General features: G+C 37.2%; 1 protein-coding gene across 2 annotated transcripts; it reads left to right on the forward strand.

The window, feature by feature from the left end:
* The first annotated feature begins 6,519 nt into the window (after nt 1-6,519).
* VPS41 (VPS41 subunit of HOPS complex) lies at nt 6,520-121,580 on the forward strand. Of its 2 annotated transcripts, XM_054644522.2 has the most exons (29): nt 6,520-6,643; nt 10,207-10,245; nt 29,552-29,659; nt 32,732-32,809; nt 52,852-52,926; nt 58,505-58,567; nt 59,705-59,770; nt 68,897-69,016; nt 72,500-72,646; nt 73,850-73,916; nt 80,444-80,541; nt 82,913-83,042; nt 84,727-84,842; nt 86,247-86,303; nt 88,509-88,570; nt 89,460-89,541; nt 95,986-96,078; nt 96,584-96,711; nt 97,599-97,743; nt 99,023-99,064; nt 99,172-99,222; nt 100,374-100,511; nt 103,336-103,390; nt 104,413-104,553; nt 106,020-106,156; nt 112,724-112,823; nt 113,616-113,660; nt 115,107-115,186; nt 116,736-121,580. In XM_054644522.2, the coding sequence occupies exons 1-29, from the start codon at nt 6,623-6,625 to the stop codon at nt 116,814-116,816; spliced, it is 2,565 nt and encodes an 854-aa protein (XP_054500497.1). In that variant the 5' UTR covers nt 6,520-6,622; the 3' UTR covers nt 116,817-121,580. The 2 variants fall into 2 exon arrangements, with proteins under 2 accessions (XP_054500497.1, XP_077035348.1); XM_077179233.1 differs by lacking the exons at nt 6,520-6,643; nt 10,207-10,245; nt 29,552-29,659; nt 32,732-32,809 and adding an exon at nt 48,400-48,495.
* The last annotated feature ends 316 nt before the right edge of the window (nt 121,581-121,896 follow it).

The following is a 121,896-nucleotide window of genomic DNA, read 5'->3' on the forward strand; positions in this document are numbered from 1 at the left end:
AACTACCTTGGGAATGGAGATTCTCTTGCTGGTGCAACCTGTAACAAGAATATTGATGGAAATGTTTTGATAATTCACAAGGACTCCATGGCAGTTGATCTTAACGACCACGACAAACAGTTCTATTAATGTCCCATCATAAGACAGATAATGTATAATTACCTAAACCTAGACTGAAGTTCTAGAAACTAGGATACTGGATTTTCAATTTCAAATTGCAGAAATGTTGATAAAACTATAAAATCCCAGGGTCAAGATTTGGGGTCCTACCCAATATCTCTTTTCTTTTAAGAACTGGTCTCACTTATAGACAGCAGTTCTCAATACACAGAAGGAAATAAAATTGCTAAAACCCAACACATCTTAATATGAACATGGAGATTAAATTTAAGATTGCTCTTCAAACTCTTGACCAAACAATATTCTAGGACAGCTCTAATTATTATGTGTCAGTTTTAAACTAGATCCAATCTGAGTGCTTTCTTTGATGAGAATGCTAATTACTCAAATTACATTTATGTTTGACAATGGAATGTGACTCTAACTGAAAAAAATGCTAATGCCACTTTAAAAGGGTGAAACTAACGAATACCAGCTGGGAGGAGCATAAAAATGGGAAGTGGGAACTCCTAAAAGAATAATAAGGACTCTACAACAAGACAACAAAACATAAAATATCCTTCAGGAAAACATGCAACCATCCATTTTAGGTTTATATATACCTATGGACTTTCATCTTTATATTTTGTTTCAAAGAGAAAAAAAAAAAAACAGTGGCAGTAACTTAAATGAATCATAAGAAAAAATAGAGGGAGCACCAAAAAAAAGAAAAAAAAAAAGGAAAAAAAAAGAGCTCAGTGTGAGAAGAATTAAAGACAAGGAGTATTTTAATTATCAGGAAGGAGAAAGAAATTTTTAAGTGGAATGCCAGCTGAAAATGGTAGAGTTGTTCACAATAATAACATAAATAAAAAAGGGGTGAGAATGTTTCACTAGTTTAAACTAATAGGGCCACGTCCCACCAAGCACAAATTAACAGAGATGGTAACAAATTTATGGTATAGCAAACAACAGTCACAAAAAACTATTTGTAGGATGTAAAACATCTTTTGTGAAACAATCAACGAACCTTTCTATTTAACTTAACAAATACTAAGACACTATTTCATGTTAGACTAGAAGTAGTTACATAGGGAACAGAAATCTTTGAATACAGAACTTTCAGAACTTGGTGACAGATGATTCCATGGTGGACATAATGGAGGTTCAAAGCTGAGGTAAGAAAAATTTAAATTTGCCATAGGGATAAGAAAAACACAGTATGTTCCAAGTCCTGCATTATTAGACTGAAAGCATGCTTATCAAAACTGGTAGAGAACCATAGCAGAGCAGCTTAAAACAGAGAAAAAAATAACTTCTTTAAGCGGAAGGCAGACAGCTTTTGGGTTTCCTTGTCACAAAAGATTTTGGAGGTACATAGTGTTAGCAAGTCAAAAAGAGATAAATTCATCAGCAGCAGGTTTGTTAACAGATATGAAAAGGAGCAGTCAGGGATGTGTCTTCTAACACCTCTAATTCCATGCCAGTAGATGCTAGGATAAGACAAGGGAGTGAAGTTCAGAAGTATATGCTCTCCCCAGACTGCATCCTATCACCAGTGTGGAAGACCAAGATAGATGCACCACTGCTTTATTTCTTTTGTATTCTTGATTTTTCTAGCCGTGAGCATAACTGCTCTTGAAACGACTTACCAGGATTGCAGGGACTTTTATGTAGTTGGAAATGTTATGTCAAGGTATGTTTTCTGTTTTAAAAAATGGTACAAAGAAGAATTAATTCAGGTAAATCTCATGGCCAATGTTAGGGAGGAGCTCAGATTAAACAACAGCACTATTCCCATCTGGCTTCATAATCTACAGATCTATGACATTTTCTCACAGCACAATAAATTTTCAATTTCAGACTTGATCCTTCTCTACAAGATCCTTTTTATATTCAACTATAAGTTTTTTAGTAGGATCCCTTACTACCTACCTATCCCTTTATAATAGCCCTTGTTTATCTTTAATAAATGGCTTTATGTTGTTTACTGTGCTTCACATTTTTTCATCTTCTTTGTGTGTTCTACACAGCACAAGTAGGTATCTTTCAATAAAGACTGCCTGAGAGCAAAGACAAGGAAAGTGAGCAAAAGAAAGACAGATGGGGAGGGAGGGTCAGAGGAAGAAAGAAAAGACTGAAGGATTTGAAAACAATTTACTGTAATTCGAGAAAATCTTTAAATGTCAGGGAATAAAGTTCAACTATTTTAAAGAATTTGTAATAATCTTTCTGATTTTGTTACCACTCTCATTTTAATAAAAATAGCTGATAATTTAAAATTAATTTTAACACACTGCAGTGGTGGAACATAGTGGTTATGCATACTTCCATTTCTTACCTTGCCTTCTTGATGATATTGTAAATTACACTGGAGTTATCTTTAGCGTCAGTTGAAGAAGGCAGTTACTATGAAGGCAGTTACTATCATGGCAGTTACTATCATGTTACCATGAGTTACATGTTAACTACATGTTACTACTATGTTTTAAATTTATAACTGATTTTTTTGAATAGTCATTGTTATGATATTTATTTCAGGAATAAATGTTGTAAATAAATTTTAGATACGGATTAAGAAGAAAAAAGTAAGTAACTGCACAACAATATGATGCTAGCAAGTCAAACAGGATTGGTATTAAAGTACAAAGTTCCTGAACATATTCAAGATTATAATTATGTAAGCTATGGTACAAATTGAAAGTGTCTTACAGAAATAATTATTTCAGTGCAAGGATAAAAAAAAGAAAAGCCTTGCAAGTTTATTTCTACAAACAAAACAACAGAAAGAGGAAAATCTTTGAACTTCCATTGTATTGACGACATTATCTATGTTTTATACGGCATAGTGTTTTTAAACACTGTTCACTTACAGTCAACACCACCTTTTTTTCTTTTAACTGAAGAAGTGGGGATGAGAGGGGTGAGAGATAATCCAGCTGAACATTTTGTTGGATGAATTAGTTTTACTTGAATGCAAATGAGAGCTCTTGGAGACTGAAATAAGTAATACACCAAAGGATACTTGCTACTTGTTATGTTTCACAGTAGACTCTCACTTTCACAGAGAAAAAGCGTGGTAAAGCAAGACAGAAAAAATTTAATACTATTTGAACTCTGAATGTTGGTCAAGGTCCAAGTTTCAATGCTAATTCTGATTTCTGTGGCAAAAAAATAAATCAGAAACTCCTGACAGACTTAAATTTTTAAAATTCAAACTGGCTGGTATGTCATCATCCTGTTAGAAATGTCCTGCAGAATTCCCATCCACTGGAAGCTGTGCATTAAAATAGGCACTAAGAACATTAAAGGCATTATGGTATGACTAAAATATTTATTTAGATACTTATGAAGAGTGCTATTTTTGGTGAACCAAGTTAAAACTAAGCGATAAAGTACAGCCACCTATCACAAGATGAATCTGAGCCAAAATGCTCTTCCTCAAAGCATTTATAATCTCACCAGACATCGCAAATCTCTACCTCTAGTACAACTAATTTAACCCAGACTTCAGTTCTATGCTGGCAGACAGAGTGCAAGTAGGTTTTAAGGTTAGGATAGATAGAACATTTACTTCCCTTAGGCAGTGCTATTTTTCCCACTTATGCTGAACTATGCTTAAGCTTTTTATCTCCAAAGGTTGACTGTTCTCAGGCCCAAATCTGAAGGATGCTGAATACTTTGTGGGAGGGGCTGAAAGATTTTAAAACGTATTGATGGCATTGCTTGTAGATGACTTTCAGCTCTTCTGGAGGGCTGTGATGGTGTTCACAGGGGTTCTTGGATGAGGGAAGAGACGAGGATCTGACTCCATGTTTCAGAAGGCTCGATTTATTATTTTATGATATATATTATATTAAAACTATACTAAAAGAATAGAAGAAAAGATTTCATCAGAAGCCTAGCTAAGAATAGAATAGCAAAGAATGATAACAAAGGTTTGTGGCTCAGACTCTCTGTCCAAGCCAGCTGGGCTGTGATTGGCCATTAATTAGAAACAACCAACATGAGACCAATCCCAGCCCCACCTGTTGCATTCCACAGCAGCAGATAACCATTGTTTACATGGTGTTCCTGAGACCTCTCAGCTTCTCAGGAGGAAAAATCCTAAGGAAAGGATTTTTCATAAAAGATGTCTGCAACAGAGGGCAGATGTGGAAGGGGTGGCAGAATCAGATGCAAACATGTTAAATTTTCCTGACATAATAAAAACCTATTATCATGGCAGATTGAATTCATACCATAAGTCTAAACAACAAAAGAATTAGTTTTGTACTATTCTGCCAGAAATAAGCAGCATAATTGTACTATTCTGCCAGAAATAAGCAGAAATAAGCATAAGAGTATAAATCACATTGTTTATACTACTTATTCTGTGTGCAATGAAAACAAGAACAGCTGTTCCTTGACGGCTCAGTTTGTGAAAAATGAGCAAATGTACACCGTTAGGTGTTATAATAGCAAAGTTTACAAGATCTGCCATCCTTTCCCTTACATTCTGTTTTTCTTGGCACTTACAAAGTCAGTTACTAATGTTCTTTCCAGTTAAAAAAGTGCCACAAAATACCTTTGATGTAGAAAAAAAGTGGGGGTGGCGGGGAGGGGTTTTGAGGGGTTTTGGTCAACCTATTGAGGGGTTTTGGTTTTTCCCCTGAAAGTAGGGCAAAACCTCACTGGCAAAATTTCCTTTTACAAGATACACACAGTGTCAAGTAACAGAAAATATAGCTTGTGCATTACATATTAAAGGACAAATCCTGGCTCCATTGACAGCAATAATCTATTCTTTCACTTGATCTGAACAGGACTAAGATTCAAGAAGAACTGAATGGGCCTATAGTGGGCAGCATTCTGGATAAGCCACACAGCTGTCAGCAAACACCTCTTACAATCTCTTATTTAAGTTTATTAAGTTTCATCTTGAAATCAATTAAATTTCTTGTCAGCAAGATTCTTCTGAGGACCATGCATGTCTGACACATGGGAATCTATTTCTCATTTCCAGCCTAAATGTACTGAAAATATCTGATACTGATTTGATCTCATACCTTTTACTTTAATAGTTCTTCCTCTTCAGATCTCTTTTATTGCTAGACTGAAGTTGCTAAGCCTTTCTTTTTTATCAGTCTTCTCCAACACATCAGACCCTAAAAGTGGTCCTTTGGTCCCTTCCAGTTTCAATCATTTTTTTTTGTAACAAAGGTGACTCCAAATTTACAATTATATCCAGGTGTGGTCTCAACAATATTTTGTACAATGCCAAGCAAGCATCTCTTTATCTGTAGATATCCTATGGTTTATATTGCCTGGATGACCTTTATACCCTTCTTTGCCATGGCACTTTGACAGTCCATAACAAACCATAAAAAAGATAGTTTCTTTTATCATTTTCAAATTAAATTTATTCAGGATAGCTATTTTCATATGTTCTTGCACTGAAACTGTAACTTTGATAACTCTCTCTCAACCCTGTGTACCACTTTCAGTGTGACTTTAAAGAACAGTTCTAGCTCTTCTCAGCCAAAATTCTGGCAATTAGTTTCTAAAGGTATAGCAATGATATACATTATTTTCATAGCCAAGGTAATAGTCTCTTGCAATTAACTGTATGGCCTTAAGGTTTTGCAGTGTGGTATTATAAGATTTCTCATTTATTGCCAAAGGTAAACTGCACTGCACAATTTTAAATTCATGGCTTCGAACCCAAGGACGCATAACACTGTAGCTCCACCTTAGATTTTAAATAGCTCCAAAGGCAAAACCCAAACTGTAAAAAGTTCTGCCTATTGCTTTTTAGCTTTGATTATGTTTTTAACACATAAAGAAAGCCGCTTGTACAACAAAGACATTGAAGTCTTATTTTATGCTTTTAAAAATCAAGATGCAGCAGCTTCTAGAATTGTAGAAGACATTTAGGCTTCTGAAATCCTTCTCCTGACATTAGTGTGGGCCATTTCAATACTCATGATTAAGTAAAAAGTACAAAGAGGACCAAAGCTGCTACACGTAGTCTCTAATGGAAACCGGAGGATATAATGGCAACCGGATCTGTGCTCGACCAGGTGCTACTGAGATGGATGACAATTAAAGGGCCCGGTCCGGGAGCACTGGCAGTGCTGTACACAACAGTGGCAGCAGGCAGGCTGTCAATGGCTCTTGGCTTCAGCTACACCTGAACCCTCGCTCATCAAGCGCCAGCTCATCAAGCACCGCACTGGCTGCCTTCAGTCTCATCACAGCTGGGTGTACCATGGAGCTGGGAGATCATGCTAGTCTCCCTCAGAGAATCGATGGATTTCAACTTAAAAAGGCGTCTCGCAGCTAAGGAGGGTGGAGAGGAAAGTTAGCGGGGGTGTGCCCTCCGTTTTGTACGGCATCGGCACCACACCTCAGCTGGGCTGAGGAAGGAAATAAAGCGGGGGGGAGGGAAGGAAACGCTTGATTCCCGCTGAAACTACATTTCCCAGAGTGCCTCCGCCTCGCCGGCTTCCTGCCTCTCACATGACAGCTGCCTGGCTGCGCCATGGCGGAAGCCGGGGAGAAGGTAGAGACTGTCAATGCACTGTGGCCGCAGCGCCGAGGAGCGGGGCTCAGAGCGGGACGGCGGAAGCGCGGGACTGGGGCGGGGGCACCTGGGAGCGGAGGGGCGGAGGGACAGTGGGACAGTGCCTGTGCCAGGGGGCAGAGGCCGGCAGCCAGCCCTGCGGTGTGCGGGGCCGTCGGGGACAGCCTCGCTGCACCGGGGCGGAGGAGGGAAGATGGAGGCAGCGGAGCCGGGGTTTGCCCGGGAGGGTGGGTTTAGAAGTGCATCCGACGCCGCTGTGGAGCCAAGAGCTGTCTCTCTACCGAGGGACATAGGGACATGACCAAGTTCATTTCAACAAGGGAATTTTTTTCTGAGAAAAAACTTGAGGATTTTGGTGCTGTTTCCTTAATCGGGTGGTCTCCTAAAGCTCCCCGTCCCTAGGTTGCTCTTTCCCAAGAAAAAATTGAAATAAAGGAAAAAGTGAAGTTCCTGGCCCTTTCAGGTACTTTCTAAATGCTTCTTTGCTGAGCCAGTATTTGAACAGACAGCTGAGCTTTGCAATATTTGTCAGTCATAGAGGCCTAAAAGTGAGAGAGTCTTGGAGATACTTCAAGGTAACCGGCCATGAGAAAGTTAGAGCATCTGTTTTCCACCTTCCCTGCTGACAGAGTTTTGTTGAGAGGGCTTGGCTTCCTTGGGGGAGAATTTTTTCCCCCGAGATTGATGAGTTTTTAACTGTGGCAGCCTTTGGAAGGATGAAACAAACTTGGACAAGTCTTCTCTAACAATACAGTAGATTAAACTAGCCTATGTTTTGCTCTCTTTGGACTGTGATAGGAGAGTTACTTTATTCATTTCGGTTTGTTTCCTGTAGGTAGCATGCACACCTCTCTGAAAGGGCTGTGTGTGTGTTGTGCATGTGTTTCTGTGAAACTCAACTTTTGTATCTTTCAACTTCTGTCAGGTTTACATTATGGGCCTAAACACATAGTGGATTACATATGGTGTTTGTAAAACCAGGGAAAGGGAAAACCCTATACCCATCATACTGGAGAGCCCACTTAAGAATATTTTGAGAAGTTATGTTGGATCTTTTAAGTGAGAGATTATAATGGTGAGAGATTACTTCATATTTCTATGGTTTCCTGATCTATGTTCCCTTACTTCATTCTTGGACTACTTAAGCAACAGTGTTTGTCAGCTGGCTGAAGCGTACTGCTGATTTTCCCCTAGAGTCTGAGATTGCTAAAGACTGCTATTCCTACATGATTTTGGATTCTGGTTGTCTACAAATCCCTTTTTATGGATTTCCTTTCCACAGTTACAAGGCTACTAAAAAGTGGAAGTGGAGGATAATGCTTTCAGTTCATACATTGGGAGGGAAGGCAAAGGAGCATAAGAAAGCCCCAGGGCAACCAAATGCCATGAAGCATTTACCTGTATTTGTATGCTATTTATGAAATGTAGTATCTAAAATTGCAGTGCCTTGTGAATACAGTAGGGTTACCAGGGTAGATGTCCTAAATAAAAATAGATACGTATTTTCTTAGTTCACATGGATTGATTATTGGATTTAAATTCTTGCATGCCCTAATTTTATATGTCAGTATCCTCTAGGGATGCCTTTGCACATAACTTGTGGCTCAGTTAAGTGGCTCAGGTGGATGTGAGGACCAGCTGCTGTCTCAGTAAGTGAGCTGTTAACTCCATCCTGCACATGTGTTGGTCTGACAGCATGGTGTTAGATAGTGAACTCATCCTGAAAGTAAGTTTCTGTTCCTAGACAACCAAAACAATTGGAACCATGAGGGGCAGGTGTAGTTGGTGTAGCTGCACTAGCAGAAATGTCACTTGCTGTAATTCCTTTGTTTGGGAGAGATTTTTTTTTTTTCCCCACACTGTGTGAATTATACCAAAATACCACAACACTAGTGCTATTAATTTTGATTTATTAAGCATTTGAGTAGGTAGCTCTTGGTATTCAGAAGAGAAAATAATTGTTTTTTATTAGGAATCTGATTATACTTTGTGTTGGACTTTGTGTGTTGTTCTAGCTCATCCAGTCAGCTGTCAATATTACACCACACTGTTTTAGTTCAGTTCTCACTTGGTTATTGTTAAGATGCACAAAGATTGTATGTAACAAAATTGTAATTTCCTGAAAAGTTACAGCAGCTTGTGATTAGAGACTGGGAGATCAACAGACAAACAGTTGGGCTTGCAAAGTTGAACCTAAACTTCAAAGGATGCCAGGATTTTACTCCATCTTCCCTTGATTCCCATGTACTTTTTACTTGCAATTTCCCAATTCATGACACAAGTGTAGACTACACTGATAACCCTTCTATGGGATGTGTATTTTAGAGGTGAGTCTGTCTGTAGTATGTAAAATGGAGGAAATGGATGTCAGTAATTGTGGTAACACCTTGCATGAAGCTTCCAGTAGCTGGTAGTAGTGCTGCTTTGCTTCTGTCCCATCTGCTGTGATGGTCATTATGGTCACATTATGGGCATCAATGTGAGCCTCCACGAATGAAAAGTAAGCCTTTGCTTTTGGTGTACAGGTCACAATCAGTGCATTATATAAACATAGAAAAGAAATAAATATGAGAAACAAAAATTTACACTGGTTGTCAGTGCATTAAATTTTCTCCCTTTTCCATTTTTCTCTAAGCTGTTGGTAAGGGTGTAATTTATTTTTTTTTTTTTTTTTGTCTTGTCTGGTGGAATTCTGTACCTATTAATCTTACTCTTCAAAGACTCCCTTCATAAGATTTGAAATGCTGCTTTCTCTCTTACTTGTTCTTTGTTTATATCATATTTTATTGTTAAAATGCTTACATTCACTGCTGGTGTATTAGTTGTAATCCTTTATTGCTATTGATAAAGATAAATACGTTAAGTAAATCTTCGTTTTGCTGACTTCTTTGAGGAGGCATTGCATCAGCAGATTTTCTCAGTGAGCAGACGAGAGATGAGCAGGAGTTGACTTAAAAAAATCTTTTTCCAGGGTAGAAAGAATCATCTTGCTAGAAAGATGTTTTAAAGGTACAGTTGTTTTGAAGGCAGGAGAAAGCCACATCTTGCATTAACATCAGATGGGAAGGAGAAAGTAATTGAATGCTGGATTTCTATGGAAAATGGTTTGAAATTATTTAAGTTTAAAATAAGCCTATTAACAGCTAAATAGTTGAATAGCAGAGGGGGCTTGTGGATAACTTGAGAATGCTGTTCTGCCATGAAAGTCAAGATATGGGCAGTTTCTTTGCAAAATTTACTATTGCTTGCGGAAGAGGGGAAGATAATCACAGGGACAGATTCTCAGATCACCCAGTCACTCTCCCTTTTTGGGTAACTGACAACAGAATCCCTGCTGCTCCTGAGTCTCACTGTGACACTCAAATGCGAGTGCAAGCACAAATCGAGTGTGAATGACAAGGATGGAAACTCTGAACTTTGAGTTGCTTCTGCTTTGTCTTTCATTTCTTAGTAAGGGTTTAAAAGTACTTCTTAAAGGGAAATACTGCTTGTTTATGTATATACGTAGCTATTTACCCCTTTATTTTTTGTGTCCTTTTCAGGAAACCAGGTCTTATGAGGAATCAACAGATGAATCTGAGGTAACCCTTCTTAAAATGTTTCATACTCAGATTTGTGTCAGTTTGGTCAGTGCTAGTTTTTTTGTCAATATGGAGTGAAAAATACTGTTTCACTGGTTGTTTTTAGAAATTTGGCCAGTATTATGTACCAAGGATTGTTACTCTGATCTTAAATTATTAAAAAGAAGCTGTGAATTGCTATTAGAAGCTTCTTTATATTAAAAAAAAACACATTCACCCCATTACTGTAAAATTAATTATGTTGAGAGATGAATTGAAGTGCATTTGCTTCTGTTTTGATAAAATGAAAATTTGTAAGTATAATTATATATGCAGTAATACTACATTCAGGTAATTACGTTGTTATTTTAATAGCTTCACAATCTCAACTTAATCATGTTCTGTAGACTCTATTCTTGAGATGATGTTTTGTCAACAATTGTCTCATTTTCTGGAGAGGTCTGCCTACACTGTGGTAGGTGATGGGAAAAGGGGGCTGGGGGTGAAGAGAGGAAGGAATCTGGAGAGAGTTAAGAGCTTGTCTCTGAGCAGTAATGTTATAAATAAAGCTCTTAGGAAGATTTTGTTTTTTACCAAGGGACAAATCTCCATGCTGGGTTTAAGCACTAAGCAGACAGAAATCCTCATTTCTATGACAGTGGATAGTGCAGAGACTGTAGTGGTGGATTCTGAAAAAATCTTTTTGTAGTGGAAGGTGGCTTTGTTTCTTGTGAGATATTTTTTTTCTTTCTGCCATTGAGTGGTTGTCTTCAGTGGCACTGAATGGCAATACTGGTGAGAAGCAGAGGTTTTTGGCCCTTTAACATTGCTCTGTGGAACAGCTGCCCAGGCCAGACTTTTTTTGTCCAGAATGCCTTCATTCTGAATAGTGCTTTGTGATGTGGAGATAAACAATCACTGGGCAACGTGTCAGTAGAATAGTAATCCTCTCAAGGCTAGACATTCACAGGATAGTGAACACAGATACCTGCTGAGGTGCTTTTTTTAATCTTAAAGCTTATTGCAATGAAAAAAATGGCACTTTTACTGGCCTTTCAAGATTTCAGCTTTAGCAAATCAGTATTTACAGCAGAATTAAGTATAAATGGGTTGCCAGGTTGGTGGAGTTTTACTAATTTTTCCCTTAAGAAAAATAGGCATCATGCATCTTTACAAAATTTAAAGTCCTAAAATTTCAACTAGACCTATGTTAAAGTTGACATCTATTCTTAATGTTAATTTCACATGCAGAGAGAAGTAAAAAGGAAATTTATATATTGAGAATGTAGATATTGGATCTAAAGAACAATTGTCATTCTAATGTCTATGAAAATGCTTTGCATTAGCCATCTTTAAGTCTAGTCTTTAGTATCTTGATCATCAGTATGAGAAATGACTCTTCACTTTTAAAAATTTCAAAGGTTTATTAAAAGCTTAACAAAATACAACAAATGAGTGAATAAGGAAGAAGGACAGCATGCTTGGAGTAGGTGACCCAGCAGCCACAAGCTGGTCTACAAAATGGCTGCTCTGTGTTTTACACCCCGGGGGTTGCACTGGACAACCCTGTCCCCTCTTAAAGTCTGTCAGTCAACTCTTCTTTGCCGTTTATTGGTGGAGATCACTTTCTTACAACTTGATTGGAGGTCAGGTGTTGTCATGCTGTGTCCTAGTAACAAGTCTTCCCCCTTCCCAAATGCCCATGCGAGGGGCACAGGTACCTGCCCTCCTTCCGCATGTCCCGATTACCAAGGCGCTGTCCCTTGGCAACAGTACCGGGAGAGGAAGGGGACTACGGGGAGAACAGAGGACATCTAACCAACAAATCACAATAACATAACTATACATGAATAAAACTTCTCTTAACATGCACATAATAGTCATCTCTTTATTGTGAGAGCCAACCATCACATTACACATCTATAATAATCAGAAAATAGCTAATGGAATGAAACTGATTAGACTGTTTCTAAAGATTGTTCAGATAAAACCAAAATGGAAAAAGCACAAAGTGTAAAAATGTTCTTAGTGCTTGCTTATATTACTTGAAGTATGGTCAGAGTTTAGATCAAACTGATGGCTTCACTCCTAGCTCTTGTGATCATAAAACTGTAATTATTTCTTTTGAATGGCCTATAGTTTGAATAATCAGGGATGTATTTTATGGTGGTGGTTCTAGAATCAGAGACTCTGATTCTTACAGCCTGTGTTGTTTTAGCCACTAAAAATATATTTATGGCATGGACTTCATAGACATCTTACCATAGTACTAAAAATTTTTACATATATAGTTACTCTTGCAATAAAATTAATTTAAATTCTTTGTATAAAGTTGAATATTGTTACTAATTATTCCAGAGGGCACATGACACATATCCAACTTACATTATAGATGTGCTTTCTGTTATGGAGAAATGCAATAATAAAATTTCCAATTTTGAGTAAATTATACCCCTGTCTGAATTGGATGTGTAAACAAAGTATGGAATTTTTTTTCTGATGTTTTTACGCTTCTGTGCCATTATTTTAGCAAAGAATCAAATATACATTAATTCTATCTCATGCAGCAACTCTTACTATCATTCCTTTAGCATCTTCTACCAAATAAGATTCTAGTGCTGTTTTGCTACCTGCTTGGTTTATTTTGAAGGACAGGCTCTTTAATAATTGCCAGGATGCCCATTTGCACAGACTTGGTGGTAGAGCTTAATAGTAAGCCTCAAATGTGGAAGTCTACAAAAACTATCTTCAGTGTATGTCATCTGAAAGCTCATCAATATAAGTTTGGTTCCAGCAATGGCTGCACAGGAAATTGAGTTCCTAAGGCTGCCCTGGTGTAAAATGCTTCTCAGCTATTTAAGTCAGAGTGTGTAAAATGCAAAGGTATCAATGAGCAGAGATGGTGCATTTGTTCAGATCTTAAGTAGACCTTTCTTTCAACATAGAGATAGCTGAAATTACTAGTAAAATTTGTAGAACTGGTAGCACTTGTAGAAGTGTTATTACATTTCTTTCCTGGTAACTACAGTACAGTTGGCACTTTCCTATCATGTTCTTATATCTGATTTGGGGTATTACATGCTTTTTATTTTCCCGTAGTCAGACTACAATATATTATGCCAGGCTAGGATGAGGAAGCTGTATATCTAATAGTCCTTTAATTCTTAGGGGAAAACCTCCTTCTTTTGTGAAGTAATTTTACTCAGTCTTGAAACACAGGTATTTTCTTTTTGGCTTGGTAGTTTGGCTTTAGACATTTGGTTTTGGTGTTTTTTGATGGGTTTTTGCGTTTTTTTGGGTTTTAAATTTTTTTTTAAGTATATTTGCATTACTTATCCCAACCTTGTCTAATCATCACATATGCAGCCAGATTTGAGGGTGGATCTGAGCAGGTTTGTTTGGCTGAAAAATCCTAGTTTCAATGTGGTTTCATTGGCTTACCTAATTTTATTTTATATCACCTGAAGCTATATGTTTGGACTGTCACATTTGATGAGATCTAAAAAGTAGATAGCAAAGTAATCAGGCTTTTGGCTATTTGGAAACTGTGGAGGGAAAAAAATCTCCATAAATTATGTACAGCCTGAATTTATTTTCAAATTATTTTTCTTTCTTGCAATGCATCTGTTGCTGTAAAATCCTTTCTCAGTTGAGCTGTTTTCTGTCAGACAGATAGTTATGTTTTGCCAACTAATTAGCAAAGAATAAAAGACTTAAAATTTTCTCCTCCATTCTTATTTACTATGGGATTATTAGCAGATTGTGCTGATCCAGCATGTGACTTTTTTACAGGAAGCACCCTTTCAAGAACAAATGTCCCTGGAATTATAAATGCATGCTATGTCCCAAGAAAAGATCCTTGATTATGTAAGGCAGAAGTCACTGTTTGTGGTTTTGTTTCTTTTTTTGATGCTGCACTACAGCATAAATTTTTTTTTGCGATTGTTTGCTTGTTAAACTACAAAAAAAAAAGCCACGTGGGTGCAGATGTTCTGCAAAGAGGTATTAGAATAGTATTTTTTAAAGAAGGTACACTGATACCTGTATTCTTGCTTTTTTGTTAGATACATCAATGTGTTAGTCATCAGTATTGCATATATTTTCATTCTAGCACTTCTATTTTTATATGTCCCCTTAACATTTTTTTGCTGTTTTGATCACTGTTACCCTGGGAAAGGGACATGTTTGTTCAATTAGTTTCTTGATTAGTTATTTAAACACTATATTAATAAATTCTATGAGAGTTTGTAGAGAGAAAGGTATTGTAGAAATTTCTGTTAATCCAGTGCTCAAACTATTTCTGGTGGTTTAGAAATATCCCTCTCTGATACACTTTTACCACTGAGACTAGTGGTGGTTTGTTGTTTAGGGTTTCGAAAAGAGATCAGAGCAGGAACACAGCTAGGAAAAAATGTAAGCCTTAAAAAAAGTCAACTAAAAAGCCTTGATATTTTCTTTCTCTTTTCAGTGCACTCCAAGTTTTAGTCTTGTAGGTTGGGTCTGGATTAGGTCAAAGCAATTAAATCATTTCGAGTAAATAAAGCATCTGGTGAAAAAGGCTCCTTGTCATATTGTGTTTCCATCAAAGCATTCTCTTAACATGGGGTGTGGAGCACTGGGCTGGAAGAGGTAAGCTGTTCTGTGGATAGTAGCATTTGAAGGGGCATCACCATTGCAAGAAAAATTGATGGTTGAAAAGTAGATATGGCTACTGTACTTCAGTCTGAGTTGCCTTTTTTTGTCTACGGTCTGACCTTTTCCAAAGTAATTATTTTAATCGTGCCACTTTTCCTTTTTACTGAATAGTTGTACACTAGATTATTTTTTAAAATGTAAAATGGGAGAAAAATGCTCAAAAAATATATTCTGTTTCATATATCGGACATCTGAAGAGAGATTGCTTTTCCCTGTATGGCTTTAAATTAAATTGGCCTTTTGGGGAGAATGGAAGGAAAAGTTCCATAAATTCCAAGTACTAAGTTCTCCTTATTGATGAGGAAATGTATCACGCAAATAATTTATCAATTTGAGTCAGTAGGGTGAGCATAGTAAAATATTTATTGAAGTTTAAATGGAATCTTTTCCTGCATTAATTTGAAAAACAAGTTTGCAGTGACTAGTAACTAATATTATAATAAACATTATTAGAGGATTGACTCGCAGGAAAGAAATTGATTATTGCAATATTCTTTTAAGATGTTCTGGTTTTGAGTGAAAATTAAATACTTCATTTAATGAGCTATTAATATTAACCAGAAGTGCCTGTTCTATTTGTGTGTTGTGGCATACATAAAAAGTAAAAATGCTGCTGTGCTTCCTACATAAATTAAAAGCAATTGCAAAGCTACTGTGTTAGCAGAGGATGTAGACGTGGCTTTCCCAAAACATTAAATGTACTTCGCTGTATGGAATAACACTCCTGGCTGCAAAAAGAAGTAATGGTGAAATTCAGCTCTTCCCCAGTGGTGGGTAGGTGAGCTTCAAAAACTGCTGTTCTCAAAACTGCACTGTCAGCTTTTCATATGCAGTAGATCACAAGGTGGCAACTGAGTTGCTTGAATAGTGTTCACAGGGGAAACAAATGTTTGCCCAAGTTCCTTACTCAGCAAAAGGACAATAAAAGTAGAAATCCATAGCTTCATTGATATTTGGACTGAGTTTGGATTTTTCTGTGCTGGAATTGGATTTGGACATGGAAGATGAAACAGCCTATCCTGTGCTGCCTCTGTATAGTGCACTTGGTATGGATGGATGTATCCTATGTTTTTGAACACTGAAGTGGATTTGGAAGTTTCAGGTGTTCTTTGCCATGCACAAAACCGTCAGCAAAATAAACTGAGGTAGTTGAAATGAAACCAAATTATATTATATTGACTTTCTACTACTATTTTTTTTAAACACACCATTTATGAGGATTGGTCATGTGCAAGTATCTCTGTGTTACTTATGCTTCGAAACTTGGCTGATGCCCAGCTCTTTCAAATCTGTAGGAGTAAATCTTCAATTGGTGTTGTGCAAAAATAGTCTAATATTCTGTATGTCACAACAGTTTCGTGAAGAAATAAAATGCTCTCTGTTTTGTCTTTCATCTGTGTCATTTCATACTGTAAATGCAGCCCATTTTGAGACATTCACAGGCAGCCATATCATCTTAATTCCATGCTCCTGGTGTGTATCTGCATTTTCCCAGAGTACTAAATAAATCCCTATGGAAAATGCGTGGGGAGAACAGAAAGCTGCTGTGTGAAATTTTACCATCCTAATCCATATTTACCAATTTTACAGCTAGGTACTGGAAAAGCGTTGGTGATGTGCCTTATGAACAGTTGTAAAGGAATGAGATCAGAGGTTATTCATGTTTTTCACAGAACTACGACTACTGTATTTTCACCATAGAATTAGGGGAAAATATTTTTAGCAGCATAAGTCACAAACATGCTGTCATAGTTTAGAAATTTCAGTCTTCGTGCCTTTTTTGTGTACCAATAGTTGCAGATTTCTTGTACAAGTTGAAAACTGTAATGGCTTTCTAGCTTTTATTCACTATTGCTCTACCTGCTTTTGAGCCAGTGACTTCAGGATGAAATGCTCTTTGCTATTCTCATTCTTAAACCAGTTGTTTTTTTTTTTCTGCTTTGTTAAAATTTTCCTTTAGGAACAATTTTTTTTAATGAAAGTAATGGAGGAAAAGAGGTTTGTGTTCTCTCAGTGAGCTTCCAGAAGGTCTGGTAAAGTGCTCAGGATTTAAATTCAGCACAGTAAATAAAACAACAACTTGCAACAAAACGGTATCCCAGTTTTGGTATTATCAAGCAGCTGGGTTAAAGGCCTTGGTCTGAGTTTTTCTTGGTATTCTGTTAATGTTAGAGATTTCATTGCATTGACAGAAATTGAGTTAGGATCCTAATTCTGAAAATTGCAGAGATAGTCCCTTTATCACTGAGGTAGGAGCTGAAGTCTGAAAACCAACCTAGGGATGGAGAAACGGTAATGATGAAGCTGCACTTCATAATAGTTACACAACCTGTTACAATAATTGTCCTTGTTTGTTCTGTGGCACTTGATTCTTCAGCAGAGGTGGATATATCATCCAAAATAGTGGGGGATGAGTGCTTTCTTCTGCTTGGTTCTGGATTTTTTTTCTTCTGAAGGAAGGCCAGGTAAGACCTAGAAATGGCTAATCAGAGAAGCTGTGTTTGCATCACCTTAGAACACAGAACATTTGTTTTTTCTTTTTAAAAAACAAATATGGGGATGTCTACTTGAGGAGCTTTAATAAATGAGTTTGAGGTGTGTGATAGGTTGATGCTGGCCAAACGCCAGTGCACCTATGAAAATCATTCATTCATTTTCTTCTGCTATAGTTAAGCAGAGGAAGGGAAAAGAAAACTCAAGGGGTGAAATAAGGATTAGGAGAAAACACTTTAAGGGCAAAACAGGCTCAAAACTCTAAAAGGTATAAAGGAAGAAAAATTCATTAACAGAATTAAAAGAGGATAATGAGAACTAAAATAAACTTTTAGAACACCTTTCCCCCCATGCACTTCATGAATTACAGGGAAACTTGTATTACAGTCCTCACCACAGCTTTCAGAAGAATCTTAGCTCTGACACTTGGAGCACCTCCTCCTCTCCCTCCCTCTTTTTCACCTACCCTAACGTTCTCATGCTGTCCTCATCTGTCTTCACTTTTTCCTTTTCTCTGACTCAGGAGAGAATTGGTGTTTGTCAGTGTGGTGGGTTTTAGTGCTGGTTAAATGCCAGTGCACTCACTAGAATATACTTACTTATTTCTTGTTCTGAGATAGGATTAGAAGGAAGGCGAAGTAGGCTCAAAACTTGGAAAGGGTATAAAGAAAAGTTAATTAACAGTAATGAAAAGAAAGAATAATAAGAATCAGAATAAAAGTTTTAGAACACTTCTCCTCCCCCCTACAACCTTTTCTTTCTCACTAACAACATACAGAAACAATTTAGTCACTTTATCACTTCTAGAATAGTCTTTCTTCATGTCACTTAGGGAGAGAAGTCCCTCTTGTTAATTTATGGAGACTTTTCTACAAGAAAACAGTTCTCTCGTGGCTTTTAATTTCCACAAATAGCCATCTGGAAATCTGCAATCATGAAGTCCCTCCCATTTTTCACAGCTTTCCCGACAGCTACGTTTATGGGCCATGTCAACTTATGAGGTACTATTTTAAGGATGAGCTGTTCAAGAGCAAAGGTTCTCTTTATCTGTCTTTGAGATCATCTTCATCTCTGAGAACAGAAATCTTCTTTCCCTGGGGCAGAGAGTCTTCATCACTTTTTTTGTCCCTCTCTGTTCAAACTTCTTGTGGGATCACAGCTACTTCAACATTTGCTTACTTTAGCATAGAGGCTTTTGCTCATATCTACAATTTGAACACTTAATCTCCCCATACTTGCAATGAGTTACAGGGAAAAAGAGTCTGATATATCAATTACTTTCTTCTCTGTAGCTTTGCAAGAGGATTTCAGCCTCAAGAGCAAGGCATTTTTTCATCCCTCCCATCTGGGACTTGACTCTTCCTTCACTGACCTTGGTGTTTTCATGTTGTTCTTCTATGCGTTCTCACTCTGTCCTTTTTTCTCACGTGAGGGAGGATTGAAGGTCTGCAAGTCTTATCTGTGCACTGAAAGAGCTGGTATCTTGCCTGGGGCCTGCAGATGGTCACGTGAGCCCAGCCAGGCTCGGTAGCTTGCAGCCAGAGCCATGGATGGGCTGGGGGAGCAGCTAGGATCTCCGCAGCCAGGCCAAGGCTCATCTGCAGCATGCCAGGGGCCGATGGCCTTCCCTGCCCTTGCCCTGCCCAGCAGCTGATGGGGCCTGGTCCTGTGGCAGAGCCCACCCAGCCTGGCCCAGCTGAGATATGGGCCGGGCTGGCCTTGTTACCTGCTCAGGCCAGAAGCAAAAGATAACTTCTTGGGATTTTTTTGTCTTTAACGTGTATTCACAGAGGTGCGTTTAGCTTACTCAGTGGTTTAACAGATTGTCAATTCTTAAAACTAATTACTGATTTTTTTTTTTGGTCAGACACGGAGGAAACTGCTAGCAGCTTTTCTTAGGAAACTGTTGAAGCACTTCTGCGAATGCCTCCAATGCAAAATCAGCACAGCAGGTTCATTTGTTCTCAAGTTCTACCAATTGAAACAGTTTTTGTAGAATTCTGCAAAATTGTGAAAGATTAATCTTGTCCAGACTCTGCAGTCAGGGAATTGGTCACTGTGCCTCTCTCTCAGTTGGTTACATGGGCTCTGCCAGCACTGTGCAAGCCGTGGCAACTGCCAGCTCCACTCTGCGCCTTTTCTTCATTTGGGACAACAAAAAAAGAAAGGCTGTTCCACTGCTTTTGTCTTTCTGTCTGCAGCATGGCTGGTTAAAAGTGTCCAAGTAAATAAAGTCCATTACAAGCCGTGTTGAGAGAGCTGCAGCCATGCCAGGGTCCAGCAGCCCCCTCTGGGAAAGGGGCCCTGTGACGGTGTTCACAGGGGTCTTAGGATGAGGGAAGAGACGAGGATCTGACTCCATGTTTCAGAAGGCTCGATTTATTATTTTATGATATATATTATATTAAAACTATACGAAAAGAATAGAAGAAAGGATTTCATCAGAAGCCTAGCTAAGAATAGAAAAAGAAAGAATGATAACAAAGGCTTGTGGCTCAGACTCTCTGTCCGAGCCAGCTCACTGTGATTGGCCATTAATTAGAAACATCCAACATGGGCCAATCACAGATTCACCTGTTGCATTCCACAGCACCAGATAACCATTGTTTACATTTTGTTCCTGAGGCCTCTCAGCTTCTCAGGAGGAAAAATCCTAAGGAAAGGATTTTTCATAAAAGATGTCTGTGACAGGGCCCCAGCTGGCCCGCTACTCAACTGTACAGAGCAGAGGGCAAGAGAGCTTACTGCGTTTTCTTCATTCTTGAATGTGTTATCCTAGAGGCGTTTCCAGTTGGCTTAGCAGAGTGCCAGTTTTCCAAGCTAGCCAGTGATTGGTTTTGCCAGGCATGGAGGAAGCCACTAGCAGCTCCTCACAGAGAATCACTTCCACAGCTGACTTTTTCCATCTTCACCAAAAATCAATTATTGCAAAATCAGCACAAGATGCTGTCTCTTTAAGGACCAGATTAGATTCTAAATTATACTTCATGTATTTCTTGATTGTAAAGAGTAACAATCTTCTAGAGGTTTTGCAACAATGAAAATAAAAAAATTTAAATCTTTGTTGTGAATTTCCAGCTATTTTTTCAGAATTAATGATTATTTAAATTATTTCTACACTATAACATGGGTTCCAGTTGGTGTGAGAAGAAGCAGGATTTGGGCGAGGGTTTTTTCCTGACTTCCATATCAGAATGGTAGGCAATAGATTGTCTTGTGTGCAGTTTCTTTCAAAAGTGGCAGCATCAGAGGCAAACACCAAAGAAGCCTGACGTTACAATGGAAGAACTTTGAGTAAATAGCTGCCTCCTTTACAATGATAGTGTTACATCCTCATTGCCCACCTGAGTAATTTGCATCTTTTGACAATTTTGACTTCTAAAACTTTCCAAAGAAAAACCTTTATCCTACCCCTATTCTGACCAGAATTGGTCATCATCTTCAAATAGATTTTTCCCAGTGATGCTGATGAAAAATAAGACTCTACTGGTATGCGCACGTGATGCAGTTAATAGTGGGTCAGATTACCTGAAGTCGAACATGTTTGCTTTAAGGGTAGAAGGAAGTGGACAAATGTCCAGAAATATTCCTGGGTTCCTTCTGATAATATACCAATTTAATGTGTAGAGTTCAAAACTTCTACCCCTCATCTTTAAAGTACAAGTTATATTCTGATGCCTGCAGTCATAAGGCAATAGTAGGATTTATAAAGACCGACTGTTTTGTAACTGTGAAATAGGAATATAACAAGGAAGAGGGGGAGAAAGAAAATTTACCTCATTACAGGTGTAACCCAGTTGTAATTGTACCTAACGTTGTGAGCAGGGTAAGCATTTAGGTAAAGATTAGGAGTTTTTCTTCATCTCCATGTTCTTAAAAAACAAACAAAATAATGTATTAATTGGTTTTACCAGATAGTGCAGGGACTTTGACAAGGTCAGGGGTGGAAGTCAAAGGGATCTCCCAACTGTGTTGTGACATGATGATGTCACTGCCTTAAATTCATCAACAGATGTTAGCGATGTGTTACAGCTTGCTGCTTAATATTTTCTACTTTTATTAGCCTTCCTGCATGTGTTAAGTCATGTGCTGCTCCCATGTGGTATTTTCACTTGCAGCAGAATTTTTTGCTAGATATTCTTATTCATTTGCCATATTCCCTTGTATTGCAAATGAGCAGTGTGTTCATTTGCATATGTCAACCTCGAATTAGTAAATAAAATTCCTTTTTTCCTTCCATGTATTATAAGAACATCTGTGTTTTTAATATATGGAAAGAGGTCATGGAAATACAGGATGGTAATTGTCTGCATTGCCAAATCCATTTACTCAGTGGTCAGTCTTGAACTCTGTCCTCTGAATGTCTCTGAGCTCTGTGAGTCTGCTGCTGAGATGGGAGCTGTGGCCTGCCTTTTGCAAGAACCACCTATAGTATATTTGGTGAGCTGTTCATGCTGGATTCTGGTGTCCTGTGAACAGCTGTTTCATGTCAAGCTATAAGCAGTCATTAAAAACCCTGTATTGGGAAGCTGTGTCATGAGGGTTGCCTGGCTGGAAGTGAGCTTCTGACTGAGGACATGGTAGTTTTGGAGAGGAAGAAGATGGGGTTCCTGGCAGGCACACTGAAAAGTGTTGAAATTTGACTTGTAGTCTAGGCTGAGAGGGCTTGATAAAGTGTTTGAGGGAAGGTACGGTATCAGCAAAGATCCATCTGAGGATTACAAGGGTATGGAGCGGAGGAGATTGGTAAGAGGGGGGCTTGGGGAAGACTTGTGAGCCTTCATGACTCTGCAGTCTTAAAAGTGGAGGTTAAGTGTTGGAGTGGGAGCCAGGCCCTTTATGTGTTTTGTATAATTGGATTATAGGGGGCTTGGATTGACTGGTACTGTGAAGGCAGTACTTCAATCCTTTAACCTTCATAATATTGTGGTGGGGCAGAGTCACTGTTTTCCATTTGTGTCCCAAAACTGAGAGTAACCCTATCAGCAGACCTAGTCCTACAGAGCTGTAGTGGAGAGTTGCTCTGTCTGCATCTTGCCTTGTTGTCCAAATCAGCAAAGTTGAAGAATTTGCTCATTGTCCTAGCTGACCAAGGGTGTCTAAACTGAAGCATTATTTCCAGGGTGAAGAAACTGTATGGTTTGTCAATTACTGTCATTAGATACAAGAAAAGTATGACAAGTCTTAGTTTTTTAGCATACAGTTACTAGAAAATGTTTTGGTGTGAAATATGATAAAGAAGGAAGTGAGAAATTATGCACATGGATATTTGCAGGGGTGATATTGAGAATATAGAGGCTTCTGTCTGATTATCTGGATTACCAGATGGTCTGAGCCACATTTAGCCTGAATACAATGTGGGTAGAGAAAACTAGAGGTGACAGATAAGTGAACCTGCTTGTCTGAGGGACTTAGTGTTAGATATTTTCCCTGTAGATTTTGGGGAGTGGGGTTCAGCAAATGTAAAATCAGATTAATCTGTAAATCTGTATCTCTTTACCTTGAATGAATGGAGATTAGTTGGGTCCTAACAAAGGTCTGAGGTTGAAAATAGTCACAATTTCTTTATTGGGCCAAAGGAGACATTATGACCCATTTGGTGCAGCTCCCACATATAGAAATGCTGTGAAGGTTTAAATAAAAAGCTTTATCTGTATCTTCTGTTGGGTAGGACTAGTCTTGTCATGGAAATCTTGTGGCAGTTAACCTTAAGTTTGTAAGGTTCTTGTTGGGCTCCCTTATCCAAAGTAAGGTTTGCACAGCCATCCTGGGTGCAATCCTGCCCTTCCAAGCCATTCTGGTGATGAAAAGGGTTTGCAGAGAGCCAGGGGGTCAGATGTTGGTGTAAAACCTCATTGGTGATGTTCCTTTCATAGCAGTCTGGCTAGAAGTCATCCATTCTGCTTCTCATCCACACACCAGACACTTGGCTAAGTACTCTTTGCTCCCATGTCAAATAGGGCATTTATAGATGAAAGATCATTTCCATCCAATCTCACAGGCCCTCAAAACTAAAGCTGAGACAATCAGTCAATGCCCTGATTAAGACATTATTTCTATTAAAAAAATTAGGATTTGGAGATGGTTATACCTTGGATCAAGTCAATATGTCAAAACCAAGAAAAGTAATAAATGATGTTGGCAACTGTGTTCTGCTGGGTATTTTGCTGCGCTTTGAGCTTCTGCACATATACAAGAGAAATAAGGAGCTATCCCTGGAGATTTCATTTTGGGGCTTGAGGTCTTTTTATGTTGGTTTCTTTTTATATATGTCATTGAATTTCTGTAAGAAGTGGAGATGCCCCCAGTGGAGCACTAAGGAGGTGTTTATTCATTTTTGCATAACTTAAAATGTTCTATGAGGTTTTATTTTAATTCAAAAATAATTTGAGTTGGTTTCTTTGGTTCTACTGGAGATTTTCATATAGTGTGTAAACTAGTAATTCTGGAGCTCTAATTAGTTGGTTTAATTTTTTTCTTCTGTGTGATAGTGATGACTATTTAAATAAATAAAATGCTGATAGGGTTTCTCAAGGTCTGACCTGTATTAAATGTCAAGAAAAGTTACTCCCACAAATTGCCAAGTAGTAGTCTCTTCTCACCTTTTTGCAGTAGTATTGGGGTTGCATTTTCTGCAGCAGAATGAGGTTTTTTGGTTTGGGTTAGGTTTTTTTTTTAATAAGATTTTACAATGTGTCCTGAACATTAAGTGTTCAGACACACAGAGGCAGAGCATTTGAATGACCCAGTAAGCTAGAGGGTGTTGCAATTTAGGAATAGTACTCCTTGCTTTAGTGCTCTCACTGAGACTCTACAAACCACATGCTTCTTGCTTGCTCCCCTCTTCCTCTTCACCTGGGGTGGGCTGGAGAGTAGGAGACACAAAAGGGAAAGATGATGGGTTGAGATAAGAACAATTTACTGGAAACAACAATGAGATAAGAAAATGAACAGTAACAGCACAGTACTAATAACTAAAGTGTATAAAAGAGAGAGAGAGAGTGATTCACATGCGAAAATACTCACCCGTACTCACCTGCTACTCTGGGTTGGAACCAGCATTACCCAACCCATCCTCTGATCAACAAGAAGGAACCCTTTCTCCTCAGAGAAGGGGCTCCTTCTCCTCAGTGTGGGTCCTCCCCATACTTGGCAATGGCATAAGTGGTGTAGGATAGCCTCTCGGTCCTAGCCATGCCTCCCCTGGTTACTGCAAAAATTAACCCTGACCTGGCCAGGAGGAAATGAAGTAACTCACCCTTTTTCTTATAATCTCTGAAATCAATGTAAACTTGATAGAAAGCATGTAAAAAAAGAAAATTAACTGTAGGGTTTTTGTTTATTTTGTCTTTTTTTTCCTTTTTCAGACATAGCCTTTTAAGAAGGCCTATGACACTAGGGCCTTGTTGGAGTAGGGTGTAAGTGTGTCCTTTTTGAAATTGCTTCAGTGATGGACTTCAGCTATCTTTGTATTGGAGTTTAAATGCTTTGCAGGATCAAAACTTGCAGGCATAAACAAGGCTGGAATGGACATTTAGAGTAATTGCAATTTTATCTGGGACCGGACAGAAGATGTGCAGCAAAGGGGAAGGACACTTGCCTTATAGTGTATGCAATGTTTATTTCCGTAAAGGCTTTGAAAAACTTTGAGGGCAAATTGTGTGGTAAGGATGACACTTTTGCTATCAGTACTTGTAACATAATTTGAATATCTGTAATCAATAGAACAATGTTCATGTGACATTCTGTCCAATAGGCAGATCCTCTGCTCCAGGAGCAAATGTGGGCTAATGAAATAACTCTGGGAACTGCCCACAGGTTCCTTCTGAAAATTTTCTTCACAAGGACTGATTTCAGATTTTTTTTCTTTTTTCCTACTCATGGTTCCAGCACAGCAGTTCCTGTAGGCAAAGCTAGGAAATATGGGGCAGAATATCTGAAGAAGGTTGTGAACCTGAGTTCAGAGAGGCTGGCGAGAATCCCTTGCAGTGGTACTGGCCTGTTGAGAGAGCTTGTTGAACATGTGTAGCTTTTGTTAGTTTTGTAAATCCTTTCCAGAAGAAGAGCTGGTATTCCATAGGTACTGGGTGAATGAGAAGGAATTTGTTTTCAGTTCAGGAGTGTTCAGCAATGACAACTGGAAGAGCTCTCAATATGAAGGAGTTTGTATTAGTCTTAGGGGCTAATCAGAGTATTTCATTCAGTCGGAAATGTGCTTTCAGTGGGAAATGTTTATGGATGCCTGTTCTTTACAGCATGTTTTAGCAATTTGCCTGCTAGCTTTAGCTTTAAAAGGCAAGTGAAAAATCAAATGGAGTATGAGTTTCAAGTTAGCATTCCTGTTGTTGAAAAATGGTCATCATTTATTTTATCACATCACAAAGGTACCTTCCTCCTGACAGCTCTGTGGGCCTCCTTGCCTTTCAGAATTTAAGGCTGCCATGTGTGCTTTACAAAATGTGCTTTACACATTTTGTGAAGTAAATATTTATTTTTCTTTTAAAACGTTTGTCAAGAATATCAAAATTTAGTATTGTTATTTTGGATAATTTTAGGCATTAAATATTGAAGTAGTACTAAGTGTTGGTATAAAAAGCAGTCTTACAAAATTTATTTTCAAATTTTTAGAATCCTCTAGGAGGGTTTAATTAAAAGTGTCATACAGTTAGTAAAAATACGTGTAAATTCAGCAATTGGTTTTTTTAATTATTTTTTCCCTTAAAAAAGGAAAGCTGTGAGTTCTTTTGTATGGGGTAAATTTCACTCGGTTTGTATCTTAGCTTTGCTGCAAGTCAGGACTTGTACTATTCCTCTAGGTTGTCATAGAAACACAGCTAACTGACATCTCAACTCAGGCTGTTCATGGTTTAATTTGTGGGTTTTCAAGATTATTAAAATTTAACAAAAATTATTGATTTGCTTTTATTAACACTGGCTTGTGTTTACTTTAGAAATTCAAACTGCATAAAAGCTTTTCCTAGTAGAAAAATACCTTTAAAATTATTAAACCCTGATACTCTAAATAAGAGATTGTCAAATTCATTTAATATATCAGAGTCTGAAGCAGTAATCTTGAATTTTTGAAAATCACCTTTTTATTTCATTTTGTTTACAGTAAAGTGCTCCAACCTCATTTCAATTCACCTTTTAGCTTGACTTTTATTTAACATACAAGATACCTGTCAAGAAAGCGTGAAATAGGTACATCATCATGCCTAATATTTGGGAGTTTTCATTTTATTTACTTACTTACTTTGAAGCCATGGCAGAATGCTGGCAGAATGCTTTGGTGCACTGACTTTTGAAAGTATATATTTTTTGTATATGCATGTGCAGAAAAAATGACTTAGTTTTCACTCATAAATAAGACAGGTAAAACTTATTTACAGTAACTTTATTTAATGGTCCATGGATGAATGATTTTATGCAAACTACTCCAGAGACTAGAATTAAGTTTTCATGTTGGTTGCACATTGGATGTCCTGGCCCCAGCAACATGTGGGATCTTATAAAAACTAGATGACTGGCATTCAATTTTTACTTTTATGAATTTATTCAATGATTGCCCATGCATTTCAAGTATAATCTTTGTAAGCAATGTATAAAATGCAGTAATGTGTTAATTGTTATAATGGACACATACTTCCTTACACTCTCCTTCCATCAAATGTACGCTTTTTACTTTGACTTTACCTCCTCCCTCTACCTTGTAGCCATTTATTAACGATCTGTAGGCATGAGGAATTTGACTGATTTATATACAGACCTGTAATTTGACATTGTCATTCTGTCTAGTAACAACTTTGTTCAGTGTTAGATTTACTGAATAAAATTGTTTCTTAGTGGACATTTTGACATCCCACTTCATACTCCTACGTCATGCACTGCTGACATCCCTGTATTAATCTCATTTGTATTCTGTCTTAAAACTCTCACGTAACATTTTAAAACACTCTTTTGCAGCATATTTCTATAAGCAAGGGACTAGGTATTGGGTGTCTCCATAGGTGTATATGGCTTTTTTGTGTTTTGTATGAGGTTATGTAAGTGTTACCATATATGATGGTAGCACACATAGTAAATGGCCATACTATTTAACTTGGAAAAGCCTGGCTTTAGTACTGCAAAAGCAATTTAAACAAAATGCATTTTTTTAACTTGTTAACATGTCTCTCTTCCAAATTTATTTTTTGCATCGTGTCTACAAGAAAGTGCTGCACAAATACAGTTCTGCTGTAGGCTGATACTCTGCATTTTTAGGAATTGGAAGGCAGTAGTTGGTGGGAAGTCAAGGCACTCCTTTAATTAGAGTACTGCACTGGTATCTTTTGGTTGCTTAAGAATGAAAGATGTTTTATATGGAAAACATACTTGTTGGGGAAGTTGAAACAGGAAAACCTTATAAATATGATTGCCTGGCAAAAGATTTTGAGAATATGAAAACTATAAGCGAGATTGAAATGAAAGCAAGCTTTGAGATTCCTTAGTTACTGAACAACTGGAAAACAATGGTATGGCCGGACTGGAGGTAATCCCCTTTTGATGAAACAAGACCCTCTGCTTGCAGACAGGTCCAAGGCTCAGAGCAGACCCTACTAGCTTGGCAGAAGGGGTCCAAAGAGTAGATTTAGGGTTTAAAATGTACACAGTATGTTAATGTAATGATTCTTATAGGCTATATATAAATGCTATAGGATTTGTATATTGAATTAGATTGGTTAATGTGAATTAGAATATTCAACACAGAAGAAGATTTATTGTATGGTAACGGGAACCTCGCTCTTTACCTTCTCCCTCTCTCGAGCCTGCTTCGAGCTGTGGCTGGCAGCTCCTAGCAGCGCGCCTGCACCCACGCCCTTTGCAGTAAACAGCAAGTTCCACAACCTGGCTTCAAGGATCTCTCTTCTCTGTCCGTCCCAACCGTCCTGCCCCCCGTTGCTCCTACACATACTCAGTGTTGATATATTCATTATAGTCAATAGCAAGTGTAGGAGAATATTATTGCAGGTATACTGTTTCCCAGTGAGGACCAAGGGATATGTAAGGGTTTGTGTATGTCTGTGCATGTATAAGATTAATTGAGACTTACTGAAGCCTGTGGAATCTCTCTGGCATTGTACCTCTGTACACCAGCTGTTACAGATAGATGCCTATGACCAAAGAGCTACTTTGCAACTAGGATTTTCTTTTCCTAAGAGATAAGCATGTTGGGTCTTCTTTGAGCAATAAATTTGCTGCTTGGGTTTTTTTGTTTGGTTGGGGGTTTTTTTGTTTTGTTTTGGTTTTTTTGTGTGGTGTTTGTTTGTTTGTTTGTTTGTTTGTTTTTAGCTTGGATTCCTTTCTTTTCACTCTTTCCCCCATGGTCCTTCCTTGCATTTAAGTAGTGATTGGGTGATAATACCTAACATGCATGAAAAGAGCAGAACGCTTCAGTATTTACCAGAAAAAGATCCTAACATGCAGAAGATAAAGGTGATTATAGGAGTATAATGTGTCCAGATCCTCTTCCCAGAAAACATATTTATAGTATTTTTTTTTACCATAAGCCCATTGGTGGATTTTATACAATTAACTTATTCCTAGTGGATTCTTCTTATTTTTGTTCACAGCATTTTGCCTCTATCCTTCCTACAGAGGTGCAGCATCTTGTAAAGGTCGTGAAGTTTCTTGTAACGTGCATGCTTCAGCTTTCAGTTCATGGTGGCTACAGTGACACACTTTATTTTATCATCCTTCATTATCATATTCATCCTTCTTGTATTTTACTTATAAATTGCAAATTACTAACTTTATGTAACAAAGTATACATGCACATTTTTTCCTGCTTTTTAGATATCAAGTGCCTCCTACAGCTAAATTGACATGCTGCTATACAGACTTTGCACTCAGAACTTTGGAGTAAAAAGAAAAACCAGTAACAAAAAAGCACAGCCCAAACCCCTTCAGATGATTAAACTGTGATAGTTTGGCTTTTGATTGTAATGGCTGTTGTGAAGAGATCGCAGTGATCCATCTTCGCCTGTTGCTGTGTGATAGTTTTGGGGTATCTTTTAATTTGTTTTTTATCTAAAATAAACTTATAAGTATTTTTGTTGTTTTTTCTCTCTTGCTCCCTTTTCTTACACTCCTAAAAATTTAGGAAGATGAGAGTGAAGAAGAACCTAAGCTCAAGTATGAACGGCTTTCTAATGGAGTGACTGAAATTCTCCAGAAGGATGCAGCCAGCTGCATGACAGTGCATGAAAAGGTATTATGTGACTTTGTGGCTGAGATAGCACTTCTGCTCGGTTTTATATATTTATCTGTGTTTATAGTGCATCAGTATATTTCTGTGTAGAAGTGATGCCAAAGCTAGAGTTGCACTGCAAGGCATCAGTGACATAAACAAAATTTACCATTAACCTGTATTGAGAAATCCACATTTTCTCAGTGATAAAACAAGTAGTTCACATGGTTCAATTAACAGCAGATCCCTCAGAATCAATTTCCTTCTTGTTTGTATCAAGCATTTTTCAGTGGTAAACACATTTTCTCAATGAGGAAATGAGGTGAGAATTCAAGATGCAGTGATTTGTTAGATGAGATGTTTACATAAGCTACTAGAAAAATGCTCACTCAGATTTAATAATGAAAAGTATTAAGAACTGCAATCAAAATACAATCCTAACTTTTCTTTATTCAGAAAGGAAGTTGGCATATACTGTGGTTATTTGTACAGCCGTGCCAGCAAAGATCAACTTGATCATGTCAGGAACTTAGCATATATTTGGCTGTGGAAGACATGTTAATGCAGTGTAGAAGAAAGTAAATATTGTATTTTTTGTTTGCTTAGGCTTTACTTTTGGGGGGTGTCATACTAACACTGGCCTGTCCCCCTTCCCTGATTCAGTATGTTGAAAAGAGAGGAACTGCACATGCTAAGAGATTTTGATGTACCAGAGGGATGATAAGGATAAAGACATATCTTAATAGGATGATACGGATAAAGACATATCCTAATAGACAATGCAAACTAAAGAAATTTTTAAAATAATTTATATTTTGTTCTTAAAATAAATAAACTTCATATGATTCTTTAATGATTTAGACAATTGCTTTTGTGTTTTATGAGTTTTCTTCTCTTTTATACATACTGTAAAACATGTTAGAATATTGAGGCATACTGAAGTGCAGCTGAAAATGTGAGTTAATGATTTGTCAACTACTAGTATGTAAAACATAGTAGCTATTTTCTGAATATATAATTTTTCACAGCCCGTAATATCTCCTTAACAGTTATTGTTGAGGGATCTATCTTTATTATTTGGCTATATTTTTAGATTGACTTGTGCTATGTTTCTTTTCCTCAGAGGACTGTTGCTATGGCTCAAGAGGCACTTAAGATGAAGCTTGTATTTTAACAGTGTGAATGAAAACAATAAGTCTTTTTAAAATGTTTTTGACAACTTAGAATTACACAGATATTTGGAAAATTGGCAAGCATTTCCTTTTTGTCTGTAGCCTGTTTCTGTTACCTTTTTTTCCTGCATCTCAGGTAGATTTTGAAAGCCAGGAGTTTAACGGGATTTTTCTATAAGGATGTGCACAGATACAGCTTTTGCTATAGTGTCACAAAGCGTGACAGTACAGGAAAACTGCTGAAGTATCCCAGTACTTTCAGTTTTCCAGCAAACTAGATACACTACTTATGAGAAGAATCAATATTGTTAGAAGCCAGGTACTGCAGTCTTTTAGGAATAGGTCTCTTGCAACAGAGAACTTAAAAATGAAGCTGGGTTATAGGTTTTGCAAGGGTATTTCTGTTTCATTCTTGCTGGTTTTTTTGGGATTTTTTCCTGAACGAACAGGAAAAGCCTTGCTAAATGCTCTCATTAGAAAAATTATTCAGTAATATGTAAAATATGACTCTGATTAAAGCACTTTAACTTTGCTGGGAATCCTGAGATCTGGCTTCTGCATTCAGACTAATTTCCCCCCAGAATTTTTTTTTTTCATTTTTGCTGCTAAAGCATCATATTTTCACCAGGCTTGCTGTCTGCACTGGATGACTAATCGTCATGGCACCTGGTGCATTCAAGCAGGCCTGTGCAGTGGAATAGTCATACCTAGTTATGTCTGCACACCTGATGTTTTATTAACCAGTATTGATTTTTTTACCCGGGGGACTTTTTTCTTCCTGAAAAAAGGCAACCTTGCAGGAGTGAAAGGCATTGCAGGGAATGAATTTCTAATGAGCCCCTTCTTTCCCTTTCTTGCCTCCTTTTAATGTAGCTTCATATTTTAAGTGCCTGAACAGAAATTTCATTTTAAGCAATTCCATTTTGATAAATCCTTTTAAACCTTGACTTTCTGTAAGGTTATTTTTTAAAGATTGTGCTGCCTGACTGACACGCTTAGCAGTGCCTGTAAATTTGAGCATTTCATTATAGGTTGCAATGAAGCATGCTCACATGTGAAATACAGAGAATTGAGTAGCCTAGACTATTTCAGTAATGCTGAAAGTGGGAGGGTGGGGGAGGGGGCAAATAAAAGAAACCTCTGTCATAAATCAAGTAGTACTGAAATTCTATCTTTTCTGTTTAGGTGTAGTTCACATGGTTCAACTAACAGCAGATCTCTCAGAATCAATTTCTTCTTGTTTGTATCAAAATAAGTTTGTGATAGTCTGGATTTATGTCAAGATTTCTTTATTTTGCTACTATTTTTTAGAATGAAACTCCTGAGATTTCCAAGGAAGTGTATTTGTCTTGGGAGTATTCTATTTAGGAATGTTACTATGTGAAGGAAAGCAATCCCTGGAGTTATCTGTGTACTTAAATGCACTGTCATAGACCTTCCATAATTCAACTGTATTTTACCAGGGGCTTACAGTTGGACTTTTGCTGTGTTTGAACACTTTTTTTAATTTTAATAATGAAGAAGAATGAAAAATAAAGCTCAAAGGAAACATTAGGATTGAAACAAAGCTGCAGAAAGGATCTAGGAACTATTGCAGATCTCTGTTGGTTCTTGCTCTCACGCTGCATTTTTAATTTGCTGCCACAGTCCATCAGCTGGTGTATACAGACTGCAGACCCACCATTAGTTGTCAGTGGATGAGGGTCCTCATGACTCATTCTGACAGCTAACTTGCCCTATCACAGAAATATGGGCTTGAAGCCCTGTTTTATTCTTTGGGTACAGTTAAAATAACCTTTCTCTATAGAATGTGGTGGGCTTTTTTCTTTTCCCCAGTGTTGCTAATCCTGGAGTTTATTTAGCATTGTAGTATTTCTTGTGATGTCTTTGTGTTTATGTAATCAATCTCTTTCTTTCACAGTTTTTGGCACTGGGAACACATTATGGCAAAGTTTATTTACTTGATGTCCAGGGGAACATCACACAGAAGTTTGATGTTGTAAGTATGATATTATTCAGAAGCCATTTACAGGCATATAAAACTGCTGCAATGTACCAGTTAACACTCATGCTACAGTAAGTCAGTTACATGTGCAACTACACTAACGCATTCCATTACATAAAAAACAGTGTATGGTCCTTGCGAAAAGAAGTTATGCTGGATGTCTTTGTGGTGAGCACATCTTGGTTTATATATAGGAAACTTCTTCATGTAGCAGAAGAGGAAATACATATTTATGATTGCAAGTGGCTAATAAAAATGGAACCCAGAAACTCATTACTTCCATAAGGCATGAACCTGTTCATTAGCTAGCTACTGTCAGTTATTAGTTAGTGCAGCTTTTCTAGTTGCCACAAGTAATTGAAAAGTGATGACCTTGCTGGCTCAGTTTATTAATTACAAATATATAATGCTAATATTTTATGTAAATGTTTCGAAGTTTGAATTATTAAGGGATTTTATTGATTGAAGGAGAAGAAGAAGCCTTTTTCCTTATTGTGCTTTGTGGTATCAGATGAAGAAGATGCTAAATTTAAAGCTCTGTTCTAGAGTATTAAATGTTCCTTTTTATCGTGGATATTAGTTCATTAGTTTCAAATTCCCTGTCTGTCTTGGGGAGTGGAAGGAAAAGAATTAGAATTTTTTTTTCTTCTCAGGTCTTCAAAAATGTTAGTAGCCAAGCACTGTTTTTTCAAAGCAGTATAAGGACTAGCCATAGAAACCATCACAAGATGTGGACATGTTTGCAAAGAGAATATACATTCTAAAGCTGACACAGCTGCATGGAAGGGGTCAAGCATTTGTTTATATTTTTGAAAAATCTGATTATGAATTGTGCAAGGGAGTAGAGCATAAACTTAAGTATAAACTTAAGGTGCAGCTCTTGAAGGAATTTTTAGATTTAATTTTATTCAGATTGACAATGACCTTACTGGCGATTCATTAAAGTCAAACTAATTATGAGCATCTGTTTATTTTAATTTTGTATGTTCATCAGCCCTGCAGCTGAGAATGCTGACTGCATTTCAGAACAGGAAAAGCATTTGGTGTCTCCCTTGCAGTTCTTACTAGTTTACGTGCATGCATCTTGATAGAGTTTGTCTGGGAAGTAGGAGAAACTTCTCTATTTGAGGCAGGTCAGATTAAATATACCTGAATTATTCTCTTCCATTGCTGCAGTAGAAAACAGAGTCAGAGACTCACTTAAATGAAGCGGAGATTTTGTATTGAGTCTGGCATTAACTGTCCTAAACTTGTGTTTGTTCCATTCAGTATAAGGTGCTTGGAAAATTTTAGTTGTAGAACAATCTTCTTCTGTCCACCACCAATGCATGTTCTCTCACACTGGTTCCAAGAGGTGAAATCGTCCTTCTGTGAAGACTTAGGGAACTGCCTAGGTGTAGAGCAAGGAGAAAGGGGACCTGTTACCTGGTAAAGTCTATAAAACAAAATCCCTGCATTCTCTTTATACGCACCCTCCCAAATTTGCTGTTATTTTCATTATTTTTCTTTACTGAAAAGTCCTACCAGCGCCTGCTGGGAGGGTGGTTTCTTATGAAGTTAGTGTTGTACTATAAAGTTACTTTCTGCTCGAAGATGTTACTTTTCCAAACTTAGCCTGCTTCAGCATGATTTTTGTGCTGTGTCTCTTGTAAAGATGACAATGATTTCATTTGAAACTACTGTTAGAGTGCAAACTGCTTTTTGAGCTGGAGAATAGGAAAAAGAAATGTTTCTTGGATTCTACTCTTTATGTTTATATCTCTTTTTGTAATGTACATGTCTCCGCTGCAATAGATTATATCATGGATTAGTTGGAAATGGTGCTTCTTTTTTCTTTTTTTTCGTCTTTTTTCTAATTTGAAGAAGAATGATTTTCCTCTAGCACCACTTGTCTTTAAAAGAAAAGTTTCTCAAGGAACTACTAAGTGTTGTAGAACAGAACAGGCTGCCTATGTGAGAAGAAAGCAGCTCTGTGATGTACCTGGCTGCTTAAGCTGAAAAGTTTTCTGAATTAATAATTCAGAAAATAATTCAGTCAGCTGCTGAACCCATAGACAGTTTATTCTGAACTGGCTGCTATATGCCAAAATATTTTCCTTCTTACCTGAACTTCTCAAGATGTTGAATTTCAGACTAGAGACATCACTACAAAACATTCACTGGGGGTCTTAGTTCAGTTCTCTCCTTCTAATGCCTCTTTATTGTCTCCCCTGGGGAATTTGCATTAAAGTATTGCCATGTTATAAATCCCAAATAAAACCTATCCTTTTCTGGAGAAAAAAGGGAATTGCTTCCCGAAGTCACGCAGGGACAAAGCATTTCTTGTAAATGTGCTGGTGAAGACTGTTTTCACTAGTGGTGTTTTTTCTGGTTCTTTTTCTCTGATCCAAAAAGAACAAATTCTTTCTCAGAACCTTTTTCATTGGTGAAATGGCACATACAGCTCTATCTTGAAGTTGTTAATAGGGGAAGTACCTGTTGTTACTGATTATTGGAAATTAATATTGTATATAATTTTTTCTGAATAAAATAGCAGTATTACCACTGAAATATTTTAATTGTTTACAGTAAACAGTATACCTGGGGAGGGTCTTTTATGTATTTTTCTTTTTGAAAGGATCTTTTCAGGAGATGTTTTCTGTCTTGTGACATTGCAGAAATTAATAGTAAGGATAGCAATGTGATGCCCTTTGTGCAAAAGAAAACAGTTGCATAAGGAACTGTACTTCATCTGAGTCTTTATCTCTATTTTTCAGGGGGTTATTTTGGTTTTGGGGTTTTTTTAAAGAAAAGCTGGGATGTGAAAAAACTAATTTTTTTTTATACATCTGTTAAATGTGTAATTAGCAAAAACAAACCATACTGGGAAACTTAAAAAGCTACTAGATCCAAACACTATGGATCTATGTAAACACTATGGTTAGTATGTAAACTAGATCCAAACACTATGGTTAGTATGTAAAATAAACCAGAATTATGCAAGAGGGTTTTTTTAAGCATTTTTAAAAAATTCATTTCAATGCCAAGTGCATATTAAATATTCTTAGAAAATACCATTACTGCTCTCTTAGTCCTCTTGATTTCTGTTCTTCTTTCCTAATTTCAGGAAGCCATGTTAAAAAAAAATAAATGGTCTTGGAAATCGAAGAAATAAGAATTTTTGCTTTTATAATAAATCCTTTTTTTTCCATAATGCATCTGCATTTGAGCCAAATTGTAAAAAGTAAAAAGGTACTCATATCAGAGGATTTGCAGCAAAATGAGGGAGAAAATTCACCAGTGTGTTGCATTATCTCCAGAATAGCCAAGTTTTGAATGGCAGCACTCCTTTTCAAGACTGAATGCATTTATCATTTTAATTTGAGCTAAAAACAGCTGTAAGAAACATTAAACTATAAAGCTTGGCATCCCTAGAAGTTCTGGGAATTGTAACACACTTTTTTGTTTATTGTTTAAAAAACCTGTTTAAAAAACCTTAGGACTGCACTTCTTGATGTCCATAGCAGCAAATCAATGTGGTTATCCTGGATTACAAATACTGTAGTGTCTACTCTACTTTGACCAATAAATATTCAAAGAGACTTTTGTGAAACTTATGTAAAAAACTAGAAATTATTTTTAGAATAAAGTCTTACTCTCATCCAGCTCTTCAAGTATCTGATGCAGAATCCTGTACCAAGTGGACGACTAGTCTTTTCAGGCTTGCAACTCCTCTTGTCAATAGCAGTGGAAATGTGTGCTTTGAATCTGTTGTAAGATATTTGTGTTTTGGGGGGAATTGAGACAGCAATTGGGAGGCTTTGGCCTTTTGTGTTGCTTGGTATCTCAGCAATTGTGCTTGTGCACTTGTTGTACCTCTCTCCTCTTTGCCTAGCACTTCTGTAGCTCTTGCCAGGGTGGCTTGTCTTTGACAATGTCAGTTGCCTAAGATTAACTGGTATGCATCCTCAATAATGTATGTTTGACAAACTGGTATTCTCTTGTATTAGGGTTCAGTGCATTGAGTGAAATGAAATGTGTCAAATACACTGAAAATTATTGCTAAGAGGCAACAAGAAGAGGGAAGAAAAGCCTGCTAATTCCACTGACAAAGGATGATGCAGGACTGATTCACAGCACGTTAATTCCAAATGTCTCTCCATCTTTCTTTCCTTCTTAGACTGTCTACAATTTATTCATATAATTATTGCCTGAACTGACATCCTGTGGATTAAGGATTTGTAGATATGAAGAAAGCTGTACAAACATGTTTAGTTACGTAACAAATCAAAAAGCTTTCAAAGGGCAAGAAAACCTGTCCCCATTCTGGTCTTCTCATAAACATCAAGCTTAAAGCAAAAGTGGTAAGAAGTCTTGGATGGTGCCAGTGATAGTCTGTTAGAAGGGGGAAGATGGCCTATTTTATAAGTAATGCAGATTTAAAACTTTAATGCATTGAAGGTGTTTTAGTAGTGATGCATGAGTCTAGAAAATGATGTAAATAGTGGTTTAAAGCTTCTCTTAATACAAAGAAATTGAAGTCTTCTAGCATGCAACAGCTATTGTGAGCTATTCAAGACTGCTAGAGTTCCAGAAAGAAACCTCCTCACAGCATATCTTTTTACAATGTATTTCTTTCCTTGCCTTGTGGTTATCTTTGTGATTGTCTCACATTGTGTAGCACTAGCTATTTAATTATCATTTTTTTTATTGGAGTGATAGTAGTGCAAAAACACTGCGTCATCTCTGCTGCCATGAAGGCTTGAAAGGGAGTTCCTTCCGTGGTGGTATTATTGCCCTTGGGTGTATTGAAGCACTCACCAATCTCTGGAGCAAGACCTTGGTTGAAGGTCAGTGTGTGGCCTATTGGTTTTGCTGATAACTCAGCAGGTTGCAAAGAAAACCAGAGTTTTCAGTTGACTTGTTGCCTCTTGGCAAGAGTTTAATTGTTAACAACAAAAAATATTTCTAACAAAGAAACAGCTGTTCTTAAGCACTAAGTGCTGCTGCTAGCAATGATACAAAACCTGCTAACTGCTGTTGGAGATTAAGCAACATCTTCCAATGGGGAAGGTAATTTACCTTTTCATTGTATAATGAAGTTGCTTTGGATGGAACTTTGCATGAGAGTTTGAGACTAAGATGATGTAACTATCACTTACTTTGACAAGCTACTTAAAAGTCCCTGTTTTTTATCTTTAACGACATCATTTTAGTTGTTAGTGTCAGACTATGTAGGAAAACTTAGGAAGTGAAGCAGCAGAATTTAAAGATCTGGGTAGCTCTCTGTCAGGATTTGCATGGTGCTACTGTGCCTGTTAAATTTGAAGCTGAAATCCTGTTTTGTTTATAAAACCAAGTAGTCTATTTTAAGTGAGAGTTCCAAAAACCAAAATAAAAATTATGGTTTTGATAGAAGCAAGTGTCTGTTGCAAAGGACAGGTTTCCTTCTCAACCCTGGGACCTCCCAACCAAATGGGTGTTGCATTTTTGTGTCCTAAATGCTTTATGCCACCCGCTAGCTCTTTCAAATGGAAAAAAATTGACACAAATGTCATCTTTTGGGATTTTTGTCTAAAGTCTTGAGTGTCTACACCCAATTTAATATCACCTCTGCTTCTCTCTGTCTGTCTTTTCATTTTAACTGCAAAGGATTTTGAAATCCAAAGGTTTTTACAGTAGTTGTGGGAATAATTCAATGGCTTTTGAGTCTGTTTTTTTTTGTATAAAGGCTTAAAAAGTATGTTTTATATGTTTATTCTGGTACTGTGTTTATTAGGTTGCTTGTGACATGAACTGTTTCCAATGGGAACTGTGGAGCTATTGAAGATTCAGAACCATCTTTGGCAGGAATCATGGTGTACCTGTGGTATCTTGCACAGACTGGCAGAAATTTTGGCATCATGACCATTATTCCATAGATCTAGAAAAGTTTCTTGTCTGACAAAACTGAAATAAGAAAAAAACAACCTCTTGTACATGTTTTGTACATCATCTTTGTACTATTGTATCTGACTTTCCTTTGAAAGGAGTATTAATGAAATTTTTAGTTAACCAAAAAGATCAAAGGGATATGGAAGGTAATTGATACTAATAGAAATGTTGTTTGGAATATCGATGAAATGTGGGAGTTCTAAACAATTCTAGAATCACTTATAAATAATTTTTGTAGCTCAAAATTTAGGAAGTGTTACCGTTTCATTCAATTATTCTTTCAGCATTGTAGTTTCAATAACCGTAGCTTATTGCAAAATAATGTAAAAATTTTAGCTGGAGGTATGAGTTCAGCTACAGAAAGTCTTGTATGGTACAGTCATTTATTTCTTGAATGTGGTTAACTCATACAAGTCAGATGTGTGCTTGTACTGCAGCAAACAGTAATATGTATGCTGTCGATCTAATTAATTTCAGTTGAAGTATAAAGCCCATGTACTTTAGCAGCTGATTTTGGAATAGCAATTGTTTCTGCCTTCTCTTTTGAACTCTTGACTAGCAACTAGGTTGCCCATGTCCCTTTTTTGAGAAGGACTACAGCCCCATCTTTAGACCAAATGGTCCTTCTACAACTTCATTACCCTTCAAATGCGTATTGTTTTCTTTTTTTTTGTAACATAAAAGCATTGGAAGAAGTCTCCTTTTTTGTTCTCTAGTATCAATCACTTTACCTCAGTCTGGGTATCTTGTTGTTTGTCAGCTGCATTTCATGACCAGCTCTAAATGTATTACATTTAAGGTACCTTAGCAGCCCTCTTTAGTGTCACTGACTTCAGTAGAAATCTGTCACCTTTTAATGAGGTAAAGGACTGTGTTTACATACTGTTCTGTCACAAACATCTAGACATAGGAAATAGTTCACTTTCTTTTGACTTGGTAGGATGCTGTTGTATTCTGCATGTTTTTTTCAGAAAAAAAGCATTGAATAATCTAGGGTGAAGACATTTGAATAGGGGAGAATGCAAAACATAAAGGACAATAAGGACATTACTGCTGTAGTATTTAATACAGCATTGTTGATCAATGAAAGGGCAAAGCTTCCAATTTGTTTTCTTTTTTTCACCAAACCTTGTTGCCTCTTATTTCTGTGGAGGATCAAACAGAGGACCTTACTGTAATTCTGCAAAGTAAATTTACATGTGTCACTTTCAGACAGTTTTGAGCAAAATTATTTGTGATATTATTAAGATACATCAAAATCATCAAAACAGGTTTTTTTTTTTTTCCTTTTAACTCTTTTACCATACAGGTGTAGTAATATTTGCTGTTTGAATGTGTATCACATATCAGGACTATTTAGAAAGTGGACCACTGTGCCAAATTGCTCTGGAGTTTTATTGGCACCAATGAAACAGCGAGTTTCAGGTAGCACTAATTAAGTGTTTTCATAGAAGACTGGTAACTCAGATGTGCATTTTCTAAAATCTAATAACACTTAAAAGCATAGGGAGGATTTGGAGAGGTTTGATTGTAAGAAGCTAGTGTATTGCTGATTCCTAGGGCTGTTTTCCTTTCAAATGGGGTATTATACCTGGATGGTATTTTTGTCCATAGGGAATGCAGGCACTTATGTGCATATATAGAATAATAGTAGTTTGCCTGTCAGAATTATTAAGAGTTCAGGCATTAATAAAATATTATTTACATTAGAAAATGTTTTCCTGGTTAGAAAGACTGAATTCTGTAGGACAATGTTTTTTATACAAGTTGACATTAATGATAGGGCTACAACCCTTTGTTTCCATTAACAATAAAAATACAGCACTGTTAAAAATAGATAATGACATAACAGGGGCATAATACGATGAGCAAAACATGAAGGCAAAATCAAGTACTTTTTTCTATAGGGAAGACATAACTGATAATGAACTTAAAAATTCTAATAAAGGTTCCTTTCTGGAGGATGAGACTTATTTGTTTTAAAATACATGCCAGTGTGTATAGTACTTTATTGCACTTGTGATGGAATATTAAACATGTACAGTCCAGATTTGACCAGTGTCTGGTGTTAATACCCTCAGAATGGCTGCTGATAAAAGTATCTACTGTCAAGTGACCATCTCCACTGTGATGGTCTTCACTGTTGAAGAAGTCAGTTTCACTCAGTGTCCTCTGACACAGAGAAATAAAGATATAAGAAATGTCAGAAATTGGTATTTTGGTGTTGGAAGGTTCACCACTGTAATCCTAAACTGGCTGCTAATTGAAGTCTAGTTGTTGAAGGTCTTGGCAGTTTTATGGATAGGAGCTTTGAAATGTCAGCAATGTAAAGATGGAGTGAATGAATGTGTTTGCTTTTTTTATCTACTTTAAATAAAGTTTATGATATGCAATCAAATGTACACTTCACTGGTATTGAAATAGAGCCTCTTTGTATGTAAATGCATTGAGGAACTTGTACAGGATCAATTAATCTTCATATTTAGCCTTCCCTATCGTACTGTCACAATGAGGATATGGCATACGATACACTGCTTACAGTAAATTACAGCGCACTTCATAATACACAGTTTCTACCAGTGTGAGAACTCTCTATCTCCCTCCATCTTTTTGGTTTGCATATGTTTTTAGGATCCTGACAAGACATCCAATATTGACTGAGTATCTCTGGTGGACTTGTAAGACTTTACCAGATGTTTATAATTGCAAATAAAGAAAGTTCCAGAGTTGGTGTCCAAAGAGAATACAATGCTTTCAGTAATCAGAAAATGTGTTTATTATTGTATGTGGCTCTGACTTATGCTAGTCTGTATCAGTGTTGATAACTGAAAATTTACATGGAAAATGACACTCTAGGTGTTGGCTGAGCCTGAGCATTGATAACCCAGTGAAATATTTAACTATGCCAGGAGTATAACTACTTATGTTGTTTTCAGCCAGGAAAGGGAATTCATTTCCTTATAATATTTCTGCATCTGTCTGATTCCATCAGTGGAGATATTTTCACTGATTTCACTAGCCAATGGGTTTGCATCATTTTTTGTAGCAGAGTAGTTGACAAGCCAAAATAATTGGGAAAAGTACTTACTGAAATTTTCCATTGTAGGACCTTACAGAAAGAAAAAAAAAAAAAAAAAAAAGAGAGAACTATGAAGAAAATAATGGCCCTGTGTGGAATGTGTGGAGAAGTAGTGTTTCCAGGCTCCATGGGACCATGGGATGACGTCTTCTATCTTGTGTTAGGTCAGAGATTGGGATGAGCATCATGGCTGTTCAGAAAACCTTCCTGGAAATGATGTTAGCACAACAGTGAATGAGCCCTAAGCAGAATAGTCAACAGCCCCTTTGCTTCTTCAAAAGTTGTTTGGTGGATGCACCAATAAATTAATCTCTAAAAAGAAAACCTCTTCTGACCAGAGCTTACACTGTATGTCCTGCTTGGCCTTTTTCATTAGTCACATTTCTGAAATGTGGCTTATCAAGAAATGGAGTAAAATCTCATACTTTCCACTTCAAGGATGGAACTCTACAAAATTCTGTTAAATACATTAATGATGGTAGTAGTATTCCATTAGAAACAGGCAGTGAAGGGCCCCTTAAGTTACATCCTCAGAGTTTTAGGTATGTTTTGGGGACTGTTCTTCAAAGCCCATTTGAATATTTCAGTAGCCTCTCTTGAAAGTTTATATTTAAAGATGAATTCTCACAAGTTCATTGTGTTTGGCAAACTATTCTGAAAAGAAAGCAGTAACAGAAATTGGTGAGGTGAACCTCTACATTCCCTGGGATAGTCTTTCTCCCCAAGGGGTGTTGGGTTTTCCAAGGAAGATGTATCTATCACCAGCAGACTTTCCTCAGCCCTCCCCCCGTACTTCAGCCTTCTCCATGGCTGTGTGATTGGGAATATTGCTTCATATTCTCAGATAGCTTTAATACACAGATAGCAACAAAGAAGTAGGGAAAGGCTTAGGACATAAAATTGTTGAAGAGCCCTACAGTTATACAGAGGATGGCAAAGGGGATCTGGGGGGGGAAGGAAATGGGAGTAGTTTGCTTACTTTGGCACAGAGTTCCCAGGAGGATATCTCCTTACACAGCAGTGTTTTAATAGAAAAGAGATTTTTCTTTGGATCTGTCAGGAATTAGCTAACAGTTCAATTCTGCTAGGAAGTAGTCTAGGCTTTCAGTATAGATTTGGTTTTGGTAATAGTTCCATCAATCGTAAACAAGCATTCTGATTATCTAGTAACTACGAGAGATTTAGGGAGATCCCTTGTTAATATTTTTTTCCCCTTGGATGTTTTGGTTTTTTTTTTCTTAGTCCCTGCAGTTGACAAACAAGGGACTCACTGATGTGGAAAATATTGAAATCACTGTAGGCTTTTTGTTCTCTCTCACTGTCTTAGACTATATTTGAGGGACTTCTTGTCCTCATATTCCCTTAGTTTTAGACAAGCTTTTGAGATCTTTGGTTTTTGTAGATAAGGTCTGCCTTCCTGCAGACAAGATAAAAGTTAATGTTGTTATTGTTCTGTGTCCCAGACCTTGTCACTCCCCTGAGCCTTTCCCCCTCCCTTTTCTTCTAACCAACATAATCTCCCATTTTTCATTTGGAGAATGACAGATTCAAGAGTGTTTTAGGAAATGCAATGGAGCAATAGTTCCCACCAGAATTTTGTTGCTAATATTGTTGAACTAAACCTCTTTGGTGTGGATATTAGTAAATTTTCAGGAAATGAAACTTTAGATGTTGTAAATATAGAGTATGCTTCTTCATTGCAGGCAGTGGCGAACATCTTTTTCTTTAACTCCTACAGCTGCATTTTCAATTTAGACTTCTGTGTTATTGTGCTTTATTCCTCAGCTATGTGTAGATACGTAAGATATGTGTGTACTTCTGGTTTTTTATGGGTAAATCATGGTACAGCATTAGAATTTGGGTTTCAAGATGCTTTTGCCTGTGTTGTATCGATGAAATTTTACAAATATGCGAAATACTTGTGAGTCAGTGCAACATTGCGGCATTTGGGGCAAGAAAAGTGCATGAGTTCAGTTTCTTTTTAAAGACAGTTCCTCAGTACAAGAGATCTCTGGGTATGAGTGTTTTGAAGTCAAAAGAGATGGGACACAGCATATAATAGCGTTGTGCTTAACTGTTGCTGAGGATTTGGGGTCCTTTTCAAAGCCAGTTCCTCATCCTACATAGAGCAAGGTTTGTGTTTTGTGAGGATCTTAGCTTAGTTATGAGAATAACTGAGGTGGTTTCTGTTTGCAAATCAGTATTTTACACTTGGATACCTCCGCCATGGTGGAAATAATACAAACATAATAATGGTAGTCCATACTCCAGTAAGCTAACCATGTATACAACCAAGTATACAACCATGGGTTGATTGATCATATTGCTGTACATTGGAGCTTTACATGCTTGTTTATGTGAATGGCATGCAGATGAAACATGAATAAATGAAAAGTAGGCACATTTAGGAGACAGTTTTTTTATTACAATGCAACTTTGTACATGCAATTTGCCTTAGTATGGAGAACAGCTACATAATCATTGTACAGATGCAGACTGATAGTCATGTAGCAGAAAAGACCCTTAGGTGTTTTTCTTCTTTCAGTATATATATATATATATGTATGCATATGCACGGTATTGCGTCCCTCTGAGGGAAACTGCAAGGAGTTCTTTTAGAAATGGATGGTCAGGAACTAAATTAAGCCAAACAAGGCAAACGTTGTATCTGAAAACTGTTTATTGGTAATGAAAAAAAAACCAAACAAACAAAACAAAACAAAACAAAAAAAAAAAAAAGAAAAGAAAAAGGAGTTGCCCAAATGAAAGAGGGCTGGAAAAGGCAGAAAAGAAGGAAGGAAAATTGAAAAGGAGGGGAGAAGGGCAGGGAGAGAGAGGGGAGAGGAGACAGAGAGGAAAAGAGGGCGTTGCCACCTGCGAGTCTGGGGAAGTGCCGCCGGTGTCCAGGCGGCGGGCGGTGTGCGCGCTGCCTGCCTGTGCAGGGCTGGCTCCGAACGAGCCGAGCGACTCTCGGAGAGGCGCGGCTCCCGCGGCGACGGCACCAGACACGCGGGGTAGGCGCTCCGACCGGAGGTGCAGGACCCTGGACAGGGTCGGGGCGAGCATCCCAGTACCGGGCTCGATCGGAGCAGCCGGGTTGAACGCAAGTAGCTCAGGCAAGGATGCGCGGGCGAAGCGGCGGGGTGGTGGTCAGGGACACGGGGAGGCAGGACAGGCGCGAAGGCGAGCAAGAGCCAGCGAAGGCAGAGGAGCCAAAAGGCAGGCTCGTGTCAGGGCAAAGGAGGGAGCAAGCAAGCCAGCAAGGGCACAGCAGCGAGCAGTGGTGAGCCCCTCAGCAGGTTGTAGCCAAAGCTAAAAAGTAAGTCTCAAAAGCCCCCAGCCACAAGACAAGTCCCCTGAAAGACACAAAAAGCATAAAACCGAAAAGCCCCTCAAAGCAAAAAGCATAGTCTCCAAAGCCCCCCACTGCTCGTGGTGAAATTACTTTTTATGCTCTCTGGCTCTTCCCTAAGCCTGCCTGTTGGCTGGAGACCATTGGCCCAGTCTAACCTTCCATGGCAGTCCATTGGTGGTGACCTTTCATCATCTGATTGGAGAAGCCTCTCTGGGGAGTTCAGTGTCTCCTACTGACGGTCCCTTGGGAGGAGGTGAAGTCCCATGTTGCCAGGTGAAGTCCTCCCAGAGACAAGGCTTGCCTCCTGCATGTGGCGGATGTGCAATCCCTTCCCCATGTGCCCTGGCAATCAGTGTTGAGATAAAGCTAAATTGGTTCCTCACACACAGATAAATAATTATGTTTAAATTAATTTAGGAAAAGCTTATGAAAAGTCTTTAAAAAGAGTGGATGAAAACACTGATTAAGGGGGTTGTAGAAGTGATGGGAACCTCTTGAAGTAAAATGAGCTTTGCTGTAAGTATGATTGAACACTTGCTTTGTTTTTCACACTCCTAATGTGCATGTGGTTTGCCTGCAAACCATGGCTAAAAGGCATGAAGTCACAGACAACTATTAAAATGTTTAGATTCCTAGCTTGTAAATATTGCATTTCTCACAGAATTGGAGTGAAATCCAGTCTTATGTTTCATGTTCTTCCACTTCAAATCCATTGGGATGCAGCATTTGTGAAAGAATCAATTATCCATTTGTTAGTCGGGGGAGCTTTACAAATTATACATTAGCAGATTGATTTCTCAGGTTCACCATTGGGGGACTGATTGTATAAGGTGGGTTGATGATGAGTGTCAGGGGAGAAGGAGTTGCCACAAAGAACACAATTAAAAGAAGCTTTCTGAGTGGCCATGAATTTACTCCTAATTGAAGAGCTGACTTAATCCATAGTAAGAGCATTTATTTCAAGCATTTTACATTAGGTAATTGATTATCACATGAGGTACATTTGCTGCTAGATATTTGATTTTCCTTTCCTTTAAATTTAGGATTTTGCAAAAGTCTGCATTTAGATCTTTATGTGCAAGGTGTCTACTAGCTTTCTCTCCTGCTACCTAAACTTCTCTTTCGTCCATTAAGGTAATGGTTTTTTTTGTTCTATAGTGTCAGCTTGACATTATTGATTTTGAACAGTCAAACTTACTTATGTTGTCCAGAATTCCAAACATGTCTCCATCAGAAAGAAAACTGAAGCTAATGGAAATTCAGCTGAAGGTATTTCTTCCTTTGCTGGTACTTCAAAAGTGTATGAAATTCTGAAGCTATTCCCAGGTAAATAATTTCCATTCCTAACCAACAGGATCCAACTTATTGCCAAACTTGAATTATGATGCTTGAGAAATTCAATGTGTATTATTATCATCTCTTATACAGCACTGGAAGTAATCATTGTGATCACAAAGTTGTTGTGTATTTTTACTTGATTGCCCTGATGGTAGGAGTCCTGATTAGGTACAAAAAAGATTATCCAATGTAGTGCTAATAAAATAATAAATAGTACTTTTTCAACATTTCATATACAGGTGCCTCTCGTTTTATGACATGAGGCTTAAGATTAGATGATCTCTATTACGTGTTCTAAATTTTAGATTCTTTTACATGTTACAGGTTTTTTCCAACACACATTTAAAATACCTTTACAACAGTCAAGTGACCAAATTCCAGTGTGTATCATGGTTCCAACTGTGTTAAATAATCAGTCCTTCAAATTATGATGAGTTAGTGACTCCTTTTGTCTTCTCTAACCTTGAGATATTCTTCATCTTTTGTAGACATGTAAAGGTAGATCGTACAGGAGGGGCATTTATACCTTTACTGTAAAATCCAAAGCCTGCTTTCTTTTGTCAGACAAGTAAATTCATCAGTGTGTTAGCTGGACAAAGCTTTAAAAAAAACGCAAGGGAAAGGCGGTTGTAACTTTATGCCTGAGTTTCTAACATTTATTTAAAAAAAGAAAAATAAAAGCAAGGTGGGAGGGGGTGACCCACAATATTGTGTTCCTCCTTTCTAAAATATCAAAATTATCCACAGGGTATTGGATGCAATTGAACACAATTAATTTTGATTTAAAATTGATTAATTTAATGCAATTAAATTTGAAATATTAAGTAGCTTTGCTGACTGGCACAGAAGTATATTTAAACAAATGATGGTTATGAAAAGAAGAATTGGAACTGATTCTGGAAGAAACACTTTGTTTAGATAATATATGTACCAATTTTATCTGTGGTCTTTTCTTTCTTATTTCCTGAATAGGTTGAGATCTTGATTCTCAAACAGCTTTCCAGTGGAACATAATTCCGGAAATCATAGGCTTGACTGTTATTTAACTCTGAACAAGAAGAGTCTGGTATTAGAGTTCTTCCTGAAACTTTATTTTTAAAATGCATGTAATATTCAGCCTGGACTATCATCACTCTCTGAACTCCACAGAAAGTTCTGACTTGTAATGTCAGCAGACAGGCTAATAGTCAATGTGCTAGTTTGACTTGAGTACAGAAAAAAATTTACTCTGTGTTTGCTTTGCCTTGTGTATGTCATTTCCTGTCAAAACTTAGCTGGAGGGTTGTGTAAATGAGCAGGTCTCTTTTAGTTGAGTTTAGTTGTTTTCCCTGATTGTCATCTGTGTATGGTGGAGACAAAGAGGAAAAAATAATAGGAGAAAGAAAAAGTTAATAGCAACTGATGAAGGTGTTAGGCATGCAGAAGGCTTGTACCAAATTGCTACTTAAAATATAAATGCTGTTGTATCATTGAATTTCTGTTTAGAAATGGAACAAGTCTGGAAGTATTGTGCGCTGTTTTGAATGTGGGAAAAATGCAAATACTCTAGAATCACCCTTTTTTTCCACTGACAACATTCTAGAATCTTAGAATCACAGAATGTTAAGTGCTTAGAATGTAAAGATTACATAGTCCTAATCTTCCCTGCCATGGGCAGGGACACCTCCCCCTAGATGAAGTTGCTCAAGGCCTTACTCAGCCTAGCTTTGAACAGTATCAGGGTTGGGATATCCACAATCTCTCTGGGCAACCTGTTCAGTGTCTCACCACACTCACAGTATATAATTTCTTCCTAATATGTAATCTAAATTTTCCCTTTTTCATTTGTACTCATTACTCCTTGTCTTATCATTGCAGTTCCTGATGAAGAGTCCCTCTCCAAACTTTCTTGTAGGTCCCTTTCAGGTACTGGAAGTTGGCTGTGAGGTCTCCATGCAACCTTCTTTTCTCCAAGCTGTACAGCCTCAGCTTTCTCAGCCTGTCTTCATTAAAGAGGTACTTCAGTCCTCTTACAAACTTCATGACCCTCCTCTGGACTTGCTCCAACAGTTTCATGTCCTCCTGGTGTTGGAGACACCAGAACAGAATGCAGCACTCCAGTTAGGATCTCACATGAGCAGAGTAGAGGGGCAGAATCACCTCCTTTGTCCTGCTGGCATTCCTTGTGATGCAGCCCAGGATTCAATTGTCTTTCTGATCTATGAGCACACACAGCTGGCTTGTGTGGAGTTTTTCATCACCTAGCAGCCCCAAGTCTTTCTTACCAGGGTTGATCTCAACCACTTCTCTGCCCAAGCCATTGGTGTGTCTGGGATTGCAGTGATGCAGGTGTAGCAATGAAGAGAGATGGAGACTCCATGAAATGGTCGAAGAATCCAAATTTATTGTGAAGTACAACTGCTTATATACTTATTCTAGGAAGACTAGTAATGTTTTACTACCAGGATTGGGTTAATCATCACATAAACAAACATATGCATTTTACAACATCTCTTCCATTTTACATCTCCTGCTTGAAGAGTTTGATGTAATTTTCTTTTTCTGGTAAGTCTGTCTGATTTAATCTTTTTGCAATCTTGATTTAATCCTCAAAGTTCTGTTTGCTATTACCAGGGCATCCTGTTATCAAATCTCTTATGCTAACCAGGTCCAAAGTCCATAATCTGTCTTGTGTGTCCCAGTAGTGTAGGACCTTGCACTTTACTTTGTTGAACTTCATGACATTTGCTTCAGCCCACATCTGTCAAGGTCCCTCTGGATGCCATTATCCCTTCCCTTCATTGTGTCAACTGCACCACACAGACTGGTGTCATCAGTGAACTTGCTGAACTTGGTCCCGCTGTCCATGTCACCAACAAAGATGTTGAGCAGTATCGGGCCCAGTATGGACCCTGAGGGACACCAGTCACTGGTTCTCCATGTGGCAATGAGCTGTTGACCAAAACTCTGTGCATTTGGCCATCCAGCCAGTTCTGTATCCACCAAGTGGTTCATCCATCAAATCCCTGTCTCTCCAATCTGGAGACAAGGATGTCCTGCAGGAGTTTGAAACACTTTGCGTTTAGTCCAGGTAGACAATGTCAGTTGCTCTACCCCTGTCTACCAACGCTGTAGCCCTGTCATAGAAGGTCACCAAATTTCTTAGGCATGATCTTCTCCTTGTAAAACCATTTTAGCTGTTACCAGTCACCTCTTTGTTGGCCGGGTACCTTAGCATACTTTCCCATAGAATCTGCTGTGTGACCTTGCCTGGCACAGAGCTGAAACTGACTGGACAGTAGTTCCCTCTATCTTCCACTTTTCCCTGTTTAAAAATGAGGATTATATTTCCCTTTTTCCAGTTATCAAGGACTTCACCTGACACAATTTTTCAAAAACAATGGATGGTGGCTCAGCAACTTCATCTGCCAGCTCCCTCGGGACCCACATATAAATCTTCTTGGGTCCCATGGACTTGTGCACATTCAGGTTCCTTAGATGGTCTCGAACCTGATCCTCTTCTACAGGGGGCTCAGTATCTTCATCCTCACAGTCCCTGCATCTGCCTTTCTTTACTTGGGTGGCATGGCTGGAGCACTTGGCAGTGAAGACAGAGGGACAGAAGTCATTGAGAACCCCAGCCTCCTCTTCGTCCATGGTAGCCTGGTCTCCTATTTTCTTCCCATATCTTTTCTATCCCTAGTCTCTCTTTTGCTTGCAACATACCTGTAGAAGCCTTCCTGTTATCCTTAGTATCCTGCAGGAGAGGTTTTGCCTTACTGAGCACTGTTAATTACCTGAATACAATCATACATTTAATCTCAGAAGTATTGCCATATGGCTTTCACATTACAAAAGATAAATTCCATCCTCCTGATCCTCATCTTCAATGTTTATGTGGAGATAGCTTATGTAGTCCACTTTACCTATTTTCTACGCTTCATTTTTTCAGAATCAAACTTTATCAAAGCCATTTGACTGGAAAATAGGAATAGTGTGGACTGTAGGATTGAGCCGTCAGCTCCTCTGGTGTGTCCTGGTTTGTGTCATTTTGTCTTAGGTTTTGTTGCAGCAGTGTCTCCAACAAGGCCCATCACACTGAAGTGCTGCCAGATCTGCTGTTGCTGTGATGTCAGTCTGATGGTGGATGTAGGTGCTGGAGTAATGAGAAGAACATGACTAGCTGGACACTGTACCTTAGTGTATGACCCTGTGCCAAGACTGTACTACTGAAGACAGACGTTTTGTCTTTGCAATTGCAAAATAACAAATGAAGAGAAGAAACTTAGTGGGAAAGTTGTGGCAATGGCAACTTAGATGCAGCCCAGAACAAAAAACCCCGTATCACTTCCCTGATAAACTCAGTTAAACTTTCTATGCTTCTCCTCTCAGAATGCCAGAGGTGTTCCTGGTAGTAGAGGAAATGCTAGCTTTTTCCCTATGGCCACCCCTAGACAGAGGCAAAGTCTTCTCTTGCACCTTGATGAGCAAAACAGAAATTTAGAAAGGCATTTTTCAAGGCAAGGCAGGAATGAAAGTACATGCTGTTTATGAAGATTCTAGAAAGTCAGACTGACAACTGATACAGGATGCCTTACTCAGCATCCTCCAGGCTTGGAATTAGCCAATTCTGTGTGTAATATCTGAGAATAGAGCTTTTACAAGGATGTTGGCCACACAATCAGGTTGATGGGCTTGAGCTGTACTCCTCTGCTGATACCCCCTGAATGTGACAGAAGGAACACAGCTGTGGAATGTGCACCAGCTGCCTGCCCTGCTAGTCATGCACTGGTGTCTGACCTTGAAATGTAGCAACTCAGCATAACCAGTCTGTGGCAAACAAAAATACTTTGGGAGCACATAAGTCAAGGAAAATTGGTTTAAATTCCCAGTGAACTTCTTGCAAACAACACTCTGTAGAAAGACCACTTTGTAATAGGCAGTAATTTCAATATTTCCAGGTGCCATTTTGTGGTGAGACCAGGAATTATGTTTTGTACACAAGAAAGCAGGAAAGCAAAAGGGCAGTGTAACTTTCCCAACTCATCAGACAACTATGGCAGTGCAGTGTTCAGTTGTTCAATCAACCTTGATTTTAAAAAAGCTTCTAGAAAATATGATTTGGGCATATGCTGTTTTCAGAGTGGATGGGAGGAAAGCTTCCCTTTCTCTGAGTTGGAATTTGTTGTGTGTGTGAAAGATTATGGGGGGAAAAACTTTCCAGAGGGTGTGAAAACACCTCAATTCATCTGCTGTAGAATAGCCCATGTGGACAGTGTGTTTTTATATACTTATTATATACTTTTAATGCAATTCCAACTGCCATAGCATATATAAGGACCTGTGATACTTCAGACACAGTTGTGTAGCATCTAATGTGATCGCGCAACTCCAGTGCTCTTCCAGTGACACTTTGTTTTTACACAAACGTATGATGGATTTCTTTTATCATGCTCAGAACCACAGGAGTGGTCTAAGTTGTGGTTCAATCCATTCTAGTTTTTATGAGAATAAGAAAACTGGTTCTTAAAAGTGTGAGAGACTTAGCTCTGGGAAGATCCTTCAGTGATTCTTGAAATGATGAGCTATTTGTTACAGAGGGTGAAATCAGGATCATGGTACATAAGGAGTTTCTGGTACCTGAATATAATTGACTTGGTTTTTGTATGCAAGAGGATATTCATCAGGTTATCCAAATGATGTTATGAGTTAGCCCTCCATACCTCAGGTGTGAGTAGCTGTTTAAGCTAAGTAAACAGTAGCAGATACTGTCTAACCCTGTAGGTTAGAACCAAAAGTATTTTTGGATAGGGAAGGGAAGATTTATTAAATTGGGATGGTTTTCAGGCTTTTCTCCATATTTGTCTAAGAACAAGTAAACCTATGTTGCACTTCAATTCCTTCTAATACTTCTGAGAACAGTATTAGAGCCAAAAATGAATGTAAGAGAAGGAATTTGAAAAAACAAATAATTACAGGCCTAGCCATCAGACCAAAATAGAAAGTCTCCAGTTGCCCTGATGCCCCTGTGGTCACTGTATTTTATCCAAAGTTTTGATAGCAAGAACTAATAGCCTGTGGTGCACAGGCACAGAGGCTTAAGGTCTGGGAGCCTTGCACTTCATGGGAGTTCCAGAGCTCTGAGGCAGGTAACTGCAAAAGGAAAGTCAAAATTTTGGAGTGGGGCAGAAGGCTGGAAAGAAGTCTTTTGGCTTTGTCATAGAAATACCTGTTCTGTGAGGATTTTTTGATTCATGCAACTAAACATTACTCAGTCGTTAACACGTAAATCTTTCAAAGTGCAAGGAATGTTAAAGCATGTTCTTGGTGATTTAACTTTAAAAGTATTTTTTCCTTGTTTTCTTTCTCTAGAGCCCAGTGAAGATAAATCAGATCAGCCTGGATGAAAGTGGAGAGCACATGGGTGTTTGCTCAGAAGATGGGAAGGTACAACAAATCTCTATATATTTGTTGAGGTAGCAGGTAGTCCTAGTATTATACTAGGATAATTGTGATAACCTGTGGAGTTGATTCCTGCATTGAGCACCACTACTTTGACCATACATTTTGAGAACTGAACTCACCTTTGAATACTCAAAATTAAAGTCAAATATATTTTGCACAAATATGCTGTAGGAAAAGTAATTACAAGAATGTCAATAATGTAACTGCTATTAAGCTGATTAACAGCTGTGACAGGAGGTCATGTCAACTTAATCATTACTGCTGTGCCAGTTATACTTCAGTGACTACTCTGCTGTTCCTGCAACACAGTAGTTTAATGCCTTTCTGCTATAAATCCACAAAATTGGATTTTGTGGACATGATTTCTGTGGGCTGGTGGTTTTCATTTTCACACACTTTATGAATGTTTCTCTTGAATTACAGAATCTTTTGATAAACAATCATAGTTTATCAGAAGAACAAAGTGTCTTACAACAGCCACATTAAATAAATGTAAAATCAATATATGTACAGTTTCCTAAAAAACCTGCTTCCTTGACTGAGGACATATATCATTTGTGTAGTGTATAAGTAGCAATTATCAGTGCTTCTCTGGAATGTTGAGCTGTGACATTTAGTGGTTTTGGTGATTGATTTTCCAGTTATAAGAATGTCTTTTCATTTTTTCAGTGGATGACAGTATTTTCTAATGTTGGTTTGCAATGATAAAATTCTAATGCACATTGTGTATTTAAGGCTATTTTTAATATAGTGCCCATATACAAATGCAGTGCATTAAAAGTAATTTAAATAATTTCTCAATATCCAACTTACTTCTCAGGAGAACATTTCTTACACAGTAGACTTGGGGGAGAAGGAGTGTTGGTAATCCTAATGTTGCATTCAGTTGAAGTTCTTTAAATTAAAATACAGCTGGAATTTGCAATGGGGAAAAAACCACTTTAGACTGTGTGCATTTGGGTTTTTTCATTCCAAATGGAGTTTTTTGTCCCTCAATAGGCAGGCAGCCAGTTTGTGTATCCAGGCCTTTTCTTTCTGAGAGATATCTTGATGTCAGTATCTTGGCACAGTAATTAGGATACTAGTAACTATCAAAGTTGTTATAGAATTTTACATCCTGTGTGAAACCCCACAAGAGTATCCTATTTATCTACGCAAGATAAGGCAAGGGTCAGTAATTGTGCAAGCTAATAAAAATGTTGAGCTAGCATTGTTGGTTTAGGTTTTCCTATGGTGTTGGGGAGCAAGCACTTACTGTAAGGGCTCCTCAGATATGACTGTGGATGACTGTCAGAAATCCACTATGCTGCAGTGAGACTGCAAGCCATACACATTTTTTTGTATACTAAGCTAATACTAAATATAGTTATTTCATTTCAGATATATTGAAAAACCCATAATCACTACTCTGGTGTGGTTCTATTTGAAAAGACTTCAATACTTTAAATGGTGACTCTGTCTTAATTTAGTGAAATAGCAGTTGTGGATCCCGTGTATGACATTACATACTATACAAGGCAGTCTAAAATACAGTCCCACAGCCACAGGAATGTAGTATCACAGGTACAATATTCAGCATATTTGCATTCATAGAGTCCAGGGACATTGATGCTTTACCATATTCTACACTTGTGAAAAACTCATCTGGAGATTTGAAGGATCTGGGTATTTTAGAAGTTAGATTTTCCACATGATCCAGAAAGGCTCGTGTCTGTGAAATAATCCACCCCTAAAATTGATTAAAATAAATTGTTTTATGTTGTGCTACTGTATAAGAAAATGGCAGATTCCCAGCCAGATAATGTAGCACTTACAGATTCTGGTCATAGCAATAGTGTAACTTTTGTTCCTTATAGCTCTTACCTTGCTACAGTGGGAGTGTTGATATTGTGAGCAGTTAAAATACTTGTACAAGTAGTTACAAAGTCTTTATTAACTTCATTAAATATTTAAAAGTGGTGAAATCCTTTTTTTAAAAAAAACAAGGGGGGAAAAACAGTAAAGCAGTACAGTAAAACAGTTTCGTTTTCTTAAATCAGTTTTAAACAAAAAAGCAGATGTAAAGAAGAGGCTGGGAATTTTGAGTCAGCTGCAAGTATATTCTACCAGTTAATGAAGATATGTTCTCTTTTGCTATAAGCAGAGTGCATTTTCACATATCAAAGTGGATCCAATATGATAGAGATGGAAGCCATTTACTTTCTTGCAGGAAGGCCTTAGGATGAGAACCTCCTCCTCATATCTGTTCTGCTGGTTGATATATTTTATTTTACTACTTTTTTTTCTGGCTCTCAAACTAGATTTGATCTAGCTGTATAGACTGGGGGGAGAGCACAGAAGAACAGTACAATTTTCTAACCCTCTTCTTGACAGTCAACATCCAGACCCAATGTCAAAACCTGTTGCATGTATATCATACATGTCCAACAAATGCTTTGGGAGCCACTTGCAGCTTTTCTGTACTACACATTTGGTTCTTTGAAAACCTTCCTTTCTAATGAAGTCAGCTGCAGCTGATCACCTGATGCAGCTGCAGCTGGCATGGAAAGGAGCAGAAATCATAACCAACACCATCCTTCTAGTCTAGCTGCTGGGTATTGAAATGTTAGGGCATAAGAGAATTTTGGTGCTCAAATAAATAGAGCAGGAAGCAGGCTGGCATCCTCAGAATTGTGGAGATTTTTAGATTGGTTTTTTTGTGTTAGTTTTGTATGTAGTTAATTGTATACTATCTTGAAAAACCTGGATATGACTCCCGATTTTGCTAAAGCTTCCATGTCTTTACATAAGAAGAGTGTAATTGGCACTCTTATTCTGGCTTGTAACTTTTTTTATATGAAGAAATAGAAATTATATTGAAAACTCATGTGCTTACGTGTTTTAGTGTCATCTCTAATGCCTGTAACAACATTGATGTTAAGAATATCCATGAATTACATTGATAATTTTTCAAGAAATGTGACTTGATTTCCTGCCTTTTGGTCACGGAAGGTTGCTTACTTTTTCCACATGTGGAAGCAAAGAAGCCGCTAAGTCTGGATGCAATGGTGTGGTGGGTTCTGGATATTTAGAATCAGACAGGACTGGCAAAATGTAGTGGAATCATAAAATCCTTTTTCCAGCTGCCTAAGAGCATCGTGAACAGAGTGGGCATGGAAAGTAGAGGTAGATAAATCCAATATAGGTTTGTAATAGCAAAAGAATCACTTTCTTTCTGAAGAATATGAGACATTAAGAAGTAATAAACTGTTAGATGATGTCCCTAGAGTAAACATGATAGCATGTATTTTTTGTGGAATTGTTTTTTCCTCTTAGCTCACTCCATGTTGTTGTAATACTCCAAAAGAAATATCATATTGCCATATTCAGTGATATATTAGGAAAACATTGAAGGTACTGTTGCTAATTTGGATTAATTACTTTTAATTTGAGAGGGGTGTTTTGTAATTTTTGAGGATTCTGCTTTCACAGAATTTGTAGTGTTATGTTTTAACTGTGTGTTTTCTTTTTTTTCTCTTTTCTTTTTTCTATCTTATTTTCTCTTTCCTGTTTCTTACTTTGTGTAGGCTATTGTACTGAATATACATCTGTTTTCATCAGATGTGCCAACTGATGAAAACAAAAACCCAGAAAGCAAAATCCTCTAGACATCAGCCCAAAGGTTTTCTAGGCTTACAGCCAGGTCCAATTCAAATACAACCCTTTGGCTGGCTTACATAATCACAGATTTGTGATACATCTCACAGTCTCCAAATATTGATTTTTCTAATCCATTGGAGCAGTAGCTCAGCCCTACACAGTGCATGCAGAAGTATTTTTAAAGTGTGTTGTTAGAGGCAGTATATTCACTAATGAGTAATGGACTGAGCTGATAATGCTTAGGAGATGTATCCAGGAGACAAGCTTGAAAGTAAAATGAGGTGGTTGGAGATGTTTTTAACTTCACGACACTGCTGAACTTTGAGTCACTCTAAGGATGTCCTAGTTCCTTGAAGATGGCTTAGTTCCTCTTGTAGTTTCCCTGAAGTTTAATATATTTATTTTGTCTTCTTGACCATCTGCAGGAATTTTGGGTGTTCTTGGGCTCTGAATTGATCTCTTCAGAGCAATTAAGCCTCACATTTTGTGGTCCATTACTGATATTTACTGACTTTATTCTTCAGGTCTCTCTCTAAAGGGATTTATATTTTCTCATTACTATTATTCTTTTATTTTTCCCCCTGAAAGAATCATGATGGGAAGAAAGAAATAAGGTTAAAAGATCTTTTAGAACTTTTGAGTCCAATGCTGAACATGCAGAGCAGAGTTACTGAAGGGATTACCTTTTCCAGAAAATTTTCCAGAAAATAATGAGAGCCTATCTGAGAGCATTCTCAAGTAGATTTGCTGTCAGATACATTTCCTCACTGATCACTCCATGGGATGCTCTTTTTTCTCCCTTCCTCCACTGGTGTTCATCCCTCCTTGGATGAGTTTGTTTCAACAATTTCTGACAGTGGGTGGAAACGTCTTAAAAACATAATGAAAAAGCAAACCATTTATTATTCTTCCTGGAAAACATAGTTAGTAAATCAGTTACTAATTCCTGGCCATAAGTCATCAGCCCCATTTTATTCCTAAATTATGCAGGAACTAGGCGGTAAACTGTCTCATCTGAGAGTAAGGAAAGGGAATATTGTTTATTGAATGAGGAGACATGAATCCAAAAGAGGGCTGTACTTAAAATAATCTGGAGGTATCTTATTCTGTAGTCATATAATCTAATATTATTTCATTAACACTTGATATCTCTCTAGTTGTTCTGAATTAAAGGCAAGGAAACATTTTAAAAATCTGTTCATTCTCTTGACAATAGAAACTTTTTTTTAAATTCAGTGTTGATGCTTCTTCAGATGGATTGATTCTGATAAATATGATTGCCTATGGTTGCAACTCCTTTGCTGACTCTTAAATGTACTGATACCTCGATATAAGTGAGAAGGGAATAATCTTCAGAGAAAGAAATTTCCAGTGATCATGGAATAAAACAAAATAGCACTGTATGCACTTGGGAGGAGGGGAGGATGCCTAGAAATATATGGAACTTGGATTTCAGGCTGGTTTTGCTTTATTGTCACAAGTTTCTTTTCTTATGTAAACCCTGTATTGCTTGGAGGGGAAAAAATCCTACCATTCTTTCTCAGAAAGGAAGAATTTTTAATTTATTTTCTCCTGAATGTTATTTTGTTGCTCTTACCATAGTTAGGTTGCTATCTGTTAAACAGATTGGATCAGCCTAAAGCAAAAGGAAGTTATTGTTTTTACTGTGATTGTAACCAAAAAAAAAAGGAAAAAATATTCATAAAAGTATTTCTGTACTGCTGCAAATATTAGAGATATGTCACTGTAGAAGACCAAGCCATATCAATTAGCTTTGAATTGTTAATTGTGTCTTCCTTTAGTAAAAAGATGTCATGTTAGCATTCAAATTAATCTTCTAGGTGTTAGGTTTTTACTTTCAGTGTTAATTGTTCAGTGTAAATTAGGTAAATAATTTTCATTTTTCAATATACTTTTTTAGGTACAAGTGTTTGGATTATATTCAGCAGAAGAGTTTCATGAAACATTTGACTGTCCTATTAAAGTAAGTGCTTGTTTTAATCTATAGTAATTGTGGTGGTGTTGTCTTTAGTAACAGAAAGGTCACATGCAATATAAATGAAAGAGAGGAATACCACTTCCTTACAATGTTATTCAAGTAACTAGGAAATCATTTTCTATCTCAATATTTGATCTGGTTTTGATCTGGTTAGGTAGGAAGAAAGCCAATCTTGGTTTTGTAAGAAGTATTATTGAGTTTTTCAAATACAAAAAGAAAGTGAAAGAGAAATTGTCCTGTTTCAGGTGTTACCCATCTCACCATATTTCTTTGTAGATTTGTGATACAAATTCTGAGGGTTCTGCTAAATGGGAGGTCAATACTTTGCAACCAGTTCATATCCATTAAACCTGCCTCAAAATAAGGCAATGGGCAGTGATACTGATGTGCCCTATCTGAAGGGGAGACTTGAGTTTAACTCTGCCTTAGAAAAGTGTGTCTGTCCAGCTGGTGAAAAAAGGACATCTACTGGGCATATGGGAAAATCCAGTACTTTTTAACAAGAAACATTTCTTGCAGGAGGAACGGCGATGTGGGCAAATGTTTGCATTTTGCTGCTTGGGGTCTTCCATGTTGCAGCTGCTCTTTGTGGTGTGGGGGAAAGGAATGAGATCATTAAGTTTTCACACATACCAGATGTGACATGCCAGACTTGCCTCCTAGGGCCTTTACTGCTCATACAGCTGGATCTCCACTTTTGACATTGTAACACATAAAGCAAAGAGACTATGTAAGATGCTACACAATGTTGTCCTCTGGCAGGGCTGAGGTATGTGTGCCCTTCAGGCAGGCTCCAGACCAGATTTAACTGGGGTAACTTGCTCACAGCAGTCCTGTTCTGATTGGTCCTAATTCTGCAGCCTTCTCTACAAAACAGTAGCTATTCAGTGCAACATGATGCTCAGTGTCACCCTTGTCCTACAGCATATAATATGAAGAATTATCTTCTAAGAAAAACAACCAAGTGTCTGAAGCAACTAGACTTTACTTTAGAGAAAGAACTCAGCTTTAATACTTGATAATTGACAAAGGGTTATCTAGTTTAAAAAGTGATGTGGTGCTTCATGTAAACTGTTATTTAAGCCACAGTCATCTCTTCCCATTTTCCCCCACCCTCCCCAGATTGTTGCTGTTCATCCTCAATTTGTAAGATCCCACTTCAAGCAATTTGTAACAGGAGGAAAAAAGGTAAGCATTCATAATGAACTTTGGCTACCTTTAAATAGCCCTTGATATAGCTCAGAAGGCTATGTATGTGACTTATAACACCTAGAACAAAGACTTCTGCTTTTTCCTTCTATTTATGCATTGTATTCTAAAACATTGCTAATTAAAAGTGACTTCAGGGGGAGAGAAGGTGCAATTTTTACGTTAAAAACATGTCACAACAAGTTGAGATTCAGAGTAGAAATACCATTCTGTGTAGATAGCCTGAAAAAACGTAATTTATATGTCCTGGGCCAGATTTTCTCCATTTTAATTTGTTGAAGTGGGAGCAGAAGTTAGACCTTAAAACTGATCGGGTTACCTGTGGGTGATTTCTTGGGATGGGGTTTTGTCTCGTTGTTTGGGGTTTTATTTTAAGGAAATAAACCCAAGTATCTTCATCAGCTCTTGGCCATGGTGAGGGGTTTTGTTGGTTTTTTTAAAATGAACTAAGGGGAGTTCTTGGTATAGTAGAGCTCACCCCATTCCAAGCACTTATATCTCTAGGTAGTCTTCTATTTGGATTCAGTCGGTGTTTTAAATGTACAGTAAGTTTCTTATTAGTGTAGGATACAATTCTGACTTCCAGATTGCAGGTGTTTCCATGTCCTACAGGTATCTTATATCACATTGCATATTTTCAGTCAAAATATGAAAAGTTTTATTTGGAACAATTTCTTGAATTCATGGAATTTTATTTGCCTTCTGTTAAGAATTAAGGATGAACAATCCTCACAGATGCATGAAACCAAATGCCATTGCATTGCTCTTACCAGCACGCAAAAACTACAGGCTTCTAGTGCTGAATGCATCTTAAATTCCATTAACAGTTCAGTAATATGTTTCAAAGTATAGCTGTGCTTTAGTTATTTAAGTGGTGTGTGTGCTTGACAGATTTTTCTGGCTGGTAGAAGTTGGTGTTGTACTTAAAATAATGCACAGTCAGTGTGTGTCTTTGTCAGCCACCAGTTTGTGAAGCTTTTTAGTGCTGATAAAAGGGGCATGGAAGGAGAGGAGCAAGGAATTAATAGAACAGACTCCGTCAGGTGGTAAAAGATCTTGCATTCACCTGATGCTGAACAGAAAAAAACATCAGGGAGTTAACACATTCTCTTTGGTTATCTTTGATTACTTGACAGGTTGTTTTATATTCTGTCCTCTGGGAAATGGTATACTCATTCTTAATACATTCATGCTTTGCTGAGGAACTTTACTCCTCAGAAAAACTTTAATTGACATCTTAACATAAGGTATTTAGCATTGAAGCAAATGTCACTTGACACCTGAAATTTGATTTTATTGGTACAGAAAACCAACAAATAAAGCTTTTAGCCATGCAGTAGAAGCCTTTCCCCTTCTCTCCTTTCCTCCAAAAGGAGCATATGTACTTCTGTAAAAGCAACCACAAAATGCTTTTTGAAAATTCGGGAAGCTAAATTCCACCTACTAAGAAAGCTACTTTCTTGTTTTTTCTGAACATTTACACCTCTCCTTAAGTATAAAGCCAAAGTGTAGTATGGAGGCAGCAGGCAACAGGCAGCTGAAGAGCGAGGAGAAGCAGGCTGAAGCATACAGCCTCAGGCTGTGGACCTCACCACTCTCTCCCTGTGTCTGGGGGATTGTGCCTACTTAAGCAATGTTAAGCAACCAAGGTGAGCTCCTTCAGGGAGGGGGACAGGTCCTCCTGTGGTTCCTGAGGTCTGTGCACTTTTAGCCTTCGCATGTATACACTAACTTCATCCATGATAGCTGGCAGTGGTGGGAAGCATGTTGCCTGTTGTCCTCATCCACACCAAGGTAAGAGTAACAATAAGAGTATCTTCATTTTGGAGCAAATTTAAAAGAAAAGCTTTGCTAAAAGCTCTAATGGTATGCTCCTTGCCTGAGCTGCATTAAAAAACATGGTATATATCATGTGAACTCTTAATCCAAAGGCTTGCTGGATCCATTTTTGTTTTTACTTTCTGAGAATGGTGACATAATGTATGTAAGCATTTTTAAAGTGGAGTGGGTTTTTTTGTTTGCTTTGCCTTCATTTTTTTAGAAAAATATTCTTCATAACAATATAAAATGTGTAAAAAATACATTTTTCAGTTCAAAGATGCACTCAGGGCATCCTGAAAATATTCAAGAGATGGAAGTGGGAAAAAGACCCTAGCAACATGCTTCAGGCATGCACAGTGCAGGTCCTCAGTTCCCTACACAGGTGGATGTCTGGAACTTGGGTGAATTGCTGTGTAATGCTGGGATTTGCTGCATCTTAGAAGCTCAGCCTGACCTAAAGCTGACTTAAGAGCAGTGCTCCCTGGGGTAACTGGGATAATCATTGTGAGTTGTAAGCTTAACTCTACTGTGCGTTTGTTTATATGGTTGCTTAACTTTGCTTAAGTAGGCATATAGAAAAGCTTTTCTCTAAAATGTATTATGAACTAATTAAATTGTTTGCATATTAAAGCATTAGTTTTGAAAAGACAAGAACTTCTGTTAAACTTGAAATAATATTTTGGGTTGGGAAAGCTTATTTCACCCATTTTCCTAAGTCAATTTATATTATCTGTGCCTAGAAATAAGGCAGGCGCTGTGGAAATTGACACTGTTGCAGTGAGAAGTAATAGGTACCATATTAAAAGGAGGTGCTTCCCTCTTCCCCTCCTCATCTCTGCAATTAACCACAGCACTGTTGTGCTTATTTGGCAGATGATGGTTACCCTGAAATAATAATACTATATATTGTAAATAAAAGGGGATTTCTGTCCAGAGCAGACAATAGAGCTTCAAAGCAAGGGAAAAGACAAATACTGTGTTATTGCAGGCCATAACCTTCTACCTTTTAAAAAAAGGCTCTAATCTCAAAAAATAACAGGGTAAAAGCCAACTAAATGAGGGTGGTAAAGCTGAAAACAAGGTTTTCTTGATTTAACTCTTAGAGTGCTGGTCTTTGCCAATACATCAACTAAATAAATGTTTTTGTGAAGTCCAAGTATCTGTTATGTCATGAGGGTTAAACAGACAGAACTAATAAAGAAAGAAGACTGAAGATTATTTTAGATGCAAAGTCAAAGTATCAGCTACTGTGACTTATGTAAAGATAACTTAAGGAGAGCAGGACAAGTTGAGATTCCTCTCTTGGCAGAGACATCATCTCTATTAACATCAATAACTAGATACAAATGTTTTTGTAGTGAAACACTTAGGACAGTGAGTCCTCTGGAGTGATTGAGTCGCTCTGCTGAATGTGTGCTAATGAAGGGGTTTTGTGAGTCTTCTCAACCTAGCATGGTAGTGGGGACCCAGCACAAATTAAGCAAATGTATTCTGAAGTATAGGAGTAGAATATTCTGTATCATAAAGGACTGGGTCTCCTCATTTGCCTAGGACATATATTTTATATAATAAATATTGATTTGCATGTCCAGTCTGAAACATTTTAAGGGCTAGAGAACCAAAATAAAACTGATTTGCCCTGTGACTGTCAACAGTGTCATCTCTCTATATCTATCTGTGTCTATAGCTACACAATATATTAATGGGTTTTTATATATATATTTGTTGGAATAATGTCTGTGTTTCTTTTGCTGCAGAAGATACACTATAAGAACTGGTCTTCAAATACAGATGTGTCTGATCATGTTTGTCCCATTTATCCACCTAGAATTAACATTTAAACATATCAATGCTTGTGTTTAAATATTAGACTCTTTTTTCTTTTATAAAAGCAGAGAGAACTTACTGTTATCTGGGTGAAATTTCTTATTAAAGAAAAAACAAATAAAAAACCAACCAAACAAAAAAAACCTATTTCAATGTCAGAATTTTGGACCCATGGTAACTCTTGCCTGAAATGCAAAACAAGGCAATCTAAATTCCTTTCCACTCCAGGTGGAGCAACAACATATACAGAGAAAGCATGGTGATTGCAAAAAGTGCACAAGTGGAAAGAGAAGAGCATTGTTGAGGATCTGTGACTGCTGTTAGGGGTAGTGGAATTTCTATGTTAAAGTCAAGGAATGTCTCAGATATTTTTTTTAAATTGTTGCTTTTTAGTGTCAGCAGATGCACTTCGTGTGGTGAGTAAGTAGATGACCTTACCTCTGAACCCTATGATATGTACTTCATAATAACTGAAGTACTTTGACAAATTATTAAATTGTCAGGATGCTGTTTGCAGCACAGTCCATTTTTAGAAAGCAGATAGCCAGCTGTTTGGCATTATGTTGGGTAGAAGAGTATCAGACAAGAAAGGCAGATTGCTTTGTAAGCTATAAAATGTCACTCAGTAAATACTCAAAGGTCTGATTTAAATGAAGAAAGAGTAAATACTGTGGCAATTTCTGTCCATGCATTGGATAATTTACCATAAGTAGGAAACAAACTGTAGCAGCAAGTAAACCACAATACTACTGGTCTGTTACTTCCTTGCTGCAATGCATAATGCCCAGATGTATCCCATATTATTAAACAGATGAGACTTGGATATATAGTGTGTCCTGTTTGCTTAATAAGCTTTTTCTTTTTTTCTTACGTTTCTTCTTTATGGGTATTTGGATAAGTGTTTCTTCTTTATCACTAAAACAAAAACTCTCCTTGTGCAGCAATAAATTTGGTTTGTGTAAAGGAAATGGATCGTAGTCCTATGTGCATGCAATCTGTAGTTTTGTGTTTTACAAATGTCTCTGTAGAACCCTTTTTTACATTGCCTGAGGTGGCAACTGAAGAGGATCTAAGTGTATGAAATGTGTCTCTCTGCCTGCAGGACAGTAGGATTTGCTTTTCAAGGTGTTAATTCTGTAGCTTTTTTTGAATAAGCAACAGCTGGAATGTGGCAGTTGAGTTATTAAAAGTGAAACCTAATAAAAGTCCTGTGGCATTTGTTTGTATTAAACATCTCAAAATTTCTAGCTCCTCTGTCCATGAAGTACCAGCAGTAGCTCCTGTTTCATCACTCACTGTTGCCATCACATACCTCCTGATACTGCTGTGTGCCTCTGCCTCCTTGCTTGATTTCCCTTGACTGCACTTGCTGCCCTCCTCTCTGTTCATATCCCAGCTCCCTACACAACATTTTGTGATGAAATCTTGAAAGCTCATCTTCAGCCACAAGCTTGAGGCTTACATTATTCTCTGTCTTGTTTGAGCTCATTCCAGTCCCATCGTCTGTTTCAAATACAAAGTATAATTTTTTATTGTTGCTGTATGTTTTCCTAGGGATGAACTATTAAACAGTAAGTCTTCATGAGGCATGCTGTTCTATGTTACTCTCTGGTATCTGTTAATCTTGACTGTGCCTGTAAATATTTGTTATATGCTGAAAACAATAAATAGCTGTAGCGATCACTTGTAACCATGGAAATAGCATTTTAGATTTTTGTGGTCTTGCCTGGCTGAGGTGAAAGTGGTGACAGAGGCACCAAAACACAGGACAAATGCCAAAGGTAGGCTCATCCTCACACTTAGACAAAGAAGAGGACAAGGAAATTACAGAGACTTTTTTCCTAATTTTGATTTTGGGAGTTAAAAACTGATCCAAGAGTTCTGCAGTAGGGAATGGAAAAGTGGCTCTTCAGTTACAAATTGAAGACTTAAGCCTTTTTTTCTTCACTTTTTCTTCACTAAATCTTCTTCAAATCTTTACACAGAAGTCACTGTGTTGAAACAAAATAGTGATGCTAGGCATCATTAAAAGTGTGTTTCCTTTGAAATTTCTGTGAGAACAGACATATTTTATTTCAGTATATTGAAGCTAGTAAGTGGTAGTGAGAATAAATTAAATTGAATTACTTCACCATGTTGATACTTCCAAAGTTGCAATCATTCACCTTTTTGTTCAGAGGGTTGGGAATTCCTGTACATAGTTTAAGACCAGGATTACATGTAGTTAGTGTTAATGCTAATTGCATGACAGGCTCCATTAAGTCCAAGTGCTCATCTATTCTCTTTCCTGAATGCACTCTAAAATAGAATGTTGAGCTCTTTTTCGTGTAGATTAATCTCCTGTTAATAAAATATATGGAGAGATGTATTCACTAATCCAAAATGTGTATTCATGTATTCACTAATCCAAGTTTTTTTTTAAACCAAAAAGTGTCCTGCTCCACCTCTTGTCTCATACATTTCAGTGTCATTTTTCTTAATGATCTGGTGGGCATTTATAAGCAGTTAAGACTCGCAAAATAATTAGTGAGCTAACAGAAGATTGCAATGCGCTGTGAAACAGTGTGGGTGGGGACCTTGATGCTAAAGGTTATTTTATTTTAGCTGTATTATCAAATTGCGGTGCATGCAAGAAACACTGGAAGAGTGTTCTAAGCACAACTGTATTGTATGTAACAAAAGACTAGAAAGTTTTATGAGAGCAAAGGAAAAACAGGGAAAACAAACTATTGCAGAGAAGCCAAGAAAGTGGGATTTTGGCTGCTCTTGAAATATAAGTACTGTGAATGCTGACTACCATAATTTAGGATTTATGGCAAATAAAGTCTTAAAATGTTTTACTCCAACAAAAAAGAGAGGGAGGTGGTAGGAAGAGTCCCTCTAGAAACCATGGATTTCTTCTTACAAGTCTTTTGAAGTTTTAAATTACCTTCTGGTATGATCAACATTACAATGTGGAGACAGAAAGGAAGGCCAAGAAAGATATTAGGCTGTTCATTTTGAGAGAGATGCTTTCAATAGACAGCAGTTCCAAAATACATAGGAAAGTTCTGGGTTCACAAATTCAATTTCCAGGTGCCATTGCTCTAAGAAATAATAAATAAATCCCAGTATGTATATCAACAGCACACAGATAATTGCACTGAAGATAATTTAGTTAAGCATGTTTTGAGATTGCATTTTTTTTTAAAGCCACAGTGTGAAGTGCCCTTTGGCCTCAGTGTTTGACCTATTTCAGTTGCTGATCTGAAGATGGGCATGATAGGGTGTTTCAGTGATTCAATTTCCATCCTTATTATAGCTGATACCAGACTGTTGTCTTATACTGCCTTGATCTAAAAGCTTGTGCTCTTAGGGTTGAGCATAGATGGAAGCAGGATTTTTCAAATTATCTTCTCTCTTCAGAAGAACTTTCTCAGATCACTTACTTTTCCTTGCAGTTTGTTATTCAGAGTCACAAAAAAGCATGTTCACAAACCATGAATAACAAAAGAGATGCAAAGTGTCATATGAAGTTTGCTCTGGATTTTGAGTATAATAAATTAATTTAAATCACAATTCAGTCACAAGCAGAAAAAATTCCAAGTACAATTAATATAATTGACATCAGCTAGGTTTCACATCATCCACATCAGCTTTTGGATCTTTGTCCGGTAAGTCTCAATGCAAATACCACGTATTTTGCTGCTGTCTTTATTGCATGGTATAACCATCCAAGCAGCAGTTCTTCTTCTTCTCCTTAGGAAAAAAGTAATTTTCAAGTCTGGATCAGCACAGCACTTTTTTTTTATGGTATCTTTAGCATCTGAATGGAGATCATTCATTTGGGCTGAGGGCTGCTCCTATGCTTAACATCTACCTACCAGTCTTCTAATGGAAATCCCTCCATATAGCACTGAATTGTGGGTGTAGATGTTACGCTGTTTTCAGTGGCTTGCCCTGGTAGCTGTAAAATAACATGTTCTGTGAAAGTTACTCAGTAATCTTTTCATATGTGGGAAAAAAAACTATACTGTCTAAAAGTTGGGCGTTCATGTGACCTATGTGAAGGATGCAAAATCACTTTGCTTGAATTAAAAGTTTGATGTCTGCAGTGCAGTTCATGCAAAAATTTCTCAATAGACTACCTAATGCTTGCTTTAAACTCCTGGAGAAAATACTTGTCTTCTGGTGCCATCTGGTGGCGTTAGGAGACAGGCAGTCTGATAATTGCCGTTAAAATCTTGTATTTTGTTTAAAGATCTTATTTTAAACAACTAATGTCTTAACACTTTATGTATTTATCCAAATACAAGTGGCAGGAAACCATATAAAAAACAGTGCATACAGCTGGATCTTAGATAGGAAATATTAGCAAGCAGAGTACTCCATTTGGGTTTTAGCATTGTAGAAATCCTTGCAGACAGCTATTTCACACCTTCCAGTGTGAGGTGTGAACTCGGGAGCTTGGGTTCAGGTTGTGCATGTATTTGTATGTGGGTGTACTCATGCAAAAGTTAGCAGGACTACGGTCTCGGTAGATGCTTCAGCTTCATACTTAGGTATCCCTCCAAGTGCTGCACTTTGCTTCTCTCAGAGTGATTCCTTGTAATCCTATTAAATAACTTAATGAGACATACAAAATCAGAATGTTCTGATTTGGAAGGGACCCACAAGGATCATCGAGTTCAACTCTTAAGTGAATGCCCCATAACTGGATCGAACCTGCAACCTTCACATTATTAGCACCATGCTTCAACTAACTGATATGGGCTGTCTTTCTGTGCAGGCTTTCTGTGTGGAGTTGGGTTTTTCTTTGCTGCTGAAAAGCATCCCATAGCATCTCTTATGCTTTTAGATATTCTAAAATACCTTCCTTAGAACCTGAGATTGCTAGTCACACAAGTTTTACAATCAGCAGCACTTGTGGTATAGTGCAGTTTGCACATGTGGGACTAAACCACAGTATCTCTATACCCCTGTGGAACACTGTGTAGTTTCACATGGAGGCAAGCAAAAGGTCACAGGCTTGGGGATCTTTTAATTTTCTTTGCTTATTTTTTTTGGAGGGAAGGAGTCTATAACGAGATTGATGAATGTCGAGATCAGTGAGGTGACCTGGTTTCTTTAACAATTTTCTGAACTGTTGTCACTAGTGCTGTAGATTTAGGTTTGGAAATACCCTAATTTTTTTATCTTTAAAAGGTAAATAATTATACTTACTGTTCTTTGGAGAAACTTGATGAAAGGCCTTCTTATTAATATTTTTTAAATTTAACAGGAATTCTGTAATATACAAGATGTTTGATGTAAATATAGTATAGCAAAATGTTTGATGTTTTTTGCTTTTGTTTTGTGATAGATGTGTATTTTTCATTGCTCTTAAATCCAAACAGAGTAAGGGATAATGAAGAAAAAATAACTTAAATGTCTGCATACAGTACTGTGTCAAATATTTATTGTTGCACTTCTTCATAGTTGCTGTTATATGAAAGAGGTTGGATGAATAGATGGAAGCCTTCAGTTTTACATGAAGGGGAAGGAAATATAAGAAATATAAAATGGAGAGGGCACTTAATTGCTTGGGCTAATAATATGGTAAGTATTTTTCACCTCCATTACATGTACAAAAAAATCTCTGTGTTACACTGATTATTGACATTTTTCAATGCTAATTGCCAGAATATGCAGGTGAAAAGCTATGAATTTGTAGAATTGGGTATAAAAGACATTGAAGGATAGTGGTTTATGTGTTATTTCTTTCTGGAAATTTCATCTGTTGTTTTCTGCTCATTAGTCAGGGTTCTCCAATATGATTGCCACTTCTGAAGAAATTAGGAAAGTAGCTCTACATACCACTGTGATGGTCACTAATGTACACTGTTATTAATTAGAATTTTGATTAGTGCAATTTATTGAAGCAAACTGAGGAAGGAATGCCTATGTAATTCTTCTCTATATAAATAATAGAACATCTCCACTCTCTTCCACCCACCCAAAAAAAAATAAACTGTCTGGATTTTGTCATTTGTACTGAAATGACATTGTCATATGCACTTTCAATATTGCAGATTATAAAAAAATACAGTAATAATTTCTCATTTTGTTAGGCCACTAGAAGAAAGTTAGACTTAGAAAAAATAGGCCCCTTTTGTTCTAAGTGTAATTTTAAAGTAAACCATTGCATTCATTCTGAGTGTTATATTTCGCCTATCACTGTATATTTAATTGATGGGTCAAGCTCTATGTTTTGCAGCTCAGCAGTGAGGGATAGGTTTTTAATGTGTATCATGTCTAAATTCCAAAGTATTTTTTTAAAATTTGTTGTAAGTACTTCTGAAACACTAGCTTTTTTTTTTCTATTGTTTTTCCATCCTAAACGGAGGCATTTATTAAAATATTTTAAACCATTGTTCTTTTTTATATTTCAAAACCAGTTTGATATGAAATTGTTAAAGGTGGACCTTTGTCTATTTGCTTCCCCTTAATAACTCTGTTAGAATGGAAACTTCACTGAGGGCTTGACTAACATAACATTAGGTTATTTGAAGGTTTTGTTCTTTTCAGATCCATATAATTAAAATACATATTCTAGGTATCTGCTGGAATGGCTAGGACAAGAGCTATCCCTAGAGATGGTGTGCCACAACAGAACACAGAGTACTAATAAAACATTGAGAGCCATCTGTCAGAGACAAAAAGCCATGATCAGGGCCTATATTTCAAAGAAAAATGAAATGACATTTGCCCTCCAAAAGATTAATAGATTTGGTTATTGCCCTTTCTCTTCCCCTTTAATTTTTTTAACTCCATTCTCTAGCAAGGTTTTGTGTTACATTTCTTTTTTCCCAAACCAGAGAAAATGTTTATAGCCTTGCTTCTTACTGTGCATGGCTACCTAGTTTTCATATTTAGGTAAGGTCTAATTCTGCTTTTCCGATGCATAGGTAACCCATGTTTTCTGCTTTTCCTTCCCTCTTCTCCTTCCTCCATGGCTAATAGTGCAAGTTTTACAAACTGAGACATCTAAGGGATAAATCCTTAGAGGCATTTGGCTGCTGGACTCCCATTTGGACAGGTTTTAGCTCATTCTGGCCTCTGGAAGGCCTTTCGATTCATGATGCAAATGGCATACCTGTTAGAGGAGAAGCCTCTGCTCAGGCATTCTCACACCATTCAAGGAGTCACATACACACTATCCCACACTTTACTTCAAGGACTGGAGTCCTTTTTCAGTGGGCAGCTCCAAAGAGCCAACAGGAGCCCTTTTGATTCCTTGCTCACTTCTTGTGCACCTGTTTGCAGGCAGAGCATGGGAAATTACATAGCAACAACTAAAATATCAGTGAGCCACCAACATAATTCTTACAGTAAATCCATAACTCAACACTGTACCAGCTACTATAAAGAAAATTAATTAATAATTAATTAGCAGCCAAAAACAACAGATGTAAGTTCAGAGCTTACCACCCAAGACTTCAAAAAAATCCAGCTACTTATGCTAAGCAAGTAAATCTAAGCAAGCAACATACTATATCACACGATATTATAACTCTAAATAGCTTATTCTTATGTAAAACTTATTATATTAAACAACTGTCTCTCTACACTTATAACCAAAGAAGATCCTACACTGTTAGTTTGAAAGCTACTTCAAACAGGAGCTGGTCTATCCCATATGAGATTTGCTGCCATGTAGAAAAACAGAAGGTATGGTATGGGTTACTAAAAATTATCCTTGGAGACAAAGTAGTAAGATTTACTAAAAATTATCCTTGGAGACAAAGTAGTAAGATTTATAAAAAGTAACTTTATTAAAATGCAATTGAAGCAAGATTAAAAAGTTTATCAGATGAGCTCAGAAAACACAAAGGATAATATTGTTTATGTTACTTAGAGATCTGGGTTCTGTACATTGCAGATGTTTTGGTAAGTTGTAGTTTGTTTATGTTTGTTTATTTTTTTTGAAACCTTGATGTCTGCTAGCTGATGAGATGCTAGTGGAAGTGTGTTCCATGCTCACAGTTATTCAGTGACAAAGATCACTGAAAAAAAATCCCTACACCCACCCTCATACCACTTACCTTGTGGTTAAAAAAAGAGGCAAAACCTGGCTTAGACCATGACCCCCCATGACTTTTAACCAGTTGTATCTGTGTATTTGTACAGCTGAGGACATAGAAACTCACAATGGGGGGGACAGAAATAGGCAGGGAATCTTTTAAATCAGTTTTGCCACTAGGAAAATCCTTACATGGCAGGGCATCATGGTTGCTGACCTTTCAAGGTCTTTTCCATCCCCCTTTTCTGTGATTTGAAGACTCACTCTCTAAGACCTACTAAAAGATTTTATTTTAGAGGCTTACGTTTTAAATTATCAAGAACAAGTCATTACTTAATATGAAATTCACCTCCATTTTGCTGTTGGAAAGGTTATAGCTTACCTTGTCTAAGTGATGCAGAAAAATTTAATTATTGGTTCTTTTTTTCCTCTGTCTCTTGAATGACTTTAATCTTCCTGGGTTTTAACTTCTTGTTCTATTAGTGTAAGAGATTTCCTGAGGAGGGAGTAAAAACATCACAAAAAGTAAAAAAAATTAAAAAAACAAGCATTGTTGAAATATGCTCACTTTCCTGTTTTAATAAGAGTTGAAATGCATATCTTGAGACTGAATTAGTTTATCTTAATGAGCTGTTGCTTTTCTTTTTCCAAGGTGGAAATTTCTGTGTCTCTGCAGGGACTATTGTGAAAAAGCTGGGATTCTTTTTATTTCTCCAGGAGTAGCACCAGCCTAATAAACCAAATTGGTTCATGACTAGAATTGCTAGTCTGTCACTCATTCACTTATTATGTCTTTTTATTTGACATGTGAATTTAAAACATCTAAATTACTCTGATCCCTTTACTCCTTTTGTCACTTCCTGGGTTAGATGGGGTTTTGTATCAACAGTTTTTTCTGGTGGCACACTTAGCCCTGCTCTGAAATTTATGCCGTAAACTGCTCTGACTGCCTTAGCGTACAAAATGGTGAGTAGGAGTTTGTCATACTGAATAAAGTTCTCTTGGTTTTAAACTTTCAGGGCGTGAAGATACTTGACATGATCTCCAAGCAAAGAATTACCAATGTGCCTCGAGATGACATAAGCCTTCGCCCAGATATGTATCCCTGCAGCCTTTGCTGGAAGGATAATTTAACGCTGATTATTGGCTGGGGAAATTCAGTAAAGGTGCAATTACCTGTCTTTGTAATAAATGCTTGCTGTTATAACAGACAAACAGAGGATTGTTTCTGAAAAGTAAAGACAATCGAAAAAAATAGAATTTGGTTTGACCAGTGTTCAGAACTCTTGCTGCCTCAGAAATGTCATTGGACTGACCGTCATGAGGAGGAGGAATGATAGGCACCCAGCGGTGAGACAGATCTCAGTGTGAGAGCATGCAGTGAATGTAATCCTCAGGGACGTTTCACTCCTTAGAGAGATGTTGTCTTTGGAAAGCTTTAAGTGTGCTGTTGAATTCATTTCTTTGGACTAGCATTAAGGAAGAACAACTTACCGTGAGGTATTTTTGTGAGGGCATTGGTTTGGGGGCTGAGGAGGTTGCAGCTGCTTAAACAGGCACATGATTTTGGTCAACCATGGGGGAGAAAAAAGGGTGGGTGGAAGGACAGGCTGCTTAGGGTTTTGTTATCTTTCAACAGGAGACTGGCATTTCAAACTTGTGTGGTGCAAACTGATTATCATTTGCTCAGACCAGCATATGACATGAGTTTGTTACAAGCCTGTTAGCTGTTTTCTAATAACAGACTGCTGCATCACTGCACAGTGGGAAATTAAAAGTGCCTGATAGGAATAGATGGAAAGGGAGGGTGGAGTGAGGTAGGTGACATATTAAAAGCTTTGGGAGCGTTAAGCTTAGAGTTTTATAAATGAGGAGGTTTGTCCTAAGTTTGGCATCTGTCTTCCCCCGTCTATTGCCTGCTTCACAACATTTGGTTATTTGCATTTCTTTGTATATACATACTCCCCTCTTGTAACTGGGAGGAACAATAGCAAACTTAGTGAATAGGAATCAGGTACCTTGAAAGGTACTGAGACACAAAGTGTGAGAAGACACCAAAACCAAACTCATAAATAAATGCCTCTGTGAAGAAACCACAGTGGGCATGTATTTTCACATTTCTTTTATGTGGTCCTATGTGGTCCTCTTCTCTCCCAGCATATTTATAAGGCTGTGAACTACAGCCACTGCTTTTCTGTGTGGTTTTCTTTACTGATGCATCATTACTGTTTCACAACTTGTGTTTTTCAAAATAAAGAAATCCATATTGGAGAATTCCCAGAGATTGCTTTTATTATTGAGGCAAAGTTAGTGTCATTTTAGGAATTACAGCTTCCTTATTGTAACAATTCAAATCTCTTGTTTCCTAGATTTGCTCAGTAAAAGAACGGCATGCCAGTGAAATGCGTGACCTACCAAACCGCTACGTGGAAATAGGTATGGTTGTATGAATTCACTCCTTTTCAAAAAGCTTTAAAAGTCTTCTACATGCTAGCCAGAACAAAACTGTTACGCTTTGGAGGCAAGATGTAGTTGTAATGTAAATATCTCCTCATTTTTAGTTCCTGAGGTTGTCATAATGCCCTCTTGCCTAGGTATGAGGGTTTTTTTCTAGAGAACCTTAAGTTCTGTGACCATGTAATACCAAAGATACTTGTGTGAACAGTGAATACCTTAACTTTCCTTCATACAGATTCCTTTAGAGAACTTGAGTTTTCATCTTGCCTAAATGATTGATGGTCAGTGTAGCAGTAAAGAGAAAATAGATACTACTTTATTTGATTATATGTTGTTTGACTACACTATTCATAACATTTTTCTCTTTTTTCCCCCCATAAAAATCTCTGGTGTAGTGCTAGGAAATTGATTTTAATTTATTTTTGTTTCCTTTCTTGGCTTCTGAATTTCATATTTTCATTTACTTTCTTATTTTTCTAGCTAATCTGATGTAAATAAATTTTTATTATTACTGATTATTGGAAAAGTTCTTGACAGAGTGGAATTCAAAGAAAATTTGGAAGGGAAGTGGGGATGTAAACAAAAAGACACAACTGTCCCCAGAAGTGTCTGCTGGGGAAAAGATGTATCTAGGAATAGATAGTGCTGGTCTTCTGAAGATAAGCAAGCCCTCTGACTCTGCAGACCAGAGTGGGCAACAGTTTGGAGGCTATGATGCTCCCTTGACTGTAGTAACATGAGATTGTAAATAGGGTGCTCAAGCAAGATCCTGAATCATGTCAGTTTGGAATGGTGTATGGCATATGTGTGCGTATACTCTGTTTTCTGATTTCAGGAAGGGAGTGTTCTAAAATAGCTTCTGAAAATCATCTAGGAGACTTGTTAAGCTCTGCAGGGAGTCTGAATACTGAGAGATTGGTGGTGTGCCTGAGAATTAACTGAGACCTGAAAGCTATTTGATGTTTAGGATTACATAGTGCAAACAGACTATTTAACTGTGGAATTCAAGGATATTCACAATAATTTTATCAAGGAAAAGTTTGCTCATGAGTTTTAGCCTCAGATCTTGTATATAATACTTTCTGTATCTGTAAGTAGCTTTTAGAAAATAACTAAATGGGTTTGGTCACATACTGACAAGTGAACAGAGATAACTTCTATTTCATCTGTGATGTGCTTATATAGATGGTGCTAGTTTTAGGTGACTGTCTATTGGAACTTGATTAAAAAGCATAAAAAGTTGTCATTGGGCTATTTAGGTGCAGACATGAAGGATAAAGATTTATGTGGAAGTAACTTTTTCATCTTAAAATTTCTGGCCTGCAGTTTTCTCTGTAGTTTAGAGGACTGGTATTTTATCTCAACCTGTTAATGATGTGCTTGAGATTTTATTTTCTGGTTTCAAGTCAAAGCACTGAAATTGCTTTGCTAAATGCCATCCACGTCACTCTAGAACCTGGGAGGATTGGGACGGAAAAGAGAGAGACATTGTTTGTTCAAGTCTCAGTATAAATTATTAGTCTTTCATAGAGTGACATTGAAAGTCTTCTTGACTGCAGTATGTCATACCATAACATCTGTTTCAATTTTACTTCATCATTACTTTTCAAAGGTATAGCCAGAAAATCTGATCTTATATCAGACCTGCAAACAGTATAGTTTTTTTTGCAAGACCACTAATATCCAAAGTGAATGTATAAATTTATATGCTTGCATAAAGTAAAGAATTTATACAAGACAAGAATATAATCCTTCAATGCAAGGGCAATTGAGTATCCTTCAGATATTTTGACTCATAAGATCTTGTCAACAGACTTACAAAAAGCGAAACCCGTAACACAGTATTACTTTTGTCATGTTTAGTGGTGTGGTGTTTTTTAATTTTTTTTTCTCTCTGCTTTTACAATTTTTCACCTGGAAAGAAAACCAGAAGTGGAAAACAGGAAACTTCATAGTTGCTTCTTTGGTCATCAGGGTAATACATAAGGAGTCTATGATAAAACAGTGTCCTGTCACATGTCAACAGTTTCAGGTTTATGCTGTTTTAAAACCATTCTGAGGGCCCCTGAGTTCCATAGTGGTATCATAGAAAACTGTGATGGCATTAGTAGATAATAAATGTTCCTTCAGTACTTTGCAACCCAGTGAATAAGGAAACAGTATTTCCTGCATTGCAATTTAGGTGCATAGGATCCTGTTTAACAAAGTACCTCCTCATCTTCTGTTTCTATCTCAAGAATTAGCTATACTTACTCTAAGGCGGGAAATAATTTCACTATCTGCTGTGATGCCAAACCCCACAATGTGTGAAAGTTACACCTTTGAACTGTTCTGCATGTTTTATCTTAAAGAAGATAATGCTGTGATTATCTGTGAGAGAAAATAGATGAATTTTACAGGTCTCATGCACTGAGATTGATGTGGCATTGCTAATTCAATTTACATCTTTCAGTATATTAGTGGTGCTTTTCTTCAGTAATCTTGCTATTGTTTTTGCTACAGTTCATTACCTCTGAGAGTCTTCATTCAGTGTCAAAGATAAACTCCAAGTGAGTGTTTCTATTTAGGTTTAAACATATGTTAGCTGAGCAGATCCTATCAGTTTAGCTCTGTCAGCAACTGCTGTGAAGTAGTGTATTGATTAGAAGGTATTGGTATTGAATTACAGGCTTAACGTAGACTAAATGCCATTGTGATCCTTCTTAAAGAGTGCTTGACCTCTGTGCTCACTCCTGAAGCGTGTACAAAAGCTGTAATGCTGCACAGCTTCTGCTCTGAACAGGGAACCCTTCCTCAACTATAACCCAAGAGAAGGCTCATTGCTAAATAACTAATTAGACTTCCCAGTTAATATAATACCTTTTCAAAGGAAAATAGGAAATCTAGTCTTCCTTGGCCTTGCCAGGATTTTATATACCATTATGGAGAAGTACTTTATCTCTGCCTCAGTTACTCAGGTTGTTAATGATAGCAGAAAATAGAGATTAACACCAGAAGTATGTAAAAGACTTCAAGTTGATTAGAGAATTTCTATTCAATTTACTTTTGTCCAGATTCTGTCTGAGGAATCTCAGCTTAATTGCAGGTACAAGCCAGGCAGCAATGTCTCTTGAGTACTTGTCTCCCTTTGCATTCAACCAAATTTCCCACAAAGCAGTTTTCTGGTTTAAAAATTACATGTTTCAAGGCTATGCTTGTAACAACACACCTGTATGTTTTACAAGGGAGTAGCTTCACACCTGCATGGCAAGTTAGCATCATGCATTGAGATTGCACATTTCAATCTGAATACATGGGAATATTTATTTTCTTGTTTGTAAAGCAAGATTAATGGGATCTAATGTGCCAACATATTTCTCTTTATGTAGACAGAACATAAGGCTTAATTGATGAATGTGATGATCAGGAAATTTACTTCATAAGGTGATTTATGCAAACATTTCATTTAAGCAAGTCTGCTATACTCTGAGAAGCCAAAAAGAAGAAGAAAAAATCCAAACCTAGTTATATAGTTGATTCTACTTAGACTTTTTTTCATCTGTTTTGCCACAAGCCAAACTTATAATTTATAAGTTGCTTCATAAAATGAGTCAAAATTCTTCAAGATTTTGACTTCTTTGTCATCAAACCTCAGAATTTCTAAGCCCCAAAATTCTTCAAGACTGAATATTTTTCCTATTGGTTAACAAAATGTTCTTGGTTCAATGGAACAAAAGAGTTTTTCAGAAAATCAGCTTTGTAGCTTAAGTGATATTTTTGCGGGGCCTTTTCTTGTCCTCTAGTTGGAACTGAACTCACATCCTGTTGGGAAAAAAAGTTATATTTTACGTCAAGTGCAACTCCATGCACAAGATAATAGCTAATCAAATCATGTCATTTTGTATTCTGTTTTGGTTTGCATAAATTACCTAGCTCACTAAAAACATCTGCAAAATTTGTATTCATTGTTATAGGTCACAATGCACCATACCCTTAAGAGTTCTCAAGATGGTATCTCCACCACCAGTGCTTTTAGGTGGAATCAGAGGTAAAATGCTCTGACTATAACCAAAGTTTTACTCTTCAAAATGTGCTGTGGTAAAGCAGGGCCTGCTTTTAGAGGTTTGACTAAACAATATTGGCTCCTTTTAGTTTCAGTGTTGCATCCGCATGGATCTTTTAAGTCCCAGAGAAAGTGGGAGTTTAGGTAAATATTGTAGCATATATAGTTTCATTTCTGTATTTTAGTGTATTTCATACATTTCATTTAATGAGCAGCAAAAAGGATTTACAGGTTTCTTCATTTTACTTCTAGGTAATTTATTTGACATCTGTACATAGATGCTGAACATAGGGTAGATCCACTGCAGCCTGTCTTCTGTCTTCTCTTATGACAGGCATAAACATGTATAACGCATGGCCATACCTCAGTCATTTCTATTTACTTCAATACTACATTTGTTTTAATTATTTTGGATCCTTTTCAAATTAACAGCATTTCTGCATTGCCTTTATGTTGGATTTCTTTTCCTCCTTGATCACAACACAGTGTCCAGAGAGTAAGTCAATTTAACCTGTTATTGTTCTGTGCAGCTGTTACTTCCATCTTCTTTTTTCAGTAAGACTTTTTTGATTAGCAGCATCAAAGGTTTTTATCAGGTCAAGAAGCACTGTCTATGCCAGTTATTCTTTGTTCAAGGCTGTAGCTGCAGAGCTAGAGCATTGTGTTTCAACAACGCCTCTTGAGAAAGATGAGCTAAGAGAAAGCTGATAGTGAAACCAAGGAAACTATATTCTGTTCAAAAACAAAACTTGAAGTGGCGATTTTTATTTGTTTGTTTATTTATGTTTCACATATCAGTACTTCTTTTGATCTTAAATGCACCATTACATTGGGCATTACAAGCATTTTCACTGGCAAAAGGGACCTAAATTCTAGTGTAAGACAAAGAAATATACATGGATTTTAAAGCTGTGTCTATAATAATTATAATTCACCTTGCTGTTTTCCTCTTCAAATACAAACCACAGTATTTTACATGCCTTTGAGACCGTTCTCCTAGCCCTTCTATAAAGCTGAATTTAAAGTTCCTTTGATAGTATTCTGGATTTCACTTTGTTTTTTCTTTTCCATGTTTTTCTTCCTGCCTTCCATATTCTTTTAAAATGCTAAATACTAAATTTTAAACTAAGAATAAGGTATGTAGTTGGTTTTGAACTGATTTGTTTTAAATCATCACTGAGAGCAACATGTGACATAGTCAAAGTAATCTCATCAGTCTTGTAGGCTAGAACAAGATAATTATGTACATGGTTACACATGTAAACCTCTTCTCTGTGAATGGATTGAGTGCTCTATGCTTGTGCTATAGTGTGGTCCTTCAGTGATGCCAAAATGTCAGCAGTCATTAAAAGAAAACAGTGCTTGGTTATTCCTAGAGAGACAGGTGTCAAATATATACTCTGTTTCACTGTATTTTTTCTCCTTTATTGGGAGGACAATTATTTCTCCTGTTCCTTCTTATTATCTTAGCTAAAGAAAATCAGCTTTATTTTTAATGTCATTATGCTGTATTTTCTCTTTGCGTTGCTAGAAAATTTTAGTAAATATATATATATATTAGTAGTTTAATATGCTAAACAGTAAGGAAGGAAACTTTTTGTTTCTTACTTATGGTTAGATTCCCCTAAAACCATGTTTTGGGAGAAATTAATGAAGTATCTGATATTTTTTTTAAAAGCTTATAGTTACAAGGCTTGCTAATATAAGCACTTGGATGATTCTTGTTTTTGTCCCCATGAGAGAGGAGTTCACAAAAAGTGGTGCATCATAAATCCAGCAGAATAAAAACAAAGAGCTGTTTGTGGCAGAGGTCTCATTTATTAAGTCTTTTTGTAAATACAGTTCAGCACTCTCTTTATCTTTCTTGAAATAATCTCATGTAACTATCTCGATTTCAAGACCAATTTCAGAAAATTATGTTTTCAGTTTTATGAACAAGAAAAGGTACTATGAACTGTTGTTTTCTTTGTAATGATTGTATCTGTAAGTTATTCTGTGATGTTTAAAGTGATGATAAATAAATAACGATCTTTGTGTTTTCCTGTATACTAATAGATGTAGCAGGTGCAATTCTCTTTTGGCCACCTGAACATGCTGTGGATATGCAAACCAATGAAGTTGTACTACTTACTGCTTATTTTATTGAGTTTGATTTTTGTTTTGCTTCCTTTTTCAATGTGATTACTGAAAATCAGACTGCACCTTCATTTCAGATGTTTCATCTCTAACAACCTGGAGTACAAACATTTCTTTTTGCAAACCTTAATGTAATTTAATCTGTTCAATGTAGATCTTCATCTGATCCAACTGGGAAATCTCTGGGTTTGTTACATGTGTTGAGTCTTCAGTTCTCTAAAGTGGTGCTGTATGCTGTTGATTGTCTCTGAAAATCAGCGAGTTTTTCTTAGGTAGTAGTTCATACACTTTCATGGTTTTGAGTCTGTTTTTCTTTCCTGTATTTCAGTTTTCCAATTTGACACCGAATTCTACGTCAGTGGACTTGCACCTCTCTGTGACCAGCTTGTTATACTTTCATATGTAAAGGAGATCTCCGAAAAAACGGTAGTTTTTTTTATCTCAGAGTTTCTTCACAACATTAATTTGGCCTGTGAGTTGGGCCTTAAACTTGTCATACAAATATGATTATCTGAGGAAAAAATTGTAGTCTGCTGGTAGTGAACAGTGAAATGTCTCTGGTCCATAAAACAAGGTCAGTGGAGGTGATGTTGAAGACTAATGTGCTTACCTCTCAGAAATCATGTTTAGTTCCTTTTTTTCTTGCAGAATGCAGAGAAGGTCTCTAGCTAGTCCTTCTTGCTCTTTTTTTCCTTCCTTTGTTCCCCCCCGCCACTCCTTTTTCTCTCCTTTTCTCTCTTCCTGATGTTTCTGCACCAGAAGAAATAAAGAATCTTGTTTGGCCGTAAGAGGAACTTGCTGACACTGTATCTCAAAAGAAATGAGAGTAGGGAAGTTGATCAACTCAAGCATATGAATGACTGTGGAGTGGAATGAATGATTGTGAGTGAGTGGCATCTTTGTCTCCTGTTCTTCTAAGATCTTTAGTTGTGTACACCCAGATCCATGTGTGGAGAGGTAGAATTTAGAATTCTTGTCAGCCATTTTGACTGTGCATGGACAAGTGGCATGTCTTTCTCCGACACTGATTTCGTATTGCCAAATAAAAGGCAAGGCAGTGGAGGAAATCCTTGAAGCTGCAGTGTGAGAATGGCAGATGCTCTTGATCATCTCTTTGATAAGCATGTCTGCGTTAGACAACCATCACCATAGTAACCTTAAGAAACTGGGTGCACAAGTTGCTAGGCAATGAAATGCTGTAGGTTCAGACAAATGCACAAGCCTTCTGAAATCAGTGGGGTTAGCTTCTAGTTCTATTTCAGGATGTCAGATTATTATTTCTTTATTTATATTAAGGAGAAAAATAATGTCACAGCAATGTTTCCCAAAAGAGACAGCACAGTATGGGAGAGTCGGTGAAAGACAAAAAAGCAGACAAATGGGATAAGGAGGGGGAGGAAGAGGTGGTTGAAATGCTAGGGAGCAAGGAAATTGGGACACCACTGTTAATGAAAAAGTAGTACAGGAAAGGAGCTAGTGTAAACAAGGTAGTGGCTGCTGAAGGTTAAAGTCATTTTAATTGCTTTAGGAAAGAAAGATGAAAAGGGAATTTCAGGTGATATAATGGTAATTGAACATAGAAAAAAGTTTTTCTCCTGTATTTGGTTTTAATTAGCTCTTTAAACAAACTCCAAATGCTGGACTTCACTAACTTCTCTGTTCTCTGTGTAGCTGTAGGAGGAACAGAAGTACAATTGTCCCTGATGGTGCATCTGTGTCCTGTTGTGATGGGAACTCCTTTGTTAGTGTCTTGGTTCACTTGTCTTGTTAGTGTGGAGCCCAAACTGCCTGAACTTGCAGCAGAATTGCTACTCAGTACAAAAGTGTCCTTTAGTTGCAAGGAACACTTGGCTTCCTACACTTGATTTCACAGCTTGCAAATGACAGCTTGTTACTTATTACAAATTAGATCACAATTGAACTTGCTTTGAAAGTTTTTTTGGTTTGGGTATTTTTTTCCTGGAACAGTTAAATTGAGAAAAGACCCAAGTGGTGCTACTTCCAAATGAGTAAGTTAGAGCTGTTAATATCCGCTTTCTATATGTTCTTGGTCTTTTATTCTATATTTTGCTATAATTCACAGCCTGAATTAGAAAATATAGGATTGTCTTGGACCTTGACTTAATTAAAAATGCAGCTAGTTGAAGACAGCAGTTTCACTTGAACAGAAGGTGAAAATCCATTATGTCATCTTACCATAACCTCCTACATTGCACTTGAAAGTTCATTTTACTCTAAGTTCATCAGAACAGCAAAGTTTTTGTATTATTCTCAGATTAATTTTTCCCTGCTGCTGCTGGCTGCCTAAAATCAAATACCAGCTTAAAAAAAAAAATAAATTTAATACCAGAATACCAGGCTCATAGAGCTCTGTCCTTCAGGGCATGAGCCCAGCTGGGTATGTCCTCTAAATTGTTCTGTTGCTTGTTGAATGAAGCAGTTAATAGTCATCTGTGATAGCCCAGAAAACTTCTGTGTCCAAGAGCAGAGAAGTAGTGAGAAAACTCGGGGTAGGATTGGACCTATGTCTATTTATACCTCCTCCTCCAGACTGATCTCCTTCAAGGAAAGCAATCAAAGAGTAACTTGGAGTAACTTTCCTCTGAGTTCCAGATGCAATTACTCTGTGGAGCACAACTTTGCAACTTATATCATTTGCAGCTGAGTAGCCAGTGCAAAGTACTGCACGTCTGTGAATGTTTGCAGCTGTTCAATTTCAGCCTTGTTTCTAGATGACCACCAGTTGGTATTGCTAAGGTAAATCATGTAGGAAATGACTAAGGTGTCATTTTTCTAGGAAGTGGAGTGTTGTGCAAGGCCTAGACTTGATATTGTACAACCCCTGCCTGAGTCCTGTGAAGAGATTTCTTCTGATGCACTAACAGTACGAGGATTTCAGGAAAATGAATGTCGTGATTATCATTTAGGTAGGTATTCTCAATATTGTTTTGTTTTGTTTTCAGACCTGCTTAAAAAAAGATTTGGGTGTACTTAGCCTCCTTTTTTATTTTTATGTCATTTTTTTGTCATCTCCTTGAACAGCTGTAACGCTTATGACACTGAAGTGTAGAGTGGAAATCCACAAGAACCAGTCATATGAAAGAAAATAAATGTGTGTATTTAAACATCATGATTTTAATGCCATCTATTAGGTCAGACATACTGGAGAAGGCAGAAGTATATATCTCATGTAATGTCCAGTATTGTCGAAGGCAGTATCTTTGAAGGAGATTTATTCAACATATGATCCATAGGAGCTCTTCTTGCACAAAGGGCTTCAGGAATAATAAAATGAGTGGCACAATGTCTGGAAAAGCTGCTCTAGAGGGAAAGATTGAATAAGTATCGTTTCAACAGTAAGATGTACATGGGTCAACTTAAAGGGGGCCCACTGATATTTAGCTTCTCTGTACTGACAAAGCTGCCAGTTGTATTACAGACCTCAAATGGTAAAATGGAATTAATAGGAACTGGATTTTGGCGAGCTCCACCTACAAGACAGGTTTAATTATGTAACAGGAAGGGACATTAATATATGCTGTCTTTTAAAGATGGGGTAGTTTTCTGATCTATATGTTGTAGCTCAGAAAAATGCATGGCAAAGCTGATGCAGAATTCCTTGGTGAAAATTATGTGGCCTGTCTTATACAGAAGCGTTTCTTCTGGCTTTTAAAATCCATTAATCTGAATTTTAAGTATCTCCTCTGCCAGCATGCTTCAAATCATAGGCTTGGCAAACCTCTTTGTGTACATCTATGCCCTTAAGCCACTAGAAATATACTATATCTCCTCCTGACCTCAAAAACATCAATGCTGCTATCAGTAGAATTGGGGGTTTTTTATACATCTTCCAAAGCAGAACATTGATGTCCACAGCTGTACTTTTATGTTTTATGAATATTCTAGTTTACCTGAAAAGTCTAAATGTTATGTATGTTTTAAGACAAGTATTATTTTGTGAATTGCTTATCACTTCAGGAGTGTATTTGGATGTGTTTATAGAAACTGATCTGGACAGTGAGTGGTTTTCTATTCTGTACCTACAAAGTATTCATGTTTCTTCATGGCTCTGTGCAAATGATAACTATTTAGAACAGTCATCTTTTGCATTTGATTTGACCTTTTAGTACTTTTTCTTTCAGCTTACTCAAAAATTAAGGCTTATGGTGTAAGAAAATGCATTATACATATAGCCTTAACTTGCAGCATTGCAAATGCATTGCTGTAATGATGTACTGTGTCCCCAGAGGTTATGGCATCTATCATTTATGCTTTTGATGGCCTTGACCTTGATGGGAAGGATAAGTTTATTGCAGGCTGTGTAGTGTAATAGTCCTCTAAGAGTATAATAATGGGTTCTAAACCATCATAAAGTTTGCACATAGTGGATGAATCAGAATTTGCAATAAGTTTTAGTGGTTTTTTAAAATATATTTAGCCATTTAAACCAGTTTTAATTTATTGGAGAATACAGCATCCAAACTAGTGTGTCCTGCAGAAGTAGCCTTGCTGTCTTCCTCTTTGTAAATTCCTCTCAAGGGTATGCTAAAAAGCAGAACTTTACTTAAAGAAATTATAGTAAAAATATTAAAACTGTGTATGCATTTGCAGAGTATTCGGAAGGTGAATCGCTTTTTTATATCATCAGCCCAAGAGATGTGGTTGTGGCCAAAGAGCGGGACCAAGATGATCACATTGACTGGCTTCTTGAAAAGAAGAAATACGAAGTAATTTTTACATCATTCTTTCCTTCAGACTTTCCTTGTTTGGAAATTGGAGTAGGATGATGGAATTTGCTAGGTCATTTGGATTGGACATTTCTGTTCCTACAGCCATTGAGTAAATGCTTGTAAAGGATGGGACTTAACTATTCATTACGCCATCTCTTACAGACTTAGTCTCACTACTGAAACAACTAATCAAAATTTCACTCAAGTGAGGTGGTTGAATTAGATGCTGAAAATACTGCTCTCATCATCAGTTATGAAATGTATTAACTGACACTGAAAATTATTAAAGCTGGGTTTTGGCTTTAGAATAGCAGAAGAGTTAACAAATGAGCTGTGCTTTTAAAAGTAAAATATTATGGTCTTAAACTGTACCTGCACTTGCTGAAAGTAGTGTTGCTCACAATAAAGCTCATCCAATATTAAAAGACAAGGGTATACAGCTCTCACGGAAAAAAAACAGCTCACCATTTGGTTACGTAAATTCTGATGTTTGAGTATGCATATCTAAACACCTAAAACAATAAGTTCTTTCAAACCGTATGAACACACACACAGTGGTCTGAATTCTAATATCCTGTATTTATTGACTTAGAACATTTGTTATGATGCATAAAGTTAACTTGCAAATTCTAATTTATGTTTGTTGTGTGCCCATTAGAAGAAAAAAAATGTGGAAAAGCCATTCAGCATGTATTGCTTTTGCTAATATAATCATGATATTTCTCATGCAGATTTGTTTCAACCTTGTGGATGCTTTTGCATTGGAATAGCAAACTTGTATGATGAGTGTAGTTTTGCAATATATGTAAATCACAGCATTTGGTCCCTGATGACTCCAGTAATTTGCAAGTGAAAGCTGTGTATGTGCCTTTATGAAAGCCATTCAAGTTAGACAGGCCTGTTATGATATATCTTAAAGGTTTCATTTTTATTTGTGTGCCAGATTTTTTTCTATATGTTCGAAAAAAATAGGAGTAGGAGTACAGCAAATGACACTTAAATATAAATCATTCTGACTGAAGAAGACATTTGGGCTGGGGAACTGGCAGGTAGCTTTCCCCATTCACCCCTTTTCCTGTTGATTTTTTTCACAGGTTTTGGTAGTGAAGTGGTCTCTTTTGAAAATGATCAAATGTGATTGCATTGTGTATTTTGTTGTGATTTGATCTTATTATAATAATGTGGAGTGAACCCAGATGGAAACAAAAGTAGTTTGCTCTTTGCTTGACTGCTTTTGTTTGAGTATGAATTCAAAGCTGTTCATCCAACCATGGCATTAAAAATTCTAGTGCTTCCAACACCCTACTCTGTAAAAGAGTTGATTTATACAGTTCTAGAGCTTTCTGTATTGAAAGTTTGTGAATGTGACTGGTATCTCTGTTTTCTCCTTTTTGAATATAGGAGGCTTTGATGGCAGCTGAGATCAGTCAAAAAACCATAAAAAAGCACAAGATTTTGGTAAGTCTCAAAACTTATATTCAAAATATAATATCTTCTTTATTTTAGAATGCCATAAGATGCAACAAGTATATTCCCTGTTTTTTATAACACCAGGAAATAACTGTTAGGCATACTCCAACTGGCATCCAATTTTTTTGTTTCAGCTGCAGAACAGGAGCATTAGTTCATGAAACATGAAAGAATCTGCATTATATGAAGGTGCTATTGGCATTGAAAGGAAGAGAATTCCATTTCTCTGATTGCTGATGGGGATTTTTGTTTGCTTTTACTTTTGTATTAAATTTACTGTTGTTTGAAGTAACACACAGTATTTCACTCTTAGAGAGTGCAGGCAGGAGTGACAAATTTCTCCTTAACTTATACCTCGTAAATGTGACAGGATTTTGTAAAAAGTTTAAGAGATGCTCCTTTTCTCACACACAGTTATTTCCTATGTTTATAGTCCCTTTCACAGAACAACAAAGGGTATCAATGTTTAAAACAAAAGGGGAAATGGTGTAATAGACACAAAAGTGTCACTAATTTTATCTTTTATTTGTTTGCTTTTGTTTAAGTTCACTAATACTGATGCTGCTTTAAATTGAAATCTGTACAAAGTGTTCAAGATGTGCTTAATTTTTTGGCCAGATTACTGGTGTTATCAGTAATATATATCAGTATGTCTTTAAAAGTTTTACTCTTGTGTAGTCCAGAAGTTGAATCAAGATTTAAATGGCTTGCCATTACCTATCACAGAGTTTGCGTTTAACAAAACTACTCTGTCGCACTTGCAAAAGATGTAGAGTTAAAGGGGATCCTGGCAATGCATTAGGAGATAAAAAAGAAAGCCAAACAGGCAAACACCAAACTAAAAAAAGAAATCCCACAGCTTTTCTTTTGCTTTGCAGAAATTTGATCTGCAATAAATGATTAAATACAATGAAATACAAGCAGTTTTTGAGATTTTGGTCTTTAAAGCAAAAGCCAACAGAATGTGTTGAGGAAACAAAATGTTGACATCAAGCCCTAAGTGAAGGATTAGTGGTACACTGATTTTAAACAACTCATGCTCTCACTGCCTAGTGACACCACATTCAGAATACCTGACAAGTCTGGTAGCCTTGGGGGTTTTTTAGATGGAAGTAATTATCACTGCTTCTCTGCACCTCTTGAGCAGAGCACAGAGATCATAAAACAACCAGATCTACATCTCTTTCCTTAACCGTCTTCGCTGTTCACTGAGAAGCTGGTCCACAGGAGAATGACAATTTCTGTCTGTCTCTTTCTTGAGAATGGTGAAGTTGAAAATATGAAGGTGGTTCCTATAGCATAATGAAATCCTAAAATCTTGTGTATGTGCATTTTTTTCTAACTTTGTAGCAGATTGACCAGTTGAAGTTGTTGCATATCCCTATTCATATTCTGCTATGGTCAATTCTTTCCTTGATATGGATCAAAGAAATGTCGTGCCTCAGAAGATGCAAATGTTTAATTTTTTTAAGAAACAAGAACTTTTTTTTCATTGTACAGCTTGGTTTTTTTCTTTTCTCCTCTTTTTTTTTTCTAGAAACAATGTGCTTTTTTTAGTGATGTGATTCTTAAGTTATGCAATGAGTACACTGGGTTATGTCAAAATGGATATGAGTGTTGAGATTACATTAGGAGGCTCATGCCAAAATTTTAATATATATTAAATGCATATCAGAAACATTTTACAACTGACCTGTGTGATGAACTTTGAGAAAGAAAATTTGGTATGTAATAACTAATAATCTTGTTAAGTTCTCAGTAATTCCTGCACTTTATTGAGCAGCATTAGGATTTATATTCTCAACCAAATTTTTGCTCTCCTCTGCAAATTGTTTTGGCAAAGAGTATGTCTTATACAATGACTGGTGGTTTTCTTTTTGAATTAATTCAAGCACAGCAAGATCAGCTATGTGTTTCAAACAATCGTTAATAATTAGAGGTGGTAGTCTTCTCAGCATCAGTGAGGTTATGAGAATTATTTAAAAGAGCACCTTTAGTTGAAACTGTGAGCAGTCTATGCAAGTATTTTGTATTGACTGTTCTGTGGGCCCTACTTGTAAAGGAGAATCAAGGGATGCACTTAGAGCCTTGAATTTCCAGTTTTATGCACTACTGTTACAGTAGTTCTGTACAGTAGTCAGGTAGTTCACTTCCAAACTTTTATAGCTAATTCTCTGTTTTCATTCACTCTAGGATATTGGCTTAGCCTATATAAATCACCTGATGGAGAAAGGAGAGTACGACCTGGCTGCTCGGTAACCTAGTATTAAAGATCTTCTTTTCTGGCTGAAGTGTATCTATGTAGGGAAAAGCAAAACCAAATTTTTGATTCTGAAGTATTTGCGGATGTTGATTTTCTGTGTGTTCTGGAATTTCTGACGTTTCAAAACATAGAGGTGTATTGCAGTGCCATATATTTTTTTGCTTGTAATTACCTAAAAGTTGCTGTAAATTTTAACTGGAATTGAGGCATATATTTTTGAAAGAAAGCCGTGATTTTTCAATGTCACACTAGATTTTCAAAACTAAGGTTTTCTTTGGATTTTGATAAACTCAGTTTATTAGTGTGTCATTGCACATAAGAGCATCAGAAAATAATTTGATTTTGTGTAGGTATAAACAAAAATGTCAAATATGGGAATCTAAAGTAAGGATCAGAAATTACCCAAGGTTTTTGTTTTCATGTACATGTAAGCATAAGCATATCTTTTTAAGTGTTAGTTTTTCTCAGGTGAGATTTAAAGACTTTATTTTAAAATTTAATTTAATTTAATTTAATTTAAAGAGATTAAAGACTCATAAAGCTGACCAAGACGGTGGCATGTCTGTGTATGGTGTGTGGATTTCCACTAGATGATGTTTAAGCTCCCTTCCAATCCAAACCATGCCATGATTCCATGAAAGCTGATATGGCCATCATGGGTGAATGCATAATAAGCAGTTAATCCTCTTGGATGCAACAAAATTTTAAGGTTTGAAAGGAGGAGAGCCTGGCATACTGTACTTATAGTGGTGGTTGCCAAAATAAGTCACTTTAACAAGTGTCATGATAGGCAGAAGAAAGGAATCCTTGTAGTAATGCTGTCACATTTGTATTACTTTCTGTACCTACTTTTGTTCTCATCTCTTTCATTTTTCTTGCAGAAAGTGCCAGAAAATCCTTGGCAAAAACACAGAACTCTGGGAATTTGAAGTTTACAAGTTTAAAGAAATAGGTCAGCTTAAAGTAAGTTAATTTCTATGTCTGCACTCAAGTAATTTATATGTTGTACTTACTGTTTGTATTGACCAAGTATCTAAAGCATCACATTTAATGGCCCTGTTCTGGTATTGCTGCCCCAGATCTCTGTTTGTTTCTAGACAGCTGTCTTTCCGATTGATGTGTAAATTACTAAAACAAGATTGGAGGCATAGTGCTATGTATTTTACTTGTTGGCAGTCTCCAACGTGAAAGACCCACCCCCAAAGCTTTTACTTGCTAAGATGCTCACAGTTAAATACATCTTTCCCATTTACCTTTCATTCATTTCCAGTATGTCATAAAAATACTACCCCAGATATTAAGGAAAATAGACTCTGTGGGTGCCAGTCATTCTGGCAAATCCAGGTCCGTTGCAACAGTTACACAGCTTTAAGTTTTAAAGAATTGCAAAGGAGCAGTGAAGACCTATGCTGTGTGCTAGAAATGGTGGTGAGAAAGAGGAGCAGTCTGCGCTGCCTGGTGTTTTCCCTAGTCACAAGCCAGCTACTACAACAGTACACATTTAATGTGAGAGTCTCAGTTAATAAATTGCACAGGACATAAAACCTAGTACTGTCACTGCTAAACCAATTGAAAACTTTATGCACACTCCCTTTGGTAACATGTGTACATTTACTTCTGAATTTTATGTCTTCCTATTCAAACTCAATGAGCCAAAAAGGACATACTATTAAGATCTCACAGCATGCAGTCCCTTGCTGGTTTTGAGCTATTTAATTCTGTTCAAAAACCAAAAGTGTTTCAGCATTACAAATTTCAGAAATGTCTAACTTCAGTTTCAGGGCCACTCCAGTGCAAAAACAGCCTTGCCTTTAGTATCACTTCTTTGTGGTTTGGTGCACTCTTTACTACTTGGAAGATGAAATCCTATGTTTCTGTTCCTTTACTTCAGTCCAGTAAAGGACTTGAATGCAGATACAGGTGAATTTTTGATACACTGCTTCTTCTTTTGGGTTCATTTTGGTTTTTAGCTGCAAATGTCTGGAAAGGATCTTTGTCTTGTCTCCACTTACATCATCCAAGCAGACTGTAAAACAGAAAAATATTTGCAGGTTTGTTGCAAAAACATCTCACCTCAATTACTGCCTTTCTAAACAATTGGCTGTTTTCAGCCTTTAGAATTTCTCTTATCTTCTTAGAGCCTAGGCCCAGGATCTCTCAGAAATATACGAGATGCAGTCCATCACATTATTCAGCTTCAAGTTGCAGTTCTACAAAATGCCTGCCTTATTTCACTATTTCAGTTGCATATAACTTGTCCTAGATTTCTAAAGATGTCTGAGTATCATAAAGGATGCACTAAATTAGACCGGATCTGAATGAAGGCGTCCTTGTAATGCTTGGGATCACTTGTGTGGAATTTTTTACCTACATAACTAGCAGATATTAAACACCATATTGTAACTGGCCTATAATGGCTTTCAGCCCTGATGAGGAGACTATTGAGATGTGGAAACAGAGTTTATTTCAAAACAGAATTGTCTTGGAAGAATTTGCACTGCTTATAAGTTGTTGCCTGAAATCTGATGTTTCAAATCTAGCATGATTTGCCAATAACTAAGGTGACAGTAAACTAAAGGCTTGAAATTTCCTTCCTGTGCAGAAGAACTAGTGATACCCCAGTGTCAAATTCCATAGGGTGAGTGTTGTTGTTTGTGTGTGATTTTAGGGGGTTTTTGAATGTTCTGTATTAAGCAGTCCTGTTTGGCTGCCAAAGGTTGCATTTTGATATCTTGATATCTCTCATCTTCACTGAATGTCCTCTATGAAACCTAGTTGTGTCCGTTTCAAGATTCTAGAGCCTTGCAGTGATCTGTTCCTCTACTGCTCCAGCAGTGGTGGCTTGAGGGAGTTACGTGCTTTGCCTTTTGCTCAACCTGGAAATGAAACTCAACATAATTTTAGTAAGGAGGTAATATAAAAGAGAATCTTTATTTGAAGGCCTTCAGGAGCAGTTGTGGTAAGGTGTCCACAAAAGCCCACCCCTACAGGGATGAGTACACATTTGAAGGTTTTAGGAAATTAGCATAATTGATAAAAAGCACCAGTTAGGAGTGGTGATGCAATTCCCCCCCAGGTCAAGCCTCTTCTCTGGAGCCCCCCCTTCAGCACTGTGCTGTGCTCTGTCTATGAAATGTATCTCAAAGAGTTGTTCTCAGCCTTAGTTCCCAGGAAGAACCAAGAGGGCCTTGTACCTCCTGGGGCTTGGAGCTCTGGAATTTGTTTTGTCTTTTTGCTTAAGGAAAGGCCATGGAAAAGTACTGGGAAAACTAGTCACTAATACAATAGGTGACAGAGTTACAAATATACATGTGAAGAATACAGAGAACATATAAAAGATAAAAAGGCAAAACTCAAATGGCATCACTTGTGCTCAAGTCACTTCAGTATAAAAATCTAATGTCTCAGCTCAAGCAGCTGAGGAAGGTGGATGGATTCAAAGGAAGATTTCAAACTCTGTGTCTGTTGTGGCCTGAGGCATACCCTCCATTCTGTTTGCTGTGACAGCAGTGACTTTCAGCAGTGGTCCAGGATGATCAGCTAGCAGCAGCAGTGCTTTAACCAAAACACTGGATGGAAGACATTTGAAAGACTTCACCAGACTGTAGTGGGCATAGCAGAGAGAAGCACTATCCTAACAGGCTCTTTCATCTCTTAGATAGCCTTTGAGGAATAAATAAGTGATGTTCTGGCTTATTGGTGAGACGGTTTAGACTATCTCATGTACAACCTTAAATGGGTTTTCTTGTATGTACCTCATCCTTACATTTATTGATGAAAAGTCTGAAAGCAGATCTTGAAAAGAAACAAGGGAAGAAAATACTTCTCTGTATAGTATCCCTTTTTTATTTAAAGTCACTTTACCACATAGTTCAAGAATTGGTACAAAGGCAGTCTGATTCAGAAGCTTTTTTTTCTGACCATGCTCCCTAAGTGCAGCTTAAAAGTAAAATAGGAAGAGTTTGTAACCTCCATCATGGGTCACCTTTGTGTCAAGGCTTAAAAATAACTTGTATGCTTCTTACATGCTTCTTGTATGCTTTCCTGAGCATGGTGGTCAAACTGCAGGAGGTGACTGTTTTTTCTTCAAAGCAATGGGACACAGGGCAGGAGACATTTCCTTCACAAAGCAGCCTGGCTCACACACAAGGAAACTACACCTCTCGAGGGCTTGCTGTATGGCCAAACTACAGCCAAGAGTTGCAACAGTCTGTTGGGGGAGGTTGTTCATTCAGGAGGTAGCAGGAAGGTGTTGTTCTTCTATTATTTCTAGAGTCCCATATTGTTGTTATTAGATTTCTAAAGTCCATACCTCTCTGATGTATTCTCATGGCTGCAGATCTTCACTGCACAGACTCCTTCTTCTGCACACTGTTCTCTCTCAGGCCAGGGCTCCTCCAAGGCTCTCCCCAACTGGCTTACCCACCCCCTTTTATCCCAGTCATCTTCATCGGTTACAGCTGCAGCCCAATTAAGGACATCACAGCTGCAGCCCATCGAGGGCAACCGGGACCTCTGGGGCAAAGCCTCTATACACATATTCAAATACATTTCCTCTACTATTTTTCCCCCTTTGCTTTTACTTTAGTTAACAGTTATACAGATGTTAAATTACAATACATACATTTCTCATGACTCACAGGTCATGCACAACACCCACATTCTCCCATGACTCACAGGTCATGCACAACCCACATAGCTCCTTGCTCAAAGGCCATACTCTTTCACAGCTCCTTGACCCAAAGGCTATGTTCCGTCGCAGCTCTTGGCCGCCACAGCTCTCGGCTGTCTTATCTTCTGCTAGCAACCACCGCAGCTCTTGGCTGTTCTGTCGCAGCTCTTGGCCGCCACAGCTCTCGGCTGTCTTAGGTTCTGCTAACTATCACATCAGGGTCACCACTGGTTGTTCTTCTATTATTTCTAGAGTCCCATATTGTTGTTATTAGATTTCCAAAGTCCATACCTCTCTGATGTATTCTCATGGCTGCAGATCTTCACTGCACAGACTCCTTCTTCTGCACACTGTTCTCTCTCAGGCCAGGGCTTCTCCAAGGCTCTCCCCAACTGGCTTACCCACCCCCTTTTATCCCAGTCATCTTCATCGGTTACAGCTGCAGCCCAATTAAGGACATCACAGCTGCAGCCCATCGAGGGCAACCGGGACCTCTGGGGCAAAGCCTCTGTACACATATTCAAATACAATTCCTCTACTATAGGAAGGTAGAAAGTGGCAGTGAAAACAGCCATTGGAGATTGTCTTCTGCCTTTGAGTATCCAGTTAATGTCTAGCTTGCTTTCTCTATGGTCAAAAGAGACTTTTTATGAAGGGGTCAGGAATATACCCCAGAGCGGCCATCAAGACTGTACCCTGAGTTAACTGATAAATCCTGTGACAGCCGGTGGGAACTGAGTTTGGCAGCACTACAGTTCAAAAACTGGCCATGTCCAGACAGCACAGGGAGAGGAGAGGTCTAAAATGTAGTAAGATGTTTTTTCTCCTGCTTTGTTCAAACAACTTCAGTAACAAAATGCTATTGTACCATGTGCCAATAGCGGGCAACAGGCAACATCTCTGAGTGTTTGGAGGAATTTCACTGGTGTTGGTCCCTCAGCTACAAACCCTAATTCCCCAGACAGCTAGTAGCAGTGGGATTTATTTTGGCAGATGGAAATAATCTTGGCCTCTAGTTGCATGGAACAGTAGTGCTAATTAGATGCTGTGCTGAAATTCCAGGGTATGAGCTAATTTATTCTGGCAGGTTCTCATCTCTTGCTTGCTGGAATGCAATTCCTTAACACCTTCTATACAGTAACAGATCACATGCCTTCATCCTTTTCATGGAGAGATATATTTTCAAATTAATTTTCAATTGGGTATGTAAAAATAGCCCTTCATAGAATGTGGTGACCCCAGCACAAGTCATAATTCAAAATTACACATATATTGTGTTTGCATGATCAGGTTCTGGTAGTGGGAGTGCTACAGTAGTGGCTTCTGTGAGAGGCTGGCAGAAGCTTCCCCCATGTCCATCAGAGCCAATGCCAGCCAGCTCCAGGATGGACCTACTGCTGGCTGAGATCAAGCCAATCAGGAATGATAGGAACACCTCTGGGATAACAGATATAAAAACAAAGAAAAAAGTTATTGCACAGTTGTAACTGTGACCAGAGAAGAACTGAGTTGGTAATATGAGATACAAATACAACTTTGCACAGTTGTAAATACAATATTGCACAGTTGTAACTGTGACCAGAGAAGAACTGAGTTGGTAATATGAGATACAAATACAACTTTGCAGACACTAAGGTCAGGGAAGAAGGAGGATGAGGTGGTGATCCAGGCACCAGAGCTGAGATTCCTCTGCAGGCCATGGTGAAGACCACGAAGCAGCTGTGTCCCTGCAGCCCATGGAGGACAAAAGGGATGCAGAGATCCACCTGCAGCCTGTGTAGGAGCCCATGCTGCAGCGGACTGCGCCTGAAGGACTGCATCCAATGGAAGAGTGGCCCAGATTGCAGCAGTTCATGGGGAACTGTTGCTCATGGGATGGATTCATGTTAAAGAAGTTTATGGAGAGCTGTCTCCTGTGGGAGGGACCCCACACTGGAGAAGGGGAGACTCCTCTACCTGAGCAGCGAGAGGAGCAGTGTGTGATGAGCTGACAATCATTCCCTGTCAATCAATACCCATTCTCTGTCTTGCTGTGTTTCTGGAGTGAAGGAGGTAGAGCCCGGGAAGGAGGAATGGATGAGGGAAGGTGTTTTTGAGATTATTTCGCTTCTTATTATCCTGCTCTGGTTTGGTTATTAAAAAATTCAATTACTGTCCAAAATGTGAGTCTGTTTTGCTATGATGGTATTTGGTGAGTGATCCCTGGATCTTATCTTAACCCATGAACCCCTCGTTATATTTTTTCTCCTCTGTCAAGTTGTGGAGGGAAGTGAGAAAGTGGCTTTGTTGGGTGCCTGGTGTCTAGTCAGGGTCAATCCACTCCAACACATTTTTCAGCTAATGAATCCTTATACCTTTTTACAAGACTAAGACTTAACAAAATGGATTTTTAAAACATTCTTGTTTTGAGGGGTCTTTTATGGGTTTTGTTTTCTAATTGACTACTGGTCTCTTAAGGACAATGGCTGATTCTCCTATTCTAATTAGTATCTTGCCACCTGTCTCTCAAATGATAGTTCTTTCAAGTGAGTTATAAAATTCCAGTGTGTACAATCCTAAAGTAAATAACTTCTGAGTGCTGCTTACAAGTATAAGTTTATAAGGTTTCCAGTGATCACCAGGGGCCATGTTTTGTGTATAGCCCCGTTCTTTTGTTTCACAACATTTTTTTTTCAGTGTACCAGGATGTTACATGTCATTCACCATCTGACACTTTGTTCTCTTTGTTCCTATAGGCAATTAGTCGTTACTTGCCAAGACGAGATCCAGTTTTGAAGCCTCTGATCTATGAAATGGTCCTGCATGAATTTTTGGAAAGTGACTATGAGGTACTGCAGCCTGATGTGTTCCACATCAACGTGTCCCATGGTTATTGCCAGCCAAATACCCTTAGCATTGAAGAATTCTGACAGTAAATTCTCTGATGTATTCAAACAGATTATCAGTGCACAGTTCCACAATAATGACAATATTTAAATGTTGAATTTTAATTTTAAGAGAATAAATAGACTGTTCTTCAAAGCATGTGAATACTGTAAGATTGATTATTTATTAGACTGTTATTTTTAGGTTTTTTAATGTAGCATAAGTGGTTGAGGTGATGCACAAAGCCTACAGCACCTGAAAGAGACTCAGCTTCATGAATCATAATAACATTGTCCTAAGAAGGAAAAAATCTGTGTTCTGTACTGTACATGTCTGTGGGCACATGAAACTTCCTTAAAGGTTAAGGGACAGCAGGTGTCATCTCAGAGGCTTAGCTGAAGCTTTGATGTTTTGAAATGCTCCTTAGGCCATTCTTTGTATTTCAGTTACAATCTCTTATATGTTTAGGGGTTTGCAACGCTAATAAAAGAATGGCCTGGAGATCTGTACAACAACACAATCATAGTTCAAGCTGTAGTGGATCACCTGAAGAAAGATCCACAGAACAGGACTTTGCTACGAACACTTGCAGAATTGTGAGTACAGTTTTAAACTCCTGTGAGTACAGTTTTACACTTAAAATAGTGTACTGCAGTTTAGTCGTATTTGTTTAGCTCTCTTCTTTGCTGCATCTACAGAGTGTTGGCTTTCTCTCCTCTCCACTCTGCTGATTGCACAGCTTAGCAATTCTTTGCTCTTCCTTGTAATGTTCACATCGAGTATAGAAGCAAATTGTTAAGCATGAGATTGGATTTCCAGCTCCTCTTTCCAAAGTAAATAACTAACATTCCTCTACATGCTGTCAGAGGAAACCTCTTTTCTGAAGTGCACATTTCAGAATTACCCATGTAAAAATAAAATGTGGGGGATTTTGCCCACTATTTAAGAAGTAGTGTATTTAGGATTACTGCATGGATGGAAATATGTGACTGGAAAATGTGCCAAAACTGATCTGATTCTTAGTCACTTCATACAGGGATAAAGCTCTTTGAGTTTCTCAGCCTGATCACTGTGTTATTTTCTCACTGCTTCTTTGAAGAAAGAAGAATTACTGTCTATTACTATGTTACTATCTGTCCAAAAGTTCTAAGAGAACAATGTTTTTTAAGCTCTGAAGAGTGTTCCAGTTGGTTTCCAAGAATTGAAACGCTAGCATTTTGTGTGTCTTCCCCTGTGAGTTGAAAATGGAGAATGAAAATGCAGAAAACTGCAGGTCCAAACACAAATGAAGGCCAATATAAACAGAGGTGAAATTAATGTTACCTGATGTTTATTTCCCCTTACAAAAATGAATCACAGGTCTGTTTGGATATTTATAAATTCAAGTTTTACATACTAGAGTATGTTTATATTTTCTCTCGTAAATGATTTTCCTACTTTTAAGTATGTAATATTACATGTTTTATAATCCTGTTTCTATCAGGTACACTTACGATCAGCGCTATGGCAGAGCCCTAGAAATCTACCTAACTTTAAGGCACAAAGATGTCTTCCAGTTAATCCACAAGCACAATCTCTTCAGTTCTATCAGAGACAAAATTGTTCTGCTCATGGATTTCGATTCAGAGGTATAGTGATCCTAATGATTTTATATTCACTTTCCTCTAAATACAATTTAACAGATTAAAAATAAATGATCTATAGATGATGTTGAGGCAGAGAGTGTGTTTGCTACATCTGGATACATTCTGAGATAAGGAAGATTGTTTGCCTGGATCGCAAAATAATTGACCCAAGAATTATTTTTTTCCTTCATATTTCTATTTCTGTTTCCTTTCTATTTCCATTTGTCACTCTCAGTGAGAAAAGTGAGTGTCCGCATCATTTGAGAACATTGTTGTGATTCAAGTCACAACATTGACTATCATTTCACACAGAGTATCATTTTACCATGTTATTCTTTCTGTATTTTGAATCAAATAATGGTATTAATAAGCCAAAGAAAGGAGATAGTGAATTTATTTAAGCATATATTAAATGTACTTGCCATTTCCTTTCACCACAGAAAATTAATCTGCTTCTGAAATTTTACAAGGTTATCAACCTTAATTCCAAAAATCAGGAAGTGTTTATTCCATGCTGAATTCTACCTTCTTTCTTTCCAGCTGGCTTTAAAATCTGAGCAAATTAATTTTGGTGTGATCACTGGGAAGATAACCAAGTAGATCTCTTTTTTCAGTGCAATAGTTGTTTAAGCGCTGTAGCTAAAATATGGATCTCTACTGTTGGTGATCATCTTTAGTATGCCCGTGTTTCTCCATTCATGGAGGAAAAAAAGTATAATTTTTGTTTAATTTAATAGAATAAGTAGTATCAGGAATCTGTGGTTTGGTATTTTGTGAAAGTGAAGCAAAAGTTTGCTCTTGAAAGAGGAAGTGGAACCTGAATCCTGGTGGCTACTTGGCTTACATGGTCTTGTCTGCTGGATTAATGGTATTGGTCTCCAGGTAGTTTGGAGGAATCCAATTGTGAGGCAGGTTGAATTGTGTGTTTCTTACATAGTCATCACCCTGCAATTCTCTTTTGAGAACAAATAGTATTTCTACATCGTTTGGCAATAGCTTTTTGTGACTGATGGTGATTCAGTGGGCATACTTCACCTGCAGTGTAGGTGCACAGCATTTACTGCTATTAATGAGGGAACTTAGGAGAAGTATTCTGGAAGAATACTGTGATGCTGTGCTGTCAGGATATGCTGGTGTTATGTAAATTGCCCTCTGAATTTCTGTTGCTGAAAAGAGTAGGTCTGTCCATCTGACACCCGTCCATGAATAAGCATAATACTGTATAGAGGGTAAGAAAATATGTGTGCCTGTTACCTACTTGAGTTCTCTTTCTCTGTTGTAGAAAGCAGTAGACATGCTTTTGGATAATGAAGATAAAATTTCTGTGAGTATAACAAGTTCATGGCACGGCAGTCCAATGCTAGCTTTTATGACCTGTCCTTTTTACAGTCTTGTAAATGTGATGTTTATCACAGGTTTGTTTTGTTTCAGATTGACAGAGTTGTTGAAGAGTTAGAAAACAGGCCTGAGTTACAGCATGTGGTAAGTATTCCTGTATTCTGTTGATTTGAAGTTGAGCTTAGTAAACTCTTGGCTGGACATACCTTTTACATGTGTGTTTATCTTGTCAAAGTGAACCTGACACTGAAATGTCTTAAATCATCAAAGTGGCTTCTGCCAATTTCCTCTTTAGCATAGCCATAACTTCTTCACAGTTAAATGTGTACCTGTGAGAATTTGATAACGTAATGCAGGCTTATTAACATCTCCTTATAGCACTGTAGGCACTTTTCTTTCCTGGTCAATTACTTCTTGTTTTTATTCCTCCTTTTTCCCTACCCAAAAATGAGATTGGTTGGTGGGTGCAGCTCTAAAATACATTTTGCTGATCCATAGAGAAAGTGAATTGCTGGTTTTTCTGGAGCTGTAACTTCATACACTGTCGAATTGTTTTTGTTTGTACAGAATAACATTATCACTGTTACCACATAATATGTGACTGTGGGCTTGGGCTGTATTAGAGAGGGAAGTTTAACTTGCTGCTGATTACAGATAGGGCTCAGGTGTTCATCTGGTGACGAGATGATTTATGGGTTAGAGATCTGATTATGGGAAGCAGATCTATGAAAAGTGCAGTCCACAGCCTAAGAGCTTTGCAAAGGCAACTGACAGACTGTCAGTTTACAGAAGGAATGCATACAGAGGAAGGCAACGAAGATGTTGAATGGTCTGGAGGAGAAGCCACACAAAGAGCAGCTGCGGTCACTTGGTTTTGTTCTGCCTGGAGGAGAGTGAGGGGAATCCTTGTAGCATTTACACGTTCTTCACAAGGGAAGCATCAGCAGGCATAATCTCTTCTCCGTTGACCTGTGACAGGACCTAAGGACAGCATGAAGCTGTGTCAGGGGAGGTTTAGGTTAGATATTAGGAAAAGCTTTGCCCACTACAGTGACTGCGCACTGGAACAGTCTTCGACTCTGGGGAAGTGGTCACAGCATCAAGCCTATCTGAGTTCAGGAAGCATTTGGACAATGCTCTCAGGAACATGGTGTGGTTCCTGGGGCTGTCCTGTGCAGGGCCAGGAGCTGGAATTTGTTTATCTATGTGGGTCCCTTCCAACTCAGGAGTTTCTATTATTTCATTAATAATATTGAATAAGTGAGTTTGAAATCTGATTCTATTTTGATTCCTAGTATTTACACAAGCTTTTCAAAAGAGACCACCATAAAGGCCAACGATATCATGAGAAACAGATCAGTCTTTATGCTGAATATGATCGACCAAACTTACTTCCATTTCTCAGAGACAGCACACACTGCCCACTGGAGAAGGTAAGCCCCAAAAATCTAAGCATAAGTCCTTGATTTTTATTAAGGTCCTGGTCTGTAGCTTGTAGTCTTGTGAATTTCAAGCCGTGTCTGGTACTGCCCTCTACTGCCAATATGAGGGATCCTTTAAGTTTGTGACCATCACCTGCAGTTTGGTTTGCAGAGCTGATGACACCTGAGACTTCCCTCTCTCACTTCACAGGGCAGGAATTGATGGGTATTTTTAATGCAGAAGTTCTGACTACAGTTCTAGCTACAACATATCTACTCATCAGTGCTTAGCCTGACTGAACAGTAGGTTATGGGTTCAAGAAATTGACAATCATTTTCATTTTGCCAAATCTAGGAGCTGTCAGTGTTAGATCTTGAAAAACCAGTAGCTGTAACTGTAGTTATTCTATCTTTTTATTGTAAGGCCATAAGTTTCTGTTGAATAATATACACAATATACATCACTGAACTAACAGGGCTAAAAGTATTTTGTCTTTGTAATTTGGCTAATACACTTGAGGTTTTACAGAGTACCAAGTTTCCATCTTCCTTCCTTGCTCTTTCTTGTCAAATTACAAAATGCATAAAGGTAAGGCCAATCTTGAGTTGTTTGCCCTGCCTGAATTAATGTGAAACAAATGGAAATTCTAAGTTTTCTGGTTTAGATGGGTCAGTATTTTATTATTTGTATTTGTTGCTGTTAATGGCTGAGCAGAGCAGACCTTGCCTATCCATATGCAGCTATAATGATGACACAGTAGAGTAGTTTTCAAGTGTAATATTGAATGTTGTATTACATGGTTAACATTCCAAAGAAAACTAGTACTGGTCCTGGTATGTCTCTTGTTTTGCATGCTTTTGTCTACTGGAAAATACGTTCTTATATTATTATACATTCTTAGATTGGAGAATTGGGATTTGTAGAAACCATTATCTGAAACTCGATTGACTAGTTTAGGCAGTGAGCCTGAGAGGTTTCCAGCCAGAAACTTTGGTCTACAATATTGGCATACTTGTTTTAATTTTATGATTCTTAGTTTCTGCCTTATGTGTTATTCATGTGATCATGGTTTTATGTATAAAACCTTACCTGCATTTTTGTTTAATTTTGAGGCAAATTAATTTTAGTTATTGCACGTCCAGCCTCCTATCTTTAGTGGCAGGTGGTGCAGAAAAGTGCTGTGTGAAACTGATGCTCATTGCTGGCATTGCTTTGCTGAAGATACAGGCTTTGAGCAAGAATAGGTCAGAGACCCATCAGCTTCTGGAACGTGTGGTGCAGTAATAACCAAAGGCAAGAGAGACTGTCAGAAAAAATGTGTAATTCTAACCTTGATGTTAAAATGTTAACATCTTTCAGTAAGAAGCTAAGAGACAAAAAGATACTATTAATTCTGTAATTATACTTCTTACCATGCATGCTGTATAATAACACTTCTTGTGACATACAGATCTTTGTTCTAAGAAATTGAAAAGGGGACTAAGAATTTCCCAGTTACTGCTATTTTCACTTCCTGTTAAGCAAGTTCCAACACAGTGTGTAAATTGCAAAAAGCAATTTCTGTTAGAAAAAAATCTGCTCTTTTTATTGTTCTAATGAAATTATAAACTCATCAAGAAGAAATAATTTGTGCTCTCTAGAAGTAAGCCACTTTTAGTCAAGTGCAGTTTAGCAAACGTTTTAAAAATGAGCTGGAAGAGAAGTAGGAATGTTCCCTGTTTTCCTCTAGAGGGAGCATGATAGTCAGGAAATGGCAGTATCTAGAACTACTGAATACCTGGTGCTTTGTAGTTTACCTTTTAAGTGGAGAGGAAAAAGAGGGCTGTCAGCTGTGTATATAACTTATTAGTATTATTCATACCTTCCTTCACCTGGAGTATCTAGTTGGTAATTTGCTTACCCCTAGCCCAAAATTTGTTGTCCATACCTCTAATCTTCATAGTAACCCTTCTGAAATAATGAGATTGGAAGGAAAAGGAAATTCCTACCTCATCTTTGATTGTAGCTATACTTTATGTATTTAAAACTTTGATTTCCAAGTGTGAAGGTTGGTGAACAGTTGTCTTTACAGGAACACTATGAATCTTGAGTTTGCTTTCTGTTTCCAAATTGGAAACAGACATGGCATTGTTTATGGCATACCAGCCCTGCTGATTTCCTTTTACTACAAACTTGTTGGCAATCAGTTTCTTTTTTATAATTGTGCTGGTTTCCAACTACACACAGATTCTGTAGCTGCTGAAGATACTTAGCCCTCAGGTCTTTAAACCAAATTTACAAGAAATGCTTTCTCCATATTCTTTCACATTTGTTATTTTGCATTGTCTTCTTGGTACAAAATTTGGAGGGCACTCTCTCTCCTGAAACCATTCTGGTTACCCTGAAGAGATTTTCAGCCTTGTGTTATTAATGAATGTCAAGCACACTTCCATCACTAGAGACTTCGTAAGACTGCCCATAGGAAGCAAGTCTTGGTAGTAGATAACCTTAATGTTTTGTATTAACCAACTTTTGGAGGGAGAATAAAGAAGTTGCCAGTAGAATTAAAGGCAGAGATTGACATAGTCCAGACTGAAATACCTGTTCTGTCCCCAGATTTGTTCAGTCTCAGAGAATTATTTTAAAGAGAGTCATGGAAGTCACAGAGTTTGTCTTTTTAATTAAGGCCAGAGGACTTGGCAGTGCTTATTAAGGGAGCTGCGTTCCTGTCAAAATGAATAATGTAACTGCATAGAAAAATCACTTCAAGCTTCTTGCAGCATTTGTGATCAATAAAATTTCATGTTGCATAGTTTCCATATATTCTCTTCTCTCTTCTCTTCCCTTACATTCAAGGCTCTTGAGATCTGCCAGCAGAGGAACTTTGTAGAGGAGACAGTCTATCTTCTGAGTAAGTAACTCAGAATAAATGTGATCAATTACAACACTTTTAAATTTGTAATAAAGTTTATGGTATGAAGATATATTGTCTAATATCTAAACCAAATAACATGACTTAGAAAATAAAACAAAGCACTGGATGGATATGATGTCTTAACTTCATATATTGTGTTACTTTGTTTTTTACTTGGTGTTCTTCTGGGGTTCTGGAAGTGTTGCAGAGGCTATGGGGAGCAAGTTGGGTGGGGAGTTATTTGTGATACAATCTCCAAGAGAAGAGTAATACTGTTGGTTTTGAAAAGAGAGGATAAATTAAACAATTGTTTTATTCTAAATACATCTTAGAAGCTTGGTATTATTTTTTGCTGAGATGAAAGATTTGCTTATGTTGCTTTCTATCATTTTTTCCATTAAGTTAGTTGTAAATTAACTCCTTAAGCTGGCCAAGAAATCTACCTCTGAATGAGAGGCATTGGAAGACTTATATGTATGTTTATGTATTAGTCATGAACAAAATAGTAAATATTTTTTAAACAATCTCTGGTTCAGTAAGAAGAATATTTTGTGGACCATTTCAGTCCAGTGGAGAGTAAGATTTACTAATAAATTTATTTTGGAAATAGTTCATACTTTCTGCTACTTCTTCCTGTTTCCTCTTACTTTTCATGGGTGTAAGTTGTGGTATATTTACTGCAAATTAAGAGGGCTCATGTGGGCCCTTGAAGCAGGTATTTCACGTTATAGTTTACATCTCTACACATACACACACTCCCCCTCATGTTAGATGTTGCTGCAGTTCAGAACCCCAAAAAAGACCCAACACATCCTTGAGAAAGCCTCCAGGTCCCAGTCCAGCAAACTGCTCCAAGCACTTATTCATATTATACTGATTTGCATTCCTACATCTGAATAGACTAGATTGGGTCTTAGTTGAATTAGTCTGAGTCAACTTCAGGCTTAGAAAATTCCTATTGGAAGAGCACTGAACATGATGAGCAATTAGCATTTATAGTCTCTTATTTTTCCTTCCAGGCAGAATGGGTAATAGCCGCAGTGCCTTGAAGATGATAATGGAAGAATTGCAAGATGTAGATAAAGCTATTGAATTTGCCAAGGAACAAGATGATGGAGAACTTTGGGAAGATCTCATTTTATATTCTATTGACAAACCACGTAAGTGGGATAGTTTCTGGGAAGCTTGCATGTGTGTAATGCTTTTGCAAATAAAGGATTGAATTGTTCACATGTATGTTAGAGAAGGTGTTTTTGTATGGTCAGGGAAGTTTTCTAGTTTGTGAAGGACAACACAGCTGTCCTACTGTGCATAAAAACTTGCAGTAAGGCAGTGTGAGGGTGTGCTACACAATGAATAGTTAGAGGCTTAACATTGAATAAGCTCTGCATAATTATGTCCTTAATAATAAATCAAGGGGACAGTAGTGCTTTTAGTTTAGCAGAATGAGACTTCATTTTTAGACAGCCTCAAAACACAGTCTGCAGGTTTGATGAGGATTTTGCATACTATTTTATTACAACTGCTTCCCTTCGAGATTCTGAAAATGAAAAGCCTAAACCTTTCTTCCCTCAGTAAAACAACTAATTTATTTTTTTCTGTGTTACAAAGGTAAGATTGGTAATAATGAGTGCATTTTGCCTTTCATTCATTATATGAATAGCTACTCCAAGTTAAAAGGCTAGATGGACTCAGAAACAGAAGCATCACTGTTGTCAAGGAAGCAGATTCAAAGTTCAAATGACTAAGAAAACAGAAAATTTTCTTAACTATCTACTCCACGGGTTTTTGCAAGCTCTTCTGGGGCTTTAAATCAAGACTGTAAAGTCTCTCTTGGGACCTATTTTCTAGGGAATTGAGAGTCTTGTAGAATTAGTCTCAGAATATGTATCTTTTCATCCCTTGGTTGCTAATTTTGAAAGGAAGAAGTGACCAGAATCTTTTAAACCTCAAGAAGAATGGCATTCTCAAATTTCCCATACTTGAATGCATCACTAAAGTCAGTGACACCTTTAGAGCAAAAGGGACTCAAAGCATACAAAATTCTCTCAGTAACTCTATGTAACAGTTTCTGCCTGTGTGCAGAGCAGCTCTACTGATATTCCTCAGTTGTGGGGGTTGAAGGAAAAACACAGTCTTGAGTCATCATTCTGGTTTTTTTTTACCCAGATGCTCTTCAAAGAGCAAAAGACTTCTATCATGTTGCTCTCACCAATGATTAGAAACACATTGAAATCAGGTTAGGTGCTTGAAAGTTTGTTTTTATACCCTGGAACTGGGAATGGAATTACCACATAAAGTAGTTAGTAGTTAAACACTATTTGTTTGAGTGCTCTTTTTATTGAATCAAAATGCATTATTTACTTGTGAGTTTGTGCTGGAGACTCAGTTACAACTGTGCTGAATACGCTGAAAGTTCTGTAAGTTGCCAGACTGTATCTTCCTCACTTTCCCAAAGGCTTGTATTCAAGTAAATACAGCTGCAAGAAACATACAAAGACTGTAAAAGAGACTTAGTGCTTTCACTTATTAGAGAACTGTTAAGTAGCTTGTCACCATAGTATCCTTTAATCAGGTATTGTGCTGGATTGTTTTTCTTAATTTCTTTGCCTCTTGTTTTTCACAGCTTTTATTACTGGTTTGTTGAACAATATTGGAACCCATGTTGATCCTATTCTTTTGATCCACCGCATTAAGGAAGGCATGGAGATTCCTAATTTGAGAGACTCACTAGTGAAAATTCTTCAGGACTACAACTTGCAGGTAGATGTTGCATTCTTCATGGGATACTAATTTGCAGAGAGACAGCAAACTGTCTTTGTCATTGAACAGCACAAGAAATTGCTATCATGATTTGTTCAGTCATTGGTCATGGACATTGTGGGCCCACACAAAACTGACAGAAATAGTGGAAATTTGATAAGATTTCTTGATGGCATCTAGCCCTTCTAAATGTCTTCCACACTGTAGAAGCCTGGTGGGTAAGTAGAACTGGAAGCATCTTGAGTGATTCAGCCTTTTTACACTGCTCAACTGGCTAGTATTGGAAAGTTTCATGACCAGTACTTCTCGTTCTGTTTCACGTGAATGCAGAAGCAGAATGGAGGCAGAATGCAACATGCCCTCACTGAAACATTCATCAGGTGTTAGAGTCATATGTTAAGTGTCATACTAACTGAAGGAAGATGAAATTTTAAAATCAAATTCATGTCAGTGGTGCAGAATCAGTTGGTTAGAGCATGATTCTAATAATGCCGAGGTTGTAGGTTCAATTCCTGTATTATGGACCATTCACTTTAGAGCTGGAATCAGTGCTGCTTCCAACTCAGAATATTCTGTGCCTATGTTGCTGTTAATGCATTTTTTTTTAAATGGACTGTTCACTGGATTATGGAAGTTCTTACCCCAGCATAATTATACAAATATGTGCAGTCCCCTGCATGATTGGTTCTGAGATATGTTTGTAAGAGCTTACAAGAAGTATATCTTTCAGTGTTCCCTGTAAGTAGCCAGCAGATTGTGTTGCACTGCATATTTTAAATCTCTCTCCTACAAAAGGAGTCATAAACTTGAATTCTCTGTCATGCTGTTCTCCATTGCTCTACTGAAAAATACAGATGCCTCCAGTGTGACTATGCAGAGTCCAAGAAAATGTAGCTCAGTAGGCAGCTGAAACTCTGATTTTCTGAGCCTCAAATGGTTGTTCCCCATCTGCTATTAGTCTTTCAACATTTCAAGCAAACAGATGGACTCAATGGTTACATTAAGGTCATGGCTGGTATCTTGCTAGGCCATATCTCCCTTCAGGGCAAGGTTTAAGCCTTTCTAAGGCTTTTCGATTATTTTATTTTTATGTGAACTTCACATTATGACTTCGGCTATTTCAAAGAAACATTTTACATTTCTTCATCTCTCAACACTTGTAAATAGATACATGTTTGCATATAATGCATGTTTTAACATTACTTCAGGTTTTGACTTCATTGGGTGAAGTCCAAAGTATCCTTCCAAAATGAGAGATAGCTCAAAATACCATGCTGCATTTCAACAGTTGCATGTTAATCTTGCTGCTGTCAGTACCACCATTGATCCTCCTGTTTCTGGATTCTCATTAAATCGAAATTTGTTGTGTTTTCAGGCAAACTGAGAAAGTGCTGTAAGCATAGCTACAGCTTTACACATATACAGAGTACATTGCATGGCTTCAGACAAAGCTGATGACATCAGTATGGTCATATTTTGGGGATGGAAATATAATTTCCATCCCCAAAATATGACAACAATTTTTTCTTCAAATACCTTTTAACAGAATTACTTTTGGAATAAAAGCATGTATTTAATCTTGAGAATGATATCTTAAATAATTTACTGTTAGCATTGAAATGATTCATGGATTTCAAATTAATTGATTTTGAAGTAGAGTTGGATAGCGCTAGGGCTAAAATTTAGATTTCATAGGGATAATAGAAATTAGCGAACCTTAATGTAATTTGTGCTTGGGCTTTCTTGTATGATAGAAAAACGTATAGCCCAAAAAAAGGCAATATTTCATTAGAGAAGTGTAAGTTATAGTTTAAAATAAGTCTGTTCCTTAAGTGTTACTGGCAACATGAAATGCACTGTTCATGAACAGATGGTATATCTACATTGAAATTTGGAGATCTTGTTGCTGGTCTTGCACACTCACCAAAGTAGCCAATTTTATAGAGGGACTCAAATTCTCTAGAGGGACTATTTTTGTTATTGCTGCCTCATTAGCTGTTTTAAAGCTAGTTCAAGTGTGTTTGTGTGATGTCTGGTCATACCTCTGCACATGTTGTGTAGGTTCATGCTGAGAAGTCACTGGCCTTTATTCTGGCTGGCAGAACTCTCGCTTTTGGTAGAAACCTCTTGATGTGTAGCATGGAGCATAAACCAGACATTTTGAACTCACTCAGAAATACAAATTTCATTGGCTAGGATTTTCTATATCTTCATCTTTTTGGATCTCAAGCTCTGTATGCATATGTTTTATTGTTCTAATTTTCAAAGGCAAAAAGAATCTTGTGTTAGGATCCACGAAGGAGGAGTGCAGGTGGAAGGAGAACCTGCTGCTTGACTTGCAAGTCACTGCCTAACACAAAAACTGTGCTGGTCTTTTCATAATGATGGCTTCCCAAAATATGTTACAACTGTGCCATTATGTTGTTTAGTTGTGGGCTCCTTTTGCAAGCCCTGATAAAATAGTTTTATGCCTATGTAAGCATGCAAATGCAAATTTCCTGTTATGCTCTTGAGTTTCCATACCAGTGAACTTTACTTAGGTGTGATGTCAAATACGGGTAGAAGTTAAAAGCAGTGCCTTTGACAGACTTTGTCCTTTTGAGAACAGTCCTTTTCATCCCAGCAAAACCAAGTAAATCAAACTGAGTGGCTACCAACGTATGTGTGACTCACAGTATGCATTAGAGAATCCAACAAGAAGGTCTGTTAATGCAAATTTTGTTGTAATTTTTTTTAATATGGACTCTTCCTTGAATAATTTTTTAATAATGTTGGCAGATTGCAGACTGATGGCTTCACTTAAAAAAACTGCTATCCACTAGATGAAATGCTGCCACTGCTCTATATGCTACTCTAAGCTCACATCAGCTGTGTGGTTAACCTTTGAAATCTGATCACTACCAACCAACCAAGCACAGCACTAAAGCAGAATTAGATATTGTTTTGGGCAAAAATAAAACATAGATCATGTACAACTTTTTTCTGCAATTCTGCCGTGAGGTTAAAACTGTGCACACTTCTAACTATTCCCCTAAGCAGAGAAATATTTAAGTGGTTTTTTGAATTGGGATTAAACCTTGAAGTGATTTTTTTGTTGGTTTTTTTTTTACCCATGAAGATAATTAATTTTGATGTTTTGTCTTGGACATTGTTTGAGTTAATGTATTAAAACCATAGTACATAATCAAATGACCCTGATTGTAATGTTGAAAGTTTATTTACTGCTGAAATAATGCTGATTTTAGTATTTATATACAGTAACATTTGCAAACAACAAAGTTATAGTTCTTTGAATTTTAATAGGATAATATTTTATCAAATAAAGTGCAGTCTGAAGCTTTTTTACTGCTTCTGAAATCTACTTTGTTGCTGTCATAAATTTATAGATAAATTAGACAGGTTGTCTTAAAGAGAACCCTGCTTACTTATTAGAAATTACACATTCCTAGTGCATTTTTAAAGTGCAAATGAATCACCATTCTCCAGGTTTCTAAAGCATTGTATCACATATCTCCCAGAGAAGGCTGATAGTAAAATCTCCTTATTTGTAGAAATTAGAAAGAAATGCTTCATTTTTCACCCTTTCTATGTCATTCATTAAAATAAATCTTTGAAAGGTGTTGGTTTTCTAAGACTCCTTTTCCCCTAGCTTTAAAATACAGAAGCAATTCGTTTAGATGTAGTACTTTGAGATTTTGTGCATTAGCCATTTTACTCAAACATTGACTTACTAGTTTGCACTTTGATTGAACCTGCAGGAACTCTGATGGGTAACAGACCATCCTTTCACAGAATTCACATCTATCCACTCATAATAGAATTTATGAACTAGAAGAACCTAATGACAATACAATGAATGCTGCTTGAAACAGCACCTGAAAAAATTGTTAGGTTATGAACTTGAACATAACAAAAAATGCTGTTCAGCACCTTGGAGGCACTAGAGGGCAGGAGGCAGCTTGCACAGGGGGACATGTGCCTTTTGGCTGTAAAGACTAAAAATAATGTGTTTTTAATGTGGCAGTGATGCTATTTGAAAGAATTTAGTTAACTGGCCTTGAGAAACTTGGACTTCTTTGTGGGTTAAGCTGAATCAAGGCCTGAATTAATTCCCATAGTTTTGAGTATACCCTTTCAAAATAACTCCATACTGCAGTGCTTTTTTTTTTTTCCTTTAAAGATGTTAGGCTTGATTTACAAATGAAAATCAAGACTGTTACAATCCAATAGAATGATTTGTGCCTAATATTTTCCCTAATATAGCCAGAAAACAAACTTTTTTCACAATAACAGTTTTGGTTTTAGCAATTTTCATTAATTTAATAAAAGGCATTATTTCTGACTAAAACTTCTTTCTGTAGGTGCATGATACTGTCATGCTTGTGCTCACGATTACATGCTTTTAAAGGATAAAAAAAAATTCAGTTTCATCCTCAATTCTGTTTCTTCTTGGAAAGTGGTTTCATCACAGATTGATGCCCAGTGTCAGTTTTAACTAGTTCAACTTAACCTTAGGGTGCAGTTACCTATTTCTCTCCCCTTTAAAGCTCCCTCTCTCTGGACTCAAATTCCCTTTCCTTTACTTTCTGTAACTCTCAAATTACCCATTTTTGAGGTCTTCAAATAAATTTGTACAGAAGTGTTGAGAATTTATTACCTTGAGAATAGAAATTTTACATTTTGCATTGCAATTTTTCCTTTTATATAATAATGGCTGCCTACTGTATTCCATTTCTAGCAAAATAAGGTCTGTCAGTCATTAAATGTGGTATGGAAAGATCTTAGTGCTGTTTAAATAATGGGAGAAAGTGCATATTTCTTAAAATATATGTTTGATCAGATATTTCTGTTACTCTTGGGTTTTAAGGCATCAAACAGTATTGAGGTTTTCCAGTGAGCTAGTGATGTCTGTTTTTTCCCTCTTCATTGTTCTTTCCTTTCAATGAATTTTTTCTATTAGCACACTGTATTTAATTAAGAAATGCTAGGACACACTTCCATCTCCCATTCTGTCTTTGTTCTGCTTCTTTCATTTAACATGGTCACAGCACTAAGGTTGTCAGAGTTCAAGAAACATTTCGACAATGTTCAGAGGCACTTGGTGTGATTCTTGGTGCTGTCCTCTGCAGGGCCAGGAGTTGGACTTCACACAGTCTCATTTAGTTGTCCTTGCTAAAAGTTTCTTGTATTTTTTTTCAAACCTAGCAACATTTTTCTTTATTTAGAACAAAATTTTACCTTCTTTGTTGCCTTTGGATAAAGTTGGCAAGGGAAAGACAAAACCAGAATGTTCCTGAGATTATCAACAGATAAAAATTATTCATTTTCTAAGTGTTTGCCTTGTAGATCTGCATTTACTTGCTGGTGCTCTGAAATGTTTTATAGCTCAATGTCTCCAATACTGGAAAAGTCTCATTCACCCACTGATATGCCCAATTTGAAATGCTCACAGTGTTACTCAGTGTTAATTTTTTATGTACTTCAGATTTGCAGTTTTATCTGTGTATCATTCTTAGCAGTGTGTCCTTATTACTTGTGTATGTGAATGTGTATATGAAAAGGTAGAGTTTTTGACAGTGTCCACCTGGCTGTAAAATCTATTATTGTATTTCTTCTTAGGTATTTGCATTAGCTGTATTTTGTACTGTCTTAGAATGCTCGGTATCTCCAGTAATACGAATGAGCAGAAGAGAGGAATGAACATTGCTTCTTTATACCTCTCTTTTAGTAGGGTTGATCACATTATAATTGACTGTGAGTATCTTTGGGAAGCAGTTTTCAAAGAAATTGTTGTCTTGGAAAACAAATTTCCAAACATCAGTTTGGGAGGAGGAAGAAAAAAGTCCAAAATACTTACATGGGTTTGTTGTCTTTCCATCCTTGCTCCATTAAGTATTGTGCAATAAGGTTCTGTATAATTGTTATGCCCTTGCTTCTTCTGTGTTTCAAAACCATTTCAGGCAATGACAGGTCAGTCTAATGAAAAATACCAAATAAGTAAAAAGGGAGCTGAGACTTTTGCTGAAGAGGAGTGAACTAGGGACCTTTGGTTAGTTGCATAGACATTTAATGCTGCTTATTAAATTATTCTTCAGCAGGATATATGTTTGAACAAAATGTATTTTGAATTGCAGTGTTTATGAAGATCTTATGATTATCAAATATCTTTTCTGAAGAAGACAGGAAAGATACAGGAAGAAGAATTTTGAAATGGTTTGGAAATTAATTCTATGGGGCACTGTAAAAATTCCTCTCTGTTGTTATTTTGTCAACACCATCTCATAGAAAGATGTTCATAATTATAATAATAGTATCTTTGTAAAGAATTCTATTTTTTGATGTTCATTTTTGTTTTGTAGGGTTTTGGGGTTTTTTTATGGGCTTTTCATTTAGGTAGAGGTGATAGCAACAGAAGGTTCCTCCTTTGCCTCCTTTATAATACCTTGAAAAGTTTTAAACATTCCTTGCACTCACTTTGGCAGCAAATACAGAGTGGTTAATTGTCAAGATGGTTGATATACCCATCTGTTCAACAACCACTGTCTTTTATGTTCTTTGCACCAACAGATCTTGCTGCGGGAAGGATGCAAAAAGATACTTGTTGCTGATTCTCTTTCTTTATTGAAGAAAATGCATCGAACTCAGATGAAGGGTGTTCTAGTGGATGGTGGGTACAGAGGAAACATGATGACTTTCAATATTTTAAAGACTATTTTATATAGACTGTTTATATACCTCCTAACTGTCTGCTTCGGAAGCTGCCGAAAAGCCTGCATTTTTTACCTTATCTGTAGAGTGTAGGAGGATACTAGATGCTTTTCCCCTTTGCAGAGGAATTACTTGTATGTCAAAAACTACAAGACCCAGCATGCAGCTGTTTCTCTTGATCAGTCTCTGCATAGCTAGTAATGTATTGTGTCCTGCATTTCCTCTGTAAAGGTGAAAATGCTGTTTAGTACCAACATGGACAATCAGATGGTAATAATCTGCAACCAAAGCAAAAGATACAAGAAGATTGCCAGAAACAGTTGAAAATATTTTGCAAGGTGCTAATGATGCATGTGAACAGCACTGTAATTCACACCAGCTGAGTGTTAATAGCCAGAGACAAAAGCTGACAGGACGGAGTACCAGGGCTTCTGCTCCAAAATGCTGCTGAGTTAACAGCCACCCATCCCATGCTCCTTGTTTCAGTTTGCCTTTAATCTCTTCAGCACTGATCCTAAACAGCCTCAATCCTGCAGTTCTACCATCATCAAATCTAAATATTTATCATGTTGTTATTAGAAATGTTACTTCAGTATTGCTCTTCAATTTTTAATAGATTGTTAGGCATCTTAAGTAAATGCTTTAAGACCAAGCTCCATTTCTGTAATAGCAGTATGTTCATGCCTGCTTTATAAAAAGTAACCATGGAATTTGTTTACAAAACCTAATTTTCTTTTGCTCTGTTTTTCAGAGGAGAATATCTGTGAATCATGTCTGTCTCCAATACTACCTTCAGGTAGGATGCTTTTCTTGGGAAAAAAAAAAAAAGAGGTTGTAAAATTTTTTTTTGTAAATTTTTTAGTAGTATTTTAAGAGAAATTATTCATAAAAATGTGTAATCTCCTTTGGTGATCACTGTATAAATTTCAATCTCCTATGCAAAACTTGCTTTTGAATTCTGACATGGGAGTGGAGTCTAATTGAACATTTTTTATTGTAGTAAACCCAGATATTCTTTCTTATTCAACTTTGTCTTCCTTATTTTCTGTTTTGATTACATGGAATTCAAGGTAACTTTTAATTCCATCAGCATACATATTCTCAAAGATTATTAGAACCACAAACCTAAGGCACCAAATCTTGTCCACATCTGTTGGATTATTCACACTGAACTTGTAGACTAAAATTTTTTTGTACGTATTTTTTGTCTGAATGGTGGTGAGTTCTTGGCTTCAGTCATGGGTGCCACATTTCCAACATCTTAAAACCAACTAGCTTTAGACCAAAGTTGGTTTAGCTTAAAACCAACTACCTTCTAAAGTTAGTTGTGAAAATAGAAATTCAGGATGTTATTTCAGAGATGTTCATTCTTCAAGGCAACAATAGTCCAGAAATATCAATATAGTTGTTGGGTGTCTTAAAAAGAAGTAGTTTTACCAAGAGAATATCTGTTATGGCCTGTTAAAGCAATATATAACACAAAGCATATGTACAGACATTTATTTGCTTTCTAGGGGTTAACAGCCTGATAGAATCACTTACAGTTAATCTGATTTCTACCATTTTTCACTTAAATGAAAAATAAATAAAAACAACTATACTGGGATCATGTGTAGCAATATACAGACAAGGAGAATCTGGCAGAATTGAATGTGCTAGCACTTTGAAGTATGTGTGTTGAGGTGAAAAGAGCCAAAGTAGAATGAAAATGATGCTTGTGAGTGAGATGGTTATTCTTTAGATATGTGGATGTTGTATTAAGTGTTCTAATTTGCCTAATATTCATTTGAGAATGAAAACTCACATCATGCACTTAGGCAGCTTGTTGCCAAATTTCAGGATCATGGCGGGCAGTGCAGGCTCTAGAACTGCTCAGTGTTCTTCTGGTTCTCTTCACACTAGTGCAAGAATTTTTCTGCTATCTTTTCTTCAAAGCAGCTGCATTATTTGGTGGTAGTTTACTCTTCTCCCTGCCCAAATTTAGTATGTAGCATATATTGAGATGAAAAATTCCTGATAGGGAGGTATACGGTATCTAAGCCACAGAAAAAATTGATTCGTAACTCCATCACTGGCACACGTTTCCTGAAACAATCACTCTTAGTGGTTTCTATGAATGAGTCAGAATAATTTTGAAATTATTTTGAGAGATGTTACTTGAAGTTTCTCTGTGTGTGACAGAATGTGCTAAATCATTTGTTTCATAGCCCTGTTGAAATTAATTTATTTTTCTGTTTCCCAGATGCATCCAAGTCCTTCAGTGTGGTAGTGTTCCACTGCAGACACATGTTTCACAGAGAGTGCCTACCTGTATCTAACACAGTAAGGAATTAGCTTAATATGTCTGACACCTTTGCCAAAGATAAAGTGACACATTTTCTTTTGTCAGCTGTGGAGAAGGGCATGGGTCTATGAGGAATTATATGATTATAGGCATAACTTCTGATGATGCTGCATAGTAGTATGTGACCAAGAAAAGGGAGTTTAAGGATACCTCAACTAAAGTTCATCCAATGTAGAAAGAAATCACTACTGTTTGAACAGTATTTTATCACTTTCTGCAATCAGAATATATAGTGCAAATCTGAGGCATACAGGGAATACAGTCTCTCTAATTTTTAAATTATTTTCCATTCCAGCTTTTACTTTAACTAAACATACTCAAAGATGAGAATAAAGGTATTTTCTCAAGTGAACCATATTAAATGATTCTGACCTGGAAGACAAAACTCAGTCATTTCAGAGTGAATATTTAAATATCTTTGTAATCATCCTTATGGTCAAAACATTGTTTTCTTTGTAAGTTATTTGGGGGTTTGGTTTGTTTGTTCAATTAACACAAAGCAAAAGATAACTTCTAGATATAGCAGGGTTTAAATATAGGAATGAAAGCATTCAAATGGTAACAAAATCACATAGAAAATTAAATGTAAGTCTTTAAGATTCTGTATCTATCTCTGAACATTAACATGTAGTGAAAAAATAGCTTTAGTGAATCACTTCATCTGTAAGTAAACAAAGTGCTTATAACCATATGGTACACCATGGATATTTAAATATGTTAGGAAAAGCTGAATGTATTAGATCATTTGTACAAGAAAGTCCAACAACTAGTAGATATTTCTTCAATATTTACCACAAATTTTATTGTGAGAAATAATCCAAAATTTATCTAGCATTCTCAATTTTCTGGGGGAGGTGACTGATTAGGTGGGATTTTTAAATGTTACGTAGATATTATATGATATCTATTCATAGACAGTATGTATGAATAGAGGGGTGTATGCGTGTAACAGCCAAATTTCCCCTGTTAGATTGTAATATGTGTCCTTAGGTGATCCGTCATGTTACTGATGTTTGATTATCGGTGACATACTGAAATGTAAATAGTGCATGCACAAAATGGACACAGAGCTAAACACAGAGTAACAGTAAACATATCTTTGATGACAGTATTTGGGCCCTGATCTCAGTTGCTGAAAATCTGTGGAGCACTACCCAAAGACAGAGCTGTGACTAAGGCATCCAGTGGTTATTGGAGCTCACCAAGTGACTTTACTCTCATCTTTATATATGAAGATAATCAGTGTTACTTTTCATTTTTGGTGTGGAGAAAGTTTGACATTACTCTTCTGGCAGGTGGTGGTAGTGGAGTGAGTGGTGAGTTGTGCTGCCCTCTGACTCCAGAACAGCCTGTCTTACTATGTTTTTCTATATTGTCTTCCCTCACCTATCCATGACTATGTTGACTGGGAACAGTCTGACTGTGAGCAGTAATGTTGAGAAGGGCATTAGCACTTTTCATTCATCTTCACATATTCTGATGTGGCTACATTTCTCTGAGAGATTCCTGTTTTCTTTTTTGATTTAGGTATCTTCTGTCCAGTTCTGCAATATATGCAGTGCCAAACACAGGGGGCCAGGAAGTGCAGTCCTGGAGATGAAGAAATAGCAGTGGCCTAGTTCTCAGTGTCAGTCAGTGACACCAAATCTGTTAGGACCATAAGAGCCACTGTAATTTTCCGTTTCTGTATATAATTTTGATTGTGATTCAAAAGTGGTTCCTGTAGTTTATCCTGTTTATTGAATATTTTGGGTAATGAGAAAATGTGAAAATCTTTGTCTGGTAAGTCTTTGTTACGCAATTCATATGTCATGGTTCCTTTGCTCAGCTTGTTACTTCATTCTGGAACAGAAAAAAAAAAATAAAACCGGAAGGAAAAAAACCCATGTGATTTAGAGATTTGTGTTTGCTATCAGTTAATGTGCGTTCAGTTTGGAACCACATCAGGCTTATGGTTGGATATTGTAAAGAAAAATGTAATGCCATGAATTCAGCTCACCAGACTACTTCAATCCTGATTTAGTCTATTTACCTTGAGACCCACAGGAGTCTGACTCCTTTCAGTGAAATTGCTTTAGAACTTGAAGTTGTGTGCCAACTCATATCTTCAGTTAACAAATTTGTTAACTGTGAATTCCATACATTGGCAATTTGCCCTTGTTACGCATTCATAGTTCATTAGAAACTGGTTAATTTCTCAATTAATCTTCACAATGTAGTAGTTTAAAGTGAGTTTTTCTCATGTTCAACTCATCCAGAAACTTTATTTTTAAAGTCAGCAGTAGGTCTCTGTGCTTATTTTATGTGTGGTTGAAATGCATGGTTTCATTTAAGTGCAAGGGAAAAAATGTATCTGACTTTTCAAAGGTAAGATCTCTAGAAGTTTCTTCTGGCCTTAGCAATTTAACAGCTAAGTTAAATAAGTCAATTGGATGTTAACAAAAACGATATTGTTCATTTGAACTGCATTCTGTTTTGTTGATCCAAAGTGATCTTTGAGAATGTCTTCACAGTAATGTAATCTGTTTATAATATATGCTGACTAAATTCAAAATAAGCATCTTTTCCTTAAAAAAGTAATCAGAACTCCCAAGTTATTTTTCTGGTTTTTAATAACTTGAGTTTGAAAGTAAAAATATATTTTTTTGCCATCAAATTAACTGTTAACTGCTTGAACAAGTTAGCATGGTAACATACTAAGTTCTAAATCAATGGTATATACTGCAGTCTATCTGTAAAACTGGAAAATATGGTACCTCTAATACAACACCTTCTTCTATACCTTATTCCCATGTAAGTACACCTTAAAATAATTTCTGTGTAATTATTAATAATTACTAATAATTACTAATAATAATTACTAATAGTAATATTAGTAATTATTAGTAATATTACTAATACTAATATTACTAAATAATTAGTAATTATTAGTAATATTAGTAATATTACTAATACTAATGTTACTAAATAATTACTAATAATAAAAACTGTGTAAATTTGGATTTCTAGTTTATGTATGTTCATAATAATCTTTTAAAATCCTCTGGGCAATTGGTATAGAAATCTGAAGAATGATTTTGTGTTGTCCACTGTGCAGATCTGTATAATACTGGAATAAAAATTTATGTGTTTAGAAATGCTAGGATTTACTCTGCATGATTACATAGACAAAACAATCATTAAAAGAATAGATCTTCTCAAAAGCATACTAATCTTTTGTGTTAACACAGACAGTTGAGGAAAAAATTTAAAAAATTGCAAATTATTAATGAACATAGATTGAGTGGAATAACAGAAGGGTAGGAGGTTTGTAGTGCAGGGAATAGTCTGCATACATCAAGCTTCACCCATAAGAATTTGTGCCTGGCTTTGCAGCTGTTCATTTTCAGCAGCTAGTACGTATTCTCAGGTATATTGTTCCTTTATCCATTCTTCACTACACTGATCAGGAAAGCTGCTTTTAGTCCTAGTAAATGAAATGTTCCAGTGACCTCAAGGGTTGTTTCACCATGATGCTTGAGTTAATGCATGCCATGCATGTAAAAGTTAAAAAACTTTTTTAAACCCCTCTTCTTCAGTAGCTTTAAACAGTTTTTCTATGTTCTATCCTAAGAATGCAATAAGCTGTCAGCTTACAGGAGGAAAAAGTCAACCTACTTCCATAGCTGTATATGGAAAAGTGTCCTGTAGATTAGAGTTACATGATAATTTCAAGAGAGTATATTTTTTTTACTTCAGCTTGGCCTTAAATTCACTAAAGCATTTGATCATTCTGTGACTCAGTTTGCTAGACTCTGCCATCATCAGCAATTATACTGCATTATAGCCTGGCATATTCTTTGCATTATGCAAGTAAATCACTGCATGAAAATCTAATCAAAATCTTCTCTAAATCCAAAGCTTCTTTCATTTGGGCTTCAGGGACTACCCTTTTCATGTTCCTGAAGTCTAAATTTGCTCATTAAGATTCAGCAGGATATGTGCAGACTTGACTTTGATACGCTCTTCTTCCTAAGAAGCCTTTACATCATAGAAAACATCTGATATTAGAGTCTAAAATATTCAGCTACCCAAGAGCTTTTCTTCTGAAGAAGAACTTTGCATAAGAATTAACTGTAAATTTGCAGAACGTATCAGAAAAGTACAGAGTAGCACTGAATCAGTTTCAACTGCACTTTCTTCAGATGCCAAAGCTCTTGTGCTTCTAAGGTAAACTTCAAATAAACTTAAAAGCTTTTTTTTCTCTGATACATCCAGTTCTGTGTGAGTTCTTGACCAATAAAGGTAACTAAAATGATTTGTGGTGGATCAAGTAAGTATAAATTGGTTTATCATATAAAAGAGAGAAAACTATTACCTGCTTGTAAGCAGGACATCTCACCCTCCCCCATAAGAAATTATGTTGTTAACCAGTCAGATAACTTAAACAGGACAAGCTGTCTTGTAGAGAGTTATTTTTATGCCTTGGGGTTTATACTGGTCTAACCAGCAGAAACCATCTTGCTGTTGAAGTGAGATCTAGCAAAATAGGTTGGATTCCTGACTGACAGACACTCACTTTACAAACAATAAAAGCCACGCTAAACTTTCACAGAGCAGAAACCTTCTATACATTTTCCTGGAAATGTATGGAGCTTTCCCCATGAGTAGGAATGCCCGCTTTGCAGTTACTTTCCAGGGGTTAAGTGAAGGAATCTGTGTACATTACTCTCATTTCAGCGGTAAGTTACATTTGACTCCTAATCAATAGTATTTCTTTTGGTAGCTTTACTATAGGTACCTTGATATAGTGCAGCATTATATGTTATGCTCTAATCTACTAGTAGTTCTTAACTTTTATACTTTGCGGTAAGTAATTCTGATCAAGATTTTTATGTGTTATTTCATGTCTGTTTAATAAATAGTTCATTTTATAAATAGACCTTGATCTGCCATCCTTAGAACTTGCCAAAGTGATTTCTTTAATTTAAACTGTTGTCAAAATCTGAGCCTAAGGCAGGGCTTCTTTAAAGCTCCCGCTCATCCTGTGACAGGCTAAAGTGAGTCTTCAGATGATTTTTCTCACCTGTCCTTGTTTTATTATTTTAAACCCCCAATGCTGTGTGATAGGCTTGGTGAAAATGTTGGGCTACACTGAAGATTTTGGGGGGCCCAAGAGAGTGGGGAGCTAGAGGTGCCTACTCAGAATGAGGCTATTTAGTCCTGCTGAGAACTCAGTTAAAGTGGACAGCATCATGATAAAGGTTGACTTCTGCAAAAGGAGGAGTTAATTATTCTACTGGATCACCGATGTATTGAATCAATTGTGTATGGCAGTTGTGCAAGAGTCTGCTGCCCACCATGACATGATTCGGTGGGTCAGTTAATACTTCAAGAAGTTGTTCTATAGACAAAGGTATGTTTTCTAAAGCTGCTCTACAGGAAACCTTGAATACATTGGGTACTGTGTGTTGGAACATCAGTTCGGTTCCTGACTCTGATCTTGTGCTACAGAGCAAGAGCAAATACAAAATCAGTTGCTTCCCCATTTTTGGATGCATGTCATATTCCATGTGGTATCATATTCCATACATTTTGGCTGATAATTGGGTGGAGGTTGTCAGTATTCTGTATAGAATGCACAGGTTGGTCCAGCAAATTTTCTTCATAGGAAATTTAATCACTTTCCATCTTAGGCTTAATGTTTATTCAGCCGGAGTCTTTTAAGCAGGCACTGTTCTTTTTTTTGCTATTGAGTAGACTACCACAATGGTTTTCTGCTTGCTGTGTAGAGTTCCTGACTGTAATTCAAGGGAACTGGAATTGCAAATAATCTCTTGAATAAAAATGTCACAGTGGATTTCCTGCTTCTGAAATGATGTGATTTAGCATTCAAATACTGTATATCTTCAGTCACCTTGGAAAAACAGTGCCATCTCTGCAGGTTGGTTGCACTGGACCTTGCCTATGCCTTGAAAAACTACTTGCAGAAAAATTCTTACCTAATGCTGAACAAGGGTAATTATCTGAATGAAGAAAAATCTCTCTGAGAAGCTAGTTTCCCATCTCCTGTTGTACAGTTCTGGCCTCTTATTCAGGCAGCATAACTTTTACCCCTGTTTGTAAATGCTAGGCATAACATCGGGGTTCCTTCCTCTCTGGAAAGCTTCCCTCTCAAAGACTGTATCTTTGCTAAATACTTGCTGTAAATCAACTGCTGTACTTTCAAAATAACTTAAACAAGATTAGCAAGAAAATAAGTACCTTATGTAGAGAATGATGCTTTAATTATATACTTTCGGAACTGTCTATTCTACTGTTTATTCTACTGTGCCATGAAATATTAATTTGCCTTTGGAATTAAAAATATCCATAGATTATGTTTTTTCTGTTCTTCAAGACAATGTGTGCTTTCTTTTACTGTAATCAAATTTTAAATTATGCAGAAAACAGGACATCTGAAGTGTCTGAGGCATCAAATGTAGAAGAGAATAGAGTGTGTGAGAAGTTCTAAGAGAAGTTAATGAGTCATAGGGGAATGACCTAAATTTAGCCTTTAAAGCCTTCCATAAATGGGGATCATAATAAGTTTTTGCAGTAGAGCAGGTCTTAGGCATTCTGGTAAGTTCTGACTGCGACATTGACCCAGGAGTCTGTAATGTGAATGGACAAGGCTGCCAGTGCCATCTGCTCCTGGATTGTGCTTAGG

Source organism: Agelaius phoeniceus, chromosome 1 (genome assembly GCF_051311805.1).
Source record: "Agelaius phoeniceus isolate bAgePho1 chromosome 1, bAgePho1.hap1, whole genome shotgun sequence".
NCBI lineage: Eukaryota > Metazoa > Chordata > Aves > Passeriformes > Icteridae > Agelaius > Agelaius phoeniceus.

Bases quoted from the DNA above. Each gene is read 5' to 3' on its own strand.
- VPS41 (XM_054644522.2), top strand. From the start codon at position 6,623: ATGGCGGAAGCCGGGGAGAAG. The intron at 73,917-80,443 runs GTATGGTTGTAT...CCTGTATTTCAG, and splicing joins AAACCGCTACGTGGAAATAG to TTTTCCAATTTGACACCGAA. The intron at 86,304-88,508 runs GTAAGTCTCAAA...CATTCACTCTAG, and splicing joins TAAAAAAGCACAAGATTTTG to GATATTGGCTTAGCCTATAT.